This window comes from Magallana gigas, chromosome 2 (assembly GCF_963853765.1).
Source record: "Magallana gigas chromosome 2, xbMagGiga1.1, whole genome shotgun sequence".
NCBI classification, from domain to species: Eukaryota; Metazoa; Mollusca; class Bivalvia; order Ostreida; family Ostreidae; genus Magallana; species Magallana gigas.
In genome coordinates, this window is record NC_088854.1 from 30,732,232 (window position 1) to 30,876,410 (window position 144,179).

The 144,179-nt window shown below is 33.2% G+C and overlaps 7 protein-coding genes and 3 long non-coding RNA genes across 21 annotated transcripts; 7 read left to right on the forward strand and 3 right to left on the reverse strand.

The window, feature by feature from the left end:
- Positions 1–238: 238 nt before the first annotated feature.
- Positions 239–3,736, reverse strand: LOC105348610 (uncharacterized). Of its 2 annotated transcripts, XR_010710992.1 has the most exons (4): positions 3,602–3,736; positions 2,940–3,075; positions 959–1,078; positions 239–454 (listed from the first exon to the last, which is right to left on the reverse strand). It is a non-coding gene; the product is annotated as an uncharacterized lncRNA (long non-coding RNA). The 2 variants fall into 2 exon arrangements; XR_002198298.3 differs by having other exon boundaries at positions 239–1,078.
- Positions 1,000–9,173, forward strand: LOC105348611 (histidine--tRNA ligase). 4 transcript variants are annotated; one of them, XM_011458127.4, is made up of 14 exons: positions 1,000–1,155; positions 4,775–4,864; positions 5,123–5,242; positions 5,702–5,797; positions 5,965–6,090; positions 6,286–6,393; positions 6,619–6,717; positions 7,053–7,146; positions 7,399–7,526; positions 7,621–7,693; positions 7,899–8,083; positions 8,251–8,367; positions 8,466–8,612; positions 8,850–9,173. In XM_011458127.4, the coding sequence occupies exons 1-14, from the start codon at positions 1,054–1,056 to the stop codon at positions 8,910–8,912; spliced, it is 1,548 nt and encodes a 515-aa protein (XP_011456429.2). In that variant the 5' UTR covers positions 1,000–1,053; the 3' UTR covers positions 8,913–9,173. The 4 variants fall into 4 exon arrangements, with proteins under 4 accessions (XP_011456429.2, XP_065932175.1, XP_011456428.1 ...); XM_066076103.1 differs by lacking the exon at positions 1,000–1,155 and adding an exon at positions 2,957–3,091; XM_011458126.4 differs by lacking the exon at positions 1,000–1,155 and adding an exon at positions 3,731–4,056.
- Positions 9,174–9,617: 444 nt separating this feature from the next.
- LOC105348609 (spermatogenesis-associated protein 4) lies at positions 9,618–13,676 on the forward strand. Of its 2 annotated transcripts, none has more exons than XM_011458124.4 (6): positions 9,618–9,775; positions 9,992–10,121; positions 10,246–10,379; positions 11,370–11,532; positions 12,410–12,608; positions 12,903–13,676. In XM_011458124.4, the coding sequence occupies exons 1-6, from the start codon at positions 9,699–9,701 to the stop codon at positions 13,007–13,009; spliced, it is 810 nt and encodes a 269-aa protein (XP_011456426.2). In that variant the 5' UTR covers positions 9,618–9,698; the 3' UTR covers positions 13,010–13,676. The 2 variants fall into 2 exon arrangements, with proteins under 2 accessions (XP_011456426.2, XP_011456427.2); XM_011458125.4 differs by having other exon boundaries at positions 10,246–10,364.
- Positions 13,677–14,123: 447 nt separating this feature from the next.
- Positions 14,124–22,111, forward strand: LOC105348608 (kelch-like protein 8). Of its 3 annotated transcripts, none has more exons than XM_011458122.4 (9): positions 14,124–14,212; positions 15,414–16,607; positions 16,878–17,021; positions 17,507–17,621; positions 17,916–18,084; positions 18,458–18,617; positions 19,017–19,218; positions 19,599–19,699; positions 20,790–22,111. In XM_011458122.4, exons 2-9 carry the CDS (start codon positions 15,608–15,610, stop codon positions 20,810–20,812), a joined length of 1,914 nt encoding a protein of 637 aa, XP_011456424.3. In that variant the 5' UTR covers positions 14,124–14,212; positions 15,414–15,607; the 3' UTR covers positions 20,813–22,111. The 3 variants fall into 3 exon arrangements, with proteins under 3 accessions (XP_011456424.3, XP_011456425.3, XP_034302175.2); XM_034446284.2 differs by lacking the exon at positions 14,124–14,212 and adding an exon at positions 14,274–14,473; XM_011458123.4 differs by lacking the exon at positions 19,599–19,699.
- Positions 22,112–24,594: 2,483 nt separating this feature from the next.
- Positions 24,595–31,637, reverse strand: LOC105346303 (delta-sarcoglycan). Its single transcript, XM_011454822.4, has 8 exons — positions 31,496–31,637; positions 29,929–30,146; positions 29,497–29,598; positions 28,876–28,999; positions 27,916–28,035; positions 27,682–27,754; positions 27,177–27,300; positions 24,595–26,799 (listed from the first exon to the last, which is right to left on the reverse strand). Exons 2-8 carry the CDS (start codon positions 30,127–30,129, stop codon positions 26,638–26,640), a joined length of 906 nt encoding a protein of 301 aa, XP_011453124.3. The 5' UTR covers positions 30,130–30,146; positions 31,496–31,637; the 3' UTR covers positions 24,595–26,637.
- LOC117681491 (tumor suppressor candidate 3) lies at positions 31,580–43,681 on the forward strand. The gene is made up of 12 exons (XM_066076104.1): positions 31,580–31,734; positions 32,387–32,556; positions 32,994–33,111; positions 33,399–33,481; positions 36,299–36,356; positions 36,785–36,925; positions 37,255–37,344; positions 37,707–37,770; positions 41,172–41,246; positions 41,553–41,643; positions 41,775–41,803; positions 43,405–43,681. The coding sequence occupies exons 1-11, from the start codon at positions 31,648–31,650 to the stop codon at positions 41,788–41,790; spliced, it is 993 nt and encodes a 330-aa protein (XP_065932176.1). The 5' UTR covers positions 31,580–31,647; the 3' UTR covers positions 41,791–41,803; positions 43,405–43,681.
- A 1,358-nt stretch (positions 43,682–45,039) lies between these two features.
- LOC105346301 (phosphoribosylformylglycinamidine synthase) lies at positions 45,040–69,424 on the reverse strand. Of its 5 annotated transcripts, none has more exons than XM_011454819.4 (26): positions 69,158–69,424; positions 66,918–66,968; positions 65,289–65,439; positions 64,181–64,316; positions 63,199–63,497; positions 62,698–62,806; positions 60,522–60,662; positions 59,795–59,922; positions 59,241–59,369; positions 58,575–58,835; positions 58,058–58,288; positions 57,554–57,777; positions 57,288–57,419; positions 54,284–54,415; positions 53,861–53,965; positions 53,488–53,613; positions 52,063–52,243; positions 49,609–49,692; positions 48,928–49,083; positions 48,470–48,586; positions 48,154–48,314; positions 47,727–47,931; positions 47,159–47,365; positions 46,599–46,748; positions 45,875–46,039; positions 45,040–45,543 (listed from the first exon to the last, which is right to left on the reverse strand). In XM_011454819.4, exons 2-26 carry the CDS (start codon positions 66,942–66,944, stop codon positions 45,233–45,235), a joined length of 4,068 nt encoding a protein of 1,355 aa, XP_011453121.3. In that variant the 5' UTR covers positions 66,945–66,968; positions 69,158–69,424; the 3' UTR covers positions 45,040–45,232. The 5 variants fall into 5 exon arrangements, with proteins under 5 accessions (XP_011453121.3, XP_065932178.1, XP_011453119.3 ...); XM_066076106.1 differs by having other exon boundaries at positions 45,875–46,036; positions 69,158–69,420; XM_011454817.4 differs by having other exon boundaries at positions 47,715–47,931; positions 69,214–69,419.
- A 5,830-nt stretch (positions 69,425–75,254) lies between these two features.
- LOC105323946 (Krueppel-like factor 5) lies at positions 75,255–78,917 on the forward strand. The gene is made up of 4 exons (XM_011423014.4): positions 75,255–75,502; positions 76,630–77,707; positions 78,152–78,211; positions 78,328–78,917. Exons 1-4 carry the CDS (start codon positions 75,407–75,409, stop codon positions 78,513–78,515), a joined length of 1,422 nt encoding a protein of 473 aa, XP_011421316.1. The 5' UTR covers positions 75,255–75,406; the 3' UTR covers positions 78,516–78,917.
- A 3,443-nt stretch (positions 78,918–82,360) lies between these two features.
- Positions 82,361–89,079, forward strand: LOC136272276 (uncharacterized). Its single transcript, XR_010710233.1, has 3 exons — positions 82,361–82,477; positions 83,880–83,972; positions 88,710–89,079. It is a non-coding gene; the product is annotated as an uncharacterized lncRNA (long non-coding RNA).
- Positions 89,080–127,436: 38,357 nt separating this feature from the next.
- LOC117682225 (uncharacterized) lies at positions 127,437–129,516 on the forward strand. The gene is made up of 2 exons (XR_010710993.1): positions 127,437–127,724; positions 128,560–129,516. It is a non-coding gene; the product is annotated as an uncharacterized lncRNA (long non-coding RNA).
- The last annotated feature ends 14,663 nt before the right edge of the window (positions 129,517–144,179 follow it).

Consider the following 144,179-nt stretch of genomic DNA (forward strand, 5'->3'; position numbering starts at 1 on the left):
AAACATTCAAGATATAGAAAACAAGCATTATTTAAGTTCTGTACAACTTAATAAAATTTATTTAGCTTATGCAAATAATTATATATATGTATATACATGACATGCAAATAATAAATTTTTTCAAAGTATAATCCCAGTTATTTCTTCTTTTGTCCTAATGGCATACAGTGTACCAAACTGCATACTGGTATGGAGGCAGTGTCTTTCATGGAATATTGAATCTTCTTTTTTTTTTAAAAAAATACGTGGTTTAGGTTATTCGGTACAAATAATCACTTTAATGCTTACAGAGAAAAAATAATATTGTGAAATCATTGGATTTCGTGGTGGCTCACTTTTCGTGGAATTCGTGGGTCCCTCTCATCCACGAATTAACATCCTCCACAAATTAATAAGGTAGAGTTTAAAAGTCGTATTTCCTTTTATAAGAATGAGAATACACGAAATTACGTCCCTACAAAACATGTAAAATTTAATCATCTGTAGCTTCAAAAGTTGTGTATCAACCTCATTGGTAATTAAGCTTGATTTCATGGCAAAAATCATTTATAATTAGGTAAACATTAACCACAGGAACTCAGTTGTTGGATAGTGAAGTTTCTAATTATTTGTTCTCAAAGTAAAAAATAATTTAAAAATTGTAATCTTGTGTGTATTTATGTAAATTCACTGAAAACTCCCTTTCAATCATGTTAAAGAATTTTTTTCAATGTACATTAAAAAAATACTTTTTCAATTGATTTTTTAAAACTTAAAGTGTATTCAATGTACATGTACCTTTAAAAAGGTACTTTTTAATGTACATTGAATACACTTTTTTAACATGATTGAAACGGGGTTTTTCTATTGCAATACACAGAAATATACCTAAGATTACCAATTTTAATTTAAAAAAAATGCGTAGGTGACAAATGATTAGGAACTTCACTATCAACAACCGAGCCCCGGTTGACATTACCAACATTGCAGTTCCCTTTTCGGAAAAATATGGCATTCAGTTTCCGTTTAATTTTTACTTCCTGACTTCCGGAACACATTGCATCACCGATCATCATGGAAGAAAATGATGTAAACCGGTCTGCAATTCAAGAACAAATTAAGCTACAAGGAGAAGTTGTTCGAAAACTGAAAGCAGATAAAGCCGAAAAAGATAAGGTGAGTTTTAGTTTGTCCGTATATTAAGTGGATTGGCCATCTAACAAACCATCTCGAGTGAAACATGTTTTCAGTTAGAATTTCTTCTGCTCAAAATTGTTTAGAATCCCTTTACTTAAGCCTCAAGTGAAACGCGTCAATATGGTGAATTTTATGAAGAAAAATGAAAGACTCTTTGATTTGTTGTATAATCTAATTCTATGATTTCTTGTGGATGCTTGGTTTGTTGTTAAAGGAGTTCATGTTTAATGCACCATCACTATATACTACAGTACTTGTGGTACCATATATTAATTTGTGAGAAATGCAAAACAGTACATAATGAAAAGATTTGAAATTTTTAAAAAGATAAGGAAGGGAATGTGGGAATACTTAGGTATACTGCAGAATAAACTAATTAATGTAAAATAGTGTACATAATTCACTAAGCTATATGTAAAACAGATTATTGATTTGAATAGTTATTATAAATCAATACATCAAGATTTGATATTTCATTTGTAAAAATCTGTGATAATTATTTATGAATGTATGTTAACTGATGAATTGCCATCCAATGTATTGCTGAGTTTTGACCTGTTACTTATATACCCCTATTGAAAACCCAAGACATCTTTACCATGCATGAGTCAAAGAACAAACCATTAAAGATCAGATTTACAGTGATGAAAATTAAATCTAATTTATAATGGTACTTGAAGTAATCGGTACACTAAGCAAGTCTGCATCATTAAGGATTCTACAAAATGTATTGTATCAACTAAGGAAATGTTTAAGTACCATGCTTGAAGTGCTTCTCAACTGACTTTGTTAATAACTTCTGTAGAAAGAATACCTACATGTACGTTGTTTTAAAATGCCGGGCTGCTTTGAGCGAATTATTTTTGTTCTAGTGCTGATGGTTGTGGTACATTGCACATGCCTTAAAAAAATGTTTACCATCAAACCAAATTAAAAATGTCCTTTGTTAATTTTCTGTAATATTAACAACCAAATTAAAACTTAACATGAATCCACTAAAATATTGTAGAACCACATGGCATATGCACAAAGTGTTGTCTGCATCATAAATTGGTGGCATTTTTACAGTTAATTTTAAAGAATTGGTTGCCTAAATTAAGTCACCCTTCAAATTAAATATGTGTGCCCCCTTTTGAAAAAAAAAAAAAACCTTTTGTTTTGCACTGGTCAATCTGTATAAGTTGGTGGACAGACATCAGACTAGGGACACAGGCAACCCCTAGGAAGTAGATTTTTGGTTTTTATTTTGAGGTTCCCAAGTCAAAGGTTTAGGGGTAAACTACTCTGGACTCGGTGTTGAGCAATGATATCCGTCTTGAAGTATTGGTACAAAATAAAGGACAGACATTAAACTGTTTGCTTGTCTGCTTATTACCTTAAAAATTGTAAAAAAAAAAGTAGACCCATTTCAACATGGCCTTGTGGGAACCATAAAAGCTTGCCATTTGTTCTGAAAGATTTCCTGTTCTACAAAAAATATTTTATATACATACTTGTATTTAAAATGTTAGATCTTTTGACGTAGAAACATTGAGTGAATGAGATTAAGCGTTACTTACTCAGGACATAAAATACTTTTTAAAAAATCTTCTTTTAATGATCCCAATACCTAGGCCATAATTATTCACATTTTTACATTTCTGATGCAGCCTTAAAATGGAAGGGGTAGAGTTTATTAGGGGGTTGGAGATCTTTTAGGGGGAGGGGTATTCTGCAGTATACCTTAGGACCCACCTGATCTCTGGTGTGTCTTGTTTACTCACCAGATTTGCTGACCTGGATTTTTATCTCCTTTCCATATTTCTGTCCTCCTGTTGTTCCTGCCACCATGCTTCTGCCACTTTGTAAATTTCATCACCAATATTTGGTTCGCCATCTTCGTTGTCTGGCTGTCCGCTTCTATTCAAATGACCAGGTAAGGTGTATGCCATTCATAGCTTTTTCGAAGTACTTTTACTAAGAATTTTTAAAATTTTTGTTGGGTTGTGGAAATCAGTATTGAGAGAATAAAAAAAATTGTTAGATGTTTGCCAGTTTCAAGGTTTTTTTTTAACATTTAATAGCTAAAGCAGACTTCAATTTGTTTAAATTATCATTTTATACTCTCAATTGCAACATACAATCACAATGGTACATGTATTTTACGAATAGAGTTACATATAAATACTTTGTCCATGTTGTCATATATTCTTAATTTCTTTTGACTTTGATTTTATCACAAGCTAAGGAATGCATGTGAGCATGCTTATTAGAAGTTTGTGGGAGCACATGGCAAATCACATTGCACAGTACATAATTACTATATTGAGCCATTTTTCACTGTATGGGCATAGAAGGTGGATTTGATAGGTCCCTTTTAGGCCTTGAGTACCATTATATTAAAAATTAAAAAAAAAAGCAATGAGGTTTAAAAAACTTCACTTACTTTTTCATTGTGGAACAGGGCTGTGTCATGGATGTATTGTGTATGGGAAGACTTAAGTCCATGAATGGTACCTAGTCCTTATCTAACCTTATCTGAAGTACTGGGCCTCAATATCCACAAATGGCATTTTCTCACAACTCCTTAAATGTGGAAAAATAATGCTAATTACCTATGTTTTGTGGATTTAAATATGAGTACGGTTGTAAAAAACTGATATTCTAGATAGGCAGAAATATACTTTTGAATATCGGAACACTGTGTAGGTCTTTTCCAAAAGTGTATGGACATAACCTATGGGGATACTAAGATTGTAAGACTGAGCAGAGTTTTGTATGAACATCAGCATGGATTCTATAAGTGTTGAGAAAGAGGCGATAGAAAAAATGAAAGGGTGCGGGGATTTGCACAAAACAATTAAACTTGTGCCATCAGATGCTGAAGAAAGGAAAAGACAGGTACATGTACTGTGATTGCAAGTTTACTAAAGATATCCAAAATTGTCGAAAGATATTTTAATTCCCAGATTAGACATAAATGTCGTACAGAAAAAAACCCCTTAAATTTCCAGATGTTAAAACCTGTTTAACCACATGTTTCTATTGTGCTTGTGAAGCATTTATGATATTTTCTATGTTGATTTAATTTTTTTGAGAATAATGAAAAAAAATCATTTTATCAATATAAAATGAGAAAAATATTTTGAACATGGATACCAGTATATGTAAATCTGTGCCTGCTGACTTTGATTTATAAATGTGTTGCATCATACACAGCAAATAAAATGGAAACTCAATCAGCACTAGGTTAACCTCAGACCTCTAGACATGATGCAATGTCATGAAAGTTTTATCAATACACTTCATTAATGTACTACACAAGTGCATACATGTACGTTCAAGCCAATGTTGTGTACTGTAGTCGGCTACAATTGAGAGTACCTGGTAAATGAAAATGGCCTTGTCAGTCTTACAGGAAATTACAAGAACACCGCCATTGATCTGTTTTGGCCAAGTATGAAAAATTCTGTTTGTACTTGTGTGATTAAGTATGTGGAACTGTTAGAACAAAGTTGTGAAGGCTATAGACATCCAGAATGTCTTGATGCATGTTGGTGGGCACAAAAGCCAGGTTAAAGAATGCTTCATGTCTTGTAATTTGTTTTATTTATTATAGATCAGTGAAGAAGTAGCTAAGCTGCTGGAGCTAAAGGCCAAACTAGGAGATGATTCTCAGAAGACCAAATTTGTCCTCAAATGTCCCAAAGTAAGAAAGAAATTGCTATGACTTTTATCTAATTTTTTTCTTCATTTTATATACTAAGGAAGTGTAAACTGAATACCACTGTTTGAACATGTTAAATAAAGGAATAAAGTATAAACATAAAACCTAAGATAAAGTGGAGATATGATAATTTTGATATGTTAGTAATATTCTACAATTATTGTCAAGTGTTCTTCACTAACGATAATAAAAATTATTATTATTGTTAGCATAATGCAATAAAGCTATAATTTGTTTCAGGGGACGAGAGATTATAACCCACAACAAATGGCTATCAGGGAGGGGGTGTTCAACACAATCATCAAGTGCTTCAAACGTCACGGAGCAGAAACCATTGACACTCCCGTCTTTGAGCTCAAGGTATTCATTGATGTGTACCCATGTTAGACTGCACTATGTGTACATTATGTAATATGTACTACATACAGGTATATAAAAAATTGTACAACACACCAAGGTTTACTTCCAATTCCAGTTTTCAAGTAAAGAACATAGTGTGAAATGCATGTACATGAACTTATTAATTTATTTATCATGTTCCCATGCAGTTACAATGTTTAGACTTGACGATTGTTTGTTTATGAATGAAAAACGATGATTATAAAGTTGTTGCATAATATTTTTAAGATAGTTTGTGATGAACCTAGCTTCATTCTTTTGTATGAGAGTACCTTGTCTCCATATGAAAACCAGAAAGATAAACATCTTTTAAAAATAATGAGAACTAAATGAATTCCCTTCATACATGTTCAGCTTTATCGTCTTATACATCCATTCAAAATATGTACATGTACTTTAAAATGAACTGTATGCTTTTAGGAAACCTTGACAGGGAAATATGGAGAAGATTCCAAGTTAATCTATGACTTAAAGGATCAAGGGGGAGAACTCTTATCACTGCGATATGACTTAACCGTATCCTTATGAAGTAATTCAAGTTGAAATAGGCAACATTTAATAATAATATGACTTTTTGGTATAACAAGTAAAAATTGCATTCGGTAATGTTATTCGGTAAATTTGTTTGGAATTTGCCTAATCGACAAGTGGATATTTAAGTTAAAGTTTCTTAATGCTATTAGGTTCCTTTTGCGAGATATCTTGCAATGAATAAGATTCAAAATGTCAAACGTTATCACATTGCCAAAGTGTACAGGAGAGATAACCCAGCCATGACCAGAGGAAGATTCAGGGAATTTTATCAGTGTGTAAGTCAAAGATTGTGAATGTAATAAAAGTAATACATGTACTGAGATTGGTTTTTAATGCAACACTAAAATTCAAGTTTCTATGATGTTTGATATATGCATAAATGATAGTACCTGGTAATTTGTTAGAGATACCCAATCTGACATCAAAGAATGCTTGCCTGTACATTGTGTATTGATATTGTATTTGGGCAGGATTTTGACATTGCGGGTCAATACGATGCTATGATTCCTGATGCAGAGTGTGTTAAACTTGTGTCAGAAATCTTAAACCAGTTGGACCTTGGGGAATACATTATAAAGGTAGGTTAAACTTTGACAAAATTCATTTTGTAGTTATGAAAAAAATCACCATTTGTAGTTTTGCAGTCCTGCTTTAATAGATTGACCCAAAACTTAAATTATAAGTGATTTGAAAATCAATGTTCAAGGCAGCTAGAATTCAATAACACAAAGTGCTGAATAGAATGTAATTACCCTAGATGAAAATAATATAACGTATTTGTAACTGCTTGTGTTGTTCTATAGATAAACCACAGGAAGGTCCTGGACGGGATGTTTGCGGCCTGCGGAGTCCCGGACGACAAGTTTAGGGGAGCCTGTTCAGCTGTGGACAAGCTAGATAAGGTAATCAATAGAAGCAGGTGCTCTGTAAATAAAGTATTGATATATGTGATAAAGGAGAGCTATTATGAAATATGTTCATTGAATCATTGACCATTAAACCAGGTAAACAAAAAAATAGAATAAGATATTTTCATTTGATAATCATTTTAGAATTTGTTAAATAATATGTACAGGTCATCAGGGCCTTTTTATCAATTCTAACTTGAAATATGAATAAAATACTGTACACATTTAAGTTAAATAAAAATCAATTATAAGTAATAATCTTGCCTAAATACATGTACCCAGTATACTAGTGCTGTGTCACAAACTTTTAAAGACTCATTTTCTTTCAGACATTTTGGGATGATGTCAGAGCAGAAATGATTCAGGAAAAGGGAATTGACCCAATAGCTGTAGATAAGATAGGAAAATATGTAGAATTGAAAGGTATGACTAATGTATTATTTTTATTTAAATGCAATATAGAAATTTTTCTAAAGTAAAAAAAATGTCCTAACCCTCTTAAATGATCAGAAAAAGTTTTAATGGTATAAGGGATTCCTATGCTAGTCAAAATAAATTTTTAGCTTGAACATACAGTGAAATTGATAGTTAGATTATAAGTAATATCCAAAAGTGAAACTAAGAAATTATTTTATATCATCAATGATCTAATATGTGTCCACTTGCTGACTTTAGGTAGGACTGAGCTGATTGACAAACTTTTAGAAGATGAAGCCATGAAAGCTCAGAAATCTGCCGTGGAGGGATTAGAGGATTTACGAGTCCTGTTTAAATATCTTGAATTGTATGGAATAACAGACAAGGTACATGCATGCATTTAGTAAAGATAGTTTTTTAGTTAAAAAAGGAGCCAGTGATTTTACTCTTCCATTTGATTGATTTGATAATCTTCTGCAGGTTGTTTTTGACTTGAGTCTTGCCAGAGGACTTGACTACTATACAGGTGTCATATATGAAGCTATTTTGCAAGGTGGGCAATTAAAATAGTCACAAACTATTCATAACTGTAAATCAGTACTCATTCGAACATGTTATTATTATTTTTGATCAATGCTTATAAAAATTCAGACTGCTATGTGTATTATTATGCACAAAGATGTATGGTTCTGATTTTATTTTGTGTACATGTACTTTGTAATTTATGCATGATGCCTTTTATTCTCCCAACTTTTCAGGTTTTGCCCACAATCCCAAGGCTGGTGCTGATGGGGATGAGAGCGTGAGTGTTGGCAGTGTGGCAGGTGGTGGGCGATACGATGGGCTCGTGGGCATGTTCGATTCTAAAGGAAAGAAAGTGCCATGTGTAGGCGTGAGCATCGGAGTGGAAAGGGTCTTTGCCATCATGGAATCTCGAGCCCTGGTAGGCATTTTACTTCAATACGTGTATCAGCCATAATGAAAATATTTTCCTGTAATTTATTGTGTCTCAGTCAAACTGTGGATGATCTTATAAGAAGTACTATTGATTAGCACATATGTTTATTCAGTTATAAATTCACTTGAATGAGTTGATCATTTAATTTACAGGCTTCAAACACGAAGACAAGGACAACAGAAACTGAAGTTTATGTTGTCTCTGCCCAGAAAAATCTGGTGGAGGAGAGGATGAAGATTTGTAAAGAATTATGGGATGCAGACATAAAGGTTAACAGGGGTTAAATCTAATTTTAGTGTTCAAAAATATCAGTTGCTCTAAAATGTGAGAGCAAGAAGAGGATTTATTTAACTTTTGTTATTTACAGACTGAACAGTCCTACAAGAGGAATCCAAAGGCTTTGGATCAGTTCCAGTATTGTGAGACCAACTCCATTCCCATTGCAATCATCATTGGGGGATCTGAAATCGAGATGGGAGTTGTCACACTAAGGATAGTAGGATCCCGAGAGGAGGTGTGTGATATTTTAAATACCTTGTACATGTAGAGTTGTTTTATATAGCTGTATTGATGCTTAGAATCTTTCATATAAACTCTTAAGTGTCTCATTTATATAATGCATTTATGCATTTTAAAATTTTGAGTCCATTTTTGCCTAAATCTGTAGAAACCCATATTGAATCCTTGCAGCTTGTGTCTGTGCTTCTCAGCTGTAATAGCTGTTAAAAAATATTTGTTTTTTCTTTTACAGAGAACAGTTCAAAGGGAAAAGATGGTGGAAGAAATTAAATCTGTTTTGGCAAATTTGAATTGACCATAGATTTGCAATGATAGACAACATGAATATTTATTTCTGAGTACAATGTACTGCTTTATTTGTCCTATTTGTCTCTTTGATGTAAAGAAACAAAACATTGTGATTCATCAGACATTTGATTTAAATCCACTTTATTCAGTGGTGACAGATTTTCATAGACCCTATCAAGTGTGGATATTTCAGGTCTTTTAAATGTATAATTTCTTTTTTCATCTTGAAATTGAAACTTGCTGCTAAATAAAAGAAATGAAGACTTCAGTGAAATATTTTTTGTTTACTCTCTCTCTCTCTCTCTCTCTCTCTCTCTCTCTCTCAATTGATTTTTATAATATAATTTTTTTGTTGACAAACAGTCAAACATTAAATTGTTAGAAAAAAATCTTTTAAAAGTTTTAAAGTTACATATTTTTAGAAAAATGAATGTTCAGTTTATAAACGTATTTGATATCCTAAAGTTAGTTATTTTAGGTTTTTAAAAAAAATAGTGAACTGTAAAAATAACAATCATTGCGAAACTACAATTAATTTTAACTCCACTGTAAATGTATTTGATCAATGCAACGAAACTTGTTGTAGAATAAAAGTTATAAAAGTTTAATGAAAGTTATTCCCCTTGAAAGACTCTTACCGATATTCCGGAAATTCAACCATGAACGGTTCGGATTTTTAAAATATTGGTAACTGGGTTGTAGAGGCGCATGGAAATTTCGATGATCTACGCGTAGACACAAGCGCTTTGTATGGACTTTATTGTTGCTCATAACAACGAACAAAGCTGAAAAGATGTCTGGCTTACCACGAGAGGTTTTAAAGTGGATACAAAGTTTAGATTTGACTTGGCAGATAAAACAAGCAAAATGGTAAATCAAATTATCATAATCGTCAGATTGTTACTTGTAAAAGTTATTTAAATCCTGAAGTTTTACTCTTCACACTTCATTTTTATCTGCATACATGTACGTAACAGATATTTGTTGTGTTTATAGGCGCTTTATGTTATCGTTAATTATACTCCTTAAATTAATCCTTTTAAGAACATGTCATGTCTGATAACATTATCTGAACTTTGATTTCAGGGATTTAACAAATGGATACCTGATAGCTGAAATATTTTCGTGGTACTTCCCACAAGACATTCAGATGCATTCTTATAATAATGGCACATCATTAGACTCTAAACTAAAGAACTGGAGCCTATTGAAATTGGTAATAAACTGATGAATAATGTTCACATATGAAATATTTAATTAACATTTGCATGGTCATTGATCGAGGTTGGTGCCTAAAATTAAATTTAAAGTTAATTAATGAATTTACTTTTATTGTACAGTTTATAAAACGTCACAAATTGGAGATTCCAGAAGAACTGATAGAGGGGACCATTCACTGTAAGGAGGGGGCAGCTCCTGCCCTGTGTGAGAGGATCTATGAATTATTGACCAACAGAAAGTGGGTATCTGCCAGGTGTGTGTGTGTCAGCTGCACTGTTGCTATCTGCATGTTCAGAGAATGCATGGTCAATTTTTTTTAAAAATGTTTCTCGAACATTCTTGAAATCTTTTGGTTGAACATTTATCAATATGAAAACTTAATTACTATGATTTATCATTTAAAAAAAAAAAATATAGGACTTGTAGCAGGATAGAATTGTATTTTTCAATTTTCATAATGATATCACATGACCATGCAACTTCTTGACACTGTTTATGGTGAAGGTAAACTCCAACAGTAACACATTTTTTCAACATTTACAACTAAAAAAATGTTTACATCTTTCTTTCTAACTTTATAAATCTGGTTCGATTCTATATGTCAGTAATCTACATTTTCTCCTTATGAATGTAGTGTTTGCGCCTTTTAATCTGAGAATTTTGTGATGGATGATTGCATCAAGTAATATGTTTAAATGCAGCAAAATTCACCTCAAAATAATCAAGGAGGCACAAATTTGGCAAAAATTCTACAACTGCATGTAGTATGATGTATCTTGATCACATCTCATGGCCTTTTAATATTAAGTTCTTTATTGACAAAAATTTTAATTAACCACATTGTCAATTGAATTGTACTAATGGGTGCACTTGTTTATGTTCAGTGTTCTTGGAGTGTATGGCTAGTGTATAATAATCTTTCAATCATAATTAATAAAGTTTGTAAAGTATTTACTTTGTACTAAGCTACATGTATATTATATAAGAACAAGTTTTAAACTGTATATGCTAATGGCAAAAGCATTTTACAGCCATTTGCATTGTCAAAAAATTTATAATTTTCCTATTATATAAATGATTCTTTGAGTCATTCTCTTCTTTTTGTATGAAAAAAATAAAAACTTATTCAGAAGTTTGATATACAATTCAAGGAGAGTCCAGTATTGGAAATTAATCTGATATATGCTTTAATTTATGAAGTCATTATTGCTGATCATAGTAAGTACATTCTTTTTTAAATCAGGGTGAAGAAACAACCCTCGGAATTCGAGGCGGATTTCACAGACAGTGCTTACCAGTTGCAGCTTCCAATGCATGCCAGATCTACCGCCTCAAAAGCTGTCAAAAACAACCTCCGTATTACTGAATCCATGGCTGACCCCAACCTCATACTCAATGCTCAAAAGGTATTACCTAGATTTTAATACAATTCATAAGCATGCAATATTAATTTAGTGACGAACTAAAGTAAATGTTGTGATTCTTTGGAAAAAGACTTTTTACTATAAAGATCACTAATCTCTAATTCTGTATGAAGGATTTTAAACTGTCCACTGCCTAGAACTCATTTTCAAAGTAACCAAAATGTATAACCATTTTCAGATAAATTATAGTTACATAAGGGATCAGGTATGATGATGACGGACATCTTCATGTTTTTATTTATTATTGACAGATGCATGTGTATATACACATTTACATTACTTAATTTGATTAAAACTTTTAAATCATTGCTTTATATACAAGTTGAGAAAAAGAACAATTAAAAGCTATTTATCATCTTAATAGGAGATACACTATATGATTTGAAAACTTTTGAGTACAGAAAATGGATTTTTTAGGAATAAGAAAAGTATTTTTAAAAAATTCTTGGTCTTTTAGAATTGTGCATGGTATCTGAAGGTTTATCCAATAATGTTTTTGTAGTTGTTGAGTTTGTTCAATGAATTTGAGTTTTTCCAAGTCATTATTTCTGACTTTCTTATTTTTTCTTCATTTTTTTATGTACATTTATTGTTCATTCATGATTTAATATCAGTTATGTTTTTGATCAGAATAAAAAATTCTTGCCCTTGTTAAATAACTATATATGAAATGGTTATTATGGTAATATATCTTTTAATCTCTATGAAGGAAGTGGAATATCTTTATCCTTGACTTTAATAATCATAAATTTTTTTTATGTTACGGGAATTATAATTGATAAAAGATTTAAATCACCAGTTTTAAATGTATTCTTCTTAGGCATTTAGATTATAACAATGTTCTCCTTATTCTTTTAAGGCTCAGAAAATCATAAATGACCACATCCAACACAGAAATCTGGAGAGATTTGAGAACCCAGAAAGGTTTGACGTCAAGCCCACCCTGGGGGAGAAGTGCCTTAGGAGACCCCCTCCCCAGCCCTCCCAGCCAACCTTTGATGCGGAGAGCACTCAACACACGTTCACAGTGGATCCTAGTCAGAAACCAGGCGGAGAAGGTAAAATTAATAGCAATTAATTTATACATGCAACATAATTTATTATTTTTAGATTTTAAAGTTTATTTTTTTATTATTCTGCATCTGATATCAATTGAATGATATCGGATAGTGTAATCTGTGCGTATATACATGCATGTGGATAATTGAAATTTATTACGGTTAAAATTTAATCTTCATTAATTGTGACAGTCATTGTTTTTAAGAATCATTTTTTATGTATACTCAGTAAAACATTTCATTGAATATATACATGAACTGTTAATTAAATTTTTTTTAATCTTACATTTTCAGACAATCCTTTACCAATGTCAAGAGAACCAAGTGTGCAATTCAAGGAGATTGAAGTAAAACAATTAGACAAATCTGCTCTATACAATATGCCCATCCAAGGATATTGATTCAGAAACAAAGTGTTTACATGTATTCATCTAAAACTGTTGTATATATTTAAATAACTTAAACTGTAAATAGAAATGGCTATATGTGATGTTGGTTGCCTGTCTGTAGAATTGCATGTTTTTGCTTGTGAGTAAAAATTGTCATCTTTATAATACAGCAAGCAAACTTTTAAAAACTATCTTTCTGAAAAATTTGAAGAGCTGTTGATATTTGTTCATGTATATATTGCAACATATTTGTTTACTGTTAGATCATGCATTTATATGAGTTTTGGGGTATATTTTACTTCCTTTCCAAAATTTGTACATATAATTCTGATGTGATTTTTGATAGAAAAAAAACTATTGAAGTTTATTATTTGGTTAGAGGAGGATAAATATGAATTAACCTCTTATGACTGACACAGAAAGATGCTAGTTTTCTTTTTTCTGTTTCTTGGGGATTTACCCTTTTATTTTCTGAAGTCTTGTTTATCATATGATAAATATCTGACTAAACCAACTTGGATTGTAAATCATTTGGTTTGATTTGATAGGCTCAATTAATTTATTTGTTGATTAATTGTGTGTATATGTTTGCACACATGTATTAATGTGCAAAATGTATTACATGTATTCCTTTTTACCTCATCATATTCTGTGAATAAAATCATACTTAATAATATTACAACTGTTCTTTTTTGGTTTGTTTTTCCATAGAGAATTATATTATGACACAACTCTTAGAGACATTATATAACGAAATAATTATTTTATTAAGTGTAACTAATGACAGTATATATCATAGTAAACTTCTATAATTTGTTTAGTAAGCTAAATAAACCAAATGCAAAAAAATCAATCATTGTTTAAGTTAGATTAGTATATAATTTGCAAATACCGTTAATAGACATAAAAATTTAATTGAAAAATGTTCTTATAAAAAAAAATACACCCCAAAAAATATGAAACGAAACATTCTAAACAAAACATAAACATAATTAAATCAGCAATATTGATATTTTTATTGAACGTTACATGTAAATTAATTAATTTTTCATTTGACAACTTGAAATTGTCTTTTTTTTGCCATTTGTAATATTTACACCTCTCTGGATCCGCACCAGTTTTATCTGCGCATGCGTAATTAGTGTGAAGGAAGAATCAACAGCTACTGAGTTAGTCTGTACTGTTTATTGACAGTACTTGTTCGCCCTTTTAAAGGTAAACCAATACATATCATGCTTGCTCGTCAATAGTTTGTTTTGCGCAAGTAGAACTTACATGTGTACGTTAAAGCAATGCTACTGCCATTTCGAATTTTCTCGAAATCACAACATCAGCCTGATGACCACCTCACGATAATAACGTTTATTTTTAATTTGACATGTGCTGTTTAAACAGTTTTGATTTTGTGGATAAGTGAATGCACATTTTTTAAAGTTGTCGGAGTGCTGAATGGGAATGGACGTGTAAGAAAATCAGGTACCGGTATTTATAATAATGGTAGACACTATAGGCCTACCTGATGGTTTTCATCGTTCATAAAATGAATAAGAAAAAACATGTTTTGTGAACATGAATGTAAGCTGGTCATAAGTAAATTATTCTTTTCACTGATGGTATAATTTGCCACCAGACATCGGTGGCATTTTGTAAGCACCCCTTTTCTGAGTCTTTAGTCTAGGTACTCTACCAACTGAACTATATTTAAACCGGTCTGATTGTCACATTTTATTTTGGGGAGAAATGAGTATTGGAAAAATTAACACTTAATACTGGAAAAAGAATGACCCTTTTTGAATTTGGAATTGGGCTCTTGAACGGCCCAATTAAATTATTGGCAATTGAGAGCCCTGATGAAGCTCTTTCATTAGCTGTTATCCAGGCCATTGAGCAAAAAATATTGGACAAGATCACATTCAATATTGGTTTTTCTTTTACCTAAAATGCTTTCATCCTTGTTACCACTACCAGGTTGTCTCATTTGACATGTTTGAAAAAATTGTAAATTGTATTAAACATTGACCATATGAACATTAAAAGTCTTGTATTAGAGCACTAATCGGTATGTATATAGAACTATTAAATTTTTAATGATCTAACAGCTCCGTATTGCCATAAATTGTAAAATTTCCAGAATATTTCTTATAGGCTAGTTTTTTTTAATGATCAACGATATAATTTTAAGATTAGACACCAAGCTGCAAAGCTGCCTGGTCAACCAATTTTAAAGGCTTTAATGGAAATAAAATGGCTTGTATTGCACGGTTTATGTTTGCTTTAAGAATTTCACCCTTTCTTACTTAAATTACAAATTCTGTTTTAATGTTACAACATTTCTGAAGATTTTAGCATGAACAGTTTATTTTCATGAAATTAATGATATTGATATGAAATTTTTATTTTCACACTTTAATTACAGGAGACAGTGTTAAATGAAGATTGACCCATGATTGATTGGGGTAGTGCAACAATGATTCACTCAAACATGTCAAACTAGGTGCAAGTGCATGAGCAACTGGGCTATGAAGTGCAATCTTTGCCTAGTTAGACGCACATTTTCATCATCTGGATCACACTCACTGACCTTCAATCATAGGTACAAGGTTATTGGAGATGGCCCAGGGACCACCTCTCCCTCACAGGTCAGATAGTTTACCGGATTATCAGCTTACACCACCGATTCCCCCGAAACCTCAATTTGCCTCCGAGCCCCAGAGTGACAAAAAGTCTGGAATTCTGAAGAAGATGGCGACTATGGATCAACTTAACATGGAGATTTCTGTGAATCAGGAAATCGAGTCCAAAAACCACTATAGGAATTGTTTCAAGACATTTCATGACTATTACTTGAAAGGACAGCTATGTGACATAGATATTAAGGTGGGAGAAAAGACTTTCTCATGTCATCGAGTTATTCTCTCCTCGGTCAGTAATTATTTTCGCACCATGTTCATGTCAGAGATGACGGAGAGCAGACAAAGGGAGGTCACTATTCATGACATAGACGAGAGCGCCATGGAAAAATTAGTGCAATATGCTTACACAGCTAAAGTCCAGCTCACCACTGAAAATGTGCAGCCCATTCTATATGCAGCTTCCATTCTTCAGATTGAAATGGTTGCTAAAGCATGCTGTGAATTCATGAAGAAGCACCTGCATCCAACCAACTGCATCGGTGTTCACAATTTCGCACATCAACATAATCGGATAGAGTTAATCAAAATGGCCGACGATTATATCCTTGAGAATTTCTTGGAAGTGGTGGATACAGAAGAGTTCAAAACCTTGCCCATTGACCTCTTGGAGAAGTTGGTTTCCTCCCCTGATCTGAATGTAGAGAATGAGAATCAGATTTACGAGGGTGTTATGAAATGGGTAAAGATGGACACGGAAAATCGCAAATGTCATCTAGGGAAACTGATGTCAAAAATCAAGCTGCCATTGCTGAGCCCTGCTTACTTGTTGCAGACAGTGGCTACAGAGGAATTGATTCGTAAGGACTTGGAATGTAGAGACTATGTGGATGAAGCAAAGGCCTATCAGATGTCCTTAGCTAGCCTGGTGTCCAATGTTAGAATATCTGAAAACACAAGGCCTAGGAAGAGCTATGCAGGTTAGATTAATGATTTTACTTGTTTAATGGGGGGGGGGGGGCAGAACTTTTGAAAAATTTGATATTAATACCATTATACTTGTTTTCACTATTTTAATTGAATATAAGTTTAGTAAGACTGCAAACCTGACTTTATATGCATGGTATTGAGATAAAAGATTTAAGATGAACAGATACCTGATACATATAATACTGTTAAATCAAAAGGCTTTGAAAAATTGTTTGATGTGCGTCATGGTTTTGAGATTAAAGATTATTTATATTTTTCAGGTGTCCTGTTCTGTGTTGGGGGTAGGGGAGCTTCTGGCGACCCTTTCAAAAGTATTGAGGTCTATGACCCTCGCAGAAATCGCTGGTTCCAGGTCAGTGAAATGAACACCAGGCGGCGCCATGTTGGAGTTTGCTGTTCTGGAGGTCAGTGTTTGGAGGACAGTAATTTTTAAAAGCTAGAAATGTTTGAATGATTGGGATTATTTTTTTTTCATAAAGCAAATTTTTTCATTACTGTAATCAGATGAGCTTTGTTCAGCAAGTTCATGGAAAAATCTCAAAACAAGGAAGTGCTAATTTAATTGTTGCAACTTTGTATTTTGTGATTTATTAGTTTCCTTTTTGTGATAAAATCTCTTTGTGTACTCAGCATATAATTTCGATTCATTTAGCAATGATAGAATGCAATTTTCGAATGTATATGATTATTTTTTATTTCCTTGTTTGTAAACATATAAATGATAAATTATTAGAATACTTAATAGATTAGTCACAGTACTAAAGTCCTTTGAACATATAAAATTGTCTGTAACATTTTGAAATATTAACACCTTGATTTTAAGTTCTTGATTAAATGAGAGACGCTTATAAGTGAAATTGTTAAAATATTGTTCTTTGAATAACAATAGGTTTGTTGTATGCTATTGGGGGACATGATGGCACAAAACACCTGAAAAGTGGTGAAGTTTTTGATCCAGCATTGAACACTTGGAAATCCTCAGTCAAACCCATGTCCACACCCAGGTATGTTTGAGAAAAAAAAAAATAAGCACTGAAACTGAAGTAACACCCTCAACCCCCCCCCCCCCCTAAAATTCAACAAAGTAACTTTATTGAAACTTTCATCAAGAATTATATGCTGGTATGCATATAATACATGTACTGTTATTGTTTGTTTCAATTTCACCTGTCATCTTGCTGGGAAAGAGTCATGGTTAAATTTGTCTACCATAAAATCTTCATGCCACTAGCTGTAGTCAAGATGGTTTTTGTACAGCAAGGTTGATAAATATTCAACATATATACAATGTATTGTAGGAGAGGAATTGCTCTGGCCTGTCTAGGAGCAGCGATTTATGCTGTAGGCGGACTAGATGACTCCACATGTTACAGCCTGGTGGAGAGATATGACCCCTCTGTAGACCAATGGACAATGGTGGCCAACATGAACATCCCCCGGGGAGGTGTAGGAGTCACAGCACTGAAAGTAGGCCACATTTTTGTTTTTTGCTATGAGACAATGTGTATACATTAGAGGGTTGTGTATTTATCTTCATTTTCATTGAGACAGAATTTTTATAACTTGTTATACAGGTTTTTCCACTCTGATTTTAACATGTGAAAATTGAGCTGAAAGTATTTTTAAAAGATATCTCATTAATATTTAAATAATATTGTTTAATACCATATATTTATGCAATGCAACTTCAAATATATATGCTTTACATCATGAGATGTTATGTACCTGTAATCCTTGCATACTGCATGGTACCATGAAAGTTTGTAATTCTTAATGCATTATTGTTTTGTTTTATGCACCTTGATACTAAACATTTCCAATGTATATTACTCTATATCAGGACAACATTTATGCTGTTGGTGGAAATGATGGAATCTCGTCCTTGGATAAATGTGAAAAGTATGATCCACTCCTGAATAAGTGGACCTTCATAGCTCCCATGAACCGCCACAGAGCGGGGGCTGGGGTGGCAGAATTAGACGGCTACCTTTATGTTGTTGGTAAGGAATTCAGAGAAAAGAAGGTACATGTATATGTTAAGACCAGAAAAAATAGCCCTACAGAATAATGCACAGGCAGGCACCAGGGTTCTTTTTATTTTGTATTGCAAGATTTTATAGAAGGAATAACTCATTTGATTTCTTTTAGCTTATTTAATTATTGCCCTTTTTGAATTACTATAAAATAAATTGATGTGGCAGCAATTGATCCCATGCATCAATGAAAATCATATTAATGTGTAAAGGGTTTAGAAAATAACAATATTATATATTTTTATTACATGTAGTACATTGTACAATCTTGGCATAGAATCATGAAGTTTTATGGGAATAGATAAAATCTGTAGTTATCAGTTGTCACAGATTGTCATGAACTTTAATTATTGAATTTTGTATTAGGAGGGTTTGATGACAGTTCTCCTCTGGACTCCTGTGAGAGATACGACCCCCACACCAATACCTGGACCTTTGTTACTGGGATGTCTTGTTGTAGGGGAGGGGTCGGTGTTGCCTCCCTGGGGGGTCAGATGTATGCTGTGGGGGGTCATGATGGCTCCAATTACCTGAGCTCTGTTGAATCCTATGATCCCATTGAGGATAAGTAAGTTGTTTTATGTTTTTGATCAGAGTAACGTACATAGTTGTATGTACATGCACATGTACATGCAAAATCTGGACCTAAAGCAGTTTTTTAAAATGTAATTTGACAACTAACTTTACAATTTTTTTGACTTCATTTGCTATTTTTTACAGTATTAAATGCAAAACTTCTCATTCCTCACAAATACTTATATGTACCATAGTATAATTGCACTAAATGATAATTTTTGCTACCTGGTATTGCAACTGAATAAAAAAAAAAGGTGTGGGTGGCTTTTAAAAAATTGCTTTTTTGGCTATTAGAATGCTTCACCGTAAACTCTTGTATACTTTCCCTTTTATTTAACCATAAACAACATCTGTGATATCTTTGCTTACAAGGTGGACATTTGTCAGTAGTATAGGGAATTGCAGAGCTGGGGCGGGGATATCCTATGCCTCTTATACATCCACCATGCTCATCTCCTGTGGCATTTGTGCAGGTATTCTCACCTGCATGTCAATAGCACTTAAACACAGATTTTGTATTCAGTAACACATGTACAATTTAATTGCTCATAGAAATATAGTCCACGATTTTGTCATATATGCATGTATTGGTTTACATTAATCTTGTTACTAATATTGGAGAAGGCAATATAATGTACCGGTACTAGCTAGTACCTGTTTGTATTCTTTGATATGTAGTTACTATTAATATTTGTTGTCAGTGGTGTCAGAAGGAGGGGGAGGGGGAGGGGGCTCATAAAATGTATTTATATAATTATACAGATTTAGTTAAACTAACTATATATTTTATCCTCTTTTAGCTTGCTGGAGTTGTACAGTTGTTTATTAATTTTAACAATTTTTTTTATTGTACACTGTACTAATTGATATTTGATGTGAATGGGATGGGGACACAAGTTTGCAACTTAATTCTCCTTCATCATTATTATTTGTTAATTGTAAACCTGTATGTAACCTCTTTTGTATGTGTTTCATTATATTTGCACAACTTGTTGTCTTTAAGTTTAGTGTGATATGCTGTGCTATAATCAGACATACATGTACTAATGTGCAAGGGCCATCCAGACCATTTTACTGAACTACATGTATATTCATATGGTCAATGAGATACATATATACCAATACTTTAATGGGAATTCAGAGGAAATATATATGATTTAAAAGAGCCATACAGAATCTTTGATACATGTTTATGAATTTTTTTGTCAGTTAGTAAAATAAAAAGAATTCCTTGATAATTTGTATCATCATTGTTACACATTAGTGTCTGTTATCTTAAAATACAAGTACAACCTTCTATGTTGAGTTAGAAATGTACAGTTGTAAGATCCCTTAAATGAGAAACAATAGAATGATATGATTAAAGGGCCAATAATAAGTGCATTCTGATTTTCAAAAAAAAATTGTCAACATGGAAGGTGCAAAATTTTAAATAAAGAGTGAGATTCTTTTTTGGCAGCAAACATTTTTTTTTTTTTGATTTTGATTAAGTTTGCCTGAATTGCCACGATAAAGATTTACATTCCTTTATTTGTAACTTTACATTTATTTATCTAATTACAGATGGGAGAATGCCAACGATATAAGTCAGTGTAGAGCAGGGGCTGGACTAGCCTTCTGTTTTTGTCCATCAGCCAAACTCCAGCCGACCCAACAAAGTGCAGCCTGCCAGTTACAGTGTTACTGACAGAATACACAGCAACAAGCCAGCAACACAAAACTGTGGTAATCACAATAACAGTCAGAACTACATGTGTATATATACATGTACATATACACTGCAAGCACCAACTGGTCATTACACTCTGCAACAAATTACAGCAACCCCTATATTACTGACATTTGATGGCAAACTGATTACAGCAACCATGAATCCAATGGATTCACAGCAACAATCTACAGCAACCAAAAACTTTTGACAGTTACTGTCAATACTACCAGGTACATGGAATGGCAGCAACCATCAACAACACTGACATTCCAATACTAATGGCCGACAAAACCATAGCAACTATAGCCTTGTTGGGGTTATTTTTCTTAAAAAATAAAAACTAGAGAAGGGCTAGTAAAAACTACTGCAGCAAAGTGCTTATGAGATGAACTGTCACAATTAGAATACAGTGCCAGCATAAAGATAATAATTTCATGTCTAATTTAATTTCCTAGGTCAAATGAAAAAAATTACATACTAGGTTTATTTCATCACAATCACAAATATCCCAGGCCATTGCAGTGAGTTCCATTTGCAAACCTCTTGCCATTGTATGTCACTGTGATTTAATTATACATGTAATGCAATACATAATGTCAAAAGAATATTACAGCGGTTTTAATTTACAATAAAAGTTCTCTTGAAAAAAAAATAACCAGTGAATAGTATATTATCAATACATGTATTTTTTCAGTTTAGTGTTACACCTTTCCCTAGAACTCAGAAAAATTTCTCTCTTTCATTATTAGTCTGTGAGGAGAACACATTTTAAGTCTGCCCCCTTGTCTCATACCATGTGTACCAGGTACTCTTAATTTTTTCATTATATAAATAAGTCCCAGTACATTTACTTTCATTGAATTGATGTTGCATGCATGAACACAATAATTCATACCTGTCAGGAATTCATGATTTTGAGTGAATGATGAGTACATTGAATGTTGCTGTTACGCAGTTAATACTCAGTAGTACTGCGTGTGCATGTGTGCTCAATTTTCAGAATGATGTATTTTTTGGTGGTGCCTGCATGGTTTAAAAAAATAAATAGAATGACATACATGTACTGAATGATGAATTTATGAATGGAAATAAATGGTTAAAGTGAACCCCTTTATGAGAATTTGATTTTATACTATTCCAAACTAAGTAGTACATGTATACTGGGGTATGTAAATTTTTTTTTTGGCGTTATATTTCTGCCTTTTGTTCTATTTAAATCTTAGCCATTTTTAGAGCTGTTTGTAGATATTAAGATGATTTATTTTGTTTCTTCTTCATTTATTTCCCTTTCCTTAGCTAGTATATGTAGTATAATTTATGGGTTTTTTGGTGTTATTGTGTTTGTTTCAAATTAATACAACTTTTACACAAGTAAGTGCAATATATGTTTTGATTTTTTTTACTAGGTAGACGTTGAGCTCTTAGGCAATATATTATTGCCACATATATGTATATTTTGGCATGTTCAGTATACACCTGGATTATTTTCTCCTTTTGGAAAGAGCTATATATAAAATGTTGTTGACTTTAAGACATATCTACTTATATTAAATGTAATAAGGAAGAAAGCTTTATGTGGTACATGCACATAAATTTCAATTTATAATGTGGTGCTTGTTCAAAAATGAAGTATGTATGTGTGTTGTTATTTTATTTTTTACAAACACTTGTATTGCTCAAATGTAAAATTTCTGGACTGTTTAGGCAAGTTATATGCTGCATAATGCAAGCTGAACAGTTTTATTTCAATCTACAGACAAAAATCTAATTTCATTTAATTTTCAAAATCTTGAATTATAATATTAAAAAGGAGAGTTGAATGATATGTTTTTAAAAAATGTCTGGAAGTTAGGCATCAAGTTCATTCCAGTGTCTAGGTGTGTAGTATGTAGTTGTACAATTACAACTGCAAATGAAGGTTTTCTTTCATGTGCTAAAAGTAGCAGGGTCTCTCTGGCTGTATGGATTTTACAATTTAAAAATTCATTGTGCTCGGTGCAAGTTTCTGTGTTCTTTATTTACAAAACCACATTTTATACAAAAGAACTTTCATTTGACGTATGAAAGACAGCATGTCGTACATAGTACAGTTATGTATATAAATTTGAGTGCTAATTTTTTAGAAACACCTTTATGATTCCATATACCTGGGGTATTTTTTTTTTTTTGGGGGGGGGGGGGGGGGAGGAGATGTTCTTGAATGAGATGTACATTACAGTTTCAAATCCATATTATTATGTACTAATCTATTTTGAAAGAAAAGTACTTGTACATCAGCCATATATTTTTTTTTTGATCAGTAATAAATCCTGTCTTTACAATGGATTAGTTCTGAAACAGTCCATATTCAACTTTTTGTTTGTTTTTTCTTATAAATTTTATACATGTATGTTGTTATTTTGATGTCAAAACTCAATAAATGAAGAAAAGAAAAAGAATTTTTCTTGCATTGTTAATATGCAATGTGCATGTAAATGTATATCTGGAAAAGACTACCCTGTCTATGATCCATTAGTAATGATAAAACAATTGCTACAGAATTGATCCATCTACTTAGTAGATTGTTAAGTCTATGATGTTGAACTTCTATAACTTTAATCAATTATTCAGATTGTTCTGCACAGATAACATATTGATTTGATTAAGAATTTACATGCATCAAAACAATTATGGCAGTACTGGAAACGGAAATTGTTGCCCTAGTTTAAGTTCACCCCATTTATTATTTTAATTGTGTAATAGTGTGTATTAGGTATATAATAGACTCAGTACTGCCACACTCCTACTAGCTAGTGGTAATAACACATCATCACAAAATGGCTGACCTCAGATCGAAGTGACATTTTGTTTTATCAAAAGGATTTTATCGAAGGCAAAATGTTATTTAATCCATAGGCAAGTGGATAAAGTATTTGGCTTGTGACCCGTATATCCCAAGTTTGAATTCTGCTTAATAGGCTTTTGTTGCTTACTGAATTTAATATTTTAGACATTCATTTTTAATCCCTAAACTGCAAATTTTTTGCTTTTTTGACATGTACAGTTTTATTTATCATTATATCTTTCATATATAATCAAATTGTTAACTGTCAATTAGAGTGACTTTTACCAAGTGTGTTATTCCACCTTAAGCTCAGTCGGTAGAGCGTTGGTTTTTAAACTGATTGGTCCTAGGTTTGAGCCTGGTGTGGCTCATTCCTCCTCTTCTATTACAATTGTCAATGTGTAAAAATTTTTACAACCAGTATAAGGTGAACATAACACAGGCGAAAATAACCTTGAACATACTGTAGTGACAACAGTTATGAATTTCTTCACATTTCTCTTTGTACAGTGAACATTACCGTAAGGTAATATGCAAGTTTTAGTACAATGTACATGTACTAGTACTTTTTAAAAGGTATGGGTTTCTGTAGTGCATTTTAGTATCCACTTTTGGCATTATTTGGATCGTAAAAATTTATTGCAATCCTCCCCACTAAAAGAATAATGAAATATTGCACAAGTCAGTTATCGGTGCAAATCGCAGTACATAATGTAGTACAAACTACGTTTTTGCACCTTATTTGTTCTTAACATATTGGCTAAATATTACCAATACACTACGATAATGTCCATTCTGGGCTTACATACATGTATTGGATAGGAAAAATAAAAGATCTAACATTTAAAATATTTAATTCTGTTCATCTACAAATATAAATATACTAATATACATAAATCTACATCTATAAGAATAATTTTCAATATGTTAATCTACAAAAATAGACAAAAAAATTCTTGATTATTCATGCATTACTACAGTGTACAAGGTTCATCTTTTTTACCTTGTTTTATGTAAATTTCGTGTATAATTTCAAAAAAAGATATACATGTATTTGAATGTATTTGCATAAAGTAAAGAGCTTAAATTGATTTCATCTCAAATTTCAATTTAAAAAAAACTTACATGTGTATCAATTGTTACAGTAAAACTTATTAGAAATAACTTGAATAGAGTGAAGTGTATTTTAGAGTACATGTACTATGCAACATTCTAATATATTCTGTTAAAATTTTTAAGTTTCATAACCAACTCTTGATATAACACGTCATTTACAGATATTGTGTTGATTCAGAATAAGAGTTAACAATAACAGCAATATTTACATATTTTATAACAATTTTTTCCAGTACAATTAATTAAATTTGCCAAACATTTTTATAAATTAATCATAAATATACATAAGAAATAACGAATGAAGCATAGCTAGTTATTTAGGAATGCATCTTCAGAATTTTGTTATAACCTAGTTTTACAGTAATTTCTTATCAGCGTTTTTTCCTTTTGTGACATTTTCTCAACAGCTGTTAATTGTGCAAAATATTCATGTAATTACATGTACATTTATCATGTAAACATGAAATAAAAAATTCCACAAATAGCACCATTGTGAATGAGGTAGGGGAATTAATTAAATAGCCACTAAAATTAGCATTAATTAACATGCATGCACATTTGTAAATATAAGTTAGTAGTTTTGCTGTTACCTTTATATTAGTTTTACAATGTGACATGTTAATCACAGTTAGCACTATCTAATAACAATCTTCAATACATGTTATCATATCACACAGATAATAAGGCACAAATTATAAGCATAGTATTATGGTATTCATTTTAAATAAAAATGCATTTGAAATACAAAACAAATTATTTATCACCAAGAAATGCACATACAGTGTATAACATATTCCCTATTTTGTTATAGATATATTCAATGCAAAATAAAATATGGCAGTAAAACTGGCGACCTCTCACATTTCATAGTGGCAATCCTGCATATGAAGTTTGGTAACGTTGAAGTATTTATTTACCTTTCAGACAATACGGCAGCTATATATCTATGGAAAAATTAATAACTGAAAAATAATCTACCCTCTCCCCTCAAGGTGGCACAATTATACAAGAACATGAAGCAATATTTTGGCACATTTATCAAAACAATTACACCTAAATCACTTGACTACAATTTCTATTACTTTATGTACATGTAATACACAACTACATGTAGAATTGTATTTTAATGTTATGTTGAATATATCCAAAATATCTGTTTAGCTGCTATCAGATTAAATGGAACCCACTGTATTTTATAATATGTATATACATGTATAGATCTACATGTAATTTTGAATTCTTGAATTAAGTTACTTGTGATTAAATATCTACATTTTGTACTTGCATAAATGATAAAATTCAACATTACCTGAAAAATTATACAGTACTTCACAGCAATCAAACCAAAATTGCATTTCTGATATATGTACATGTATACAATATCTGTTGTAAATTCGTATACATAAAGTTTATGGCACCTACAAAATATTTACAAAATATGTAAAGAAAAAAAACCCCAAAAACAATTGTGACATATATTGCATTAATCATAATAAAATAAATATCAAGTAAATACAAAAATAAATTACATTCGTCATGTTCAAAAATTTTACAGATTACTGGTAGCACCTGCATGATTGTATACTATAGAAAATATCAAATACATGTATATTTATGGTTTTGTTGGCCACCATGCAGGCAAAGTGAATAAGCTGAGCAGCAGCCTTGTAACAAAATATATCTTACGATTGTCATGTTTAATATATGAGCAATATAAATACTGTCCATAATGATGTCCTCTCTGGACACCCATGGAGGATCTAGGAGCAGATCTCCCTGGTCCCCTGGCACTCCTTGTCGGCGTCCGCTATGAACAGCAGTCCTGTACTACACATACAGAGCTGGTACCCCGGCCGTGACTGCTTACCGCTCACTGTACTGACCTTCAAGTTCTTAAAATACAGCTTGGAGGAGTCCAAAATCTGAACAAGAAAACAGAATCTTAAAGCCCCATATTCCAATTCTCTGTTCATGTTCGGTAGTGTTCATAAATTGCTGGGAGATCAATAACAAGAATTTGGCACTTATAATGTTTGAACATATATGCAAAGCGCACATGCACAAGACAATGATTATTTAGACATACAGCAAAGGCTGAGATCTGTAAACAGATACGGTTTCCAAATATAGAGTTACATGTACTGGTAAATGAACTTTCTATCTCTATATTTTCAGATTTATGGTCAGTTTGGCAGCTTATGGTAGAACAAATTTATCCCTACCTCTTCCTCTTTACACAAGTTACTCTATTAGGGGGAAACCATAACTATAGTGAACTAAGATGTTTTTAGGTACTTACTATGCTGTCTTTTGACCTCATCTGTATTTCTTTTAAGGTGCTGATCGTCATATCAGCTGCTGGTGCATAAATGCGGATCTCCTTTTCAGCATGCATGTGAATGGATGTAGTAGGTGCCTCAATCCTGAAATTGATTAAATAACGATACAATAAGAAACCAATTGCAAACATTCATGTAGATGTTTTCTTTTTTAACCTCGAAGAAGTTCAAGGATAAGTCTTTGCCAAGAAGTAAAGTTTTCTCCATCTTGTAGTTAATATAATGGCCTCTGTATTTCTTGTCCGGGGACTCGGGAAAATTTTCCAGGATAAAGGGGTTTAATTACCGGTACATAAACAGTGGTTGGAACTTCCAATTACCTTCAAGATATCCATAATATTGGAGATTATGATGTTGTGGTAAAGAGACTCCTCTGTATGATCATATACATGTACCATACAAGACAAATTTACATGGTTATTAATAAAGATTTAATTTTTCGTATTGGTGCAAAGAAAAAATTACTTGAGTGGCTTTGCTCTTGGTCCTCGGATATTTGGAGTTTCCACTGAACCATTGAACGTCACTGTACTGGAACCTAGAACATTGGAATTTTCCAATAAAAAATCTGCATGTCTTTACTCATACTTGTACTGACACATTTTTTTTATAATAAACATTTCGGCTTAGCATTTTAAATTTCCAAGCCAACCTATATTCAACCAAAGAATGTTTTCTGTGAACAACTACACTGCCTACCTGTGTAGTATACCTCATCCATCTCCATGGCAACACCCCTGTCCCAGACCTTAAACCTTGTTTGACCTTTGAGGTCAATGACTTCAAACTCATTGCACTGAGCTACAAGTCTATTGTTTCCTAAACAAATGAAAGATAAATAATCTAGGAATCATAAAAAATTACTGGAATTTTCATGTAGGGTTTCATATTATGACTAGTAACCGGTATAATACTCTCAATTTCAAAGTACAGCAAAGAACACTTAGAGCCATTTTAACAAGAGCTTGGACTTTCTGTGGGATGTTACTATCTAGTTTGCTCATCAAAACAAGCTGTCAGATATTGAACTCCTTTCTCGTAATTCACTAAGAGAAGCTCATTAATATTCATAGACTGTCAAAATCAGAAAGTTGTTTGCCAAGATCTACACTGTTGCGTGAAATTGACGCTGTTTCAACGAAATGTACATCGCTTGATGAAGCGAGACAGTCCAATGTACATGTATTTGTGTCTATTGACCAATGGCTGGACAGTTAACCATGAGTAGACCCAACCTCCATATATATAATTGGAGTTTGTCACGTACTGCCCAAAGTCCAAGCTCTTGTTAAAACGGTGCTATTATTTATTTTTTAATTTATCTGTGGTGATGATTCAGTGAATGGTGAGTGCATCAGACTAATCATCTTTTAAAATGAAAATGAGATTGGTGAAAAAAATTACAAATACTTCATACTGTGGAATCATTAGAATTCGTGAGGGCTCAATTTTCGTGGCATTTGCGGGTAGCCCTCCCCCACAACTAACACCCTCAACGAAAGCAAATTTAGAAAGTGTTATCTTTGTTACTGAAACTGAAAACCGACGCACCAAGGAAGTTACATCCCCATGAATAAGCAAAAAACCCACAATCCATGAAAATTTAAATGATTCCACAGTATTTCATGTATACACATCAAAACACATAGACATACAGACCTATGTGCAATGTGCTTGAGATGTTTTTATTCTCATCTCTGTGCAATGTGCTTGAGATGTTTTTATTCTCATCTCTTGCTCTCAACAGAATGTCTCTACTAGAGTCTATGTGTAAAGGCTTGCCCTGCAATGGAAATGAATCTTTAAGCTATCTCTGCATTATGCATCTTGATCTACATGAATATTTCCATGCCTTTTTTTTTTTAACCTTTATTAAAAATTTCCTAAAATCATTTACATTTTTTAAATATTATAGAAATATTGAATTCTAGCATGCATTCGACTTCAAATTTTTTTTTAGAAATGACCAAAAAAAAAAAGTTCAATTTTGGGGATAAAATCCTCTAATATTTCATCTCCATTCATAAAAACAAAAGTCCTTTCTTTATTTGAACTCGGGACCTTAATTCGGTTAGTAGACCTAAGCTATATCCATTGTACTACAGGGATAGACACCCAAATTTGATATCAGTTTCACAATATGTGTTCAAATTACCATGTTGTGAGTGACGACCTGTCATCAAAAGTAAAAGTCACGAAGTCCTATAGAGGACCCTTAATTCCATCTGTGAATATTAAGACTGTACAGTTGATATATATATATATATCTTTTACATGTACCTGTACTGACTGTATTCTGTTGGTGTATAAGCTGTCCAGAAATTCAGCTTCACCCTCCAGTCTTATTCCATTCTCTGTGATTCGAAGTTTCCCCATGCCATGCTTTAATGAATCAAATATAAGCATGATGAAATGTAATTTTACATACTTAGGATAAAGTTCTAATCAGTTCAAGTTCAATCTTATAACTCTAAACTGTTAATTAGACAATTAATATACAGTCATATAACAGTAACTAAATAAACTGCATGGCCACTAAATCATATTAAATGGTATCAAATCCCTTTTTTTTAAATTATAATAAAAAATATAGCTTAAATTATAGCTTAACTGATATCAAAAGTTAATTTACACATAGTTTCAATTCTGTGAATATTACCAATTTGGTAATCAATTATCATTGGCATGTAGAGAATTAATTTATTTATTTACCACAGAAAAATTCAAAACTCGTAGGATCCAAACAATGAGAGCCAGGTTTAAAATAGTCAACACCATGAGAAACAGAATAAATGCATAGAGACATCGCTTCCTCCAGCCATAGATCCCCACAGGCTGCTGTCGATGTACAAATTCTTCCTCCTCCTCTGCATTACCGGCAGTGTGTCCATTGTTTGGAATGGCACGGAGCATGCTTGGATTAATTTTATCTGCATGAAGAAAAGCTCTAATATTTAAAATTCAATTTTCATGTCATACAGATCACATGCATGTACCGGTACATGCAATTATAGAAGTTGTTGATTGACACTGTATGCATGTATATGTTCTCTTTAACTTATGGTATTCTAAATACCGGTAATTACCAGTAGATTTTTTGCTTTGCTGAATTATGGTTAAGCTTGATAATTTGATTTATCATTATTTAAGGAATGAATTCAATATTTATTTGTTTCATACGATATAAAATGGTTTGGGGCAGTTTACGCTTTATAAACTGCGAAGCGGTTTATAAAAAAGCGTAAACTGTTTCAAACCATTTTATATTGTATAAAACTAATAAATATTGAATTCATTCCTTATAATTTAATTTTTTTACTCTTCATTGTAGATAAAAACGGTCATTTGACCTTTAAAAAGACGTAAAATTGTACAAAATTCAAACCTAACATCAGGCGTATTGATATGTTTTTGATGTTAGACTTACTATGACGTAGGCAACATTCTTTATACGAAATAAAATAATTTTTAAGCCAATCAGAAAGCATGTTACAACCAGAATTAAATTATAACGCTTTGAGTTATGATGTACGTAGGTCCAAATTAAATATCTGTGACATTTTGATCACTGGCGTCTGATTGCTGCGGCGGCAGAACACCTGGGTCCAGGATCATAAAATTTTTTAGACTAAGTCATCATTTCAGTTATTCATTATAATTATACTCTTCATTATATATGGACACTCAAATGCATAAATTTCAACAAAACATATAAGAAAACAAGTATTAAACTGCTTCATGATTCTAGGACCAGACCAGAGATTCAGGGGGTCTGGGTTTGAATCCTGTTATTACTTCTTCCATACCATTTAATAACATAACATTAATTAAAACTTTACTGTAATGACTAATAACAAGAACCAAAGCATAAGATTTTAATTGTACATTAAGATTTCCGTTCCACACTTTATCAACATGATCATGCCGACAATTTCTTGCTGATTTATTGTCCTGAGGAATATCCCAAAATAAGTTTTAAAAAAAAGTTTTACATGAGAAAAAGAAATAACTTTTCTCTCTTACTCAACTGCTTTCCTGCTAGGATCAATTTTCTTTTACACTAATATTCACCAGGCAGTCAATGCTTCATATTAGCCTACATGTTTGATAATGCATTTTCCCACTTACCAAACTTTTGCACATGCAACAGGTTTAGGAAACTCTGATTTGATTATATCAGTGTTCGGGCCACAGAAGCCTCAGTTGCAGATGCGTTCGACATATCAGGGTAAATTTTATGCAAAACTGTTTTAACAAAGATGAAAACTTTTACAATTACCTTGTAATGTTGCTCTCTACCTCTTGAAAACAAAGCACCCCCATCCGATTCCAAAGATGCTGAGTGAAGTGTCAAATGTTCTCATTGGATAAAAGCGTTAGAAGCATTAACCAATAAAATTGCGTCTTTAATCCACGTACCTGCAGACGAAAATGGCGACTGTCAACGCATTCTTCCTCGTTTCTGCAATATTGTTGATATTTACTGGATTCATAGATGCAGCGGTAAAGAAAAAAGAGGTGAAGAAAAACGTGAAATTTGTTCTGTAGATCTGATTTTGCATATAGCAGTAACTTCACCTATGAATCATGAATTAAGCCGGCATCCTGTTTTTTTCTTGGTTCGAATTTGTTCAGACCCCAATCATTTCTATCTGTAATATTTATGTTCGAGTCAATGCCCTAGTGCTCATTTTAATACAGTTGAAGCATTAGGTATTTTCCAATCCGTCTTTCACTATTTTAAAAGTATTGGTAGTCCATCAAGCGCGCTTGATTTAGCTTAACTGGGTGTACACTGATGTATACATTTTGTTTTGTAAGCAAATGCACTTAAAAGGTGTAATGTAGATAAGTTTAAAAAATAATAGATCTTACGAACAAAGGTGCAGCGATGTTCAGTGACAATCCTATATTGTTTGAAAATTTTCCCAATATAAATGCATTAATAAAAACATTTCAACTGAACCGGGCTCTCATAAAAATGACAATCCAAGACGTTTTCCCATTATAAATGCAATAAAATAAACACATTTTAATATTGTTAAAAAGACATTTCTTAGTCTGATTAAAATGGTCTAAAATTTAAGAAGAAGCACATATTTTATCTATAGGAGATATTAATGTCCGCAATACAGTTATAATTGAATTTCTACCAATTTGCTACATGTAGGACAGTCTTGGAGACAAAGTCAGTCAAATGACAGAATGGAACAACAAAAAAGCTGTGATCAGAATGAATGGTGATAAATTCCGACAATATGTGAAAACAACACCAAAGAATTATTCTGTTATTGTCATGTTAACTGCTCTCCAAGCCCAGAGACAATGCTCAGTTTGCAAGTAAGTATCCATAGTATATGATGTCACAAGAGTGCTTAATTAATTGGAGGGGACTGTCAACCATCTATTTTAACATTAAAAGTATGATAATATAGACAACCAAGCCAATACAATTGATGCAGTAATATTTATCAGCTCAAATAATTTATGATCAATAATTTATTATTAATGTTATTGATTTCTGATGTCAGGTGTATTATGCATGATAAGGTTGAAAATCTTGATAGATTTTTTGTTCATAAATAACTTAAGAGAGATTGTTTGTGCAACAATATAATGTTGTTTGGGACTCTTTATAATATTGAAATATAGATTATGAATAAGAAAATAAAACAATGCAAATTATGCTTATCTATTGATATACAATTTTGGATCCAGGATATTTAATCATGACTGTCTCAATTCCATTGCTGTATACATTGGGGTTTTTTTAATAGACAAGCAAATGATGAGTACACAATCTTGGCAAACTCTTGGAGATACTATCAACAGTATTCAAACAAACTCTTTTTCGCCATGGTGGACTATGATGAAGGATCTGACGTATTCTCTTCGGTATAAATTTAATGAAGATTTCAAAGCTTTATATGCAATTCATCTAACTTGATTTGAACTACAATTTTGTAATTATTAGCTTGTTTTAAAGACGACTGACATATTCTTTTTTAACAGTTTAGTTATTACATGTATGTATGTTCTTCTGTTAAACTGCAAGTGAATTAGATAAAACATTCTAGCTGCTAATAAAAATCTTGAAATCAGTAACAAATTATATTGTAGTTTTGTTAATATAAGGTTGTTGACATGACATTTGTATGTACAAGTTTATGTACCCTTTTCAGATGAAAATCAACACTGCCCCCGTTTTTATGCATTTCCCAGCCAAAGGAAAACCAAAGAAGGGAGATACTTTAGATATTCACAGGTGAAAGTGCTTATAAATCTGTATTGATTACCTTATGATTCATAAATGATTTTCTCATACAAGTTTAAGCGCTTGGGATATTTTATGATACAAAGAACTTTATTTTTAGCTCACCGAGACGAAGTCAAGGAGAGCTTATGCTATACCCTCGGCGTCGGCGGTGGCGTCGGCGTCGGCGTCGGCGTCCGGACCTGGTTAAAGTTTTTGTTGCAGGTCCTGTATCTAAGCTATTACTTGTCCTATCTTCACCAAACTTGCATGGGTGATGCATCTGGACCTACTTATGGACTTGAAAGACTTGGATGCTGAATCTGGGTCCTAAATTTCAGATGCTGGAGGAGGTTAAGGTTGTTGGACCAGGTTAAAGTTTTTGTTGCAGGTGCCCTTTGATAGCAATATCTTAGTTACTGCTGGTCCGTACATCACCAAACTTGCATGGATGGTGTGCCTTATGATACTGATGCACCAGACAGGCTTGAGTGCTGAATCTGAGCTATAGGTTTCGGATGCTGGAGGAGGTTAAGGTTTTTGGAGCAGGTTAAAGTTTTTGTTGTGGGTGCCCATTGATAGCAATATCTAAGTTACTACTGGTCCTAACTTCACCAAACTTGTATGGATGATGCGTCTTATGATACTGATGCACCTGACAAGCTTGAATGCTGAATCTGAGCAATAGGTTTCGGATGCTGGAAGAGGTTAAGGTTTTTAGAGCTGGTTAAAGTTTTTGTTGCAGGTGCCCTCTGATGATTATATCTTAGTTACTACTGGTCCTTACTTCACCAAACTTGTATGGATGGTGCGTCTTATGATACTGATGCACCTGACAAGCTTGAATGCTGAATCTGAGCAATAGGTTTCGGATGCTGGAGGAGGTTAAGGTTTTAAGAGCTGGTTAAATAAAGTTTTTGAAACAGGTGCCCTCTAATGATGATATCTTAGTTATTACTTGTCCTTACTTCACCAGACTTCCATGGATGGTGTGTCTTATGATACTGATGCACATGACAGGCTTGAATGCTGAGTCTGGTTTCGGATGCTGGATAAAGTTAAGTTTTTAGGAACAGGTCACATGTTTAATAGATGATAGTACTATATCAAACTTGCATAGTTGATTTAACTGTAATATGAATGAATCGCAGAGGTAGCTTCAGATGCAGAGCTTGATCTCCATTATCAAGGATGCTAAATAATAAATCTTAGTTATTACAGGTCCTAACTTCACCAAACTTGAATGGATGGTGTGTCTTATGATACAGATGCACCTGACAGGCATGGATGCTGAATCTGAGCCATAGGTTGCGGATGCTGGAGGAAGTTAAGGTTTTAATTGCTAGTGCCCTCTGATGATGATATCTTAGTTATTACTGGTCCAAACTTCACCAAACTTACATGGATGATGCGTGTTATGATACCAATGCACCTGATGGGCTTGAATGCTGAATCTGAGCCATAGGTTTCGGATGCTGGATGAGGTTTAGTTTTTTGGAACAGGTCACATGTTTTATAGATGATAGCTTGCATAGTTGATTTAACTTTATTATAAATTAAATGCAGAGGTTGCTTTATATGCAGAGCCTGATCTCCATTATCAAGGATGCTAAAGAAATCTCCTACCTCACTCAAACCAGCTCGATAGATAGATGTGTTTGTTGATAAATGATATAACATGATTCCTATGATATAGTATTGTATGATATGAAACAATATTGTTTGATATGATACAATATGATATCATATGTTATATTATAAAAAGTTATACAATACGATATGATATTGTATCAATATTTTGGATATTTTATGATATGATATTGTATCATGATACTGTTATGTATAGTATTGTATATTATGATACAATATTGTATAATATTATATTGTATTTTTAATTTATTATTTTATCACATGATACAATTACATAAGATATTGCAAAATATTATATTGTATCCTATGATACAATATTGTATATTCTATAATATTGTATCATACAATATTGTATAATATGGTATTGGTTTCAGTAATATAGAATAATATCACATGAAATTGTATTATATGATATTGTAATATTATATAATATTGTATCATACGATATTGTATGATATGATATTGGTTTATATGATATATTATCTTATCACATGAAATTGTATTATATTATATTGTAATATATATTATTGTGTCATATGATACAATATGTATAATATAATAATGTATTTTATAATATTTTGCTTTATCACATAATATTGTATCATTTGATAAGATAGAATGTTGGAATCAAATTATATTGTATTATATGATATAATATCATATAATGTATCAAATATGTTTCAGTGTCATTCAATACAATATCATACTATATTATACAATATATTATGTTTCAATGTTATGATGTATTATGTAATATGATATTGTAATATAATACTATATTGTATTATATTTTATGATATTGTATTATGTGATCAAATACAATAAGGTATAACACAATACAATGTCATATCATACATTACAATATCATATCTCATTGTTGTTTATTACGGTATTTTATTGTTTTATATGATATATATTATAAATATGACATGATACAATATTTAATTTTATATCATTGTATTGATTAACATATGAACATATGATTATCATAAAAAAAATTTATCAGATGATATACGATATTTTGTCAAAACAGAATCCATGAATATCCAAGATCATAAAGTATGATTTTCATATAAAATGATAAAGGTGGTCTTATGAAGGTGATGTCTCATAATGGTGATGCTCCGTCTCGGTGAGCTTAGTAATCTATGATTACCTATGTTTTGTCATTTCAAACAGAGTTGGTTTTTCTGCTGAACAGATTGCCAAATGGGTTGCTGAGAGAACTGACATAAATGTAAGAAATTAAAATAAATACATGTATTTATAACTCAAAAAGAACTTTTAATGAGATGTCTAAATATTGTACATGTATGTATACAGGGTTACATGTATTTTGTCCCATGTATTTTTCGCCCTTCTACACTTGTAGACGGTTTTGCCCTGTTTTGCATTTGCCCAGACATAGTTGTGTAATGAATGCTTTTGCTTGTTAATACAGTAATTCAAAAATTGTTTAGAAATTGCCCAGTCCTAAATTCACCTGCTGACAAGGGGCAAAGAAGGCAAAATAAAACAGGGGTGAATATTTTTATGTACCGGCCGTTATACAGCAAATATGATTTGCACTGATGAGTATAGTGCATAATAAATACAAATTTTAAATGCAGTGAGGATTTGCATGAAAAAAAAATAACATTTCCACACCTTAATTGATTTCGGCAGATCCGAGTATTTAGACCCACTAACTATTCTGGCACCCTGGCTCTAGCTTTGCTGTTTGCACTGATTGGAGGACTCCTTTACCTTAAGAGAAACAACCTGGAATTCTTGTACAACAAAACTGTATGGGGAGGCCTAGCTCTGGTAAGTACAGGAAAGAAATGGACAAACATTCAATATGTGGAGGAAAATTAATAATATTCAGTCTTTCTTCTTCTGATCACTCATGATGTCATACTGTCATTGAAATAAGTTTGTCTAACATTTTCAAATGACATTCTTTATAACAATGATGTTACATAGGAGCTTTTGCTTGATAGATTTAATTAATATCATTTAAACTTCAAGTAAAATGGATTTGTCTAAAGTATTGAACTATTAGTGAAATGATGATTAAATCATATCGGTATGCATGAATGTTCAATCCAAAAAATTGAGTAACATATAGTATTCCTGCTTTGTATGCATTTCAGTTTGTGATATTTGCCATGACATCTGGACAGATGTGGAACCATATTAGGGGACCCCCAGTGATGCACAAGAACCCCTCAACTGGACAAATTGTATGTAAAAACAAAATGATATGGAGTCGAGAATTTTTTCTGCTATTTACAAGATTTATGAATGACAAAATTTTGAGGTTTCTTTTTTTTTCGACATTCATTCTTCACTAACATGTACTAATCAGAGTAAATATTTCTTTTTATTTGAACAAAGGACTAAACATTTATTTTTTTTTTAGTAATATTTATAAGGTTTTGATGATATTTAACTACAAGTACCATAATACCTTTTTCTACAGTATGAAAAATTGTTACATATTAACAGAAAGAAATTTTGAAGGTGGTGTCTATTTAATTATTTTTTTGATTTTGTATTTGAAGATGTGTATTGGATGCATGATGATAATTTTCTTTCTTGACAGAATTACATTCACGGTAGCAGTCAGGGACAGTTTATAGCAGAAACTTACATTGTTTTTTTCTTGAGTATCCTTACTAACATCAAAGGAATACATGTATTGGGGTACTGGAACACAACTTTTTGATTACCTTTTTTGATATTTTTTAAAATCTGCATGTTTTTATACAAATGGTGTCATTTCTTGTGATTTTTGGTTGTGAGGTCTTGGTCATATAATTCCTGCACAATTCATTTTATATCGGAGTGTATCATTCATTTGTGTTTTAGAGCTTGTTTGAAAATGCAATGGACAGTCAAACCTTTGGTGAAACCTTCATAGTAATCATATACTGTATCTTTGTACATTGTTCTATCTCTGGCACACCTATTATTTTCACTTTCTCAGATCAAGAGAGGTGATAGTTAGTCAGCTCTCTTTTTCTGGATTCGGTTGCAGGAGTATTAGTTAAATTACCTGGAATTTAGGGCAGTAACTAGCCGTTAAAAAATATATATGATTTCTGGCTTTTCTTTATACTCTCACATTTACAAGCATCTCAGAAGATGTGCCTGGTTTAAATTTAGCTTTGCATTTATTGTACTGCTATACAGGAGGTAAGTTATAAGCTCTGTGCCCCAATGACAAAGTCCTATGGAAGCAAATTCAACCTTTACATTTACTATATACTGGTGTATATCAATGACCTTGAACCTTTGACCTTTGGTTGTCATTAATAACCATTACATAAACATACAATCAAGTTAAAATTATGCACTGATAGATGAGACACACATACACAATGGATATAATGATAGGTACCTACATGTCAATTTATACTTTCATACATGTACCAAATTCAAGATTTTCAAATCTGGCCTTCTTGTACAAAAACGTGTATAGCTTTCACAGGTGATCTTTTTAGGAAGTTAAAAGAATAATTCAAAGATATTAGTTACCAGATATGTCAACTGGAGAGTATACCTTGCTTTTGTACTTACTGGTATACTGTGGAATCATTAGAATTTGTGGTGTCTCAATTTTAGTGGTATTCATGGGTAGCCCTTCCCCATGAAGAGTACCGGTATTCTTTTTTATTAAAAGTGAAAACTGAAACCCACAAATAAGCAAAAAACCAACAATCCATGAAAATTGCCGTCCACAAATTTAAATGATTCCACAGTATACAGCTTTTGTAGTTTCACATACAGATTTGTAGTCTGACTTGAAACTAATTGACAATGTCCATGAGAAAACAATTTTGAGTACTTCTTGAAAGTTGAAGAAACATTACATTTTCAATATGAATACTGGTAATTTTAAAAACAACTCAACTTTCCCTTTATCTGAGTGCACTAGTTTTTAGCTCACCTGAGCTGAAAGCTCAATTGAGCTATTCTGATCACATTTTGTCTGTCGTCCGTCTGTCCGTCCGTCCGTCCGTCCGTCTGTCCGTAAACTTCTCACATTTTCAACATCTTCTCAAGAACTACTGGGCCAATTTCAACCAAACTTGGCACAAATCATCCTTAGGCAAAGGGGATTCAAAGTTGTGAAAATTAAGGGCCACACCCGTTTTCAAGGGGAGATAATTAGAAATTAAAGAAAAATTTCGAGAAATTTTCAAAAATCTTCTTCTCAAGAACCAGAAAGCCAGGAAAGCTGAAACTTGTGTGGAAGCATCCTCAGGTAGTGTAGATTCAAAGTTGTGAAAATCATGACCCCTGGGGGTAGGGTGGGGCCACAATGGGGGCTCGAAATTTTACATAGGAATATATAGAGTAAATCTTTAAAAAATAATTCTTCTCAGAAACTAATCAGCCAGTAAAGCTGAAACTTGTGTGGAAGCATCCTCAAGAAGTGTAGATTTAAAGTTGTGAAAATCATGACCCCTGGGGGTAGGGTGGGGCAACATTAGGGGGTCTAAGTGTTACATAGGAATATATAGAGTAAATCTTTAAAAATCTTCTTCTTAGAAACTAATCAGCCAGGAAAGCTGAAACTTGTGTGGAAGCATCCTCAGGTAGTGTAGAATCAAAGTTGTGAAAATCATGATCCCTGGGGGTAGGGTGGGGCCACAATGGGGTGGTCGAAGTTTTACATAGGAATATATAGAGTAAATCTTTAAAATTCTTCTTCTCAGAAACTAATCAGCCAGGAAAGCTGAAACTTATGTGGAAGCATCCTCAGGTAGTGCAGATTCAAAGTTGTGAAAATCATGATCCCTGGGGGTAGGGTGGGGCCACAATGGGGGGTCGAAGTTTTACATAGGAATATATAGAGTAAATCTTTAAAATTCTTCTTCTCAGAAACTAATCAGCCAGGAAAGCTGAAACTCGTGTGGAAGTATCCTCAGGCAGTGTAGATTCAAAGTTGTGAAAATCATGACCCCTGGGGGTAGGGTAAAACAACATTGGGGGGTGTTAAAGTCTCACTTTGGAATGTATAGTTAATCTTTTAAAATCTTCTTCTCAGAAACTAATCAGCCAGGAAAGCTGAAACTTGTGTGGAAGCATCCTCAGGTAGTGTAGATTCAAAGTTGTGAAAATCATGACCCCCAGGGGTAGGGTGGGGCCACAATGGGGGGTCAAAGTTTTACATAGGAATATACAGAGTAAATCTTTGAAAATCTTCTTCTCAGAAACTAATCAGCCAGGAAAGCTGAAACTCGTGTGGAAGCATCCTCAGGCAGTGTAGATTCAAAGTTGTGAAAATCATGATCCCTGGGGAAAGGTTGGGGCACAATCGGGGGTCGAAGTTTTACATAGGAATATTTTGAGTAAATATTTAAAAATCTTCTTCACAGAAACTAATCAGCCAGGAAAGCTGAAACTTGTGTGGAAGTATCCTCAGGTAGTGTAGATTCAAAGTTGTGAAAACATGATCCCTGGGGGTAGGGTGAGCCCACATTGGGGGGGGGGGGGGTGTTAAAGTTTTACATAGGAATATTTAGAGAAAATCTTTTAAAATCTTCTTCTCAGAAACTAATCAGCCAGATGATTCTTTATAATTGTAAAGACTTTGGCTCCAGGACAATTCTTTGGCCTCACAAGAAGGTTCAGACTTTGATGTAGCTTAATATACCATATATAAACAATTGTAAGGGATCTTTTTGAGAACTCCAATACTCAACATGTGATGTGACTATAAAATCATCCTGTTAGAAAAGGGACTAATGATTATAAACATAAGAATATCCAGGGGGAAAAGTGGATTTTATTTATACAGGATCTACATGTATTATTGTACATTGTCCAGATTGTTTGTATTATGACTCCATTAAGCTGATTTTATCATACCTATTGTTCCTCAGGTGAGCGATGTGGCCCATGGGCCTCTTGTTACATTCCTGTTATCAAAGATTGACATTATTATTTCAAATATTATTTCAAATACATGTACTGCTTTAGTTCAATTTTCACTTCTTTCTTTATTATTTCTTCTACCGAGAAAAAAAATCTGCCATAAAATCCTTAACAAGATTTTTAGATGCAGCAGTAGTTGGAGGATTTGTTCTGTTAAATGAAGCAAACTCTGTCAAAGGAGACCCAGGAAAGAAAAGAAGTAAGCTACATTAGTTACATGTATTAAAACAAGTTAATCAAAATTGTAAAATGATTGAAACTTTGATATCTCGAATGCTGATATCCCAAATACATTGGATATATCAAAGCGATTTGGAAGTCCCAACCACTTATTTTTTAACTATTTCACCCTTGATATCTCAAATACTCGAAGTTTGACTCTATATGTATGCAACAGATAAATTGCCATTAGCTAGGTTAACTGTGTTCTTTGATACCAAAATTGACTGTGTTACAATTCAAGTCTACATTCAATAAAAGTCTGTACTTTCCGTTTTTTTCTTAGTATTATCCATGGTAGGACTAGGATTTGTGGCCATCTTCTTTAGCCTGCTCCTCTCTGTGTTCAGGTCCAAGTACCAAGGATATCCATACAGGTAGCATGTCCGTCGATGTTTTTAAGTTGCCATGTTTATCATCATGATGGCAACAATGTCGCCAATGTGCAAGTTTTACCAAAGAATTTTTATATACAGGAATTTTAAACATTTTATCTTTTGTTTTTCAGCTTCTTGTTCAAGTAAAGAAGAGGATCCATAAGGCCAAAAAAAATTAATGATTTGTTTCTCAGGCACCGCCGCATCAGTAAAATCATCGCCGCATCAAACTTTTTTATCGTTATTTTTCCGGATTTTTTATATCTTATCATTATCGGTTTTCTCTATTATGGAATCTATGTAAACAAACGCTCAGAACAAATGCTTGTCTCTGTCAGTGAAAAACGTTATTTTGTCTGAAACATCTACCCAGTGACCAATCTAGGGGGTTACCTGGGCTAAATACAACTTTATGTAAATATAATTACTCGCTTTGTGGTCGGTAACTTCGCCAGAATTTCCTCAGAAAGAGAGGTTGAAGTTGCCCTGTATTCTGAGTTCACGATCGTGAAAGTTAACTCTAAATGCAATAAAATGATAATCATCTAATTCAAAAGACATTTTCATAGCCTAAGTTAACCCCTGTTGTGATTAATAACTAGCGACTGTCTTATCTTCAGAGGTTATAAATAGGGTTGATGCAACCACATACTGTGCACTGAAAATTACAACCGATGTTTATAACTTTAGGTGCTGATATTACAATTAGTTGGTAACTTGTAATTAATTAATAACTCTGCCACGTTAGTGTTAAAATAATCATGAAATCGTTTGTCTACAGTTATCTTTAACTAAAAAATTCTGTATAACCAACTATATGACGGTTGTAATTGGGTCAAAGGGTTGGACTAATACCTCCAACATACACTTAAACACATAGACTGATTTTATTTGTCATTTAGCCAACACAATTACGAAACATTTCAGCTAGAAAATGTATGAAAACACATAATAAATTAAATTTAAAAAATTGGATAAGATTTTAAATTTTTAGGAGTTGTTTTATTTTTAATTGACTTGCTTCTAAGGTTGAACCTGTGTATAAATATATTATCATTAGCATTATGCCATTGTCAAAGAATGGAAGTCTACCTCATTTGTCAAATTTCTCCCTATTTTTCTGTGAGGGAGAACTTCAGAAGTGAAGTCTCCCTAAGCAAAGTTTGCTCTGGGTTGGTCCCTGTTAACACAACCACTGAAATTTTTTTGTTATCTTCAGAAATTGAAGCCTCTGTGATATTGCATAGAAACAGAAATAAAGGACACTTGTATTGTTTGAGAATTTTATGATGACTTATTTACTTTTCCTTGAATTCGTCCTCAAGGCACTGAAGATTGATAAGAAAACATCCCCAAATGAATGCTTTATTTGATAAATTTTTATATGGCAAATTAAACTAGTAAAATGCCATAAGAAGTCCCCAATTTCAGTTTAGACTTCTGTTATTACTGTGGAGGGGAAAGATAGGCCGCAAAATGAAGCAGGGGCATAAACCATTTGTCTTGTTTGTTCATATGCAAAAACTCAAACTTATAAAAGGAAACAGAACAGTGTAAACTAAAAAGAACAAATTACATATGTTTAAACTTTGCCAATGTATGAGCTTGATGAATATCTGCTGATAAGTACACAAATAAATCATATAATATGGGTTACCGTCATTTTAAATTTTGCCTTAAAAAAAAAAAAAAAAAAACCTGCCTGCTCATCAAAATTTCAAAATTTTGGCCCGAGAAACTAATGATTAATTTTTTTTGGCCTAAAGTGTCTCATGTTTATTTTTTACCCATTTAAAACATTCTACTGTGAGGGAACATGCCTGTTGTTCACGTTGTGTGTTGTTTTACCAAAAAAATTGCGGAATGCAAGTGTGTGAATGAGAAGCTGAAAATTTTATTAAATGTGTAGTGTTATGTGTGCGAGTAGCTTAATGGAAGTTTACGCAATAGAAGATTATCAAATGAGTACCTGTTTGTGGATGTCATTAATGTCTGACAATGAGGCCAATTTATTTTATTAAATTCTTTAAAACCTGTAGTTGTTTTTCAATGTTTTTCAATTCATTTTTTAAACTCAAAAGTCAGCCAACCTTACATGGAAAACTTAATTCTTTTATGGTTATTGAATATGATTCCATTGTGCAGTGCACATTTCTCAACACCCTGTGAATTTGACTTTTTACGTGTCACAATATAACGTTATCAACCCATTGTAAAACTTATCACCAAAATTGAAAGGCATTGATGTTCATCTGAGAACCGAAGCCCCTTAGATGGATCTGTTAGGGAGTACATGTATCATGTTTGCAATTTAAGCTTCATATTTGAGTCTTAACACAAATTTGAGACCTCTCTGACTGTTACATCCACTTCTATTATTCTATATCCTACATTTTGAAGATCCAAGGGCAAAGTATTATAAACTTTTAGTAAAATGTCCTTTAATTGTCAATCTTTTTATGATATTCAGAATTTCATTTAAAATGCTTAGTTTACTGTGACAAGCATACCGCACACAGAATATTAAAGAATTAGATTTCCTAAAACTAAAAAGAGAACAATGACCTTATACGGTAGTTTTTATGATGAAATTAAAAATGTAAAATTGTTACAGACAAATGACAAACTGCAAAAGTTTACCTCATTGACTCAAGTGACCTAAAAATATTAAATCATTTGGCCATATTTGCTTCGCCCTAAGGTATGAACCCCAGGGGTCATGAATTTCACAATTTAGGTAGGAGGCCTTGTGGACATCATAATCATGCATTAAATTTATCTCCCCCTGCTGTAGATGTAGAGAAGAAGATTTTGTAAGATTTAATACATTTTCACAACATGTATGAAGTCATTTTGGCCCGGCCCTGAGGCTTGAACCTTTGACCAAAAAGCCATGGATTTCACGATTTTGGTTGTCAATGAGTGCTTCATAAAAATCATTATCATAATCAAGTATTAAATTTATCTCCTACTACTGTGGAAGTACATATGAGTAGAAAAAAAGATTTTTGAAGATTAAATGCATTTTCACAATATGGCCATATTTGCCCCGCTCCAAGGCCTTAACCCCTGACCCGGAAGCCATGAATTTCCCAATTTTGGTATGGGGGTTTATGGACATTATAACCATGCATATAGTTTTTCTCAAATATATATGGGAGCAGTGGAGATTTTCTTAGATTCAATACTTTTTTACTATATGGTCATATTGGCCTGAACCCCAGATCCAGGGGCCATTAATTTTACAACTTGGTAGAGGCATTTCTGCTTATCATAACCACGAGCTAAGGTCCTAAACTTTTCCTTTTATGTGTGGAGGACTCTTAACATACATGTATAGGCTTTAAACACCACCTTACAACTGGTGCCTTTAAAAATCAAATAACAAACAAAAAGATGTTCAATTTTTATTTCTCATGGTTACTGTAACAGTAAATTATACATACCCACACATTATGCCATATTCATTGAACTTTGTTCAGTAATATCATTTAAATTCCATGCAATTCAATTACATGTCCATGCAAATACATTAATAATTTTGACCCGTTTTTTTTTAAACACTGCACTCTAGTACTTAGTGTTCATTCTAAGACTGTCCTAAGCACCAGTCAAATGCATTTTGGAACATTTTATACCAAGGCGATACATCATAGTTCTTCCTCATTTCCTGTGGCATCCATGCGCATTGCCAGGGCAGGAAACATCGCTCGGGGTGAGGCATAATAGCGAGATGTCTACCATCGTCCGAACACAAGGCAGCTATCCCATCCCGAGAACCATTAGGATTGAAGGGATAAATCTCTGTAGGTTTGCCTTGATCGTCAACATACTTCACAGCTACTAGTTTGTCTCTACACACATCCTGATATATCTCCTCAGAACGGAACACCATTCGTCCTATGAAAAGGACAATTTTCATCAAAAAAACTTAGATTTTAGAATAAACATTTTTCAATATGCTTAATATAGGTAAACATTCCTATCATATAGACATTTACATACATGTCATTGTAAATGTATACTTGATAAAAATTAAAAGTAAATTTGCTATATATGAATATGATTGTACAGAATAAAAAATGCATAAATCAAGCATTGCAAAAAAAAAATAATAATAATCAACGACAATTGTTCTTGTTGAATAAATGTAGAAATTGTTCATGAATTTGCACAATTTTAATAAATTTGTATGAAGTTACTATAAAAAATACAGACACAAGTGCCATACCTTCTCCGTGTGCACTCCACATGCCAAACACTGTGTCCTCCATTCCTTTGAACATGATGGCTGGACTGTCCAAGATTTTGACTGTAGTGAAGCGACACTCGAAACGCTCAGATAGATTGTGATCCAGGAAGAGTCCTTGTCCAACTCCACTGTTGCTGTTTTCTACTTAGAAAAGAATGTGAAATGTACCCAGTGAGTAATTCCAATCACAAGGAATTATAACTATCCTTTAAAATATTTACATTTTGTACATATTGAACAAGATTTACAGTACTTGCAGCATTTCATCCTTCGAAACTACAGTGCACATACTTATGCATACCAATGTAGGTGCAAAAACGTTAATAACTACATGTACATGGAAACACTGTACATAAAAATAAAATAACTATAGCAATGAGCTTTATTTTACTTTTGTCATATACCAATGTATTGCTATAAACAATTTATTTTTGGCAAGTACATATTTGGTGGAAAATGATTTTTAAGCAAGTGTAGTTTTGATTTAACAAATCTGAAAGCACATGTATATATGTTCACAAGTGTTTAAAGATGCTCAAAGAACAATGAATTTACATGGCAAGTAAAAACACAGCCAATTTTTATACATTTACAATATTCCATTAAAAGTTCAAGCACATTTTTCACACTCTTATAATCTACAATCAACATTTTTTATCTCCAAACATTAATCACATTCCTTGAGATGTGTTTTCTGGCCTACCTTTTAGATCCTCATCAGGAGCCACCCAGCCTAGAAGAGCCATCAGTTGGCAGCCGTTACACACCCCCAGACTGAACGTGTCGTCTCGCTCCTTAAACTTCAGCAGCTGTTCCTGGACTTTATGGTTAAATAACGCAGTGGCTGCCCACCCTGAAAAAAGAAAAATTACATGTACCAGTAAAGAAAACTAAAATCCTCATTAAATGTTTCTTTAAAACTCATCTTTCAATAAAGTATCATGTTTGAAATTCAATGATTTACAGTAGAGAGAGAAAAATTTGCCCCATTTTCTTTAGTGCTCCTTTGGCAAATTCAAGCATCGAAGTTATCTCTCTTATAACACAATTTTGTCTTGGAAATTCAACACCAGGGGAAATTGTATGCCAGTGTAAAAAAGTTGAAAAAAAAACCTGGTTCAAAAATAACTCTGTATACAGTATTCACCTGAAACAGCAATTGATTAAATACCGGTAGTCCTCTATTTTCTAATTTGTTCGCTATTTCTAATTTGGAGGCAGTCTCATTATGCAAACAGCTTATCAATTCCAAAGAATCCAAACCTTTAGCAGATCCACAGACATCAGCATAGCTGAATCCTCCCACAAAAACTAGTCCCCTGAACTGGTCTAGATTAATGCGCTCCGTACACAGGTCTTCCATATTAATGTCCCACACCTCAAAGCCAGCCATGTGTAACACCGCTGCCATCTCCCGGTCCGAGTTACTGCCCTCTTCCCTGAGGACTGCTACTTTTGGACGTGGTCGCCCTTTAGAAATTAAGGATTATAGTTTACATTAAGCTTGATTGATATACATTCAAATTAATGAAAGTAAAAGAACACCAATTTATCTATTTATTTTTTTTACGGGAAAAAAGTGGTGAGAAACAGTGAAGTTATGATTAAAGATGGAACTACATGCTTTGTTAGGATAAAAAAAACTTCCCAAGGTCATGATCTACATGTACTATAGTAACAAAGAAAAGATTTGACAGATGATAGAACCAGTACATATGACAGTTCTATTGTAGACCCTTTTCAAAAAAGTTACACTAAATCATGACCTTAAAATACCTTCAAAGTTGTAAGTTGTGATGGTGAAAAAATCAACACATACTCGTATTTCTACCTTTCGGTGTGAAAGATATTATCTCAGATTCAAATGGCACATGATATTGAGGCTCTAGCCTCTCTTTGAGACCCGCTTGCTCATGAGTGACACACTTGGGATTTGTTTGATAGCGCTCTAACTGAAAGCTTGTCTCTTCCCAAACATCTCTCAAAACAGTCATCTTTTCTTTTAACACCTCATTCCCTTTTATAGAGACATTTACCTGAAAAATGAAGTTAAATCTAAGAAATAATCCACTACACTAGATTAGTTTAATTAGTAAGTTTAGTTAATAGTAAGTTAACTTATTAAGTACAATATAGAGGTGGCAGAGGATCAGATGTTAAGTAGGTAACTCTTTTCATTATTATTTTAGAATTGTTAAGTAAAGTACATTACCAGTGTCTTATCGAAATTAAACACCATAAATGCATCATTATCTTACCAAGGAGTCTGAGGGGGTACTGCTTTTGACTGAGTGACCAATCAAATAGCAGGGAACATCCTGTGCTGAGTATTCTCCAAGTACATTTGTACTCTCACTATATGGCACCTCCAAAATTAAACCAAGCTCTTCTGAGAACAAAACTTCAATGGCTTTGTGATCTGAAAATAAAGCTCAGCAATCAGCAGCTTTTGATTTACTTTTTTTAAAAGTGACTGCAAGCTGGATTATATTGGTACAAGTACAAGTAGTTTATAAATTTGTAGTTTCAATATTTCTAAAACCACATACACATGTAATTTTAAAATGTTTTTACTTTCTTGGTCAAATTCCAAATTTATGTCGACTCCACAATTTCCAGCAAAAGCCATTTCTAATACAGCTGTGATGAGGCCTCCATCACTGATATCATGTCCCGCTGACACCCTCCGTTCTGTGCAATGTAAATGTGCTTGTTATTTATGTAGAGTACACCTAACATATCATGGTTATCCATTATTTAAACATCTAAAAATTAGTTGCAAGGTTAAAAATAAAAAAATTGCTAAAGCATATCTGTACTTCTCTCTTCACAGAAATAAGTAAACTAATAAATGTGCAATATTCACATTTATGGGCATATAAACACACCAGGTACGTGTAACAAACAAAAATGTTGAAAAACGCAACTGACAAGATTCTTACTGAAAGTAGTATTGTAGGGTTCTTTTAAAGTCATTTTGAAATTGATTAAAATGTAATAAAGTTATAAATATTTTTTTTAGAGTTATATACCTCCAATTAGTTTCTGTGTAACATTGAAGGCTTTCCTGAAAACATCTGGCTGATCCAGATCAGGACTCTGGTCCCCTAACTGTTTGTAACATTGAGCGAGGGCGGAGCCTCCCAGTCTACGACACCCACCTCCCAGGTCCACCATCAGCAAACAACCTACATATGAGACATAATACTGTAAATAACTACAGTAACTACATGTAAATGTGAGGAATCAATATTTCATCCCTTTTTTAAAAACCTAGCTTTTATTTTTCTGAGAGTGATAACTATATTTTCTCGATATGGTACCTAACTGAAGAATCAAAAATTTAGGTACTCACGTAAAAAAGGTATCTACAATACACATGTATCTATACATGCACACAACACAACAAACAGAAGAACTAACTTATGTACTAAGAGAAAGTCCATGAAATTTATTCAGTATCTGGCTCATCATCAAGCAATGCTAGTTTCCACACCAGAATTGGGACGTAAAGATATGCTGTACATCATTTTAATCAAATAAATTCAAGCAAAAGATCTTTTAAATTATTATTACCACAAGTTTTATATGTTGGTAAGGTAATGACTTTGCAAGGAATTCATGAGACACTTACATGTTTAATTATGGGAGATGACTTTTATATGGACAGACTCTTTCGCAACTAAAATGATACTCTTGTAATAGTTTCTAACCTTTGTTATCAGGGCATTTGAGGTCAGGGGTCACAGTCATTGTAATATCTGGACAGGCAGCATAGACTGATATCACCAGAGTACCTGCAAGACATAAATCATAAAAATCAAATTATGAAATTACATAACAGTAAATACTTTACAAGGACTGTAAAATTGAGTCATGCTTGTTGAGTCACAGGTGTGGATAGTGTCGCAGGTGTGGATAGTGTCGCTGGTGTGGATGGCAACAGAACACATCATTACATTTACATCCTCACGTGTTTGATGAGAAAACATGATTCATATAATTGTTGACAGAGTCTGATTTTCATTTTACTGCATTCTTAAAATATAAATGTCATTCCCCCTGTTTATTTGCATGTCCATATTCAGTAATTCTATTATTATTCAGTGGGCAGCATTCTGTCATGGATTTTGTTGTAGTGCAGACAAACACCAGTAGGATATACCACACTTTTTGATGTAAACACAATACTAGCACTTTTGATGATTTTTTTTTTTTTTTGGAAAATTTTATTAACGAAGACAGTAGAGAAGGATACAAAGGATACAAAGTACACACATCTCAAAATGTAACAGACTGTCTCTTAAATTATAAGAATATAACGTAGGCCTAGGTCGCATATACTGTATATTACACATATAACTCATTTACAAATGTACCTGTACACTACTTGAAAAAGGAAGTTAAAGTCAGCGAAAATGAGATAAAAGAGAGAAACTCTTGAGAGAAAAGTGTTTGTGTGTGTGTGTGTGGGGGTTAGTTATTTATAAATTTACCTATTAAATCTGATATATATACTGTAGAAACACATATTTTCGTTGGGTCAAAATTTCGTGTTTTTTAACCAAATAAAATTCCGTTGGCTTTTAATTTCGTTATATCTTTATCTCTTTGTATTCATTAATACTTTGGTTAAAAATTTGTCATTGATTTAATTTCGTTGATTATACTGCCAACGAAAATAACGAAATAAAATCCTCAACGAATATTTCTGCTTCTACAGTATATAACACTAGTATGTCATAATTATAAGTCACATATTCTTTGCCAGTGCCTTTCAAACTCTGGGAATCTACAATTTTTAAGCAAAATGTATTTCTCTACAGATATACTGCTTTTCATTATCTTTTCAAGTGCACTGAAATTCAGTTTTGGAACTTCTTTATATCTACTTACAAATATGTATTGTTTTATTATTAGAATTAAATGATTATGTACTTTATACAAATTTCTCTCTTTATATTTTCCAGATAAAATTGAGTTTTTGTCAAATGTTACTTGCATTTCAAATTTCCTTAGCAACCACTTCTCACATAGTTCCCAAAGTTCTTTTACACAATAACAATCTACAAATAAGTGCTCAATAGTCTCATTAACTCTTTTACAAAAGGAGCAGACTGGGGATTCTTTAACCTTAATCTTGTGAAAATCATTTGTAGGAATTATTCTATGTAAAATATGAAATTGTAGCCATTGGACTTTGACTCTTTAGTAGTTTTAAATGGAAGTTCAAATATTTCGTTCCAGTCTTTGTTGTTAAAAGTAAAGCCCTTTCTAGCCATTTTATATATAGATGTAATTACCGTAACTATCTTTTCTCCTTAATAAGTTTATCATACATGTCTTTGCAACCTTTTTTATTAGTGAAGAAGATATTTATGTGGCTGGGTATACTGGCGCCAGATGTATTTGATTTCATTAATATTGTCTTTATTTAATCTTTCAAATATTGCTCTCTGTAGGTCTGCATATTCAATAAGATTTGTTTTTATATTTTGATTTTTAATTGTGTCTAGACTAAGAAAAACACCTTCATTATCACAAAGATCTTGTATATGTATAAAACCAGCATTAAAATACTGTTTTAGAAAAAGAGAATGGTTATTAACTTTTATTTTTGGGTTGAGCCAAATGTTATCAAATGGAACATTAATAATTTCTTGTCTAGTTGCATTTACAATTAAAATCCAGCTGTTGAAAACTTCTTTCCCAAAAATATTTTTTGTATATTCACGTACGGTTTAACCCATAGGTTTTTAATTTTTGTTTGTAATTCTGCCTCTAAAAGATTTATCCATTTTGTGTCTGAGAAAATCATTCTGCTAGTCCAACTAGATTTTAGAGCTGAGCTAAATTCTGTAGAATCAATCACTTGTGATAAGTTTAAGGCCTAAAAAAAAAAGATGTGGGTTTAGGGTAACCCGACCTAACCTACAAAAATGCCCCGATCCTACCATTTTTAGATGTCTGTTTTTATCCGATTGTGAAATTTATATTATTTCTATTAAAAAATCTGTTTTTAAATATCGCACAAACAAACATTCTTAGGATTCATGCAGAAAAAAATATGATAAAATAAAAAAAAATCCCTACCTACCTAACCTAATTTTTTCATCAGTGTTACCCTAAACACACAAATTTTTTTTATAGGCCTAACCAATACATACCTGGGGATTTGACCGTCTTCTCTCCTACCCTTGCCGCCATGCTCAACGAATCCTTCCCACCATCCACGGCAATCCCAAGGCTTTTCATGACGTCACACATGGCTGAGCACGCCTCCAGCAGAGTGGCGCCCTCTCCTGGCAGTTTAGCCGGCCACATCCAGTTACCACTGCACTTTATATCCTGCAACAGTTGTCCATGATAGTCAAATTTAAGTGTACCAATAAGTAACAAGTAATTCTTTCTGGTCAGTTTGCTCTTCGTGCTTAAGAGGAGTCTTCAACATCCCTGTTTCATTTAACCAACATGCACATGTACACTATGCAATTAAGCCCTGAATCCTTAGCACATGAAAATTTGATTGCACATACGACTACAGTTATGAGACTTTATCTTTCACTGCTTATATTTACATTTTTTTTAACTTCCTGCATTGTCTACAAATACAAAATTATATAATTATGACTCAAAATCTCTGTTTTATCATATAGGTAAGTTCAAACTAATGGAGGAGCCACTGTAACAGCCACAACCTTGAATTTAGATTTTTTGCTTGTAGGGTTGTACTTCAACAGCATTAAACATTTGACATCAAAATAAAACTCATGATTTAACCTTTGAGCATCCTGTCTGTATTATGATGCTATAAATATTGTACCTTTTATGGATATTGTACATATCGTCATTATCAAGTCATACAAATGATGGATGTATTTTAAACAGTGTCCATAAAAAGCAATAACGTTTAACTGCATTACTGGACACAAAGTAAACAAGTTAGGTTAAATCAAATCATAATAATTGCACTTGAAAACCCCTTGTGAAGTCCAACACGAGACAGGTGCATGCTTCTGCTAATGGAAATTCTTTAAAAAGTCAACGAGTTCAACTAGTCAACAGGTCGTTAGTTATTTAATGGCAACTGCACTGGTGATAACTTGTTTGATGCAAGAAATAGTGATCAGTGTGAATAAATATTTTAATACATGGAAATTAAATTAAGAATAACGTATTTCTGACAAATTGAGTTTAGTTTACACTCATACAATTTGCATAACATACAAAATTGGCAGTCATTTTCTCGCAATGTCCAAAATCACGGCCTGAAAAAATGGGGTAAAATTTTGTTCCTATGTACAACATGCACCCCCAACTTTTGATTAAATTTTGGCTGAAAAAATGTGTGTGTTACACATGAGACTTTACGGTATGTATATTTGGCATATCAAAAAGCATATCCAGTTTATGTAACAGTTCTATTTCTCTTAAATCAGAAATACCGGTACAAATTTGACTGTCAGTAAAAACAATTCATTATAAAGTTACATCATAAACAACAATATATTGTATATTGTCGTAATAAACAATAAATTATTGTATATTATCCCTATAAACAAAGATGTATTGTATAATTAACAAACTGTTACCTTGATGTCTGTCACTTTGGCGAATACAAGGTTGGTGAGGGCCTCCCCAACCGACATTCGAGCTCCACAAGCCGGGCTTATCAGGCCTTTAATTGGCTGCTCTCCTATTGCAGTGCACGAACCGACCTAATGATCACATCATTGCGGTCTTCAGATAACATTTTTATCGCATTAAAAAAATATATTCTTTAGAATTCAGCTTGTTTGTTTTATTTCCAAAAAAATATATAACACCATGCATATATTTGGAAAAATTATATATCACCATGCATATATTTGAAAGATCTTATAGTTTATCAACTAAATCTACTCAGTCTGATTTTTCTATGTCCATTTACATTTAATTGTAATTTCAACTATTCATGTAGACTACCTTATCCAAGTAACTCAGTGCAGTTACTGCCACATCTGCTAAAGGTGTATGAAGAGGACCCACGCACTGCTGCTGGGCAACTAAGCCTGTCACACTCCTGTCCACCTGAAAATACAGGAGAGATCTTTATCATTTACAGAGGTTTGTGAATGCTAAGAGATTGCTGTGATTTTGTTAGTTTGTGAGTTTGTTAATTTATTTTTCATAATTTTCATAATAATAAACTTGAATAAAAGAAAAAGAAAAGTGCATTAGCCTAAACCCTCCAAAAACGCCTCGGTATCCCCTTTTTTCTTTACATTTTCAAGCTTTAAGTTTAACATTTTGAATTTATCTTGCATACATTTATATTGTTCAGAGTAACGCTAATAAATAAAACATCTCTGAAATCAGTGACAAGAAAAAGGCATAAAGTTTCCTAACCTTGTTAGTGAGGTACCTCTTGCTGGCCACAGAGGGTAATCTGAGGACCCTCTCTAGGGCCCCCCTGACCTCCAGATCCTCAGGTAAGGACAGGCCATGTAGACTCGGTGCAATCTTCTGAAGCTTGAACACCTGAGAGACGAAAAAAATCATAAATGACTCAACAAGGCATTCTTTAAACAAAGTCATGATACATAATTTTACATATAGAAAATATGCAAGTGTGTTGATATCTAAAAAGAATGAAAAGCAAGTGAATCAATGATCAAAGGTCATTAAGATGAGCTCATGTTTGATCTCAATCTCACTTGAAATACAAATGAAATATATAATGAGATCAAACAAAAGTTTTATGGATTAAAAATACAGTAAAGTCTTGTGTATAACACATTTTTTCAGCAAAAATTTGATCAAAAGTTGGGGTGCTTGTTATTAAAAAATTTATCCACACTAACAACTATTCCTTGCATCAATCAAGTTATCGCCAGTAAATTCGCCATTACGTTACTTTAATCACCTGTTGACTCCCTGCGTGGTAAATGTTTAATAATTTCCAGTTTCAGAAGCATGCACCTGTCTGAATGTCTCGTGTCGGACTTCACAGGGGTTTTCAAGTGCAGAAAGATTGGCAATTATCATGATTTGATTTAACTTGTTTACTTTGTGTCCAGTTATGTAATTAAACGTTATTGCTTTTAATTACATGTACATAGACGGTGTAAAAAAGGCTGATTCTCCGAACGCCTACCGCCCAATTATCATTATTCAATTATACTGAGCAATTATGGGGCCTTCTAAAGGGACACAGGTAGACTTTACCTGTGTTTCCTTGAATGAAAAATAATAAAACAGTTTGTAATTTTTTGTTTAATTTTGAATGTCTTTATAATTAAAATTGTTGCATAAATAAAAAGAAAACATTAAATCAATTTTAAAATATTTATTTAATTTATTAGCACTACATATAATTTAAAACAATAAAATAATGTTTTAAAATTGCATAACATTTTATATACAGTTTTCTTTTTATTTTGACACATAGCACTGTTTTATAACAAACTCATAAATACATGGTTGTCTAAAACATAAATAACAATTCAAAATGACATTAAGTTTTAAAAAGTATAATTCATACCAGTATATATACAATATTTACACATATACTAGTATGGGCACGGAGTCTGTCATAATGTCCTTTCTCTTTCACTGTCACTATGTCAATGTCCTAAATAAAGAAGTTCCGAAGCTGAATCTGCGTAGGTCATAAGGTCGATGATCCCATATTGGTATCGCTCCTTCAGGGTCTGCAGTCTCCTCTTGATGTTCGCGTACTTCTTTGTTTCTGGATCTGTAGAATTTCTTTGCCGTTCTGGATGTCCTTGAAGATCTTGATGACAGTGTAGATGTTTGGGTGCGCGTGTAGGGCCATCCTCTTCAGCTTCCCGTGCCATGCTTTTAAGTTGTTATTGGTCCGTGGTCCATTGGTTCCGAAGTGATTCCAAATAAGTCTGTCACCATTCACCCACTGTTCTGTCACATAGTCTGTAAAGGTCTCTCTCACTTCCGTCAGGTCGGCTTCATCGCGGTCTTCCAGGACCACACGTCTTCGATGCTGTCTAGAGGAACTAGGGGTAGGACGGCTGCTCTTCTTATCAGTTTCTTCACGTTCATATATCTATTCACAGCTTGGACAAACTTGTTGAAGAAAGTGATTTTTTATCATAATTCGATCTCAGTCATAATTTAGATAATCATCATCTAAAATCTCTGATTTTAATTTATACCTTAAGAAATAGTGTTTTATTCTTATTTTGTTAAGATGTAAATTTAAAAATGAAGAAAGATATATAATTTTTAATTTTTTTATTTTATGATTATTTTATTTCAGTGAAACATTTAGGTTATTAAAAAAAATATGGTATTTTTAATATAATGTCAGGTACATGCAGCCATTAGCACTATTTATTGCATCTTTTTTAAAATTAAAAATAAGACAATGTCGTCTACCTGTGTCCCAAAGTATATACAAGTAAAGTCTACCTGTGTCCCCTTAGAGGGCCCCATAATTGCCTTGACCAATTATTATTTTTAATTGAGGAGTAGGCGTTCCGAGAACACACCGTAAAAAATACGTCGATCATTTGTACTACTTGATGAGGATATATGACATACATATGTTTCTTCACTATATTTAACAACAATCAAAGAATTTGACTATAATTAATCAATTAAATCATTAAATATGATGTTGTTTTGAATTTGATTTGATTTAACTTGTTTACTTTGTGTCAAGTTATGCAGTTGAACTTTATTGCTTTATGTAGAAACTGTTAAAAATACATTGATCATTTTTACGACTTGATAATGACGATATATATGTCATACATACATTTCTTTACAATGTTATTTTAATAACAATCAAAGTATTGGACTATTATTAATCAATTAAATAATTTATCATGATGTTGTTTTAGTTTAGATCTGCAAACATTATTGCTTTCAAGCACTTTGGTTATACATGTATTATTAACACATGCATGTTAATGACTTTCCTAAAATCTTGATTAAAAATTTCTTCATTTCTTTGGTGCATGTATAAATATACATAAGAACAGCGTTTTGTTTTTTTTTCGCATTTTACATCCAACTTTGGGGGTACATATCATAAACGGGTGTGTGTTATACATGAGACTTTTTGGTAAGCTGGTTTAAAGGTCACAGGCTCAGAATAACATTGCAAACCAAATAAATAAGGTATAATGGCGAGTTTTTTATGCTGAGCTTAACCCTCACCTTTCTTGGAATGGATCCAAGTATTAAGAGGAGTTCTTATTTTATTTCAATCTCACTGTTACATATGAAATATATAGGTAAAAAAAAATTATTATCAAAAGTTTTATGGCTCAAAAGAAAGCTGGTTTTATGGCTACAGGCTCGGATTGATCTTCCAAACTGAATGAAATGTGGTAAAATGTCGAGTTTTTATGCTGGGTGTAGCCCTCACCTTTCTCGGCATGGATCCCAGCACATGTTCCAGCTCAAGGTCCACAGGGAAATCCAATGATCTCGTCTTCCTTTTCTTTGCGGGCGAAGAGACAAACTCTGATCCTTCTTTTTTAAAAGCCTCTAACTTAATCTGAACAAAAATGAAACAAAATAAAACCTGAACAATTATTTTTCATTATACAGGTACTCAAGCTTATGGTTTTCCACCATTCTCTATACCCCTGACCTATCCCAACCCCTAGCCCCTCCAAAAACTTTTCTTACCCTCCCATCCCCAGTGATGGTCCCTACAAAGTTAACCGGACATCTCTCTCTGTCCGCAATCTTCTGGACAACGCCCTGATCGTGAGCACTGATAAGAATAGCATTGCTCTCCTGGTACTCTGCTCCCCACAGCTCCAGGACACTGAGGGTGGGGTCCCCTAGCTGGAACTTGGAAGCCTGGATCAGGGCACCTGCTGGTTCTGCTATCTCTTTCAGCACATTACCTATCAGGTAGGAACACAAGAAACTCTGAATTAGTTCAAGGTCTACTTTTAAATTGTTATCAAGAGACAACAAGATTTCAAACATTTATTTCTGAAATGAATAAAAATTAACTTTCCCCCCTTTTTCACTGATCATCAATAAAAATTAATAATTCACTGTTTTGAAATTTTTAATGCAACAAATATTTTTATAGTTATTAAATCATGATCTCCCACTCCCTTTACACTTAAAATTGCCTCCCCCTTTAAAGACAACTATTTCCCAAAATCCAGTACTTACCATTACCACCAGCACCCTGATCATGTATGCTGGCAATGGGATTCTTCTCCCTTCTCTCAATACAAGCCCTGATGACACGATTCAGTTTCTGCTCCATCTCTGGATCACCTCTCTGGACAGCTCCAAAGTCCAGCTCTTCTTTGTTGTCCCCCTGGACCTGCACAGAGGAGGCAGCCCCTCCCCCTACCCCAATCCTGTAAACTGGTCCTCCTACTTTTGTCACCAACATTCCTGGAATATTTCATGTTGAGCTGCATCAATCATGCTTGTTTTTAACAACAGGGGATTCTAAATAAACTTAAAAATTAAACTTTGCTAAATTGCTTTTTGCAATCATTTTATCATTTTTATACATGCATTGTATTTTCTTGATGCTGTTAGATACCGGTAATGCTTAGTGCAAAAATCCAACTAGCATGAAATATATGCCTCACTTACATGTAGAAATGTAAAAGTCGGAACTAACAAATAAAGAGGGTCTGTACTTGGGTAAAGAAGTATATAGAAATCTTGATACCTGGCACAGGTGTTTCCTTCTTCACATGGGTGTCCTCCAGCTGACCAATTCCACCACTGAACATAATGGGCTTGATGTATTCTCTTCTCTCTCCAGTACAATCTGTCAGGCCATATGATCGAGAAAACCCTGCCAAAACTGGTTCTCCAAACTTGTTCCCGTAATCTGAAGCCCCATTACTGGCTTCTATTGCTATATTTAGGGGTGATGCAAAGTTTCCAGGGTAAACATAGGATTGGTCCTCCCATGGCTGAACATAACCTACAAAATTCAGACATATTTTCAAATATTCCCCAATTTTGTTTACAGTAGTGTAAATTTGTTTTAATCCTAACTTAATGCAAAGCAAAATACATTTACTGTCTTTTAGGGTAGCATAAAACGTACTGTTGTAACTCAAAGTGGTACAGTTGTAGCAAGAAGTACATCAAAGTACTTTAAAGAACATTATATTTACGGTGCTTGATGTTTAGCTAAAAAATGATTTTTTACAGGTCAACCTGGATGTTTAGCAAATTTATTAGTGTACCTATTCATCTGCATATACATATGTTTGACATTTAGCAATGCTTTTAGCAGAATACACACTCTTAAAAAAACCCGCTAAAAAGGAATACACAGCTAAATGTTATACGTTTACAGTTATTTAGATCATTTGTACACTACCTGGTATATTGAGATTGCCGAAGCTGTATCCAGCCGTCCCGGCCACCACATGGGCTCCTTTTCCCGCACTCTGTACGTCCCGGATTCTGCCCCCTGTACCTGTGGTAGCTCCGGGAAATGGGGCCACACCTTTAAGTATATTTTTGGGTTTTTTAAATGATGATTACATAATACAGAGAAGCCACACAAATACCGTTACATTGTACTGATCATGTAAACTTCATTACCGGTAGAATTTTAATAGTTCAGTACTGGTAAATATTTACTGCATACATGTATTTAAATGCAGATACATGTATTCCTATGTGGGAATTATTTCATACTTAATTTGAAGGAATACATTTTTGACTTTTGTACAATGTATGCATCTATTTACTGGCTATATATTGCCATGTACTGACTTACCTTGTGCCCTTTCCAAGAGAAAAATACACACACAAAAATTGTGGAATATTACAATTATTAGATTTGCATTATTAACAACATTGACAATCACATACAATTAGAAAGATGCATTGGTCTTCTTTCTAATTTTTTTAATAGCTTGTTTATACCAGTTGGGAAGTTGTGTGTCTCAGCTGTGAAGATAATATGGCGTTTCACTCCATCTATCTCCGTTATGGCACTAGGGGAAGTAGGATCTTGAGGAACCAGTACTGCTGTCTCATATCCTTCTATGGCACTACAATCAATTAAATCGAGTACTGTTTCAACGAAAACAACAAGAGATGTCTGGGAAACACTTAATGCCTCCTTTCCTTGGAAAAATTGGCCAAGAAAATGAATGGAAACTGCAAATAATTGAAATTTTTCTAAGTCCAAAGGGCATAACTTTGTCGAAAATTGCTTGATTATAGGCATGATTCAATTTGACCTAGATATTATTATGATAAGTCTGTCAACCTAATTTCATTACAGTGAGCAGCCTCTGTGAAGAAAACGAACGGAAACTGCAAGTAATTGGAATCAAACTTGACCTAGATATTATGATAAATCAGTATGCCAAATTTAATTTCAATATGTGCGACCTCTGCGAAGAAAATGAACGGAAACTGTTGGTTGGACCAATCAACTGACCGACAGACAGATGGAAAGCAGCAAAGCAATATGCCCTCCTTTCTTTGAAGGGGGCAATAACAAAAATAGGTCACTGCATGTAATCGTGATTTTTTAAAATTAGTTCTGTAATTGTCATCATAGTTGCAAAAAAGATGTCTTTATGATAGCAAATCATTTCCTACATATAATGCTTATCGTTGTTACATATCTACAATGGAGCACCTGCTGTTATCCGAGAATTTGATGACATTGTTTGGATTGGAGTGTTCTTGGGTCTCCATTATCATTTTGAACAGAGACACCGGATGTTCCTTCCCATCAACCTCTAGTCGGCCTCGGAAAAACCAATGGCGGCTGTGTTCACTGTAACAAATGAAAATATTAACTATCAGTATCCAAACTTTTTAATCTTTGTAAGAAACAAAACTCTTTCTTTTTTCATAATGAACATGCATTTTTCCCATGATCATGAAAAAAAATTTCAGAGATTGTTTAGTCATCATTAGTTAATGATGTAGGAGAATGTGCGCTAATTTGGCTTTGTTAAAGTTTGGTTTTTTTACAATCAAATGATTATTATCAACATTTATAATTTTTTATATCTTATCATTATCGGTTTTCTCTATTATGGAATCTATGTAAACAAACGCTTAGAATAAATGCTTGTCTCTGTCAGTGAAAAACGTTATTTTATCTGAAACATCTACCCAGTGACCAACCTAGGGGGCTACCTGGGCTAAATACAACTTTATGTAAATATAATTACTCGCTTTGTGGTCGGTAACTTCGCCAGAATTTCCTCAGAAAGAGAGGTTGAAGTTGCCCTGTATTCTGAGTTCACGATCGTGAAAGTTAACTCCAAATGCAATAAAATGATAATCATCTAATTCAAAAGACATTTTCATAGCCTAAGTTAACCCCTGTTGCGATTAATAACTACCGACTGCCTTATCTTCAGAGGTTATAAAAATACGGTTGATGCAACCACATACTGTGCACTGAAAATTACAACCGATGTTTATAACTTTAGGTGCTGATATTACAATTAGTTGGTAATTAATTAAAATAATTTAATTAATAACTCTGCCAAGTTAGTGCTAAAATAATCATGAAACCGTTTGTCTACAATTATCTTTAACTAAAAAATTCTGTGCAACATGCAAATATATGACGGTTGTAATTGGGTCAAAGGGTTGGACTAATACCTCCAAAATACACTTAAACACATAGATTGATTTTATTTGTCATTTACCCAACACAATAAAATTATTACGAAACATTTCAGCTACAAAATGTATGAATACACATATAGTAAATTAAATTTAAAAAATTGGATAAGATTTAAAAAATTTTAGAAGTTGTTTTATTTTTAATTGACTTGCTTCTAATCAAATTCAAATTAAGGTTGAATTTGTGTATAAATGTATTATCATTAGCATTATGCCATTGTTAAAGAATGGAAGTCTACCTGATTTCTCCCTATTTTTTTGTGAGGGAGAATTTCAGAAGTGAAGTCTCCCTAAACTAAGTTTGCTCTGGGATGGTCCCTGTTAACACAACCACTGAAATTTCTTTGTTATCTTCAGAAATTGAAGCCTCTGTGATATTGCATAGAAGCAGGAATAAAGGTCACTCATATTGTTTGAGAATTTTATGTGACTTATTTACTTTTCCTTGATTTCTGTCCTCAAGGCACTGAAGATTGATAAGAAAACACCCCCAAATGAATGCTTTATTTGATAAATTTTTATATGGCAAATTTAACTAGTAAAATGCCATAAGAAGTCCCCTATTTCAGTTTAGACTCCTGTTATTACTGTGGAGGGGAAAGATGGGCCGCAAAATGGAGCAGGGGCATAAACCATTTGTCTTTTTTGTTCATATGCAAAAACTCAACCTTATAAAAGGAAACATAACAGTTTAAACTAAAAAGAACAAATTAAAACAAATGTTTAAACTTTGCCAATGTATGAGCTTGATGAATATCTGCTGATGAGTACACAAATAAATCATATAATATGGGTTACCATCATTGTAAATTTTGTCAAAAAAAAAAAAAAAAAAAAAAAAAAAAAAAAAAAAAACCTGCCTGCCTCATCAAAATTTCAAAATTTTGGCCCGAGAAACTAATGATTAATTTTTTTTGGCCTCAGTGATATTTTTTTTCTTTTTCTATTATTTAATCATAAAATCAGTCTTTTGAAAGATTGGGAGTTCTATGAATGGAACTATTTTCTGTTTTTTCAGACATAAGCAAAATTTCAGAGTACTATGAAAAATAATGATAAAATTTTTTTTCGTGGAATGCTCTGAATAAAGAAGCTGCAAACCCAATTAAGCCTAAGCTAAAGCAATGGAGCCTCCCTCGCACACCTAGTTTAACCTATAAATAAGTTACCTGTTGGACTGGGCCAAATCAAAGCACTCTACATTTGTGGGATTCCTCTTTATCTTGTCCTTGAACAGCTGTGTGTAGTAGTCCAAATCCCAGTCATCAAAGGCCAGACCTTATAAAGACACAGAGTCCATCAAAGGCTACTAATGTGTCAAATTTGCTATTATAATACATACGTGTACTATAACAATTGTTCATATATGAACGAAATAATACAATCAAACTTCGATAAATCGAACTAGATGGGGCTGTTGAAAAACTTCGATATATCCGAATATTCCAGATATTGAGGGTAAAATACTTTAAAAATAGGTGATTGGGACTTAAAAATTACTTCGACATATCCATTGTTTTCGAGATATCGGTGTTCGAGATATCGAAGTTTACCTTTACATGTATTTTATATATATATACAAGTTTATAATCATAAATATTTCAGTAGCAATTATTTTAAAACATTTTTCTCAAAAACTAAATAAAAGAAGCCCAAAATTGTTTTAAAACCTTGTTTTTCATTTGCTTTCTCCAATGCTAGTCTCCCTTCTCCCATAACATCAATTTCATACACTTCCTCTGATTTGACCTCAAGGTCAAAGGTTTCCACAGGGGTCAAATAACGACACTGTGTCATCCTGTCGTGAATGCTGTAAACAACCTTCTGTTCTTCATCCCCATCCAAGTTGAACACGTCAGAAAATGTCAGAAGATATCGGGTGGAGAACTCTATTCTCTTGATGTCCTTGATTCCTGCTGATTGACAGATTGATACAGCATTTGTGGAGAAAGGTGTAGAAAAGTTCAACCTGAAATAAGCAATTTTTTTCATAAACTGTAAACACATTAAATCTTGTCTGCATCAGGGATGTGAATGGCAGAAGAAAACGAAGGAAATCATTATAAATTGGGTAGTACTATTATAATCTCTAAAGCGATCATTCTGATTTCCAAATCCTCTGAAATCAGCGGATCCTCCCTGATGCATGATATATGGCAAAAATTGATTTTTCAGCAGTTTAGCATGGATTTGAACAAGCTTATCTTTTAAGTACTTATTCTTAAGTGTAAAGTAAACGCAAGGCATTTAGCAATGATCTGAATAGCGGAGGCAGCTTTCCGCCAAAAATGCTTAATAGAACATACATGTACACCCAAATGTACATGTACATTGATACATTTAAAAGTGTTTGATTTACCCAGTTTAGGATTTTGATGACAAACAGATTCTCCTAAAAACAAAAGCTTTAAATAAAATTACTTTTTATGTTTTCATTCATTGGTTCAAACAATAGAATTTTGTCTTTTTACAATAAATGAATATGCATGTAGAACTGATTTTTAGAAGCTGGGACAAAATGAGATATGAGATTCTCAATTGAGGTATGTTCAGCAGAGCGAGAGCTCGCCAAAATTTGTATTGCAGCTATAGGGAAATTCTGGTGAGCGCTCCAGGGCACCCACATTGTTTTACAAACCCCTGGTTTCTTACCTTGGACCAATTTCTATCAGTTTTGTATTTCCATTAGCTTGTTCAAAAGCACTTGTTTTGGTGACATCATTCCTCTGGAAAGGTGTACTCAGTATCCACACTAAGCGGGAGTAAGTCTCTATGTCGATGGCCGACTCTTGTAAAGGAGATATGGAAAGAATTATACACAGGTTTAAGGCAGCTTGAAAACATGCATGGCAACAAGCTTTATACGTTTATTGATGTTTAAGATGTTTTTTGATGTTTATTCTAGCAGTGATGTACTGATTTCTCATTAGAATTGATTATCTACTCAAAAAGAAGTCCATCATTGCAGATTTCAAAGATTGGAAGTTGACCCAGTAAATAATTCCACCTTATTTCCTTTCACCAGGGGTATTTTAAATATTCAATCTTATTGTTTAAAAAAGTGTCATGTGTTCAATTATTTCTAATAAATGCATGAAAAGACCAAAAATAATCTGTTTCCCATTACTACAGCTAAATCTTGTTAATGATTTTCATCATTCATTAATATACCTGATCAATACCTTAAACTATAAAGTTAAAAGACAAGGTATGAGACATATTCTCATAGAAGAATTATTAATTAATAGGGAGAAAAAAACTTGCAACAAAAGAACAAACAAACAGACCAAAACAAAACACTCGTTAATATCACTAATCTCATGGTCAACATTAGAATGATGGATAAAAAAAATCAGACAATGCACACAATAATGTTCTAAATCTTGTTTAGACTCAAGAATACATTTTGCACTGCTGTGTAGATCGGCATTGCGATTTGTCTTTTGTTACACCTCAGGTACTTATGATGCATGTGATCATACACCGATACATGTAGTTAATCATGGAAATTATACACCTATATTTGTACCTATACTTATCTTAATAAACAATATATACACCTCATTATCTCAGATTCCTTTGAATCAAGAAAAAATGTCTGGATATTCAATGACTGCATGAAGATATCAAGGTAAAATTACTTCAGGAATCATTGGTTAGAACTTCAATATTGCCCTAAAATATACTGGCCCATGGTATTTCATATATATATCAGAGTTTGAGATACATGTAATAAAATCAACTGTATGCGATATGATACCCTCTGTTGTGAACTGGACATAGTAACATGTCTCGATCTGAACTCTCTGTAGGTCGTCCCCAATGAGTGATTTGATTTTCTGGTACGCTTGGTCCTCTGCTCTCACAGAACTGGAAGTTTTCTTGTACAGTCTCATCAACAAAGGCTTAACCTGTCAAAAGATTATATCTTTATATTTTACAACCCAAACATCATTTTAGTAACTTATCATTTTTATATTCAAATTCATTTTTTAAAAAAAAAGGTAGAATAAATTCAAGTTGTTTAGTAAGGAAGGGCTAACTTACGGATGTATGAATCTATAAACAGTTTAACATTAGAGAATTATTTTTTAAAAAGCCATAGGAATGTACAATGTTTCACCATGATATCAGGTATGTTAATACCATGGTCTCGGTTACTCAATGGTCAGAGTACTTGCACAGTACACCAGAGACCCTTGGTTCGAGTCCCACTTGAGATTTGACTTCTCACCACCTTCTACATTTGGCATCAAACATATGTCACATCTTCTAAACTCACAGAGTTTGGGGACAAATATTCATAAAGAGGGGGAATATGGCACCGGGCCAACGGGCATGTGACTATCAATTCAATAATACTTCATGTATGATTAGAACACTAGCTGGCATGATACGCCAGAAGTTCTGGGTTTGAGTCCCATTTGAGACCAGACTTTCTACAGTGATTTTTCTACACCCAATTTGGGTCTGAATATCGGCCCTTTCCCTTAGCAAAAATTTCAGATTTTTCCCAATTTGATCTGGGGTTTTTTCCCAATAAAAAATGAGTAAAATATTTACGTTGTTCTTATTTACTTGAATTTTTCTCGTACGACTTATCTACAATTGAACGCAATGAATCTCCATCACTCAGACTCTTCCGCCAATACTGAAAATACAGGTACTATATGATGCTTATAAAAGACAAAGACAACACACATGAAGACGGAGTTGTTCATTTAATCTGTCTGAAATCATGTCGCATAATGCAAAATGTTATATTAAACGACTTCGCAAGAAGGATACAACTGGTCTGACGAAAATATCAAAATTTTTTGTAAGTCCAAATACATGCAAGCTCAGGTATAACTATTCAAAGCGTATACAAGGAGTTCTGTCAGGATATCGTATTGAGAGACTGTTTTCTTCTGATACATCATCTTTACCTGTGCTTGTATTTGGACTTACAAAAAATTTCATACATTTGTAATAAAGGGATTTTCGCTTTTGTCAAATATTATTACCAAAAAAAAAAAGAAATAGGCTCATGAACATAACACAGATGCCTTAATGAGGATCTGTCACTGGAACAAAGAGTTATGCAGTGAAAATTTAGAGAAACTTGTTGACAACTTCAAAGGATTAAGAAAAAGAAAATTACAAATGAAGAATTGTGTGTGATGAAAATTTGTTATTTTTATAGCAAATTTATTAAAAGTTTATAAATTTCTTGTATATATTGTATTTTACACCCAATAAGGCTTAAAAACAATATTATTAATTTTTCCCAAAATGATGAAAATGTCGATAATTTTTCCCAAATGTAAAGGTCCAAGCCCCATTTGAAAAATGTAGAAAAATCACTGTTCTAACAATTTGTCACATTTATGCCATAGTTTATGGTTACCTCTTGTTTACTGACTGCTTCCTCCATTTTTCTTTACTGTGAGGTCTTTCTCTAGAGGAAATCAAAAAAGAAAAGTTTATAAATGATTTTGACCATTAGCATGCTCTAATTATTATCATAATGAGATGCTGATCTTGTTAATAAAATCAATCCTTTCCGTAACAATCAATAAAACAATGTCATTTTTTAAATTATATACTGTCATAATCCTGGTATATAACTGTATTTATTTTAATTTGTAATCTAATCAATGTTAAATCTAACAATTCTTATACGGTAAAATTTAAGCATTGAATCATTATTTTTTGAAAGATGTGGTCTCATTTTTTTTTAAAAAGCTTGGATTTATTCAACGAGTAATGCGAAATTAATGGAAAAGCTATTGGAACAGCCGAATTATGCTGACAAAAATAGTGCACAGCGTTTTAAATTTTATTTTTCTCTCTGTGATTTAATGAATTTACTTGAGGTACACTAAGAAATTATTCAGTTGAATTCATTTAACCGTCAAAATATATTTACATCAATGAAATATTAATCAGCGTAAGTATAATATCAGGTCGTGTTCCGGTTTGAAGTCATGAGAAGAGTCAGTTTATGTTCTTCGAGAAATACTGAAGATTACTGAATGTATTCCTACACACCAGATTTGGTGATTGGGTCTTCTGTGTTATGCGTAAATATCACTCAAATCAACCAATGCAATTTAATAGAGGGAAAGAAAGTAAATGTAAATATAAAATAATACGTGTACCAATTCATTTATTACAGACTTACCACAGGGTTACAAATAAAACCTGTATAATATCAGGTGGTCACCATATAATTAAAAGGCAGTCATATTATACCAGTTCTTTGTGAACATTTAATAGTTTTTTTCATACAATGTATATTTTTTTTTTAAAAATTTAAATTTAGATTGGCTTTTGCAAGCATTATATCAACTCAAAAAGTAGCAAAATTAACAACTTCTGTTTTCAATTTTGTAATAAATTATGAATGATGCTTTCTTTTTTGTTAAATTGGTGCTATTTTGATTAAAAATATACATCCATAATGCTAAAGGTCCAACAAGTGTCAGTGTATTCAAGGTATCATACATCATACACTGAACACAAAAACATATTATACCAGGTAATTATATTCATAGTACTATCTATTACATATGTACATAATGATCGACAAATGATGATGACAAATTAATGTATCGACAGGGCCTATACATGTACCGTATTTAGTTGAAGGTGACACAAACTATTGGATGTCATAGCTTTACCCTAAAACATCAAAGAACATACAAATAAATCAATTATATGACAAATAGATATGCCATAGATTGTAATTTAACATTATTATAGCTATTGAATCTGAAATCTGTATTTCCAAACACAACATCTGGACATTAATAAGATGTCCATGATCAAGCATGACGATAAATGGCTTGGGCTTTTTTTAACTATGAGTGCAAATTTTCAAGTTAACATACTGATTTCCTCTAGTTACTATTTCCAAAACTTTTTGATGATTTTTTCAACGAAAATTCACATATTTGTCAAAGAGGTACAATTAATGTACCATTGAACTTGATGAAAGGGGAAAAAAACAAAAGAGAAATCTTGGGGTTTTTTTTCATATCTTTGAATGAGCATTGTGACATTTGAATGATGAGGTTTTCATAAGTATTGAGTAATTAACCAAAAACGACACGTTAGAATATCTTCGGACAGACTAAAGACTTGATCACGTTCTAATTAGTGTTTATGCATGAATCAACAGTACAGTACGTGAACCTTGCTCTTAATTCTATCACTGGTGCATTAACACTTAGCTGTTCTGTCACCCAGGACGATTTGCCTGTAGCAGCGACAACCACAAGCCAATCTGCTTGCAGACAAAGTGACACTGGATGGTAATCCAATCAACAAGCATACACTCTTATGGTAACTCACTAATTTATTATTCCACCTAGAGCGATACAGAAAAGAAACGGATTGAATAGATCTGTATGTCTATTAACTTGTTTTTATTCTAGATTCTTCATAATGTTGCTTTATGTGTGGGTGATGTGAATAGCATTAAAAGTTGCAAGACGGGGTGCATAATATAACATTAACACTGATTAACACCTGATCAGCACACACGTCAAGCGATTAAAATGAAATTACGCACATGCGTCATAGATTTCAAAGAATGAAAAATTATTCTTTAAAAAATATCTTATCTTTTGTAGCTATATTTACCTATACTTGCCCACTAAACCCACTCTGCTAAAATTAATAGCACAATATTTCCTCACGTGTTAGCTTGGTTGAATGCATTCGATTTGCCGCTTGACCACTTCTTTCCCTTCTTTGACTGAAGAGTGCGTATTTTTCGTTGGGTGTTTCCTCCCTTGGGCCATTTCGATGAGAAAATGCAATTGACATTGTGTGCGTTTACACTAAATAGTTTTCTTCACATCATACTGTTAAAAATTTAGAAATCATAATGTGTAACATCATATAATATAACTTTTAATATCATTTTTACTCACTACTGCTGTGGTATCAAAGTTTCCAGATAGATGTATACTGATATTACACTATCATAATAAACTTAAAAGGCATAGGCGTCGGAACCGGGGGGGGGGGAGGCTAGGGGGGCAGGCTAGGGGGGGGCTTAGCCCCCCCCCCCCCCCCCCACACACACACACACACTTTTTTTTGCAAAGTCCTTACCATTAGGCACATAGTATCATAGAGAGTTCAGCCCCTCCCCACTTTTTCTCGCAGGAAAGATAATTGTTCCTAAATTTACCTTCAAAAGATGGAAATATTGAGATGTTGGAGTCATAATAGGTATAGAAATCATAGGTATACAAGCCCCCCCCCCCCCCACTTTTTTTGCAAAGTTAGACCTATCCATTAGGCACATATCATCATAGAGGGTTCAGCCCCTCCCCACTTTTTTCTCGCGGGAAAGATAATTGTTCCTAAATTTACCTTCAAAAGATGGAAATATTGAGATGTTGGAGTCATAATAGGTATAGAAGTCATAGGTATACAACCCCCCCCCCCCAATTTTCGGTAGGTTAGAAATTTGTTTTGGAACTATTGGTATAAACCCCCCCCCCCCCCCCCTCCCCCGTGGGGATTAGGATTTTCATGAATATGGGAATTAGGTTTTCTTTTTGTTTGTTTGTTGTTGTTTTTTTTTGCTTGTCAAGATCTGAGGATTAGTCTAGCCCCCCCCCCCCCCACTTTCAATTTGCTTCCGACGCCACTGAAAGGCAATTTTTTCATAATTTCGTAAATACACGTGCATGTAAAAAAAACTAGTGAACATTAATTTCAAAATTTTTGAAGTGAAAAAATTAAATGAAATTGTAAAAATTACGTATCTTCATAGAACGAGGAAAGTACTCTACTTTGAATGATGAAGAGATACAACGATTAAAGTTATCTGATTAAAAATTAATTATTATATATATATATTTACATTTACTTTGAAAACTGTTCCGTTTATGTATTTACATGTATTAAATATCTACTAAAACCGTGTAATTGACTACCGATCAGTACAATCTATGGTGATATAGATGTATACTATAAAATCTCAGATAACTAATATTCTTTAACAGCAGTAAAGTTAATAAAAATACAATGCTAATATGAATACTAGTATATTGATATCATTCTTATGAAAATACATGTACATTCATGTGTGGAATCAGTAAATATTTCCCCCCGGGGGGGGGGGGGGTCCGAAGGATAATTTTCTTGTCCGGGGTTGGGGGGGGGGGGTCTGAGGTCTATTTTCGGGAATTTTTCTGTGGAATTGGAAAGGAAAAAAATGAATTTTCCAGGGGACCCCCTCCCCTGATCTCCCTCCTAGATCCGCGCGCATGGCATTCGACAAAATTAAAATATATATATAGTAGTCATAATACATTATGATTCAGATACATACATGTATATAATGAATTCGGAGACATAATCGAACTCATTATTCCATTAATGAAGATACAAAAATTAATGATAATCAATTTTCATGGAATTATCATTAAAACGCTTGGATAGCGTTCAACTTCCTCTTATATTTTTTCCCCGATTCTCACCCTAACACTGAAATACCGACCAAGTGTAAAACCACATTGTAAACACTCATTAAGATCACAGCAATCGCTATCGTGCACTTTTAGCAGCTATATTCTTATTTTAATCATTTTATCTTTTTATTTTTGTAAATTGGGTATACTACTATAGTGCGAAAAGTACATTATGTTATTGTTGAATCGATAGCGTAAAATGGCGCGCACTTTTTATCCCAAGCCGGCCAGGAAGTGGCGTTCATTGCTTTTGGATGACAAACATAAGGCAATTAAAACAGAGTAAAAGTCAATGTGTTATGTTGACAGAGGCATTTAGAATTTTAAAACGAGTGGGATTTTATTGTTCACACCGGGTACTTTTTTTTTCATTTTTTTTAAAATAGTTTTGTTTTTTAAATTCTATTAAAAACCGGCGGTTGAAACTTGATACGATATCAGCAATTATTAGACAATGCAAAATGCCGATCCAAAGACCAAATATTTTTACATTTGTTCAACCGAATATTAGCCTTTTTTTACCAGCGGGTACAAGTGTCCTTTGGTTGTTGACAAGATTTATCTTACTCTCCGAGGAAAACGTAAATATATATAGAAATTACTCGGTACATTAATCTTATAGGTAAAATGTCATACGCACAGAAACCTGAGGTTATATTCTTTTCTTGTATTGAAAAAATATACCCCATCCCCCACCTAATCTCGAAATGTACATATACCGGCAAAAAGTAAAAATGTTTAACGACACCCCCTCCCTTCCTCCCTCCCTGAATGAGTTTTTATGAAATTACAAAATGCTTTATGTCCTCTTTCATAGGCATAAGATACTCACTTATAAATATTAATTACTATAATCAACTTAAGCTCCCCCCCCCCTTCCGAATTGCAGACGACTATATATACAGTGTCTGGAAACTATAAATAAATGTGTCAACGCCAGAATTGCGTGTCTTTACATATGTTTAACATGTGTTTTCACAAATTGATTATAGAAATAATCTAGCTACCGTGATTTTACATATCTATAATTTGTTGCTACTACCAACCCTCAAGGCACTCTGCAAGCATGGGTTGCATAAATTCACCGTAAGTATAGGGAACAAAAAATTCATGCGGAATATTATATAAGGTTCAATCTTTTCTGGATCTAACCGTCTAACGAGTCCCACTTTGTCATGTTACAAGGAACATTCACGGAAACTGTCGAAACCTGGAGATAAAAGTTGAGCAGACGACAGCGGGGATGACGGATTCGCGGGTTAATGTGTCCCTGGTGTCCAATGTTGTAAATGTTTAACAAATGGTCATAAATCAGAATCTTTTGAGCTGAAACACCTCTCTCTCTCTCTCTCTCTCTCTCTCTCTCTCTCTCTCTCTCTCTCTGCAAATAGGCTCACAAAAATTGGTCGATATTTTTTTGTTTAACTTCGACCGCGGTCTAAATTGGGTCAACTGTAGAGAGTATGTAGGTGTAGTTTTGTGTACTTTGAAGGTCAGCAACGGATTAAATTTGTTTTTCCCTGGCTACTCAACTTCATTCACAAGAAAACTCACAACGGGATTTCACAAAGAGGGGATTACAAGCAGGGATAAATCCAAAAGATCCTTTCTTCAATACACACAAGAATTTTGGTCTTGGGGTTGAATCTGAAAAACAGATTAAAAATGTTATGCAGGGTAAAAATACCTGTAAAATAATCTTTGAACAATGTAACTGCATTAAAGACTCAACAAAATATTGAAACACGTATACCCCAAAAAACGCTTAGCGGAATAGTTAGCATGTTGACTCAGAAGATATAGACTTATTTAAAAAGTAAATATTCTGGCCCCCGTTCGATTCGATCTGAATATGGGCAACATCTGTGTTGAATGGTTAGATTCCACAAAAGAAAATAATAAAGCAAATAAATAAACGAAGTAAGCAGATGGGGTTTTTTTTGCGTAGATTTTACAGAAAAGACCAAAAATAAAATCGGGTGAAAAACAAACAGGAAATGAAGCAGTTGTCATTGGTATTGATTTTTTTAACGTCTCCATTTGTCACTTTATACAAAGGAAAGGAGAGCGGAAGTCGGGATAAGCACACATCCAGTTTCATTACGCAATCGCGATGGTACTAATCTAAATCGACCGTGTATAAAGCGTAATTTCTCCATATATATAACTTAATACTCAAATCGATCCCGTTGATGAACTTCAACTCATTTTAATCACTATTTTGACTCCTGGACTAAACAAAGTTTTTAATGTGTTGTGCATTATTTTTTTTATAATGAACATTGGTCCCTAAAAAGTCGTTCAAAACCATTTTTTTTTATCATTTATCATTTATCATTTTATCATTAAAAGCAATGAGAAAGGGGGGAAGGGTGAGATTAGCCTTGGAGTCTTGTTTTATTTAAATCTTGTTTATTCAATTGTGTTTAGTAAAATAGAAGTCTCAGAGAGAGAGAGAGAGAGAGAGAGAGAGAGAGAGAGAGAGAGAGAGAGAGAGAGAGAGAGAGAGAGAGAGTACATGGTGAAATTGAATAAATTATTTTTAGATGAACTAGTACATATATTGACTTGTTTTTGTATAGAAAGCTTTATTTAAAATTACGACATGAGCTTTTCACACCTCCATCTGACTCTGTGAACAATTTCGATCTCCTTGTTTTGACAAGTCTGTCTTAATATACTCAGCATCAACAGTAAAAGTCGACATTGACGTCAAACGTTCCGGGGGCCATTGTAATAAGAGTGAGAGTAAACATCTGAAATTTCATCCAGAAAAATTAATAAAAATCAGAAATTTAATCATTGGTTACAACTGTTCGCTGCAGTCGCTCTTCGACCCCATATCAGTTCTTGGGGTGGTTGTTTTTAGATATTATTGTATTTACCTGATAAAATTACATTCGGTGATATAATTCTTCGTTTGAAGATGTTGTTTTAAAGATTTCGTAGTTTGGACTCTTATTAATACCAGTGTAACCATACTATAAGCTTAGAAATGAAACCATTAATTGCTTCACTCCAAAATCATTGTTTTGAAAATAAAAAAAATAAATAAACAATTAATGTCAAAAACATATTGGTCGGTCATCGAGGCCAAATCATTTTCCATAAATTTCAGGGTGACAGGAAGACTTAATAAAGTCGCATGTTTTTCAAAATTTTCGGATATGTGAACTGCGTCATTACTTAAATACACGAGGAAGTTTTTCTCTAGAAAAATCGAGCGCGCAATATATGTAAACAATTAAAAAATATTTTGCTATGAAACCAATAGGTATATAAGTATAAAATTTAGTAATGAATATATAAGGTTCTTCATTTCAAATTTCGGTGGTTTTTCGGGACAAATCAATTTTTATATGTCTTTACTTCTAGATAAAAGCATCGAAATTAGGAAAGATCAATATTCTGAACAAAAGTACGCCTTTTAAAATTAAAATTCAAAAATTAAAATTCGTGGAACGTCATTCAAACTTTTGAAACGTTGACGTCTTTGTAATAAAGCGCTATTGAGCGAAAAATAAAAGTATAGTAATTTCGCCACCCGTATAGTTGAAACTCACTTCACAGTGGTGAAATATGAACCGGAAAAAATCAAATTGAAATATATCTAACAGCTCATATTATTTTTTTTTTTTTTAAAACCTGAATTTTCAGTTTATTTCGTTAAAAGAGAACATTTTGACTCTGAAAAAAGGGTACATCATCAAGCAAAAATAAAATCTCTTTAATCTGAACACAAGAACAAAGGAATAATGTGAACAAAAATATTAAAATCGATTAACAATGATTGATTATTTCGATATAAAAACACATCTTAAAGAAACAAGTTTTGCGTAATAGTCGAAATTCTTAACAAATAGAGTACGCATCGTTCTCTAACGTGACCCCCCCCCCCCCCCCCCCAGAAAATAAAACTGACTATAACAGATTCATCTCGAACTACTTTTGACCTACTCGTTTAGATTCGTGACGTCATTGTGTGTTTAGACTTCCTAACCCTCACTATCAAAATCATAAATCTGTTATTTCCCTATCTCGAGTTCTCTGTAATGCACACTGCACGCAAATCTTTTTCAACATTTCGTAAAAATTTAGTTGTAATATTGTTTTTTACAACTCTTTGGATTTGAGCCAATTTTTAAATAGAAGTAAACAAGAACAAGGTCGACTCCGCCCATGCCTATTACGATTGGTTGATGATACTTCTACAAATATAGCGCATGTGTGTGTAGGTTTCATTCATAAAATTTGACGCGCTGCAGAGAACAAGTTATATTACGTTTGGCTGAAGGATATCGAACAGTCTACACAAACACCTGCCAAGTGACTACACGGTTTTTCATACGTGAAGGAAGTTAAATCATTTTCTATTGTTTTTAAAAGTGGACATTTATAATCCATGGCACTAATGGAGGAAGACATTGAGTTTTTAGAAGATCAAATCGTCCCCGATCAAGATGATCTTTTTCTGCCTCCAGCAGAAGTCACATGGAATGTAAGTTATATAATTTTTTTTATGAAATATCTTTCACATTTTTCATCAGAATATTTGTATAACTATTTGATTTGAATATATGTTAGATCTTGATGAACCAGCTGTTATATTATTGTGTGAGTGTCTAGATCTTTAATGTATGCAAGCTCAAAGTGTGTACTCAAGATTATCTGTGAATGGCGGAGTGATACATTCCCGAAAGCCCCGAATCTAAAGAGAGAGGCGTGATTCGGTTACAATCTGGTAGAAAATTGTGTGGATTAGTCCGGAAAACTATCGATTTTTTGTCTCTGTTTTGTGCCAAACCGAAGAGGAAATTGAAAATCGTTACCCTGTACGTGAATGCAAATTGAAATGATCATAATACGATAATCACGCGATATTGTGAAAGAACACGGTCGCTCGATACGGGTCATGAAGCACAATGATAACTATCTTTTTGCCTTATAGTCGCAACGACTGTGTATTGCGAAAGCAGCCCTCGGGTGCATTACTCAGCCTCGATAACGAGCATCGCGATACACGGCTTTGTACGTGATATCAGAAATGACCTATAGGGGTCGTCTGCCAAAATTCCAATCATACCTGAAGCTATCAAGTGCAGTTTACAAAGTATATCTTATAGAATTATAATAACTAATGAATAAAAGAGCGGGGTTTAAAAATATCGATGTTCTAAGACTATTATAAATACTGTTCCAAACCAGTGATTTCGGTTTTCAAAAGAAAACTTTAACCTCGACATGTAAATGCGCTCAGCGATCTCATTGGCTACCGATAAGATCTTTTCCATTCATTCAACATTTCTACGTTGCCAAGAATTCATTCATAAATCGCCAAATGCGTAGGTGTCTCGTAAAGCTCTGCCGGGCTTTATTGATCTACGTTAACAAACATGTTTTCGAGCGAACGCTAAATCGCGGTTAGTCATCCGTTACTGGATAAAAATCGATTACTGGAAGCTGTTTGGTTAGCGTCTGAATGAAAGGAATAATTAACACAAATAATTAATACTTAATAAGATAACACGATGTGATATATCACAATTCGCCTTAGACCCAGTATATATTCATGTATATATATGATATACATATTATATTAAAATCATGATTTTTCTTGTCACACAGGTCAAATCCGTGGATTTTGAGAAGTACCTGCATCTAAATGATCAGGGACCAGCGGCCAAGAAGCTGCGCCGCGAGAGCTCATCACTCGTGGACGAGTTCTTCAAGGATGAAAACAAAGACAATCCAGAGCTCCAAAGCGCCAAGCATATGGTCAACCAAGGCTTTTTGGGAAGGAAGCGCTTCATGGACCTGAATAACTTAAGAACCGGACTGTACAACCCTCCAAAGTCCGACGGATTCCGGCGCGAGATCTCACCTCTGGTGGAAGAATGCCGAGAGGACGGTCTGCAGAGATTGGGCCTAATCACCTCCCCTGCTAAGACCACAAAAATTGACTTGAGTGAAACCATGATGGATCCAGCTTCCATGATGACTGGGGGTTTCGTTGACCTTCGGGAGCAGAGTAAACACGTGGAGGATTCGATCTGGGAGGACGTGAAGGACAGTATTGATATGGTGAATTCTAAAGACAATTCGAACTCTCCCAACGATCCCATAGTGATTAAACAAGAAGACTCGGAACTATCATATAAACCAGCTTGCCAGTTTCAAAATTCTAGAATCCCCTCTTTTGAGAACATTTCAGTGAAAATCGAGCCGTCAACTTCTAGTTGTCTTTTGGCGGGCTCCAATTCTGCCGAGAGTTTGACATCAAGACCCAAATCTCTCTCCGTCTCCCAGCAACAACTGATGTTTTCTCAGTCCCCATCTCCTGTTGCCCACTACATGGCGCAATTGAATAGCATAGCTATGAACAAATCCGGCATGACATCACCGACGTTTTCGACGGCAACGCCTCCTCATATGGTTCCAGTATTCCTTCCCCCGACTCCACCCAGTTCAGAACCCAACAGTCCTAGTCAAGATGTCCCAATGAGGCGCACTCCCCCTCCCCCCTACCCAGGGGTTCACCAGGGTTACAACACACTTAGCATCCAGCCCATTCCATTCACCCCTTCACCCCCGAGGGCATCGAACAAAGTCCAGAGGACTCACCCAGGGTGCTCAACAATCAAATACAACAGAAAAAACAACCCGGACCTAGAGAAAAGACGAATCCACTTTTGCGATTTCCCAGGTAAATATTTCCCGCTGACTTTTATTAAAAGAAACCTGTTAAATGACAGTCTTCAGAAATATGTAATAATGATACCACATATAATTATATTAAGTTATGGAGGAAGAGATGCCAATATTTCACGAGAGCTCGCGATATCAGTAACAAGCTATTAATGAGTTTTAACAGAGCGGAAATGACTTTTTAGGGCTGTCTTTGATTCACTTGCTGAACAATAAAACGGTTTAAATCAATCAAACTGGAGATGCATTTCCGTTGAACCATCTTTGGGGACTACAGAGCGAAAGCTCGAGCCCAGAAATCGATATTTTTCTATCACAAAACTGTATCTCCAAAAGTACAAAGCGTCTTGATCTAGAGGCATCGATTATTTTTTTTTTTAGTCTACAAGAGATGTTTTATAGGTATATCAAACTAATGTGCATTTTTTCTTGTGTTTTATAGGTTGTAGAAAAGCATACACGAAAAGCTCGCATCTGAAAGCTCACCAGAGAATTCATACAGGTAATTAGAAATTTCAACGTTATTCGAGTCAAAGTATTAACTTGAATTCGTTTATTTTTTGTAACTTGAGAAATGTATGACCCTGAATGACAACTTAGATTATTTTTCTTTTTCAGGTGAAAAACCATACAAATGTCATTTCCAGAGCTGTCAATGGCGCTTTGCGAGATCTGATGAGCTCACGCGCCACATACGAAAACACACGGGAGCCAAGCCTTTCAAGTGCAAGGTTTGCGACCGCTGTTTCGCCCGCTCTGACCACCTTGCTCTTCACATGAAACGTCACGAGCCCAAATCCAAGTGAACACTCTTCTCTCTCCATCCACCCGGAGAACGATTTTGGTGATGACCCATCTTTGCTTTTTTGGAGCCACTTTGGGTGCGCATTTTGATCGACACTGCCTTTGAGTTTACTTCTGGACTTTGCCATTTAACTTTTTTTTCTATGGCAGCCAGAGAGTTGTTGGAATGAGACTGGTCCTTTTTAGACACGCCAGATGTCTAGAGTTGTGTTGTCAGGACATTGTTCTGAGCGACAGAAGGCTAATTGTAGATGGCATATAGACTTGTAAAGAGGCAGCTACTCGATTATTAGGGGCGAACTGGTGCAGACGGAGACACATTTGCCGTGGAAAGACTTTAAACATAAAAGTTGTTGTTATCAATGTTATTTTTGTTAACATAATGAAGTTATAATTCTGTTATAGTCATTTGTTATTGTTTCTACAAAATATCAATCCAATTACGCACTACATTCTACCGTATGTTTTTGCTGGCGTTGACGTATTTGGGCCGTAGCCAATCAGTGCAACGAAGCATGAATAACATTCTACGAAAGAAGCATAAACAGCTTTAAGTGAAATGAGAAATATGTTTTGCTTTCAGACACAAATACACAAATGACTAGTTGAGAATCCCCCCTTTTCTGCTTGTACCAGCCATGTTTCCATATTTTTGTTGAATCTGTAGAAATTCCATTTCCAAGCATACGGGTCCCAGACCAGTCTATATATATATATATGTATAATCGCTTTGTGCAGACGCCTGCAAGTTGTTTTTTCTTGTGAAATAGCCGTTATTTCTTGGTTGTTGTGATATTTCTCTTTCGCCATTTTGTGTTATACATATAAAATGTGTATGTCATGTTTCTGCGCTCAAAAACTTGAGAACTAGTTTTTATGAAAATATTTTTTATTTGTATGATTAATGTATTATTTCAAAGTTTTCAATAGTTTATTTCATGAATAAATATTGGAAAAAACGTACTTAAAAATTGGTTTTCTTCTATTTTTTACTCTGTCATTGATAAATTGAACGGAATAATGACCGTCTGATATAGTTCTGCCATGGATCAATACTGGTGCCATGGGGAAAATCCAGACATATCCAGACTTGTCTGCAAATATATTACGAGTATTAATGGCGATTCACTGAGCGTGTCTAAATAGGTTGTTGACACAATTTACTCAAGCAGACGACAGTTGTCAAGACGTCACGTACGACTCTTGATGTATGGGGCCCTAGCAGACCATTTATACAGAAATCTTCTCAATGGTTGCCAGCATTGGGCATTGTTCCTGCGATTAGATTAAGACAATTATGATATTGGATATAGCGGTATAAAGGCCGTGGGCCTAAGGAGATGGCGTGATTTAGCAAAAATTAAAAAGAAAAAACCGTCTATTATTTTTCATTTTTATCGGGCAAATATTTATTGGAAAGCTTTATAGTGCAATAAATCTCTTGATTGAAATAGAACACAAGAAAACGAGAAAATTATGTCTTCAAAAATACCGAATGGACAAGTGAATGATCATGAAATTATCGACCAGGGGTTCTTAACATTGAAATACAGTGTAAGCTCTGGAATATTGTCACAAACCTGTATACTTTTAGGACTATAGATATACGTATATAAATACATGTTTATTTTGAATTTCGATACTCTACATAAACATGGAATGGCGGGCAATTCCTTGACCAAGTTACGAACGAAGTCCCTATCCATGTCAAAATCGTGCGCCGAGATAAAATGTTGGAAGTTCTACACTGGCAAAGATAAGACCAGGGACAATGAATACAACTATACGTCGTTTTCCAGAAAAGACCCATGCCAAACTGATAAAACTGCACAAGTTCACAAAATGGCTACACAACTTGCTTGTGCGAGTTGAATGTTGAAAGAATCAAATTAATTCATCTGATAACTTGCTTCAGTTTTAATTCATTTCTTGCGTTTTCTGGATTTATGGGACTCATTTTTTGGTGCATGATATATGAAGTAATGATAGAACACACACACAAGTTTATGCCAGAAAATTTCCAATTGTCCAACATTTGGGTTCGAACCTAAAACCAAGTCAAAAATGGTTCCTCTTCTTTCAAAAGGATGACATTTATTCATTTTGTATATAGCCTTCCTACCAACTCCCAACATCCTCGCCCCACCATAAACACCGTTACAAGTCTTTTAATAAGCTGATGCAATATCATGTTAATGTTCATAATGAATTTGACGTCACCGGGCGGAATTTTAGCTATCGGTTTGCGCTTCTTATGAATGATAAGGTGTTCTGCATGTACCATTCGTAACCCCTTTCTTAACCATCGGCACACGACTGTGACGTCGAGATGTTTTTGACAACCGAAACATGAAAGCTCTTGTGTTTTGTCACAACCTTATGTCAAAGTTTTGTATTGCCTCAAGCAAGAAACATCAAGTAAACAACTTAGTCTCTTTTTTAAAAATCTCATTAAGGTGTCTTATTTTTTTCAAAGCAGTAGGTAAATATCATCAAGGATCTATGTAAATAAAAAAATATATGCATCTTTAATTCTCAATCTAAGGACCATAAACAATTTTCAAAGCATAAATTTTTGGGAGGTCTTTATCAATTGCCATGTCAAAGGTAAAGTTTGAAAATCTTGACCAGGAATACGAAACTCGCTTGTTCTTAGAAGAAGAAATGTTATAAATCTCGGAAAACCCCGATCGAGGTATTATCTGGTTGTAAAATTAGGGTTAGATTTCAATAATATGAAATGGCTACAACGTGTTTTTCGCCTTGATAAAAGCTGTATCGGGCGATAGGAAAAGATAGAAGAGTGTGCCCTTGAAAATTGACGTCAAGGATTTATTTACTCCAGGGAAAACTCGGTTGAAGTGATAGTGAAGATATATATTTTATTGCTTAGGTTCAGTACTCTTTTGTCAAAATTTTTACATTATTCAAACATCCCGTTTTTTAACAGAACTAAAATAAAATCAACATTGAATATTTTATATGACGGTGTCTTTTAGATATGGACGTTATAAATTTTGCTAGGAAAAGGCTGAGGTATATCAATAAGAAATAAATATAGTTTTTACAACCGTATGTTACTAATACAATACGGTTGTAATAAAACATATGTTTTATTAACTTTAATCATCGACTTTGACTTCGTGCACATGGCTACTCCTTCTCTCGAGCTCTCACTTTATCAAAGCACAGAGAGAGAGAGAGAGAGAGAGAGAGAGAGAGAGAGAGAGAGAGAGAGAGAGAGAGAGAGAGAGAGAGACAGACAGACAGACAGACAGAGACAGAGATATTGTGGCGACGACCAGAGGGGCTGGAGACGACTAACTCTTCTTTAAAATCATGCAAATTTGTTACTTCTTAAAATAGAGTAATATAATTAAAGGAACTGCTTGCAGTTCATTAACACGGAAATCAAACTATAATGGGTGTTGAGAACCCTGCATTTTTTGTACAGGACTTCAATGGAGTGCAGAAAGATCAAACAAGATTAAACCGGAAATAGAACATCGATAGCGATATGAAACCATGTGTACATTGTACAAAGTCCTGTTCAAATGCACTTTTTAGAGACCTTGCTATTATAAGCAACACACATTTGCATTTATAGAATCTGATTTATTGTCAAAAGATCAATTGAGGCCGTTTGGGGCAATGATGTTCTTAAAAGTAATAATAATTCTCCAGTATACTCAATGCCATCGTTTTCTTATTTAATCAGTTATATTAATGAACCGTACCGGAAATTAGTCACACATAGTTTTTTTTAGGCAATGTCGTTATGCCCTATTTACCAACTATTTAATGGGAATATTTAACATGATAACTTCCATCCGGAGGAACTGAAATGAAAAAAAAATCTAAAACATGACTTATTATAATGTAACCTTCCGGGATGCGAACCTTATTTCATACATAGAACGAACGACAGAAACCAATTCTTTTATCCTGCGAAAAAGAATAATTGGTAAATGTTTATCATTTTTTATACACTTTGTTGTTCTGTTTTGCGCATATTATTGGCATGTTGGCATTCATTTGTAAAATGTCCGCATAAACAATTACAATGATGTATACGTAAAACCGCTCTTTCTATTAATGTTATCTACATGTACATGTGCCTGTTTTGATTGTTTTGAATCGTGATTTATTTTAGGACTATATAGTATCCAATGTGTATATACAATTGTTCATTTGGACACTGTATTCAATGCCAAAAATAAGATTGGTATCTATCTAATATGTTATTACACAATATCTATTTATCATTTCTTCATCTAATGTTATATGGAATCTCGTTTCCATGTGTCCTTTCTAGTCATATTGCAGATATTATTTGAAAAATAATAGATGTCAGAAAAGACACATTGCGTATAGAGCAGTTTCGAACCAGTCAGCCTTTTCCACTATGTACAAAAGCAAGTGCATGTATACAGAATGAAATTAAAGTGAAACCTCTTTTTATTACGCGAGTAAACATTATAAGTAGCAAGTATTTAGTTGTACAGGAATTTGCATTTTGTTTGTACAGTAAACAAGAGTTCGTAAAATTATACCTGATACGGGCAGGTGAAACGCTGTGACGCAGCAACACAGAAAAGATGCAAAGTTAACAAATTGACCTGTTAGAAATGTTAGTACAGACTTTACTACCTAATGTGGGAGACAGGCAGGTGTAAGCGCGGATCGGGGGGGGGGGTGTTAGGGGGGTACAACAAACCCCCCTGCAATATTCAAATTTCTAAAAACCTACCTGTCACTACCTGTCAACCCACGAACCCAAAAACCTTACTATCTATATAGTAGTACTAGTACAGAGTTTACAGTCCAGTTACAAACATTTACAAATGAGTAAACCTTGACAGTCTTCATCCTACACTAACATACAGACTACCGCTTTCGATACTACGTAGTACGGCCATAACGACATATTGAGAATTCATGAAACCACTTGTAGTGTTTTTGTCATGTACAAATTTTGATCTTAAAGAATCTCAATTTCTTGTAAAGGACAGGTTGCCGTGTCAAATAGTTTACCAATATTTATTTAGATTCAGATAGAGAAGGCGGGGTGGGGGTGGGGGGGGGGGGATGAGGGTATTATATAAAAACGAGAGAGAATTTGAATTTATACATGTATCATAACGCTAATGAAAGGACAATTTTGAATTGCCAATATTGTCAATGTAAAAATAGTGATTTGAAAAGATACAGAGAAATCGGGGAATTTTTTGTGTATCTATATATTTATAAAGTGACTTCAAACCAAAGTTAGTTTTTCTAGACACATATATTACCCAAGAAGGAGTTTGAACCTTGTGTTTCATGCAGATAATAATTAATTACTAATGCATTATATATATTTGCAGACACTGTGAGAAGACCCGGATGATAACGTTGAAAAATTGCACAAGATATTCCGAATGAAGAAAAGTTGTAAAAATTCCCCATCAGAAATCACCGTAAGAAATCTGTTTTGGTTCCTACGAATATTTCCAAGTGAAAAATGATAATAAGTCAATGAAGATATCTTGGAAATTTTTCCCATTCATCGATTTCAATTGCACTTCTTTCACATATATGTGTATTTTAATTAAAAATTGGCCAAATGTGCTGCATAAATATCTTGGTCAGACTATTTTTATAATCGTTTTCAGGAAAAACTCAACCCCACGGTTTTATATTTCAAAATCGTGCATTCAAATAGTTAAAAAAACCCAATATATGCCATCAATAGATGCATCCATGTATAGCTGTTTCGCGGTTTTTTTTTTTACATTAAATTTTAAATTGAACTTCAAATGGGTTTGGTTAGTTTGATGAAATATACCGATACTTTCTATTTTGAGATTTTAATGGAGGATGTATTTATTCATTGTATATTCATTAGAATTTTACGATCCGTTTTGTTTGAAATTTTAAGAAGAAAAAGAATTTTACACTAGCTGCAGGTTATTTCATTTATATAATATTATTCGACGAGTTCGTTGATCCTTCGTTTCTGTGCATTAGACATGACACATTGTGTTAAGATACCCGCAAAGCCTTTGAGGACTCTCACCTTTCGGCGAACACCTGCGTATATTGAAACAATAAAAAATAAGAATTTGTTAATATGCAATGACGTAAACATACGGTTTAACCTGTCTTACCCAAACACAGTAGATACAATACCAAATCGAATTCTTACCATCTGTTGTAAATCAAGATGTCGCTTTTTTTCTAACATATACACCGGTATTGTCTTTGTACCATTTCTGGCATCATCCTGTTTCCTATTCGCAGTTAGGCGTTCAAGAAAATATATTGATAATATTTAATTTCATTCTCTGAGAGAGAGAGAGAGAGAGAGAGAGAGAGAGAGAGAGAGAGAGAGAGAGAGAGAGAGAGAACGAACGGAGGGAGGGGGATGTGTTTTGTTTTGTATTTTTTTAAATAAACTTTATTTGATATTGCCAAAAGTTACATTTAATTTTGACATATTAAACAATTAGTGTTTCTAAAATTTGTTTTATGGACAATTTTAAATGTTTATCGACATGCAAGTCATTCCCCACTCACAAACGAAGTTAACTGAATATTATTGCCATTTGAGCACAAATAGTTCCGTCGTGGTTGACTTCCGGTAACTGCATGCTTATTCAGATGTCACAATAAAAAAATATACACGTACATTAAAAAAAAAAAGGAACGCTTAATTCTGTTATCAATTGTATGACTTTATTCTATTTTCCTAAAACGAAAGACAATTTAAATTAAGATTGAGATGTCGAATTTATGATATTAATCTTTTGATATCACTTTTATTAATTAACAATAACTTTTTGTCTGTCTTGGTTACTTGAGATGTTAAAATTGTGCGTTGTTTCCCATCATTTTTACTATACTAAATCCATAAAAAAACCGAGGACTTGCATGAAAAAAAAATATCAGCAGAAAATGTCTTTGAAAAAATCAATAACGTGATTACAAAATTGGAGAATCTCGCCGCAGTAGGAGACAATTTCAATGATCTCATATGTGTGGAATACGTGAGCAAATGCAACACTCACTTTAATTGTTTACAACTTCAAATTGATCAAAACAATTAGCTGCGGCTAAAAACGAATCAAAAGCCGATCAACAAAAGGGATTATGTGGAGGTCCTTTGTATAAAAGATACTAAAGTGGTCAATATCAAATACGATAAATATATAGTAAAACAAGGGGCTACTTTTTCATATTTCCAAATATAGTAATCGTGTTCAGCAAAATAAAGTATTTAACCTTGATGAAACAACGAGGCATTTTGTTTTTTCATCTGTACAGCAATAATAACCGATTGTTGTATCTGAGTAAATATACGTCTGAATGTCTACAATATTTTGCGTTGCGAACTTGAGACCAGTTTTTATGTGATATTTGCGCATGAACAAAAACTTTCTTCTCTAAATTTTTCTTCGTTATACTTTAAAAAAAAAATGTTTTTCATTTAACATTAAGAAAACAAAACAAATTATATGGTGGCTACGTAACACGTGCACAACACACATTGACGGTTTTTAAAAATTATTTTAAGTAATCACGTGTCAAAATTGTCATGTAAATTAAAAGCATGATACACTTTCCAACCTCATGATTTATAAGCTGAGATTTTGTAACAAACGCTATGATTGTACTCTGTTTTGACATGTTGGACATCTATTATTTATGTCTTTAGAAGAATAAAAAAGTAAATACAACACAGCGCTTTACTGAAGTCATGACCAAACAAATTAACGTCGAAAAAAGGGAAGTTTTTCGGAAAATTGAAGTCATTTAACAATGTTTTTCATGATTTTTTGTTTAGTTTCACTCAATTGAGAATTGACGTAAATGGGTATAGATTTGTTGCCATTTGTTGCCTGTACTACGTGAACCCTCATGATGACATGACAATACAAATATATGAACAGATTGTTATTTATTTGTTGGAGGTAAAAATTGATATTTGGCTGACCACGATCGACATTCAGCTCTCCGAAAATGGCGTGAAATTAGTAATGTGTTAACACGTCATCAAGAATTCAATATGTTTTAATGTTCAAACCACGAAAGTTGTTTCTGTTTGAATAGTCATTTTCGTGTACTTTTTTCTACCCACAAAACCCCACTAACAAATTATTTATCACACTCCAGTCTTGGCTGTGACGTCACGATGTCAGAGAAAAAGGTAATGTTTACTTCCGGCGAAATGCTAACGTCAATATTTGATGTCGTCCAAGGATCGGATTTAACACACAAAAAAAAAACCAAAAAAAAAAACAACAACATTGACACTGCTTAACAGAAATAAAAATAAAATTTCATTTACATAAATTAGCAAAATAATGCACGGAACTTAACTTATAAATATAATTATGTAATTATAACGAGCGCCCGAGAAAAAAATATGACATGGGTTTAAATTAAAGTGTACAATTTTGAACATTATAGATGTGAAAAATTTGACATTGATGAAATTTACACCATCTACATCAATTACAAACAAAATTCATAGAATACACCAGGAATTATATAAAATTTATATATTCTATGAAAAGTGAAAGAGATAAATTTAGGAAAGCTTAAGGATGGTGGATATAAAATATTCTTACTACAAATGAATTATCAAAGACATTTATGTTAAACTTATGTCTTAGTTCACATAGAAGTGGATAAAACCTCAATCTAGAATTATCGATAATAGATAGAACCATTTTAACAAGACCTTTGACTTTCGGTAGGACGTAATTATCTATTTCTTGCGTCAAAAGAAGTGAAAAATGACACTGGTTTTAGGCGAAATATACACCGAATGTGTAGTCTTAGCCCAAAAGCCAAACCGATCGTGTTGATTTCAAAGAGCCATATCTGAGCGACCAGCAATGAAATAAACAGGCCTACGTCACATTGCTGTTTGATGCAACTACCCAAAGTCCAAGCTCTTGCTAAAATGGTTCAAGAGAGAGAGAGAGAGAGAGAGAGAGAGAGAGAGAGAGAGAGAGAGAGAGAGAGAGAGAGAGAGAGAGAGAGAGAGAGAGTACATGGTGAAATTGCATTAATTATTTTTAGATGAACTAGAACATATATTTTCATATTTTAATAAAAGGCATTAGGTGTTAATTCGTGTCGAAAATCAGCTGTTCATTAATCGTGACAGACTGATTATTTGACAATTCTCACCTCCTGGTAATCTTTACAAAATCCAGCATGACGCATGCATGATATCATTTTAATCATTTTATTTATCAATAAATTTACGCCTAATATAGATACAATACTTAAATTGAAAACAGTGCGGAGAATAATGATTATGCATTGCAATAATTACTCTGTATTGCTATATGATTAATCTATTTCTATGTTTACAATATTTTATCATTATTTTATTTTTCTCTTATAAATAAACTTTTTTTTTAATTTGCTGTTTAGATTTATTTGCCGATATCGATATTTTTTTTTACTAAAATAAAAAGGAGACAGCTATTGAAGTATATATTTTAAGCGTGCATGAAGCCCCAGGTGAGTAATGAAACAAAGTCATGAAGTAATTTTGAAAATTTAATGTTAAAAGCATTCTAAAAGAAAGAACATCAAAATTTGAATGCAGATCGATTATACGGAAAATTATTATTGACAAAAATTAACTGGCAGATACGTCATGTACATGTATATATTCTCTTTAAATAAACCAGTTACATGTATTATGTCAAAAAACATTTTTTATGAATTTATGAAGCCTTAATATTTGATTGTGATATTGATCTATTGCAAATAAAGCACTAAATACCAGGTCTTATGGGTGATATAATGGAAAATATGTTTACAATGTTTTTCATGCATGCTTACACACAAACAAGTGGTCTCTTGAAATTCGACTGTTTGACGTCAAGTGCGAAGTCGATATGACGAGAGAGAGAGAGAGAGAGAGAGAGAGAGAGAGAGAGAGAGAGAGAGAGAGAGAGAGAGAGAGAATGTGTTATGGAAATGTAGCATCAACTTGGCAAATCATTCTTTGCTTTCTTTTTCTTCTCAAATAATTGGGGGGGGGGGGGGATATTAGAAAATTTATGCAAACACATGGAAATTAATCATGTTCATACATTTCTTTTAAAGCATGCAGAGAATAATGTAATTCTAAACTACTCATCTATATAAGATTATTGTAATCTCAAACGAGAGTTGTACTTTTGTTTCAGCACGCACTTCTCACTATTGTGTGGAAATATGAGATCCTGTAAACGGACAGACGCTATATATCCCGGTCATTGGAATCAAGAACTCCTGGTTAACCATATTGAAGGATGCTGTATTTAAACAACTTGCTAACTCCAAGCAACAGGTTTTGTCGTTTATGGATTAATTTTCATCAAAATAGGTGACAATGTTATAAAACACCGTGCTACAGAAGAATCGCTGTTCCCTGTATGGTTGGAGTATATTCGTCTTGACACCAATGACGAAATGCCAGAAGCGAGACATCTTTCAAACAACCGTAAACTGCCTTGAAATTAAAGATATTTTGAACAGCAATGTGTCATATATTTTTTTCTTCTTTCTTTTCTTTTCTTTTTTTTCCTCAGAGAAAATAAGGAAGACAGAATTTGCAAATAAATCTATTTTGTAACGTTATCTAGTCAAAGAAGTAAAATGTTTGGAATATAGTTATATACTCTGTAGTCATCAATTTTAAGATCTTATTCTTTAGTATTAATTCATAAATTTGAATAATAAATAAAATAATTATGCTTTTCTACTGATTTGTTTAAACAATAAAAATGCACTTTTTGATGGTTCATGTGGATATGAAGGAAGTGACCACTGTAGCAAAATACAAAACTGTCACAAAATTGAAATCACGTAGACTTCGAAAAAAAGGGGGGGGGGGGTTTATAAGGATAAGAAAGCAGTAACAGCAAGCTACCCTAAAGACCCTTAGTTTGGTGTCCTGTTGAGATTTGCATGTAGCTTTTTTTGCAAAATGCTTCAATATATATATGCGATCTAGGCATCATAAGAAAGTTGTGTAAGCTTTAGCCATAAGGAGATTATAAATGTAAAAGCTTCTTTATTTTATTTTAGCCTGCATTTTAAATCTAGTTTAAGCTATTTACTATTTGAAATCTCGACCAATAAAGGTGCCCTTTTATTTTCAAATCTAGGTCATAAAATATTATCGTAATATAAAAACATAAGAACCTCTCATTTGAGTTTAAACTATATTCGACGAGTCACCAATTCCACTTAAATACCAATAAATCATGTTTTTCTTTTTCTTCAAAACTTAACCCTTATATTAATCCTTATAACTTAAATATTCCATGTTTAAAAGTAAAAAAAAAAAGAAAGATGTAAAGCTAACCACGTAGATGTGATCTTAAGATAATTATCGAAATTAAAAATTCACTGAAGAATTAAACTAAATTAAACATTCAAAGTGACCATATTGCAAACTACATGTAATATTTTCTTTTTTTAATCTCCAAAGGATTAACATTATTATTCTTATTATCATATTTGCTGCTAATCATTGACAAGACATCGATTTGGTATGCACACTCTCAGTCAATATGGAAACAAATTACGTAAATGTATATATGTCCACTTTCATTTTCGTTTTCACATACCGGAATGACAATTCAAATTTGAAATTCAATGAATTCTCATGCAAAGCTATATGCGTTTGAATTCCATTGATTTTCTTAGATAGCATATATCCTAGCACATCGTTTATTTTAATCCGTTAAGCCTACTGCATCCAATTGCCTTGATCTATAGACAATAAGGCTGCTTTGTGGTTCGTCACTTAGTCAGCAATTTTTAATTCAGTAAAGTCTGTAATCATAACATTCACCTGAAGTGAGTGTTAAAAAAGGAGCCTGTTTGTAACAAGAAACAGTACTGATTGTTTCTGTAATTATGTCTTTCCTTAACCATTACATCCTCCAGCAACTTAATATCGGAAACATATTTAAGTGTGCGGTCGAAATTGTACAAAAATACCTTACAATACCAACAGCAAAACTTCAATAACACCTGTTATCAAACAGAAACTGGTTTGAATAGTACCCATCTTGCCGCACATCCTGTTCAAAACAATTGTCCTTGTAAATCAAGAATTACATAAAAGCAGATCTTTTGCCTCATCCTTAGAAATTTACTATGTGCAATAGGAACAAAGGTGTATTTGAATTAATAAACGCATTTCAAGTATGATTCTTTATTGTATTTTTAAAACAATCTATTTGTTTTCCTTCTTTTGACCGGAAGAACACTTTTGAAAGAACCGGATGCAGGTTATGTCAATCATTGGAAAGGGCGTTACAAAACATACCAATAGGATTTTTTGGCTATATCTATCTATCTATCTATCTATCTATCTATCTATCTATCTATCTATCTATCTATCTATCTATCTATCTATCTATCTATCTATCTATCTGTCCGTCCGTCCGTCCGTATGTCTGTTTTATTGCCTGCCAGTTTTAAAACTAATGTTCTTATTTAATTCAATATACAGGTTGACACACATGCATGCATGCTCTCTCTCTCTCCCCCCCCCCTCTCTCTCTCTCTCTCTCTCATATAAAATTGTTTTTTCTTTATTTCAATAATAAATAAATAAATTTATGAAGCGTTCAAAAAAAAATTCAATTTTCCTTAATTTGCTTTCATTTGTTTAATGTCATTTTGGTCGGATGGGAAGTTACGGCTAGTATTGTTTCAGCCAATACCGTATTAAAGTACAGGAATAGAAATTCAATTTTTTTAAGACAAGTTTTTCTGATCTACTCCACTTGTAATCAAAATTACATTGATATGATATTCGTATTTTACATAAGCATACAGTCATACACTGTACGTAGATGGGTCACAATTTGATGTACTCATACGACTGCAACGTTAACGAATAAGGGAGAATATATTTGAAACCACATTGGCTGTCTGGTACAAAATGATGCACGGCCAAGAACTTGTGGGGTAAGCCATATACGGTAATATATGTTCGATTGGGGGAGGGGTGGGGGGCACCGTAAGGTATTTTGATTGGACCGCATCGAATAATTCTGACTTAATCTGTATAGACTATGAATGAAACCCATGTCAGCTATACACGGGATCTGATTTCAGTCTGTACGCACTTTTCTGTTCGACCGGAATTATTTTAGACACAACGACAACCGCACCTCATTAAACATTTTTTTCTTACACGTTGCGAAGCAAAAAGAAAGCCTATGATAATTCGATTCGACTGATCATTTGTCTTTTTCTCTCATCTCTTATTCTCTCAAGATTATTCACGCCTTAACTTTTGTAACGGCGATGGCAATGATTCGAAAATGTAAGAAAAGAAAGTTTGATGAGACAACAATGTTTTATTCTGACAGTTTGTGGTGAGAATTTCGCCACATATTGAATTTTAAGTTAATTGTGTAATTCTCTATATTCAAATCATGAATATTAATGTTGTGGCTTCATTTATCACAGGGATTAAACGTTCTCACTGTTTCTGTAACGCGACCTTGCATACCAGTATACATACATATTTTACAAATGAATATTGACAGGATGGGGAATTCTCTTTTTGTATCAAATGCTATATCAAGGTCAAATTTGTCTCTCAAGTTGTTCTTTTGCAACACCCGATGTATATATGGGTACGAATATTGATATACGCATAATCACGGCCAGTGCCAATATAAATACGCTTTATACTTACATTCAAACCGCTTTTTTGTAATAAAATGTGCTGAAAGTTTGTCACAAAAACAGAACACCCGTTTAATTTGCAAAGTCATAAGCGGACATCGAAATTCACAATCATCTTGAACTGCATCGGCTGTTCCGCTAATTTAGCAAATCAATTTACGATAAAGAGTTATCATACAGTTCTATAAGATGTATGATATTCAAGATGTTATTTACAAATTACAGTTTAGCTTAACATGCGGCAAATCGAAGGGACGGCATGTGTTAAGTGACTCCAGAGTGGATATACTGAAACGTGACCTTGTTGATAACATTAGCCGTTTGATGGCACGTACAAGGTTAACGATCAGGCTCCACCGTCACCAAAATTTTCAAATCCCTCAACTCATATACTCAAATCCTGTAAAGAAAAGTGCATAAACTTGAGGTCAAACCTCAGATTTGAGGCTGAGTATTGACTTGAGGAAAATTGACGACGATGGAGCCAGATCGCTTGACCATGCTTATTTTTTAAGATCTCGATGGGTATCAATTAAGCAAGATTTTCAAATTTTTATTTTTGCTAACAATTTTGTATTTTACAAACAATCAGGAAGATTACAGGTAATAAAACATTTAATTAGAAGATCAAACAAAAAACGTAGGTATGTGTATCTGAAATTATATAATAGTGGAGAATACACCCAAAGCATACATAGAAACATGCGTGTTGACTTAATTTTAAGTTTGTATACAGATCATTTATAGCCATCTCCCCTCCCTATCGCATTCTTTAGTATATAAAAAAGAGGGGGTGTTGTCCTACCTCTAAACAGTGGCTTTAAAAGTGGAAGATGTTAAACTCGACACTGAAAAACATTTAAAAAATTTTTTTTTTAAGTGTTGGCCATTGATGGAGACCAAATTCATGTACATATGTATGTAAATACATGAGAGACACAAACTAATTGGGTACCCCGTCCAGAAAATATGCTACTAACGTATATGTATGTGTGTATATTATGATTTAAATATCTAATCTCATGACTTAATGATATAACGATTATGATGAACATATGTATAATACTTGTGGTTTTATATAACTGTAATACCCCCCATTTACCCTTGAACCACATACAATTCTTGCAACTTTATAAGTAGGACTCTTAGCGATGTCATATAATTATCATTCAGACCATTAAGAAAACGGAATAACCAGCTCACGATAAGAAGATCTAAACTTTAACCCTTTTCCCGATAGTACTGTAGTCCTTTCCGGTTTCAAAGGTCACTGGACATGATAGCCAACCTGTCATCAAGAACCTTCTCCACCACGTCATTTATTTACTTTGTATAGTCCACTGCCATTTTCGATTGTAAATTGAACAGGAAAAACGAACTCTGGAATTTCTAGTTTGGATTTTTCATTTATTCTTTTAAAAACGATTCATATCATATTTAATATAAAGTGGTCTGTAATTATACAGTTATCATTCGATTGTTACACTTATTATTTTTCAATTTTTATCAGGAAGAATTTGAAACGAAGTATTCATGAAAAAGGAAGTAATGTTCAAATTTCTTGAATAGGTTTTATGACATCTCTGAATGAAAAACTTATAAAATTCCTAAATCTCTTAGAACTTCATACTTTGTCCTAAATATTTAACTCTCTTTGTGCTTTGAGTACACATGAACTCAGCCTAGTCATGATTTAGCTTCAGAGAGTGAAAGTAAAAACTGAAAGCAGATCGAGGTCTATCCCGGGAATGCACTGAATGAATTTTGACCGTTTTTCGCAGACCAAAAAAGAAAATGCTATTGTTTACGGTAATGAACGCCCACAAGTTGCTCAAAATCGGAAAATCGTGGCTGTTCAATCACAGAATCAGAAGGTTAAGACATCACTTCCGCCTGTTCGCTTGAACTAATGCCAGCGCTCTCCAAACAAACCCAGTTGCTGTTAGAGTTACATGTAGCATAGCGTGTATTATTTAATGAAGTTCTCAATTTTGGGATATTTTTCTTAGTGAATTGTGGTGTTGTATTAAGCATTTACTCATCAATGACGTCACTTGTACGTATCATTGAATAACATATGGCGTGGTTGAAATAAGAATCGTCTCGCAATCAAATGACGTTTATTCAATTGTCGCTAGTTTGGTTTTTAATAATATATTTATTTGTTTGCGCTCTAATGAAACTAATCAATTATTTCATCACGTATTTGTTCCGGGATACACGTATAAAACTTTTCGTGAAACAATGGAAAGTTGATTTTTATTTTACTGCTGTCATGCATGTCCTTTTAATAGATTTTCTCTCATGACTCTGACTTTTCTGTATTCACCTTAGCTTCAAATCCTGCACCACGTTATAGAATCAATATTCGCAAATTCGTAGAATCAAATTAAATGCGTCAAAATTCCTTTTAAAAGTATTTATTCAGAAAACATTTTCATAGCACGATATTGGACATTGTACAAACAAGTTCATGTCCTGTCATAGATATTTATGGAAAATTGTCACTATGAAAGTCTTTTTATAAATCTCAACATATGAGTGACTGCATTACTGACTTGAAAAACTAAACTTTAATACATATGTACATGTATGTGACCAAGTATACTTTTGAACATGACAGTTGAAAATATATGCAACTACAGAAGCTGTATATATTATGATATACAACTAGAGATAATTCTTGTGTCAAAGGAACATGACACTATCTTCAGATCATAAAATAATTATGTTTGAAATAAAATTAGAGCATAAAAAGTAAAAACAAACAACTTAAAAGCAAACAAACAAAACACCACATCCCCTTTACGTCACAGATGAAAAAAATTAGAATATACTCGATCGAATAAAAATAAATAAAAACATAAATAACAATTAAAAAAGAAACAAAAAAAAACAAAAATATAGTTTCTTCTATATCTTCTTTAATATTTAAAAAAAAACTCGTTTTGAAACTTTATTCATTTTTTGTTTGTTAAAACAACGTAAATCTCATGGGACTACTACTTCATGAACAGACGTCAAACGTGGGTCCCGAGATGATGAAAAATCTTCCGCAAAACAAATATTTTGACATTTGGCGCTTTTTAATGTCGTTGGGAAGTGAGAGTAGTGGGTATGAGTCAAATACTCTACTGCGCTTCATTGTTCAATCTCGAGGGTCATTCAGTGCGCTCTGACCGAATTTCCTCAGTTAACGTTCAATTGCCATGTACGTGCATTGTGGTCAATTTGGATCACCGGAAAAAAGAGTATTATAACAAAAGAGCCGAATTAGATCGAAATATGGATTGAACTTATGAGGTACATGGGCGAGACGGAAGCTGATGTTACTTCCAGTCTTGGCGACAGTATATGGTCGATTTTGTTGTCAGGATTTATAAATTGCACTAAATTACACATAGAAAAGGAAAAAAAAGATTTTATCAACCTTGGGCAATTTTTACGCTTCTGACCGATTTTTCCTGGCGTGGTTGATTCTAATGGTAATTAGAAACCACACTTGCCCATATGTCAACACTTACACATTCAACCATTTATTAAAATGACTTTCTTCAACCATGTGAAGATTAACCACCTAAAGACACTTACAATTACATTTTTTCGGTAATTAGTTTTTAGAAACTGAATTTTAAAAAACATAATTAAATAAAACGCCATAAAAATTTTCAAGTGTTTTATCATGATGCAAAATTACTTTATATCAAATATATAATTATATTCTTTAAAGAACCTCTCATGCTGACCAAAAAACATTGGCTCTCGAATGTTTCTCTACTTCTTCAAAATAAGTGCATTTACTTATATCAAAAGTGCGTTTAACATCCTGGCCTAGCTAGTTTATGATATTTGGAGTAAACATATCGTGGACTATAATATCCCCCCCATGTCTTACACACTATTACGTAAATCTTCTCAATATATGCCTACTAACTTTATATCACCGCCATAAATTATCGCGTAATAATTTGCGCGTACTTGTGTCTGGGTCACTTTTTAACGACACAGGTTAACAAGACCTACATGCATTTGTTATACCTTTTCGCCTGGGCGATGATTTTCACCTCATTTTCGTGTTTTTGCATCTTTTATCAAAGGAGGAGATTTAGTTCAAACCGATAGTAATGACGTTTGTTACATTTTAACTCCTCTCACCTCGAGATGAAAGCACTTTGGTCGAAAGATAAAACAGACCACAAGATGCGATCATCAATTACTAGTCCTCCGTAATAAAAACTCGATCTTTTCTCGGTAAAAGAAAGAACTGAAATTCATCTTGCCTCTATTCTCATGTATCACGTTTAAAACTCAGTCAAAAAACATTTAATCCATCATAATGTATTTTTGTTATTGACATCTTCAAGGTAAAAATTCCTCTATCGCTACTTTATAGTGTTTAATCTTAATTTAGTAGCCGTGTTATTTCTACAAACACAAATATACGGTTTCTTCATGTGATGGAAAAAGTGTACTTGATTCCCCCCTAAATTGCTCTGTCAATTCAATGGTTTACCCGCTCAAAGTTCGAACAAATAACTGATCGATTTGTGGTTTGGGAGTTGAGATAAATACGCCATTATGAATACCTTCACAACAATATGCTCTGACATGTACCAACTACCAAGGCTATTTTGGCAACGAGTGGTATTTAAAACAATTTGGTCGGAAAAATCGGTCAGCAATTGCTCTAAACAAACTCCTCAACCTTCATCTTGGTTCAACCAGGAAGCCCGAACACGACATTGAATATACTTATTTGAAGAAAAAAATTGGTACAGAACATATACAAAACGTTTTAAGGATGTGAAATTACTCTTAAAAAGATATTCGTATATAACTGCTTCCCTTTTAACAGTCGTTTCTAAGAAATCAAAATACACGTGTCAACTTCAGCGTTTACTGAAAACCGAAAGATAAAAAGAGGAAAATCCAAGTTCTCTCTTCTACATTAATTATGTTTACTCGTGACAAGTAAAAAAAATTATCTCCTCGTTACAATAAAAAAAATATTTACTTTAAAAAAAAGAAGTTTTTTTTTTGTTATGTGACAAATAACAACGATTATGACGCAATGTGCAAGTTGAACAAACATATCGAATTTCTTTTTAAAGTTTAAGGTCGTGTGCAAATAGACGTGCCGTATTTGGAATCACCTTGCGACAATGTGCGTCCGATAATAATAATCTACGTAAATTTCGCAATCAGAGCGAAACAAAAAATGTCAGGTATGCTTTGCGTTCATTCATAAAAATTCCGATGAAAAGATTTGCGGTACGACAATTCAACAATTAGCTGATAATAATGTTAATCGAGAATTTTTAATGAATTAATCTTGGTGGATTAAACTGAATGAATTTTTAGGAACATTTTTCAACGAACGGCGAGAATTAAGAGCGACATGGATGATATCTGGAAAAGAAACATTAAAAATATACAGAATTAGCTTACAAGTATTCTAAGAAGATATGGTTTAGCATAAAGCATGTTTGTTAGATACATATACCCTCTGAATATGGTCAAGTTGTGATGTTACAGTCCTTAGAACTATATATAATTATATACCAGAAATTCATAAATATCTATTACGTGATAAGGGACAAATACTAATCCCAGTTGGGGGATATGTTTTAGCGACCCCGATTTTCATTTTATTATCCTATTAATAAAAGTATAGGATAAAAAGATGAAGACGTACAAGGGGCTAAAACCTGAGAACGTTTGAAGGGCAATGAATAGTCGAATATGCGTGGCGAACTTGAATTTGGTTCAAAAGTTCTAACATTTCAAAATTTGACATACGGGACAAAAACATGATGCCCTAAATCGTCCATCTTCAGATTATTCATGATAACGTAATCATAATTTTGTAAACAGGTAAATTTCGTAATACAGCCGATGTCGTCAGAGTAAACATGTTAGCGAAGAGAGCCGAGTGCAAACGTTGTACCGATGAGTCAACAATTCAGACATGCGCAATACATCTTCCGCCTATAGTCCGTTTCAAATTTTTTTCTACGACTGATAATGCGATAGTGACGGGGAAAACCGGATTTTGTGTACTTCGCATTATCTTTCACCCCAACGCTGAACGAATTTCGCTTCATGGCGGCCATCAATTCCGTATTTTCGAGGCAAAGATACATACTTGACCGAATAATGACGGTGGAAAAAAATTTGATAATTACATGATACAATAACACGTACACACATGTAAAACTAAATTATAAACTTGGTTCTACGTGTAAACATGAAAATGTACCTCGTGGACCCTTGATCTTATGACCAAACGTGAGTCAAATCGCTAATCAATATGTTCACCAAGTACAGGGTACGGAAATAACAGCAAGACATTCGAAAATAACAATTAGGAATGCAGGATCCCGTCATCTATAGACTACTATAACATATCATTATTATTACAGCAGTAACAAATGTATTTGTCATCATTTGCAGTTCCAGTGTACTCGCTGCTACGTTTTTTGTAGCTGGAATTCCCAGCTTACATTTACGAGCAGCTTGATTTAATCATAAGACAATTAATCACCGCTCTACATTACCCTATTCTTCGTCTATAAATCAGACTTGTGTGTGTTCAGAAATAAAGAAGTGACCGTAGGTTGGAGGGGGGTCCTTGGACTTCCTTGAACGAACATGACATGTGGACATATGTGTATTACAAAGTGAAAGATAGTGTGTCGTTTGTTATGGTCATTCATAATGAAGATTCTCTGAGCCACACTTAATCTAGCCACGCGTGTCTTTGTCCGACAGTGCTGGCATATAATATGCTATCAAAAACTGAGATAGAAATACATCACACTATATACAAGCATTATTCTCGCAAATATAAATAGGTTTGCGCCGTGATGACTTATTAAATTGGTCTGGCTATGAACGGTAAATTTCTTCGATGAATATATTGTACCATAGGGATTTTTTAGAGGCTGTTTCAGAATTTGTGAGAGCTTGCTCGTAGATAAACTGCAGACAAAGTGGTGTACTTTTCGCTCTTATCCTCTCAGACAGTGCAAATGCATGTTTTAAGACATCCAAGGAATCCCTTCCATTGATGCCGTGAAATAATATGATAAAAGACGTTTTGGTAACGGTTAATGCCGAAATAATATTATTTTAATCATAGAATTTTTTAATCTTCATTATGATTTTGGATGCATGCATGAATTTAAATGAAAATGAATTAAAGGTACAAAGACTACAGTAGTAGAATTACGATATGAATAAACCTACAACCTCAGAATTTAAATAAATAAATTCAATTGCTTCCCAGCACTTGTGTGTACATGTAACATGTCAAGAGAGGTTTTGTAAGTGATTTAAGTGTTTGGCATGTAAATTAATGCCTCCCATGATCTAATGGACTTTCATAACTAAATTCAAATTCTAGGCAATTTTAAAGTGCATTCACAACATACATACATGTATGATTAATGAAATGTGTACACTGTTTCTAAACACGTTAACGTTGCAATCAAATGTTTTCAAGTTAATTTAAAAAGCGTTCGTATTATATACGATATACATGTACGTTGTACGTAATATCTCTCTGTCTGTACTTTAACATAACACTTTAAGAGTAAGCCTGAAATATCTCAAGTTTTTATCATCACGCAATTCTGCTATTTTACAACATAAATAACGATCTATGTCTGTAATGTGTAAAGATTTTCACACTTCTACCCGTCTCACAGCACGTTTGTTTGATTGGAAATCACGAATTCAAGATATTTTTTATAAGAATTTTTTAACACCCTCCTGAAATCCCGACTTTTGTTACTGATCAAATAACATGTACGACTCGCTATGGCTTTCAAATCTCTCTCTCTCTCTCTCTCTCTCTCTCTCTCTCTCTCTCTCTCTCTCTCAATAGACCCTTATTGTCGAGGACCAAGTTACCCGGATACTCATCATTAAAAATAGGTTCACCCTTAAATATCACATGGATGTGAAGGGTACCTGTTTGTTAAATCGGCGTTTGTGTACTTTCTGAACAAAGAGAAACCACAATTCGGTGAGTTTATCAAACACAAAAGACGACACACTGTTAATGGCTTCCTAAGGCTCCAAATCTTCAGATCTCAAGGTGAACGAGAATTCGGACATTTTCAACAAAGAAAACGACGTACTCTGTAGATCAATAAAAATGCAATTTAAGAAATCTCCGCATGCACAACAAGTTTTACGTCAGGAAAAAAATGTAAACCAATATTGACACTGACAAATCATTTCAAGAAACGCAAAATCAACAGTTTAGAATTCAATATCTAAAAAATAACTAAGATCACAATGGCATTGAACTTAAAAAGTGCAAAAGTTGTTCAACCTCAACAAAATTTCGGTTAACCTGCACTTGATAAAATCAGGTTTGGGGGGAGGGGGTAAACAGAAATTAAAGCGGTCATCAAGTTACAAAGAACGCCATATTTTTAATTCAGAAAAAATACATTTAGTTTTATAATTTACTGAACATCTTTGAAGCAAATTCTAACGAAAATTGAAGAATAAATTGAAGCAGGATATTGAAACACTGTCAGCTTTGATGTTCCTCGAAACGTCTGATGCGCAGATAATTAAAAATACGTAAATCTTTTCGACAATCATGTATTCAATTTTATAATAAAAAAGTTGTTTATTGCAATAAACCCCAATTCAAATTCAAGTGGAAGAATTTGCGTTGTATTCAAAGGACCGCCACATGACTAGTTATTTACATGTAAATTGCACTTCCGCAAATTGTATCATATAACGTTACTTTATGCGCACTTAAATCCTAGCAGAACCTGTAAAACAGAGATTGCATCTTTATTATCAATTGTTGTTTGTTCCTTGTTGTTGTTTGTTGTTTTTTTTACTTAGGTTTGTTTACCCTCAATTACGCCACATATTGTTTTTCGTCAATTCGCCTGTAAGGACCGGAAGGCAATTCAAGCAAGGAACTAGGAAGTCGGATTGCAGAGAGTTGATTCGCTGACAGCAATTCCGACTCCGGAAGATTATCTTAAAATCTTAAGTTTGTATTGTCTATTACATGTTTTCCGTTTTGAGTTGTTTATTAACGCTCATTTTCCACAACAAAATGACCAGTGTTACATTATAACACGCTTTTGCAGAATAAGCATATTTATTTAAGCAACTTGTTTGTGTATACAGTACCGCGTACAAATGAGAATGTTTTATCCATGCATGTTTCATGAGCATTGTCACATACACACGCTGTTGAATACACAGATGCACATATGCACCATTCAAAGCTCTCTCTCTCTCTCTCTCTCTCTCTCTCTCTCTCTCTCTCTCTCTCTCTCTCTCTCTCTCTCTCTCTCTCTCTGGAGACTGCAAAATGTGATCTTAAAAAGTTAAAAAGTACATTTATTTTGCATGCTAGACAATCCAGTTCAAGTCTCGATCAGTAATTAAAGTAAAATGTGAGTGCATTAAAGTAAGTTGCTCAATTCTCATTCATTAAAATATCAGCACATTAGAATACAAAGTAAACTGTAGTAGTTCGTCATTAATCTAGATTCACAAATTATGTGTAACGAAGTTATAGGAAGAATAGTGTGTTTTCAAGTAGCATTGTCGCTCAGAAATGTTACGAATGGCCTGAACTGATGATATAACCCCCCCCCCCCCCAAAAAAAAAGAAACAAAAATGTAGCAAAATTATTGAAGTCAGAAGTGCTTCAATACGACAATTAAGACTCCTTGATGGTTTCGGGAGCTGATTGACAAAAGAAACCACAGGATACATTTATTTATTTGGTCAAAACTTGTAAAAGCCACAATACACCACTACATCAAAGATACTGCCAAAACGAAAATCTTCCCAAGGAAACGGACTTTGTAATCTGACCTTGTATTTATAAAATCAATTACGATGGACTTCGGAGATAGCGGGTTCCCTGATTGGCTAGGGTCAGTGCGTGGGCGAAACGAAGTAGCCAGGTCATCAGTCACCAAAGCTCCCCCCGTTTTCGCAGAGTCAGGAGAAAGGAGTTCCGGTGGCGCATCTAATGAACGCCATTGTCGTTTAAAATTATCAGCGCTGATCAATGACTAAGCTGCCATGTTTCTAATGAAGTCAATATGAAACTTCCGAGTGATGCAGCGATACGAGATCAGCGGGAGAAACAAGAGGGAACTACCAAACACTCGTAAAGTCATTTAAACATCTACTCACAGAAACGGATTCTTACCACATCACACAATGCATTTAGCTTTATGATTTTCTTAATGTATGGTTATCGTGAGGTGAATGTCTTCATGAAATGATATTTTGGGATGTGAGTAATTTAAGTGTGTGAGTGCCTACTGTAACACATATCTAATACGAACGAATTTTGATTGTAGTTCAATTACGTATTCACGTCCTGTTGTAAATTTAGTAAGCGGGATTCCCTTGGGCCATTTATTTCTTCATGGTTAAAAGAAAAATTGCATCAGTTTAATTTTTCCAAATTGATGAACATGATCATTCATATGAACGCGGATGTGTTTTTTTTTCACGTCACTTTCTTCATACATGCGATTTGTCGGTCAAGATTTCTATAGCAATATAAAGAATGCCATGTTTTATATTAACATGAAAATTTTCTATAACAGTCCTTTTTGGTATACACATTAATAACTGTTCCATACACAAAACAGTAGTAACATTCTAGATATTGAAATATCTATGTATATTGGCAATTCTTTCTTCCTTATTTCTTCTCTCTCTTATTTGAAGAGGCTTGAAACCATTTCAATGGATTGTCCAAACCTATACTGATCAATTTTGATCAAGAAGAGTAAAAGATATAGCCTTGCTTGGTGATACTGGAATATCAGCTTCCGATATCTATAATATCTTCGGATAAATAAAGGAAGCAGCTGTTCTGGCTAACAATAGGAAGACCTTGATACAAACTTTTGAAACACGTTGATGAGAACTATCGCTAACATGCATTTAAAAATCCGGTTTTATAAAGCTGCTGCACAAGTTGGATTTGTTGGTCTACCGCATCACAAAATATACCTACTATTTGTACGAACCTGTAAGAGGACTTTTAGATAACGTGTCTAAATTCCATAGTTAAATAAAAACCACAGGTCGACAAAATATGTGACATTGGCAAAAAGCAACTCAACGCTATATGCATAATAATTAGCTGTTTAATGGTAAAACATACCGGTTTAGAGTCTTAAAATGACATAAATTTTTCATTATCTTGTTTAAATGCTTTTATCATGCATTATTCATGACATCAGTGGAGCCAAAAGAAATCGATCACTGTCGTTTTCCGATTCCTAAAAATGGGCGGGAATTTTGAAATACTAAAATTAGAACAGCTGAACCGACTTGTTCCGTTTTAAATTGGTTCTGTTGTTCCAACTCTAAGACCTCGCTAAAGCATACTGAGGGGTACATATACCAATGACATTCGCGAAAATTGAGCCCTCACGAAGAAATTGATGTCAGAGGGCTCACTTTATATTTATGACCTTAGAATGTCAGTTTTCGAATTCTTCAACTATGATTACATACATGTACTGTAGAAGATTATTCAATACACATGTAAATTACTTTTTAAAGAGAGTGCTGAAAAACGCAAGTACTATGCAAACGGTTCAATCCCCTATTTTAGTATGAATGTTATATGTTTGTATTACTTATCTTACATCTATGTATGTCATAACAATAGGGAACATTTCGATACTTTTTTTTAAATTTCATATTCAATTAAATGTATAATGACAAAAATATCAAGGACCGACAAAATATGCAACAATGGAAACAAATTAATGCTACTCCATTGCTACGTGTTCATGCAAAACGAACAATGTTTGATAGTTGAACCGGTTTTCATTCCGTTTTAGCAATGAAGATATTTTGATCGGCGAAAAGTCGGTCTCTTCAAGTTTTTGGGGGTATTGTGGTTTCGAATTCTTAGAAAGATGGGCGTGAATTTCGAAATGCGAATGCATTACGATGCGTCTCTTTCTGTCATTCAAACTTGCACCGAAATACTTGTAGATATTTAATGTCGCCTCTTTCTTATTTTAAAAATAAAAAGCAATAACGTTACATGGACTTTTGGTTTAAACGCACACGCATCATTCAATATTTCTCTCACACTCTGTCTCTCTCAAGCATACAAATTATGTAGTAATAATTTTTTACCGCTGGGTTTCCCGCTTTCCAAAAATAAGGTAGAAATACATCAACATTGTTTGCGAGTCTCGTCAAATATTTGCGGTTTTGGCGTTATAACGTTTGATCAAGAAACTCTTTCGGGGCCCTTGCATAAATACACTTCTAGCAGAACTGAAGGGCTTTCTCCCTCCCTTTCAACTTCCACCCTGGCGGAGAAATAGTCTCATTCAAACAATATGAACGAGTTCCCCGTTTTTGTGTGAAAGCTTTTAACAATTGGATCGACCGATCTATATCAATGAGAATTCCCCGGCCATGAAGTGTTATTGATTTGATCTCTTATGCCTACGCATGGAGCCTCTAGTAACAATACAAATGAATGCGCGAATTCCAGAGCGGAACCTGCTTTTAACCTAATTAAGACTATCGGGATTATCAGTTTTATTTAATACTATAAATGAATTACATAACCCTTCCCTCGGTGTTGAGTAACTTTAAACTAATTTTTAAAAGAATTTGAATAAAGATATATATTCTTCCCAGCCGAGTATAGATAGGCTTATACATTCTAGTACATCTATGTTGTATATTCATTCATAAAAGGCGGCGCTTTTTGTGTGGCGTTCATTCAGAGATTGAGTTGGACAGTGACAATGGATTAGTAGGTGGTCTAATGGTTCTGTGTCAATAAACAAGAATGTTGGAAATGTGTAATAAAAAACGCAAAGAAGAAATACCTGGGTTTGATTTGTGACATCATGAATAGAAAGAAAAGAAAAAACAAGCAAATAAAAGACACTACCACACAGAATATCACTTATAAATTCCCTTTATAGAGTTATTCCTGTTATAGTATTTAGGGATTTCTCTGAACGAAAGTGAGTAGGTACATGTGAACCCAATAGTCATGATCGAATGTGTAACGACAATGCTACACTAAAACCTATTGTCGGGTATCAAATAGTTACATTACAAAGCATTGCAGCGGCCATACAACATCAATCTACAATTACCACATTATAACTACAACATTCAGTCGGGTTGTTTTTTGTTCATACCGACCAATATTTTGCCGTCTGGTTCTTAAAAAAGCACTAACACCTCCCCAGAAATTTTTTTTCTCCCCTCCATATCACTCCTAAAAACTGATATCCATTACAATCACGAATAAAATTCTGCGAATATTTTCTCACATTTTTTTAATATTAATTTCTCCGATTTCATTTAAAATACATTTGTTTCCGGTTGACGCAAAATTTTCTTCTCAGTGCATATGCATGCGTTTTAGTGTTATATTCCATAAAGTGTGCAATTTAACCCTCAAGGGCTATGGTCTATTTTGTAGGCTTAACCCTCCCTTTTTCCCTATTGCAGATATAATGTGTACTTTAAGGGTAAGATGAACTGGATGTTTAAAGTTTAAAGATTAACATGCAGTAGTAATGAATGAAGATGTCTACCGAATCTCTTTCGAACTTGGACTCGAATTTGGTGATAATTGTGGCATGAAATTTCTTTCATTCATGACATTCCTTCATAAAAGATAAGCACACGGATGTAAAGATTGTCCTTTTATCCTGCATATTCGAGACAGTTTACGCAAGACAACTATTTTTTATTTTTTTTCCCCATGTTTGTTTTGGCATTTTTCCAGGTTACCCAGAAATACGATCAACGTGTGCGTGGATTTGAAAAAATAATGAAACAAATAAAGACCAAAGATTTATAGGGAAAAAATATGCACGAATTGTAAAAGTGCACTCAATCACCCTTTGAAAAAAAACATCCTTGAGACGAAGACTGGGAATTCAGTTAATGACTTTTTAGTACTCAGATATGGCGCAGATATCTCGATGAGTGTAGCTTTAGTATGGAGATTGCAAAGGGCTCTGTGATTCACGACACGCTACACCAATTACATGCTTGTTATCACAACAATTTCATGAGAAGTAATAAGATAATCCGGCGGTATCTTCATGGCCAATATTGCGTGTATTGGTTACATAAAATGCTTGGCGTGTTCGGTAAATTATGTGTTCCCACAATGTAATAAGCATGCAGACATGCTTATTGTAAGTTACAATAACTTACTAGCTGTTCCATAATGACCTAATCATGATAAAAAGGGTTGATAAAATGCCCCCAAAAAGAATCAATATTTCAAATTCAGGCTTCACCAAATTAATTTTAGCCCCCCCCCCCCCCACCGCTTTGAAATCATAATAAAGATATCACCGGGCATGATACTTTGAACTGTCAAGAAAAAAATGACCGATTTTTTTTCAAATTTAGGCGTCACTGAATTAAATTTAACTTTGAAAGCAATGCCCAAGTTGTTTGCAAGTGTGAAATGCTCTATTACAGCGCACGATTTCTGCTGCACGTATATTATCGTGCTAACACCGACTCTGGTTTTCGAGACTCTAGTCGGTGATGCACACGATGGCAAATGACTATTCTTAGTCCAATTTGTAAATCAAATTAAACGTGTATATATAATGTGTCTCTGACAGATTGATTGAGTATTTATTGAAATTTATGTCCATTTAGGACATTTTCCTATATCCTGCCTTGCCATTGCATTCACTATTGTCAAAATCTTTTTGACAGGTTTATCAAATTGATAAAATTATCAAAAACTATCTATTTTTTAAAAAAAAAAATCATTGAAAATACATGTTAAAGTACATGAAGCAAAATAAAGAATAAACATTAAAGTTTTACAATCAATTTTAGCATGCAACAATAAAACTCGCGCTAAAGTATTCGTAACCCTATAAGTGAAACAGTTTGAACTGCATATTAATCGTAGTGATAACCGATTAAATGTACATGGCTTCGTATGTATTTCATATATTTTATAAAACTCAATTATCATATACTTAATATTATACATATATTTGCTTAACCTGGTTACAGGGCATTGTCATTGATGTATAGAGTTCATGACTTTTTAAATGCACGTGGACCGGAGTTCACATCAAATACACGTAGTTCATAAACCACATGCATGGCGATAACACGTATTCTCATTAATGCAGGTGAATTTTTAAAATCTACATGTACATAATTTATGACAGTGTCATTTGAATTAGACGGAACAGTAATATTTAAGAGGAATAAATGCAAAGATTTTGAAAACATGCGTGAATTTAAGAATTTTTCCAGGTTTAGGGTCCAAAATATTATAATTCTGTTTGTCATTGGGTTGCAAAGCCTTTTTTTTTGTTATTTGGTACTATGTAAATTTAGTCTTAAATTTCCGGAGGGGGGGGGGGGATCCGAACCTTCATTTGTGCATGGAAAAGTTAGTAAACAAGTTTATCTTCATAGAAATTCTTAGATAAACATGAATGTTTATGACATTCTAAATAGTATTTTAACCAAATTTATATCAGTTCAAATATCAATTAAAGCTAACTGTGGTTATAGGGTTACATCTATCTAATCAATGGACTTATTTAAAGGCTCTGTCTTGGTATTAAGTAGAAAAAAAATGCGTGCGAAAAAAAACCTCGAATTTTGTTTTGCAAAAAACATATGCGCCATTACGTTTATGCAATATGGGGGAAAATCGATTTTTTGTACGAGAAAACAAGGAAGACTTTTATCATGAATGAACGAAGCGAGCTCGTCATTAAATAGGGTTAATAATATGATACGACACTATTGAAGCGTCAGACTAAGCAGACTTTGAAGGCAGCGGACACGGAACTAAAAGAGGATATGTATCATTAATCAAATCAAGGTTTTCGGTCGAAATCATGAGGAGAGGATAATGTTACGGAAACCAGAACCGCTCTCGTCAATTTTTTAAATAGAATTTAATGACGTAGTATACTGTCGTAAACTATTTTTTTTTAACCGTCTGCAAGTTAAAAACAACATCAACAAAACAGCTGCATGTATAAATGTACTTTGGGATATATAAAATTACGAATCAATGTTTGAATTTTAAATGAAAAAAAAACCGTCTATATCCTCCAATAACTGGAGCTGTGTGTGAAAAGGGAAAGAACTGTGATTTACTGCAGTGTTTTGAGCTATCAAAATTTAGGTTAGTTTTCGCTCTTGGTTCCAATTCTGCTTTGTTATCAACATGTGGACAGATTTTAACATATTTGCAAGCCTTAATTGTACGTGTCTAAACACCTCAGGAAACCGGATTGATGTCACCACTGTTGCTTGAGTTTATTCCCTTTCGCCCTACCTCAAACAATTAATCAAAGAAATATTACTGATTTCCATTTCCTTCTTTCTTTGACATTAGTTGATTCAAAATGATAATAAGTATAAATATAAGTCATGTTATTCTGAGAATATAAAATAGTATAATACGATGATAATAAAGTAATCTCAGAAAACGCTTGTACTATCTATTCTCGGCATTTTATGTAATATAGTTTTAAAAAAATCTTCCATGTAGAAATTAAGAGAATTCTACACCTAATAATCGATTTTCTAAATTTTTTTCAAGGCTGAATCTTCGTAAGAAATCATCTTAATTTCTGTTTGTTTGCTGATGGAGACGATGCAGTATATATTATAATGATTCTGATGAAGTAGAATTCTGCGTACTTTTACAAAAAAGAACGTGGACGCATTAATATTTTTACATCTACGATCAAAGAATTGGATTACATGCATGTAATACGTGGCCTTTTATGAACAAGTAAAGAGCTTAAACACATTTCACATTGAATAACAAGGCAAAATTTTAAGAAATGCCTTTAATGCATTACATGGTTTAATTTATATTTTCAAGCAATACGATCTAAATAAGATTTAAAGTGCTAATTCTTGTTATTAAAACAGTTTGACTAGTGGAGATGGCTTTCTCTCTCTCTCTCTCTCATCATCATCATCATCATCATCTAAGGACTTTTAGCTAGTATTTTCTCTGTATTTATTGTTGTACCGCAATTTGGTTTAAGACTGACCGTAATAGGCTGTTGTGTTTTATATGTATATGAAGTCCTCATTGTAATGTTTAATTATAAAAACCTTACTACATCAAGGCTTTAGACACTACGTCACAAGGTGGCAATTTAAATATTTTGTTAAATTGTTTTTAGTTCTATATCTCATAGCTCAATGGCATGGCAGATACTAGTAATGAGTTCGAATCTGCCTTAGACTTTAAATCATATCTATTGAATCAAATTTTTGAAAATCACAATTTTTTAAATTCAAATTTGCATATTTTATAGCCTCTTTGAGTTATATACTTTTTATGCATCATGTTATCCATCATAATCAAGTGATTTTCTGCTGATCTGATAAACTACTATCATTCAAGGTGTAATGAGATACCCTAAGGATTGAATGACCAAAAATGGGATTGAAGAGGACATTGCTTCGATCTTTCATTATAGTCTGTGAGTTAGAAATTTAGTTTCAACCATTGCACATCCATTATCTAACAAACAATCTATGAATGAAGAATAAGCTTAGAAATTTCAGGCCTATGATCCAGACAATTACACAGAGAACTGTTGTAAACGACACGTGACCTGGAAACTATATTCATTGCACATCCCTTAGGTACTGGCAGCCGTTTGGTAAAGTGTTAACTATATTGGACCAAAAAGAGAGAAAATATTAATAGAGATTTTCCTCAGAGGTCTGCTGTAACCTTGACCTGTCTGCTGTAACCTTCACCTATAAATGTGATTCAATGTTTCCGCGCAGCTTACCTATATATAGGGAGTCTTTTGGTATGGCTGCGCAAGATTGTGCCAAAGGGAGGGAAAAAAATCGGTTCAAAATGGATTTTTGAGAGAACGTTTATGTCTTTCTATTCATCGAATAATTTAGTCAAATTCTAGTAAAATGTTCTGATTATTATGCTTAAAATCTTTTTTTATAACTAGAAGATGACTTTGAATTAAAAATATATTAATAAGCAAAGGGAAGATAAGCAAGGTTTATTACATTGAGTAAAACCTTAAATATTCTCGATTTTCATAAAACGTTTTGAAATTACATGTAAAAATACAATAAAGAATGAAACAATAAATTTTAAAACTTCAGGGTTTAATCCATGAAAGCATATAGTCCAATCCACACTTTGCAAAAGTTGTTCCCCTTTGCAGGGTCAACCCAAAGGTCAAAAAGGGAAAAAGCAACTTTCCCCTCCTTTAAGTAACCAAATATATGGGTGTCCTCTGAAGAAATCTCTTGGAATTTGATTTATTCCTCTGATGTGTGGGTTACCCCAACTTGGATCAACTAAAATTCACAGCGGAAACGGATTTTTAATGTCAAATGACGAAGTTGCAACCCTCTAAACTACAAAGGCTACTGTGAAAAATATATGGGTTTTCCCCCCAAAGATGGCGACCAAGGGACTTAACTTTTGTAAAGTGTGGATTGTTCTATTGGATCCATTTTTATATGCGACAACCGATTCCTTGAAACTCGCGCTTAGTAGTCGTAACCGTACAGAAGTGAAAATGTTCAAACTGTCTCGTCTCAACATTGATAAAATATGACGATTTTTTGTGATTTTTTTTATATTTCCAAATTTTAATCAACATACAATCAAAGCACTACCCCTGTTCCATCTTAAGAGCGCTGAAAGGTCGTCGCCATTATTAGGTTATATTATATAAATAGTGCCTGTTTGGGAGGGTAACAGTTGAAATTGACACCCCGAGAAAACCATTGTCAACCGACGCGAAGCGGAGGTTGACAATGGTTTTCGAGGGGTGTCAATTTCAACTGTTATCTTCCCAAACAGGCACTATTTATTTTGTTATACTGAATGTCTTTTTTAAAATTTTTAAGAAAATTTTACTGCTTTTATATAGGAATAGCGTGAATTCTACAGCGAACCGTACGCGCATAATTTTCGCGCATGTAACATTTTTTAATGTTACCCGTTGCCAAGTGCGTTGCTAACGCTGAGGGTAATAGTAAATATTATTAACTGCGTCTTAACCAATCCGATTTCAGTATTTAACATGAAAGTATAACAAACAATATTATCTTCTTCAGAAAAGGAGCTTTATATAAAGAATTAAAGATATAGAAAAACATTAAAAAAAATCAAATTTTCTCTACTAAATAAATTGGTTAAATTGATTATGTCTAAAATTCTACGGTAGATCTGATAAATATTTTGTGGACCATCCAGAAAAAAAGAATAAAAGATATAGAAAAATGTAAAAAAAAAAAAAAAAAAAAAAAAGAGAAAATGTTTTCTTTACTTAGCAACAGTTTATGGCTATTTAATTCATGTTTTAAATTTCAAGATAAATGGTTGACCAACCTCCTTAAATGAAAAAAAAAAATTGAAGATATAAGAAAATGTCTAAGAAATTAATATTTTCTTTACTTAGTTACAGTTTTTGGCTGAACAAATCATGTCCAAAATTTAGTTTTCTTTGATAGATGATTGGTTGACCGTCCATCCTCCTCAAAAGCAAATTATAGAATCACGAGGGTGCGGTACACCTAAGACAAACTATGGGCTCCATATATGGTTTTTGTTTGTAATCAACTTTGAGTATTTTGGATGAACGTAACACTCCTAAGCTCATTTAAGAACGTAAACAAGTTGTTATTGAATTGTTAATTAATGACATCATCAAACGTGTAAATTGCAAATTATATGAATATTTCTGATTGTCGAACACATCAAATACTAGTTATCACTTTTGTAAAAGCTGAAATTCTTGAAAACTTGAAAGCGATGTGTTTGCCTAATGGAGGTTGGCATCTGAAATACATACACGTAAAGCCAATAACCCGAAAAAAGAATTTTCTCACAAAGATTAAGACTAAAAATGTTAATTTACGGTATTCTATTCGTAACCCATGTCAGATGCCTTGTTTTAAAATTTGTGGCTCCAAACAGAAATGATAATTTTCTTGAAAATGTTGCTTAAATTTGACATGGAATTTGATTTTTTGAAGTAATCCTTCAAATATTTTGTTTGAACAATAATGTGATGGTATTTTAATACAGTATGAAGTTGAAAACATATAAATAGTAAAAATAAAATTAAAACTTACACGTCAAAGTTTAAAAAACCTTGCCTTACTTTTGGCTTCACATTATGCCAATAAAAAAAGAGCGCAAGAGCACATGTTACGATCGTTACAAAATGTTGAAGTAATCAAATTGTAAAGCAAATGAAGAATTAATAGTAATGTCATCTTCCCAAACTCCATACAAAAAGACATAAATCTCTTGTTTCATGTAAAACTAAAAAAAAATTGGGATCACATTTCAAATAATAAAGTTATTCCGAATTTCCTCTGATTTCAAATATTTTTTGAGTTTCTAATAACTTTCAATATCTTGATTTAATTGGCTAAATATGCAGATGTATAATAATAAAAATATTGAAAAATTTTTCAAATAAATTTTTCAGTACAACATGAAGATATCACAATGCACAACTAATCTGGAAGTAAGGTCAGCGCTGAAAATTAGGAAGCAAAAGTTACAGTACTCTAAAACTATTGAGTTATAAAAAAAAAATTCATTTTCCTCCAGGAAAACCTTATAACAAAGAAGTTTATTCGGCTTTGTAGAATATAAATATACTACTAAAGTTAATATATTATGCAGAAGGTAAACTAAAAAATGGCTACCTAAAACCGGAGGAGCGAACCTCTTTATGCGACAATTAGTAGCATTCATATGATTTATCAATATACTCGCATGCCGATGTCGCTTTATACAATTATACAAACTGTTACGCAAAATGTTGTTTTGTGATTCTAAAATAGATGTAATTGGTATAAGGGCTATTCTGGTTTTATATTTAGATACAGTAAATATGATCCAGTAAGTATTGATTTGTTCATAAAAAATAATAGTGAAACAGATGGTTTTTTTAAATCGGCATTGTCAAATCACTAATGTTGGCTTAATATTGCAATTATTTTCATCTCTTGCAACAGATATATTCATATTGTCAATGGGGGTTATTTTAGCAAGATAATGTTAAATTCAAACAAATTGTTTCTATTAAAATGAATTGGATTTTTGGCGCTTATATGGTACAGCCATGTAACTTATATATGTAATTTACATACATGTACATAGGGGTAAATATGTACAATCATATGAGTAACTATTTTATATGTCTTTACCTGTTGTTAATCTATATGAACCCCCCCCCCCCCCCCCCAGATGAATTATCTTTTCTTACGAAATAGCGATCCAATTATCTCATTTTTCTACTGAGAAATGTTTGAATTAATTCAGTGAACAATTAATGCAGCATTGAAGTCCAAATTAGAGCCACGATGTTTATCAAACAACAGCTGATTAGTAACTTTCATCCTCCCCCGACACAGATGTGGCTCCTTAATTAAACACAAGAAATAAACACTATAATGTAGGTATAGTATTTGTTAGTCATTTTTCTTAGTTGTTGCATCCTAATAGTTTATTAATGAAAGAATTCACAATGTAATGTAAAAAGCCCTAAAGACAGTTACTAATACATGTATTTGCTTTTTAGATGTTTCCGCAGCAACACATCAGGTTTAACTTATTCATCTTTGAAAAAAAAATCTTAATATAAATTATTCAAAAATCCGTTTGAATATCAACTCTCACTGACATGATGACGGTAAACAACAAAGGTTGCCAAATTACTCTAATTACTTTTGAGAAACGAATTCAAGGATAAGATTATGAATAAAAATATTCAAATCAATGCTTAACGAACAAGCATTCTGAGAGTATTGCATAAGCAATACACGTCCCCTACCGGTTTGTATTATTCTATGAAAGGTTCCAAGCACACAACTATTTCAGAGCTATTGTAAACGAGATGTCATGCTTTAATCAGAGATAAAAGAACAGAGGAAATTAAAACTATATAGTTGATATAGAAATTAAATAGGAAATAGGTAAAATAATACTCTTTATTTCATCTCCTGTAATTTCGCCAAGTCTATTCTGTATTCGCTGGTAAAAATTTGTGAAAACAATGCAGTTATGCACAATATCATTTCTTTCCGTCTTCTGTACCCCGAATCAAACGAAACGAAACAGTTAAACAGCCCAACCCGACAACGAACCCGATTGTAACAAGCATTCTGAGAGTATTGCATAAGCAATACACGTCCCCTACCGGTTTGTATTATTCTATGAAAGCTTCCAAGCACACAACTATTTCAGAGCTATTGTAAACGAGATGTCATGCTTTAATCAGAGATAAAAGAACAGAGGAAATTAAAACTATATAGTTGATATAGAAATTAATTAGGAAATAGGTAAAATAATATTCTTTATTTCATCTCCTGTAATTTCGCCAAGTCTATTCTGTATTCGCTGGTAAAAATTTGTGAAAACAATGCACTGTTATGCACAATATCATTTCTTACCGTCTTCTGTACCCAGAATCAAACCAAACAGTTAAACAGCCCAACCCGACAACGAACCCGATTGTAATAATAATACAAAAAAACCATGCCGATTAAATTTACAACACAATGCTTGACACTATTTTATAGAATTTATTTGTTTGTTAGAAATGATAAAAGGAATGGTACAGGAAAAGGAATGGTTCAAGTAACGCACGATATTATTACTGACTACATACTGACCTCGTTTATTCAGTTACACACCGAACCCGATAACGAACCCGAACATTAAAAAATTGGAATATAAAAAATTAATTTTCTCGAAAATATGTCAATCAGACGCTACAAAAGTGTAAACTTGATCTGTAGTTTAACATTTTGAAGCTGTTCAGCAAGTTTCATATTATTCCTCAAATGCATAAAGAAAAAAAGTGTGGAAAACTGAAGTGGGACAGACAGACGGACTGACGGACGGACAGACAGACGGACGGACGGACGGACGGACAGACGGACTGACGGACGCAGAGGAAAGCTATAGTCCCCTCCGGTGAAACCGGTAGGGGACTAATAATACTACAAAAAAAACCCTGCCGATTAAATTTACAACACAATGCTTGACACTATTTTATAGAATTTGTTTGTTAGAAATGATAAAAGGAATGGTACAGGAAAAGGAATGGTACAAGTAACGCACAATATTATTACTGACTACATACTGACCTCGTTTATTCAGGTACACACCGAACCCGATAACGAACCCGAACATTAAAAAATTGGAATATAAAAAATTAATTTTCTCGAAAATATGTCAATCAGACGCTACAAAAGTGTAAACTTGATCTGTAGTTTGACATTTTGAAGCTGTTCAGCAAGTTTCATATTATTCCTCAAATGCATAAAGAAAAAAAGTGTGGAAAACTGAAGTGGGACAGACAGACGGACTGACGGACGGACAGACAGACGGACTGACGGACTCAGAGGAAAGCTATAGTCCCCTCCGGTGAAACCGGTAGGGGACTAATAAGCACAAGAAGAAAAGACGTACCAAAAATAAATGAAAGCAACTTGAAAAATGACAAGACAACGGGGCCAGACAATATCCTTGCTGAAGCGCAGTGATCCATTCAAATGAACGGGACTTATTTTGTGAATCTAGGAGAAAGTAGAGGGAACCATCAAACTGGAAAGAATGCCACTTCGTAAAACTTTTCAAACATAAAAAAAATAAAAATTCTATTACTTCTGACAACTACTTCGTGAATTGAGGCTGCTATCTGCTTCTAGAGTGCTTAACAGATTTGTATTTCATCGATGACAGCGATAACTAATTATAAGGCTCGTGCCAACCAAGAAGGCATATGATAAAACAGATCATGTACTGGCAAACTACAAAAAAAAATGAAAATAGAAATTTAGCGAAGTTATATACAAGGGTTGTCCCAAAATACCGTAGCCTCAGCTCATAGCACAAATATGATAAAACTGTTTCGGCACTTAGTAGTGCTATTGTTGATTAATATATCAAACATCAGTTTACCATGATTTAAAAAAAAAGTTTTAGTGCCTGAGTGTTGCACATGGCGGCTCAATGTACGACGTAAATATGTCTTTGTTGAATCAGCACGTCACTGAAATACAATTAATTTGAATCAAAGCATTTCACTTAAGTTTCCAGTGTAATATGGAGATATGATTGGATAACAAATCAAATCATTAGAATGCTCAGAAAGCTCTTATTGTTGCCATAAATCAGTAAACAAATGTTGGTACACAAAGAATTGTCCTTTTAGCTGCTTAGACCTTCAATCCGAAAGTTATAAAATTGACATTATTCTTACTATTTTTAAAAACAGTCTCAGTTATGCTCAACGCACTTTTTATGTCGATCAATCAACTTTTGATAAGGATTAGTAATGTCTCCCGTTTCAATTCTTCCAAATCCGAAAATCGTTGACCTCTTGTAGTTCAGCCTTCAGACGAGGAAACAGTCTGGACTATATGGTGGGTGGCTTATTCTGCTGAATCTGCAGTTTGGCTTGGTGCATTATCGGTGATAAATTATATTCTCCTTATTTGCAGCCAATATCAGTCTCCTTTTTTTCATAGTGCATAAATAAGGTCCCGTCACACAACCTTAGAATAATAGGCCGCGTTAATAGATTGTCCAGTGGGTACGGCATGGATGAGAAGTATGCCATGTCTGTCCATAAACATGATAATCACACTCTTACTCGACAGGTTTTGATACTTTTGCCTTTCTTAATGGTGGCGTTCTCGGGGTTTTTTTTTCTGAAAACTTGACTCTCGCTTTCCCTCTGGGTCATAGTAATGAAGCCAAGTTTCTTCTGTCGTTATGATGCGATCCAAGAAATCTCCTCGGCCTGATCCAACATGGCGAAGGAATTCCCGGAAACACAAAGCTATCCTTTGTATTCTTCCTCTTTCAAATTTCGAGGAACCCAGCGTGCGTACCCTTTGCATTTTTAAAATTTCCAGATAGTTTGCGATAAATGAATGTTTTTCCCCAACATTTCTTCCATCTCCCGTACTGACCGAGGTCGGTCATCACCAGTAGTGTCATTTATGATTTTCACTACGTTGTTGTCGATTTTCTTCAGTCGGCCTATCTTTTAATGCTTAGTTTCTTCATATCCAATCATGTATCTCTTATGTCACTTTAATACTAAAACACTTGAAACATTTTTCAGAGCTTCTGTTAATTTTGGCTTCTTGTGGGTGTCCTTTAGTTACGTTCCGGTGCGCCGCCTCTGACGTTGACGCCGACATTTCTCTCTAACCTAATGTATCAAACGGTCGCAAAACGGGTCATACATACAATCTTCAGAAATAACGTCATAATTAAGAAATTTAAGCAAGATTTTAAAATCCTTCTTATATGTTTTTTTTCTTCAAAAGACGTTTAGATATTACTTTTTTAAGCGATCATACTTTCTATACGACGAATTTAATTTTGTCATTATGACGTTGCACCGCCTCTCATGCAATATTTTTACATGAAAATGCAAACTTGAAAGTATTTTAAAGTAAACCGATTATGATATACTATTTTATTTTTGTCCTCTTTAATATATACCATTTCCATTACTCTGTGACTTTAATTTACGTAAAAACCCCGCTTGTCTGCGGTATTTTGGGACAACTCTCGTATTGTTTTTGTTTTTACTCGTGAAGGTGTTTTTGGGTAGATTTCCTCCTTCCTCCCACTTTGAAATCCAGTTGCAAAGCCACGTGCCTGCATTCCTTAAGATCAAGGGAGTGTATTTTTCACAGAATATACATGTATGTTGTTTGTTTTATTTTTCAAATGAATTTAATTAATTCCACGCATCTATTAACACTTAGTTAACAATGTTTAAGTGTTACACGATACCTTCACAAACAAGAGGCTTCGTGCATTCGAACAATAACGAATGTATGTAGTGGGAGGGAGAAAGATCGCTGATTATTCAGGTGTCTATCACCTGTTAGATTTTTAAAGTTTGTTATTGTAGTTTTCCTTTAATTTCTTGAAGTGACACCAAACTGCTTATTGAAAGTATTTTTCTCGACCGACTTATTGAGCGTCTTCGTTTAAATTTTTTTCATCCAATTTGATATGATAACAAACGCATTTAAGAAATATATAGGTTTTTATAGTCTTGAAACAGCATTCTCAAGTGAACATGTAAAGAAAATGCAATCTTAAGTTACACTAAAATAAGTACTAGTATTTAGGTACCTTATGTACGAGTTCAAAGAACCCATATTGCTCAACAGGCACGAACAACTACTAAAGAGAAGCACTCATTGTATTGCATAAGTTATCCTCTACTCCTATTTGCATCCAGATTTACTTCAAGTAAAGTGACTTTAATTGTTATGTATAACCTAACTTTCGGGGATTTTCAAATACGGATACTAGTAAATGCAGCATGCTTATTAGATATCGAAAATTGGCTAAAATAGGAGTTAGAAAGAAGGTCTATATCAGGAGAAAGAATATTATAGAATACTGCACTTGTTAATAATTGTATGGTAACATGCCCTCCAAAATTGGATTTTATGAAGATCTGCTGTGACCTTCATCTTTGATATAGAAACTTGATTCAATGTCACTACACACCATAAACATTCAAGCAATTTTTATAGCAAATATAAGCATAATAAGGCCAAGGGAGATGCATTATCATGGATCGAACAAAGATTATTTTATTAGGTCTTATATGACCTTGACCTATGACAAAGATAATTTGTTCAAATTCACTACACACGCTTAAAAAGCTTTATTCTAAGAAATTATATAGCTTTATAATACAAACCAGACTTGACCACCAAAGAGAGATACTGTAATATGTATATGGTCAGGAAAAAATAGGGCTGTTATGAATCTTTGATCTATGGTATGACCTTTGATTTAGAAACTTTGTTCATGGGACGGATGTACAAACTGACCAATATAGTGCGCCTGCAGAGCGGGGTTCTAATTATTGAAACGTTAAAAAAAAATATTTACCATTACGAAGCTTACAAGCAAATCCATTCATAAACGCGTAAAAAACATACAAAAGTGCTGAAAACCAAGGTACGTCGGATAGACTAACAGAGGGAGGGACAAGACAGAGACAGGGAACCTGTATCTTTTCCGGGTATGAATATGAGATTTTTTTTACACCACATAAATATGTTTACACTACATTTTTACACGATGACAACGTTATTGTAGCTAGATAAAAACATCTCTTGTTTATATATTGTTATTTACTACACACCCTCAAGATTTTTTTCTTTTCCTTCTTTTTTAAACTTTAGACGAAAGTCTGCATATTAGGAGAGATACAGGGATGTTGCTGTTAAAATTTTATTTATACTGGGCATAGAATGTTTTCATTTTGCAATGCAATATATGATGCTCGTTCTGAATCGGAACGAGTTTTTCAATAGAACCGGAGAATGTGTGAAGAAGGCAAAAATTGCCGTCTAAGACCTACAACAGCCACGTGCACAGACGACAAAATTATGTCTAATTTTGCAAAATGCATCCTTTTCAAAGTGCTCAGACATTTAAATACGGAATCCAATGCGAATTATGTTTCGGATTGCGCTAATAAAGTTTTTTTTAAAAATATGTTTCAATTGAATGTCGACGTCGGTTGCGTCGAGGGCTTTAATGGAGAGAAAAATGTTGCGATTGTTGCGTTTTTAAGACCAACATACAAAAGTTTTGTAAGTGTTAACAACGAAATAATTTTACAGTACAGACCAAATGAAGTTATCCAAAATATGATCTTAACCCTGTATTATATACATGTAGCACTGTTATGTGGAGGAGATGGGTTAGTCTCCTTAAAGGGTAATACGTCAGTCATAAAACATGAATTGTAAAAATACTTCCCAGCTTATGAATATCCAAAACGCTCCCCTGAATACGACCCAAAATAGATAATTATGCCTTTTCACAAGGCAATTTTAATTGTCCAGCAACCCCTTTCCATTGACCTTACTTCAGGACTGTATTGGCCAAAACAATGGTTAACGTTTTACCATTGTTTAGATCTTTATTAATCAAGAAGTTAGTGTTTGACTATTGGGTATAAACAATTGGTATATTAATTATTCTTCGTTGTTAAATTTACTTAAACCAACGAAAGAAGTAAGCACACCTATATAACACTGACCTTTATCTTGACAAACAGTACTTGTTCTTTTTTAGACGGTACAAAAATACCAATGTTTCGCAAACATCCTTATTTGTTGTTTGAGTGGGTAATCATGCTTTTAAAATTTACTGTCAACACTGCAATGAGCGCTGCCCAATTCTCCTAAATGTGAAGTGTAATAAATAACTCTAGATAAACAATAAAATCTCAATTAATCATTAACTTTAAGCGGCAGAACCTTGATAAAATGGTCGTAGTTATATACAACGTACAAATTACATTTCATTGACATAATTAAGGTCTTCCGTTTCCAACGGAAGACCTTATTGTTATTGCTTTGTTTCTTTTTCCCTTTTATTATTTTTTTTTCTTACGCTTTTTTGTACAAGCGATTTCTTGAAAACGGCTCGACCGATTTTCGTGAAAATTTCAGATCTTGTAGATATTGATAAAAACCTTATATAGAAATTTTTATTTTAATGACGTCATTTCCGTTCGGGAGATATTGACGTTTTAGTGATTTTTAGAGGGTCATTTTGTCCTGCTATCTCCTCCTAAACGAAAAAAGATATTGAATTTAAATTTTCAGGGATTGTAGACAAAAGATTGTAGATGTGTTTAAAGGCATTTATGGTTGTCTGGCTTCAAAGGCGTCGAAGCTCGCCTGGACCCGAAAATCGAGTTTGAAAAAACGACGTAATTTTTAATGGTTTTCGTTCTTTATCTCCTTTCCTGAAAATATTTTACTTTAACATATAGAGCAAATAAAATTTATATTTACAAGAGCTTTCGTTTGATAACAAGAAAAAGGGGCTGGTCCCTCAATTTAGGGGCCAAAAAGGCTCTAAAGTCTTTCTTTCATAGCCCTTTACTGAGAAATATTTTGTAATATGTTAAAGAAGCAAAAATGTTCATCTTTCACTAATAAAACTATACATTATAAAATTTTTATTCTGCGTTACGTAATTAGGGGTTTTAAGGGGCCAGAAGTCCAAAACTTCGATCGAATATATCTCAAAAAGGACAAATATTTTGAAAAGCAATATAGAATAAAAGATGCTTAGAATGATGTTTTAAACAATATTCAATCATAAAAGTTTCGTTATCTGGCCCCAATAAGGAGATAAGGGGTCGGCCCCTAAAACGTCCTATCCCAGATAGCTCTAAAACGGCAAAGAATTTCTAAACTCTTGTTGAACAAAATATGTTTAATATCAAAAGAACTTTCGTATGATGCCAAGAAAAAGGGGCTGGCACTTCAATTTAGGGGCCAAAAGGGCTCTAAAGTCTTTCTTTCATAGCACTTTACTGAGAAATATTTTGTAATATGTTTAAGAAGCAAAAATGTTCATCTTTCACTAATAAAACTATACATTATAAAATTTGTATTATGCGTTACGTAATTAGGGGTTTCAAGGGGCCAGAAGTCCAAAACTTCGATCGAATATATCTCAAAAAGGACAAATATTTTGAAAAGCAATATAGAATAAAAGATGCTTAGAATGATGTTTTGAACAATATTCAATCATAAAAGTTTCGTTATCTGGCCCCAATAAGGAGATAAGGGGTCGGCCCCTAAAACGTCCTATCCCAGATAGCTCTAAAACGGCAAAGAATTTCTAAACTCTTGTTGAACAAAATATGTTTAATATCAAAAGAACTTTCGTATGATACCATGAAAAAGGGGCTAGCCCTTCAATTTAGGGGCCAAAAGGGATCTAAAGTCTTTCTTCCATAGCACTTTACTGAGAAATGTTTTGTAATATGTTTAAGAAGCAAAAATGTTCATCATTCAGTAATAAAACTATACATTATAAAATTTGTATCATGCGTTACGTAATTAGGGGTTTCAAGGGGCCAGAAGTCCAAAACTTCGATCGAATATATCTCAAAAAGGACAAATATTTTGAAAAGCAATATAGAATAAAAGATGCTTAGAATGATGTTTTTAACAATATTTAATCATAACAGTTTCGTTATCTGGCCCCAATAAGGAGATTAGGGGTCGGCCCCTAAAACGTCCTATCCCAGATAGCTCAAAAACGGCAAAGAATTTCTAAACATTTGTTGAACAAAATATGTTGAATATCAAAAGAATTTTCGTATGATGCCAAGAAAAAGGGGCTGGCCTTTCAATTTAGGGACCAAAAGGGCTCTAAAGTCTTTCTTCCATAGCACTTTACTGAAAAATATTTTGTTATATGGTTAGGAAGCAATATATTCATCTCACATTTATTTAACAATATATTATAATTATTTTATCATGTGCTCCGTATTAAGGGGTTTTTAATGGGTTTTAAGGGGCCAGAAGTACAAAATGTTGATAACATACCTCAAACAGAACAAATAAAAAGCATCATTTTGAAAATCAATATAGAATAAAATGCTGAGAATGATGTTCCTAACAAAATTCAACCATCAATTTTTTTTATTGCTGCCCCGATAAGGAGATAAAGGGTCAAATATCAAAGTCAAGGTCATATAACCTTCAAAAAATCGCACGGAAGACCTCCTTGTTGCTCGCAACGAGATCGTGTCTAGTTGTTTAATATAATTTTTCTTCTTCAAAATGTAATATGAAAGGTCAGTTTAAAATGCACACAGAATTGAGGTTAACGACACCCCTTAAATATCCCCACGCGTTGAAGTAAAATTATTTCCAGAAAATGTATTATACCATCCATCCCTCTTTATTTCATGCATTTTAGCAACTTACATTTAACATATAACATCGAAATTAAAGAAAACTAGCATTCTGAGAGTTAAGCATAAGCCATATATGTCTCCTACCTACTAGTATTATTCCATGAGAGCTTCGAAGCATACAACTATTTCAGACCTATTATAAACGATATGTTGTGCTTTAATGAGATATATAACAGGAAATTCAAACTATATAGTTGACATTGAAATTAAATACAAAGTGGGTAAAATAATACTCCCTATTTTATCTCCTGTAATTTCGCCAACTCCATCAGGTATTCGCTGGTAAGATTTTGTGAAAACAATGCACTGTTATGCACACTATTATATTTTACCGTCTTCTGCTCCCCATATCAAAGCCAAACAGTTAAATAGCGCAATCCGATAATGAACCCGATTGTAATAATACCAAAAAAAAAACCCCTGCCAATTGAAAGTTACAAGACAATGCTTGACATTATTTTACAAAACTTATTTGTTGTAGAAATGATAAAAGGAATTGTACAAGTAACGCACGGTATTAATTACTGACTACATACTGGCTTCGTTTATTCAATACACACCGAACCCGATAACGAACCCGAACATTAAAAAATTTCCCCGAAAATATGTAAACCAGACGCTACAAAAGTGTAAACTTGAGCTGTAGTTTGACATTTCAAAGTTGTTCAGCAAGTTTCATGATAATTATTCCTCAAACGCATAAAAAAAATGTGAAAAAATTGAAGTGGGACAGACAGACGGACGGACTGACGGACGCCGGTGAAACCGGTAGGGGACAAATAAACAAGATATCTTTCCATGAAAACGAGTGTAAATGAAGTAATATATATGATATTATGATAGTAATATCTCAGTAAAATTTGTTTATTTCAAAAAAACAGTAAGTCACAACATGGAGGTGTTGCATACATCCTTAATTAAAGAAAATATCTTTATTGTTTTCGCCAACAAGCGCTTATATGTATTTATAGTCAAATCCAATTTATTAGAGAAGGAGTGGGGATCATGTCGTATATTACTGAAATAGACAAATATTGGTATATGTGTCAATGTGTTTCACAACTTTTGAGATCATAAGACTGATAAACAACTTCTTTGATTAAAAGAAAAACATCACACGAAACAGTGACTTTACGTAATGCATCTACAAATATGCACATTTGTAGGATATCAAAATAGATAGTAAAATACTGTTTGCATCATATTTATTTTATCTGACTTTCATTTAACATTTCGATTACCTTATGATGATCTGTAGGAGGCTTTGACATATAAGTCACTAAAATTTAGTGAAGTAAAAATCAAAATATTTTGCCAAAGTGATATTTAAGGGGGAAATGATGAACATGTACAACGTTTTTCCCCCCAAAAATAAGATTTTGTAAGGTTATTGCATTATTTTGCACCCCTCTCCTCCCCCCCCCCCCCCGGGTCGAGGCGGGTATGATTGCATTACGAATTTTGCATTCACAAAAAACCCAATCAATCGGGAACGCAACTAGATGGATGTTACTGTACAAAAGTTATTTTTATTAAAATTGGATATTGCTATTTTCGAAAATGTTCATTTATTTACATTGGTGTTATTACATTAATCTAGGTGAAAGTCGAAGACCCTAAATATATATATATATATATATATATATATATATATATATATATATATATATATATATATATATATATATATATATATATATTTATATATGATATGTATTATATATAAGATACAAAAACCACCGGTAGTCTTGAGCAAAAAAACATGTCAATTGCAAATGCAATATATTTTAATGAAATAAGTATTCAAAAAACCCACTTACAAATGTACGGGCCAAGGTCAAGTTAAAATCATGATTTGAAAATTTGCTGTAGATACTGATATGCGTAATTCTGTGTAATCATAACTCTTTCGAGACAATAAGCACATTAAATAAATTATTCCAAATTATCAAATCACATCTTAGCTTCAATATTTTAATATTTGCAATAATTGTTTTGCAATATTTGTTTTTGATTTATAGAATACTTTGTAATTTTACAAAATCTAAAACATTTTCTTTTCATTTATAACCATGTAAAATATTTCCTCATTGGCCATCACAATGCTTTAATAATGTAAAAAAAATCCAGAATATTTACTCTTAAAAATCCACAATTAACTCATTTTAATGCACTGAAAAAAACCCCCATATGACTGCACTATATGCAACATGTTACCTTGATTTTAACGGGAAAATACACAAACAGTAAACCACGGTTATAGCGAACACGCTTATAATGAATTGACGCTTACAGAGAATTTATTTTCATTCCCCACAACCTAATAACATGTTGTAAACTTGACGGATATAAAAAATATTCGCTTATAACGAAGCGAAATTGCCCTTCCCTGGCGCTTCGTTATGAGCGTGTTTTACTGAATATATAATTCTATTTCTGCAATGGTAAGGGAAACCCCTGAAGTATTTAAAATAGAAACCATTCTTTGAAAAGTTAAAGGCATAAGTAATACCAAAAAATATCATTTACTATTCCAGGTGTAAGACTAGTCTATGTTGAACAAATATTGTTATTTGTCCCACCTACAAACGCTTATTTTCAAGGTGAAATACTGCTTCTTAGAAGAAAAGGAGTGGGGTTCGTGTTGCAAAACATGTATGGTGTAGAGATTTACTATTGTAATATATTACAATGTAGAGATTTACTATTGTAATATATTAGTAATTTACATATTAATTTGATGTGTTTCACAGAATAATTAAGAACAATGAATAACTGCCTTTACTTAATAGGTAAACACCTGACGTAACATGACCCAGAATGTGGGTATTTGTTGCATTTGGTCATTAAGAAGTTGTGAGAAAACATTCAGCGTATTTAGTAGTACTTTCATTCATGGTTTTGATAAATAATTGATGACATAAATTAATTGTTAATACTTTTAGTCTATTATCGATAATTAATGGAAAACAGAAAAAGTGAGGGATGAAAACAAAGGACGACAATTGCTAACCATTTACGTATGTTTTACAAGTAATAGAGCCGTTATTCAGAAAATAAAATAAAAAGATATGGGGTGTAAATATAAGCAACTTTTAACCCTAATAATGCTTGAATGCCTTGATCAAGAATAAATTCTAGTCGTCAACCTTTATCTTCTTTTAATCCACAATTTACTCATTTTAATTCATTGAAAAAGAAACCTATAACTACAGTGCAGTCACTGTATGTAAAGTTTAATTTTTACGCTAATCGATATAATACAAACAAACGATTTGAAAAAAGAAATAAAACACTTAACGTATTTAAAAAGGAAATCATCTATTGTAAATGTTAAGGCAAAAATAGTATAAAGAAAATAAATAAAAATCGTTTACTCTTCAAGTTGTAACACGAGTCTATACTGAACAGACATTGTTAATTTTTTCGCCCAGAAGCACTTATTTTCAAAGTGAAATATTACTTCTAAGAATGGGGAGTGGGGTTCGTGCTGCAAAAACATGCATGACGTAGAGATTTACTATAGTAAAATAGTAGTGGTTTATATATTGATGTGTTTCACAGCCATAAAATTAAAAACAATGACTAACTGCCCTCACTCGATAGGTAAACACCCGTTGATACAATGAACATGACCCAGATGCAGGTAGTTATTGTATTAGGACAATAACATATGTGGTGAGATAAATATCAAATTATTTAGATCAACTTTCATTCATGGTTTTGATTAATAATTGCTGACCTGAATTGTTATAGCCTTTCGTCAATCATCGATAGTTAATGGAAAATAGGAAAAAAAGAGATGTGTAGACAAAAAAGAACAATTGTTACATGTACTATATATTACAAGTATTAGAGCTTTAATTCGGATATTGATTTAAAATTTAGGGGGTTAAAAGTCATGAAATTTAAATAATAGAAACTCAAAACCCTAATAATGAATCATGGCCCTGGAAATTAATAAATTCTGATTGTCAACCCGACCTTATTGGCTAAGAGATACGTGTTTTCTTTTGTTTACGTCTCTGTTGTTTTACATCTCTTGTTGTTTGTCACGACCAATGTGTTCCTCGGAAACCAATGTCCACGCAAGTTTACTTACTTTAGAACAACTCATTGGATTCTCTCTTTAGCTTCCGTAAGTGACATGTAGGAGGCATGCCATTTATTTTTTTTTACGTTTTTAACTTCGTTAATATCCGATAGTTTCCGTAATAATTGGCATACTTTAAGGATGTATTCTTGTCATCAATTTTTACCCCAAGTGGGTCTCCATACATGAACATGTCGTAAAATTCAACTTGTTACAAATTTCAACAAAACTTCTACAATAAATTAAATGAATCATCTTTAACACAACAAACCCGTATTAAATGCATAAGTGACAAAGGAATATGTAAAATTATGTCATTTACGACATACCATAGTCGGCGCGAACAACAATGGAGAGGGAAATCCGAAAGGAGAAAGGGTCGCTTCGTTTCAAAGCGATGTGAACAGCAGTACGAGTCCTCCGAAAATGACAACTGAGAGAGGAGGAAAGATGGGGAAAAATTCAAACAAATAATCGCCAAAAAAATTATTTTAGAACTGCAACTAACGAGCGAAATGAGTCAGAGGAAATTCCAGTAGAGGAAATCGAGATAGTTTACAGCAAAAATGTAAGTCGTCAGTGCTTTTAGACTTAGTATAGTTAAAATGGCAACGTTTATGCTACACTATGCCCATCATATAAATTTTCTTCAAACTCAAGTATCGCATATATATATATATATGATAATCTTATAGATCAAATCATCACCATTCAGTCCATTGCAACAAGCAGGCGATACATGTGTATATGGCGGCCCATGCGGTTACCGAAATGGCTATTTTATGAGAAACACAAAATTTGAATGTTTATATAGTAACTATTTTCATTTTATTTTTATTTCGGCAAGTCTACAATAGAAATAAACCTTGCTAATAAACAGGAGATCATAGCTAGAAAGTTATTCTTCAGTTTTATCATTTTTATTAGTGTCAAGTCAAATGCAGTCAAAGAAATATGAAAGAATTAAGACAGCTTATCTACAAATCAGTATTGATTTATTGAGGTTTTTTTAAAAAGATGATCCTCTAAATATATTCTAGCCAGTCAATAGTTTAAAATAAATCACTGGTCAATATTTTTTCTGAGAATCTTACATTTAAATTATAATTAAATGTCTATTTTCATGTAGAGCTACATTTGTATATTATATATATTTATAGTAAAGCGATACAACAGAGTCTAAGAAATTAAAGCATTGTGTGTATGCACTATACTTTTTGCAGCACTTATACAATATAAGTCACAATAAATATTAAATGTGGCGAATTAATGATTAACTTGGTACACAATAGCATGGACATTTAACCATTAAAATGTCATTTTTTCTGCCTATCTATTCTAAAGCGGAAAACTAGCAAGTTAACCATAATTTTCCTTATTATGTATTAATTTTTGTTTAACAGGTGGTAATTGCAAGTTCTCCAGATAGCTGCAACATGATGAGAAGATCACTGGCACTGTTTTGTCCAAACAAAATTTCCAATTTCTTCCTCTGCATCTGAAGAGACAGTCCTAACTGTGAAAGGTGGTCAATGTTCCACAGAGGCAAACCTGTTCAATCCAGCAAATTTCCTCTGCTTTAGAGTACTTCGTTGACTTCATTGACAAGGACATTGAGCCATCCTTACTGGGCATAGCATCACGTCTTACTGGGCATAGCATCAAGTCTTCCTGGGCATAGCATCAAGTCTTACTGGGCATAACATCAAGTCTTAAGACGGCCATGCTTTAGTCAACACCATGTTAGCAGTTGGAAAGATGGATGCTTTTAAGAAACATGTTGCAGGATTTGTTGATACAAAGCTTCTGTTGAGGTCACAATTCCCAAGGTTGCCATCTTATACCCGACATACTTTAGTTTTAGCTTCTTACATTGTAACTATGCTGCTCATGATGCTTTCCTGTCATATCCCTTCAAAGACTTGTATGATCAGTCAATTTTGTTTCACAGAACAGCATCATTCTCTCTGCTAAGTGCAACTTTTTCACATGAACATTTGTCAATGAAGAGAATCACTTAGTGTATGGATAGAAAAATAGCTATCAGTGACTTGAACTATGCAGTTCTAAAGCTAGCATTTAGTAGAGGAAGAGGGCACACAGCAAGTATTGTCAAAAGAGTGTGGAAGTGGACCAAGAGTAACAAAGTCATCAAAGATCAGTACATTCGCTTGCTGAACATTTTGGATATACTTTTATAAGTGATAGTTAAAGCCCATTATATCAGAAGTGATAGTTAAAGTTCATTATATCAGAAGTGTATATACTGCCTTTGATTTTCATTATACCTGAACTAGTTACTAGTTCCAGTACATGTATGTACTGTTTGATGTAACACAACACAACACACCCCCCCCCCCCCCCCCCCCTCCAAACAAAAATAATCCTGATAAAGATAAATTGATAAATTCTACTGATAGTATATTTTGAATCACTCATCGCTATAAAGTGTTTAATTTATGTCTATATTCTAGCTACCTGAATGGAATGGTTTTGTCATGAAGGGAATTTTCATTAAACAAATGTTTTTCAACTGATCAGATGAAGTAACGTGCAACTTCTTATATCAATAGACAAGACAGTATTGTAATGCAACCATATATTGATGTGTGTTCATTTACAATATAATCTAACAGTTTATTAGAATATATCATACATGTAATTGTATGTATATGAACTATCAATATATGCTCTGACCTAGAATGCATATATACTGGTTAAAACTTATTGATCAGACATCAATCCATTTTGAAGTTGCAGGTTTTTCATTCCATGTCATTGCTTGAATTCATTGAGAAAACACTGTCATTCAAAATCTATGCATCTAGCTGCTTTTTTTTCAAAAAAAAATACCAATGAATTTTTAATTTCATAATTATTGCATTATTTTAAAAACTTTGATGAATTAGAACATATAATTAGCCAGAAATACCTTATCTCATTCCATGTTATTCACACCAAGGTCAAGGTCACACCCAGAAGATGGTTTATATGCACTATTTTAATGGTTATTTTAAAGTTTATTTTGTTGTATGTCTACTATATATTCTTGAAATACTTAACTTTACATAATTACATTTGTTATTGAAGATAAATTCACCAGTTTTAAAATTTTGGCGAATAAAAGTCTATGTTTTGCTGCAAATATGGCTTATTTTGTTACCATAAAATGCTTCAATGGAAATAGGGGGTGGGGATGTAACCAACAATATTTTTTTCTTATATGCACACTAGCCCCCACTTTTTATGCCTTCAGTTGGAACCATAATATGTAAAGAAAGTATACAAATACTTTCATAAAAAGTTAAATTCTAGAAACCTGTCTAACTTAGGTTTATTTACCATATTTGCAATGAAAAACATGCTCCAATTTTACTTGGGGAACACACATTTTTGGGCATAACTTATCAAAAAAAGTTATTTCATAGTTTTAGATTTGTCCAAAAATAAACTCCGAGATGTTTTTAAGTAAGCAGAACTGAAAATGTCTGAAATCTGCTTTTATTTTCTAAATTAGAGGGAATTTCTGGTCAAATTGCTATTTATATGAGAATTTCAATACACCATTTTTGGCCCATGTTCTGGGGGTCGGATCTCTCTTAAATGAAAACGAACATACACTTTTCTTGTTTTCAATTTATTCCTTAGGAATAGTACTTTTAAAAAATCATAAGCATCTAAAAAGTTTGATGTAGGTTTTTTTTCGTGAATGAGCAGAATACACCCTTAAGACTGGTTATTTCATGCAAGAGCGCTTCCGCTTCCAGTATAAATAGATTTACCGGGGAGTATTCGATTAATGCGACGTTCGTTAAACAAGTAGACACGATGGAGGACGTTTATTTCATTTGAATACATTGTCCAGCTTCCCCTTTCTAGCGTTTTGTTACCGATATGAAAATTGATGAAACAGCATTTAACTGTTAGTACCATATTCAGAAGACCCCGTCAAGAAGGTCAGAGTAAAATGGTGTAGGAATACTACTGTAAATCACTTATTTCTAGGCATATGTATTTAATACATTTAACAAACAATAAGCTTTGGACTGTCCACGTGTTAAAATTCACTACCCAAAAAATCATGTAATGTCATTGGTTAGTGCGTTTCTGGGTTCTGTGCTTGATATGCAAATTAGTATTAACTTCAATGAAATTGAACAACCAATCGATGAGTAATATGATAATCAGCGTACAAAGTTTTAGCACGACCCGACAAGCAAACTGGCCGGCTGTTAGTAAAACGATAATAAGTCTGACAGTAAAAGGGACATACACAGGAAACCTGTATCTTTTCCGGGTATGAATATGAGATTTTTTACACCACATAAATATGTTTATACGATGAAAACGTTATTGTAGCTAGATAAACACTTTCTCTTGTTTATAAAATTTTATTTACTATACATCCCCAAGATTTTTTTTTTCTTTTCCTTATTTGTTTTTCTTTCTTACTTTTGGCTAAAGTCTGCATAGTAGGAGAAATACACGGATGTTGCTGTTAAAATTTCCATTAGAATTTGTTTTCATTTTGCAATGCTATATATGATGCTCGTTCTGAATCGGAAAATGTTTTTCAATAGAACCGGAGAATGTCTGAAGAAGGCAAAAATTTGCCGTCTTAGACCTACAACAGCCACAGACGACAAAATTATGTCTAATTTTGCAAAATGCATCCTTTTCAAAGTGCTCAGACATTTAAATACGGAATCCAATGCGAATAATGTTTCGGATTGCGCTAATAAAGTTTTTTTTAGAAATATGTTTCAATTGTATGTCGACGTCGGTTGCGTCAAGGACTTTGATGGAGAGAAAAAATGTTGCGATAGTTGCGTTTCTAAGGAAGACCAACATACAAAAATTGGTAAGTGTTTACCACGAAATATTTTTGCAGTACAGACTAAATGAAGATCTTCACCATATATAGCACTGTTATGTGGAGGAGATGGGTTAGTCTCCATAAAGGATAATACGCCAGTCATAAAAACATGAACTGTAAAAATACTTCCAGGCTTATGAATATCCAAAACGTTTCCCCTGAACACGACCCAAAATAGATAATCATGCCTTTTCACAAGGCAATTTTAATTGTCCAGCAACCCCTTTCCATTGACCTTACTTCAGGACTGTATTGGCCAAAACAATGGTTAACGTTTTACCATTGTTTAGATTTTCATTAATCAAGAAGTCAGTGTTTGACTATTGGGTATTTCTGTTGCACAAATGTAAACAATTGGTATATTAATTATTCTTCCTTGTTAAATTAACTTAAACAAACGATGGAAGTAAGCACACCTATATAACACTTACCTTTATCTTGACAAATAGGACTTGTTCTTGTTTATGTACAAAAATACCAAACTGCAAAAATTCTTTTAAATGTTTCGCAAACATCCTTATTTGTTGTTTGAATGGGTAATCATGTTTTTAAAATTTACAGTCAACACTGCAATGAGCGCTGCCTAATTCTCCTAAATGTGAAGTGTAATAAATAACTCTAGTTAAAACAATAAAATCTCAATTAATCATTAACTTTAAGCGGCAGAACCTCGATACAATGGTCGTAGTTATACAACGTACAAATTACATTTCATTGACAAAAATGTTTAATATAATTTTTCTTCTTCAAAATGCAAGATGAAAGGTCAGTTTAAAATGCACATAGAATTGAGGTTAACGACACCCCTTTAATATCCCCATGCGTTGAAGTAAAATTATTTCCAGAAAATGTATTATACCATTCATCCCTCTTTATTTCATGCATTTTAGCAACTTACATTTAACATATAACATCGAAATTAAAGAAAACTAGCATTCTGAGAGAGTTATGCATTAACCATATATGTCCCTTACCTACTAGTATTATTCCATGAAAGCTTCGAAGCATACAACTATTTCAGACCTTTTATAAACGATATGTTGTGCTTTAATCAGATATATAACAGAAAATTCAAACTATATACTAGTAGTTGACATTGAAATTAAATACAAAGTGGGTAAAATAATACTCCTTATTTTATCTCCTGTAATTTCGCCAACTCCATCAGGTATTCGCTGGAAAGATTTTGTGAAAACAATGCACTGTTATGCACACTATTATATCTTACTGTCTTCTGCTCCCCAAATTAAACCAAACAGTTAAACATCGTAATTCGATAATGAACCCGATTGTAATAATACCAAAAAAAAAAAAACCTGCCAATTGAAAGTTACAAGACAATGCTTGACATTATTTTACAAAACTTATTTGTTGTAGAAATGATAAAAGGAATTGTACAAGTAACGCACGGTATTAATTACTGACTACATACTGGCTTCGTTTATTCAATACACACCGAACCCGATAGCGAACCCGAACATTAAAAAATTCCCGCGAAAATATGTAAACCAGACGCTACAAAAGTGTAAACTTGGGCTGTAGTTTGACATTTCAAAGTTGTTCAGCAAGTTTCATGATTATTATTCCTCAAATGCATCAAAAAAATGTGAAAAATTGAAGTAGGACAGACAGACAGACGGGCTGACGGACGCCGGTGAAACCGGTAGGGGACTTAAAAACAAGATATCTTTCCATGAAAACGAGTGTAAATGAAGTAATATCTATGATATTATGATAGTAATATCTCGGTAAAATTTGTTTATTTCAAAAAACAGTAAGTCACAACATGGAGGTGTTGCATACATCTTTAATTAAAAAAATATCTTTATTGTTTTCGCCAACAAACACTTATATGTATTTATAGTCAAATCCAATTTATTAGAGAAGGAGTGGGGGTCATGTCGTATATTACTGAAATAGACAAATATTGGTATATATGTCAATGTGTTTCACAACTTTTGAGATCATAAGACTAATAAACAACTTCTTCGATTAAAAGAAAAACATCACACGAAGCAGTGACTTTACGTAATGCATCTACAAATATGTACATTTGTAGGATATCAAAATAGATAGTAAAATACTGTTTGCATCATATTTATTTTATCTGACTTTCATTTAACATTTCGATTACCTTATGATGATCTTAAGGAGGCTTTGACATATGATAAGTTTGGCCTTAAACTAAAATTTAGTGAAGTAAAAATCAAAATATTTTGCTTAAGTGATATTAAAGGGGGAAATGATGAACATATACAACGTTTTCCCCCCCAAAAATAAGATTTTGTAAGGTTATTGCATTATTTTGCACCCCTCTCCTCCTTCTCCTCCTCCCCCCCCCCCCCGGTCGAGGCGGGTATGATTGCATTACGAATTTTGCATTCACAAAAAACCCAATCAATCGGGAACGCAACTAGATGGATTCCTTTTCGTATCATCGTATCACATCAGCTTTATTTTTGTGTTACTGTACAAAAGTTCATTTATTTACAATGGTGTTATCCCATTATTCTAGGTGAAAGTCGAAGACCCTATATATATATATATATATATATATATATATATATATATATATATATATATATATATATATATATATATATATATATATATATATAATATGTATTATATATTAGATACAAAAACCACCGGTAGTCTTGAGGAAAAAAACATGTCAATTGCAAATGCAATATATTTTAATGAAATAAGTATTCAAAAAACCCACTTACAAATGTGCGGGCCAAGGCCAAGTTAAAATCATGATTTGAAAATTTGCTGTAGATACCGATATGCGTAATTCTGTGTAATCATAACTCTTTCGAGACAATAAACACATTAAATAAATTATTCCAAATTATCAAATCACATCTCAGCTACAAGATTTTAATATCTGCAATAATTGTTTTGCAATAATTGTTTTTGATTTACAGAATTCTTTGTAATTTTACAAAATCTAGAACATTTTCTTTTCATTTATAACCATGTAAAATATTTTCTCATTGGCCATCACAATGCTTTAATAATGTAAAAAAAACCCAGAATATTTACTCTTAAAAATCCACTATTAACTCATTTAAATGCACTGAAAAAAACCCATTTGACTGCACTATATGCAACATGTTACCTTGATTTTAACGGGAAAATACACAAACAGTAAAACACGGTTATAGCGAACACGCTTATAATGAATTGACGCTTACAGAGAAGTTATTTTCATTCCCCACAACCTAATAACATTTTGTAAACTTGACGGATATAAAAAGTTACGCTTATAACGTAGCAAAATTGCCATTCCCTGGCGCTTCGTTTATAAGCGTGTTTTACTGAATATATATAGGTAAGGTAAACCCCTGAAGTATTTAGAATAGAAACCATTCTCTGAAAAGTTAAAGGCATAAATAATACGAAAGAAATACCATTTACTATTCCAGGTGTAAGAATAGTCTACGTTGAACAAATATTGTTATTTTTCCCGCCTACAAACGCTTATTTTCAAGGTAAAATACTGCTTCTCAGGAAAAAGGAGTGGGGTTAGTGTTGCAAAACATGTATGATGTAGAGATTTACTATTGTAATAGTTATTTATATATTAATTTGATGTGTTTCACAGAAAAATTAAGAACGATGAATAACTGCCTTCACTTAATAGGTAAACACCTGACGTTACATGACCCAGATTGTGGGTATTTGTTGCATTCGGGCAATAACAAGTAGTGAGAAATCTATCAGGGTATTTAGTAGTACTTTCATTCATGGTTTTGATGAATAATTGCTGACATAAATTAAATGTTAATACATTTCGTCTATTATCGATAATTAATGGAAAACAGAAAAAGTGAGGGATGAAAACAAAGGACGACAATTGATAACCATTTACGTATGTTTTACAAGTCCTAGAACCGTTATTCAGAAAATAAATTAAAAAGATATGGGATGTAAATATAAGCAACTTTTGAACCCTTATAATGTTTGAATGACTCGATAAAGAATAAATTCTGGTCGTCAACCTATCAACTAATTAAGGAAATATAACAAGAGGGTGACAATGGCATTTCTCTTCTCACCAGAGATCAATTGGGACGTCGGGACGTTGACTTTCGGCTAACTCGTTAGAGGTTTGTGAACATTTAATATGAACAACTTTTGAATGATTAAAACAACTCTTTAGCTTTTGGGAATATGAAAACGAAGACATAGTTTGAAATATTTCCGTTGCTAATGGATGTATTCATAAACATCACTGCATTTCGTGATGTTTCCTTTACAAATGGGCGACGGACCATACGAGATTGAAGCGTGAAATATTCATAAAAACGAGAAAACTCAGTTTGTTGTTTAACAGTCAGTGAAGCGTGTAGGAAATAAGCCATTGGTTCCTATAATGGATTTGAATCCTTATTCTTTAAAATAAGGATTATACACTGATAGAAGTAGTTTTTCCGCATGAATGAATTGACTGACTAAAGCAATGTTTTTTATTTATTTGAGTCTCTATCATTAGAGTTTTAAATAATGTTAAAATGCAAGGCTAATTTACTTCTTTTAATCCACAATTTACTCATTTTAATTCATTGAAAATAAAACCTATAATAACAGTGCAGTTGCTGTATGTAATAATTAATCTTGACTCTAATTGAAATAATACAAAAACACAAATTGAAAAAATAAAACACTTAAAGTATTCAAAAAAAGAAATCATCTATTGCAAATATTAAGGCAAAAATAGTATTAAGACAATAAATAAAATTGTTTACTCTTCCAGTTGTAACACGAGTCTATACTGAATAGACATTGTTATTTTTCTCGCCTACAAGTCCTTATTTTCAAGGTGAAATATTTCTTCGAAGAATGGGGAGTGGGGTTCGTGCTGCAAAAACATGCATGATGTAGAGATTTACTATAGTAAAGTAGTAGTGGTCTGTATGTTAATTGATGTGTTTCACAGCCATAAAATTAAAAACATTGAATAAATGCCTTCAATCGATAGGTAAACACCTGATGATACAATGAACATGACCCAGAATGTGGGTAGTTATTGTATTAGGACAATAACATGTGGTGAGAAAAATATCATATTTCCTAGGTCAACTTTCATTCATGATTTTCATTAATAATTGCTGACCTGAATTGTTATAGCCTTTCGTCAATTATCGATAGTAAATGAAAAATAGGAAAAGATGAGGGGGAGTGTAGACAGAAGAGAACAATTGTTACATGTACTATATATTACAAGTACATGTATTAGAGCTGTAATTCGGATAATGATTTAAAAATTAGGGGTTAAAGTCATGAAATTTAAATAATAGAAACTCTAAACCATAATAATGTTTCAAGGCCCTGGAAATTAATAAATTTTGATAGTCAACTTGCTTATACAGGGGAAAAAAAGAAAGGACGACGATGGGTTTTTTTCACGGAAGACCAGACAGATTCGTGTTTTCTTTTTTTTTACGTCTCTGTTGTTTTACATCTCTTGTTGTTTGTCACAACCAACGTGTTCCTCGGAAACCAATGTCCACGCATGTTTACTAACTTTAATTTTAGAACAACTCATGAGATTTTCTCTTTAGCTTCCGTAAGTGACATGTACGAGGCATGCCCTGAGTTCCAACAATGGATTTGAATCCAGGGTTGTATTTTACAAAAGAACTTACGACAAAGTCGTAAATATTTACAGTCGTAGAATGATCATAAATGAACAAAAATTTTATTAAACCATTTGTTTACAACTATTTTATTTCCCATAATTATATTTTACAGCTATACGAATAAAACATAGATTAGTTTGTGATTAATTAGCATTCATTAATTTGGTCGTAAGTTCTTCTGTAAAACGCACCCCTGAGATTCTTTAAATCAGAATGAGAACACACGGCCACTGCAATAGGCTATCAACTAGACAACATTGAGATGGTGACCATCTCAAAGGGCCCCGCTTAAATAATGGACAATAGGATGAAAAGCATTTCAGAGAAGGTTTCTTTGACCAATCACTATTTTCCAACCTGAACAAGATTCAGCAAATTGGAAATAATTTAATTTTGGTTGTAACCCGGCATTTGATTGGATAGAAAAATTTAGTTTAATTTGTATAAACTGTTTGCACGTCACAATGCACCAACGTCAAGAACACTATTCCGCTTGACGTTACGTTTCAATTTTGAACAGATTATTATCAATTTTTAAAGTAAAACGCACTCAATTTGTAAAGTAAATTACAGAAAAATTATAAGGAAGCAATTAACGCTTTGTTATAATTTCGCTTTGCGGATTATAAAGCGCAAACTGCCCCAATCCAGGTTATACTCGTATAACTTGGGTAAATGTTGGGTTCATTTTTCAAATAATATACGGTCTTAAACTGATCTGCTATGACCTTCACATTGAATTGGTCAAAATTATAGAGTAACTGCACACCATTAATCCACAAGCTCTGTTGCTGTGAAGAAGGGGCTAATTAGAGATTATATATATATATATATATATATATATATATATATATATATATATATATATATATATATATATATACTCTGGAAAAAAGAATTTTGCGTGATCCAATACGCTTTGACACTTGACCTACAAACATCATTTAAGGTCAATGCACACCCTTTGATCGTAGGCAATCTGTGAGTAAAGTATGAGCTAGATTGGACCAGAGGAAGAAGATATATACTCCAGACAATGATTATTCATGTTATTCTGCTATGACCTTATATTGTTGAAACCTGGTTCAAGGTCACTGCACAACCTTTACTCAAAAGCTGTTTATGTAAAGCATGAGCCAAATAGGGTTAAGTGGAGAGTATATATGCTCTGAATAAAAGAATTTTTGCATGATCAAATATGACCTTGACCCTTAACCTACAAACTTTCTTCAAGGTCACTGAACACCCTTTGACCATAGGCACTCTGAGTGTGAGTGAAGTTTGAGCCAGATCGGACCAATGGGGAAGAAGGTATGCTCCGGACAAGTATTTTTCAAATAATTCTGCTATGACCTTTTGCTTCGACCTAGAAACATGGTTTAATGTCACTGCACATCTTTTACTAAAAGGCACTCTGTGGGTGAAGTATGAGCCGGATTGGGCCAAGGGGAGGGAAGAAATTTTCCGGATAAGACATCTCGGACGGACTGATGGAGGACGGACGGATGGAAGGACAGACTGATCACTACTGTAGATTCCTTATTTTACGCGAGTACTTAATTCCGCGATTCAACGATTTACCATCAAATCGCGAGTACATAAAATCGCGATTGCCGAAATTTTATCAAAGTTTCATGTAGTTTACATGTGTCCCAAAATTAACAGCGAGATTTTAGAATTCGCGAGACGGGCTTCTCGCGATTTTACGCGGATATTAATTCCTCGCGTTTAATTAGGAATTTACAGTATAAGGCGCCCCAGCGAGGCCCTAATTAACAATCACTTAATCATTGGTGAGTTAATTCATTCAAACCATAATTAAAGTATATTAAAACTAAATGTCTTGGTAAATAAGGCTATTTGCAATTGGTTAATTTCTTATTTCATTTCGACAGGCAATAGCAAAAGCTATGGGTTATCAGAAAACATAACAGGGGAAATTGTTTTTCTAAGGAATCTCAAAGGTTCTCAACAGCACAGGAAAATTTGTGTATACAAATTTTAAACTTTTATACTCCATAAAGACATGAAATTTCAAACGAATTTGACTTTAGAATGGCAAAAAGGTTCATTTTAGGGGTTAATCAGCCTTTAAAATGTTTTTGTTATTCTTTAAAAAAAATCACTGCTATTTTTAAACTTGGGACCTGCGGATCAAAAGGCAACTACATGTATACCGATTGCTGCACAGAGATGTATAGTCGGGATTGGCGATTTTAACGGTTTGACAATGGTTTGATATCGTCATCTTGTAAAGATTTGTCACAAAGGGTAAAAGTCACGGGGTATCGAGGACCCTTAAACATAGGTCATTTACGATATTTACACTATCAGTGAGGTGACAACATATAAAAACATTTTGTTGCAAATGTATGTTTTTAAAAAAATACATTATAAAAAGGCTAGAAAGTAATTAAGCATCAATATATCGTGTTCTGATGTGTAAAGTTCATAATCTTCTTTAAAAAATCTGTTTCAATACAAAAGCACTTCAACATTTTTCTAACCTCATAAGCAAGATATACTATTGTATAAGGTTGTGATTCTTTTTAAATACCTAGACTAGTACTTGCTAATAAATTTCTGAACAAAAATACCAAACTGCAAAACTCCTTTAGATGTTTCGCAAACATCCTCATTTGTTATTAAAATGGGAAAACATGTTTTTCAAATTAACTATAAAAACTCAGATCTGCTCTACCCTACCCAATTCTCCAAATGTGTGATAAATAACTTTGGCTGGGAAAAACACATCATAGTTAATCATAAACTCACATTGGGGTACAGTGTAACCTAATTGAATATTTAAACATACAAATTTCATATCAATACATGCTGAACATACAAAGGTATAGTACTGAATAAATTTTCATCTATATGCCGATTTTATTTTCGTTATTTTTGTAATGAGAAGATAAATCATCTTTAAGAGAATTTTAATGTTACTGGCATAAAAATATGAAAGAAATCTTATATTTTTCCAGGTATAGCAAACATAGAGGACAAGAGTTTAGTTGAACAAAAAACCTTAACTCTCTCTCTCTAACTCTCTCTCTCTCTTTCCCCTCCCCCAAACAAAAAGCACATAGTACTATTTCTAAATAAAAGGAGTGGGTTTGTACTTCAAAACATGCATGATGTAGAAATTAACCATTGTAAACTATTAGTGATTTATATATTGATGTATTTCACAACTGCCTTCACTCAATACGTAAACACCTAATATTACATGTACATGACCTAGGATATAGGTTTTCGTTGCATGAAGACAATAACATGTGGTGAGAAAACTATCAGGTTGTTTGGTTCTACTTTCACTCATGATTTTGAATATTGAGGACAGATGCGACGTTCCTCAGTTTAATTTAATTTTCCTTGATAGATTATTTCTTATTTATTTGCATTAAAACCTGTTAATGGCCAAAAACTCAGGGTGCATTACCAAGCTAATTTCGGAGATAGGATATTTTGAGATTAGGAGATTTTTCATTTAATTGCATACAAAATACATTTAAATGCTTTTTTAAAAGTCAAAACATATATTTTCGATTGAAACCATATATCAAAATAGAAAAAAAATCATGTAACAAGAAAATATAAATTTCGCATAACGGAGTGAAAATCTTTACATTGCTGAGATAAAAAAAGAGAAAATAATGGAAGATAGGTCGCGTCTAACCTTAAATGATGAAATTATTTCATTGTTGTGTTTTATTTGTTATCGATAGTTTAAAATTAAGAAAAAAAATGAGGGGGTGAAGACAAGAGAGAACACTTGTAAAACCATACACATATATAGCTGCAGGTCTTTAGCTCCTGGTCTGAAAAAAAAATCGGATGGACGACCTGGAGATACGGTGCCACCTACTGAAAAAAATGTGTATTTATTGCGCTAGTGTTTGACTGATTAACCTATATTAATCTATATGCAAAGTCTGTGAAAAGATTAGTATCATTAAATACTTCATGCAATTTACTACTGATATCGTCCCTTTACTTCTACCTGGTAGTCTTTTACACACCATAACCAGCCCCGTATTAAAAGTGAAGTGGTGCAGTTTTGTTAACATGTAAAAATGGCGACTCTCGATTTCGATGTGAATTTAACATTATTCTTTCGTCTTCTGGAGAAAGTCTGACGATTTTTGGGAGTTGATTTTAATTAACACTCCTATATAGTTACTCGAGCAAACCGGGGGTGAAACAGTGTTTGGACTTAAGCACAAATTATAACCGTTGACAAGACTTAATACTGGAAAATAATCAACAAATGCGATGTAATGTATTCAGAAGCATTGTTTTTCCAGAATATTTATTTGTATATACTTTGAAAATGGTCGGATTTTATATGGTACGAACAATTCAGATAATTTTGTAGTCGTATGAATTCGGAATAGGAGACTACATTGAACTCTGACGTCGGAGTAGTGCCTACGCCATAGTTCATAATCGTCTCGTTCAACTAGACAATCGGCTGTCTCCGTAAGTCTGGTTGAACGAAACAAGAGTTTAATATTGCTCGATTCTAGAAATATTTCGATTACTGATACATAGCTTGTTAAGAATTATCCCATCAAACTACGTATTAGTAATCGAAATAGTTATGAGAAATTGTATGGATCCAAGCAAAATTGAACTCTACTCTCGTTCAACTAGACTCTCAGCTGTATCCGTTAATCTCCGACAAGCAAGGAGACTCTATGCTTCTCGGAGATTTACGGAGACAGCCGAGCGTCTGGTTGAACGAGACTATATTGAACTCTGGCGTAGGAATACATAAAATGTACGACTTCAAAAAATATCCAAATTGTTCGTACCATTTAAAATCTGACTATTTACAAGGTATCTATAAATGAGTTTCCTTGAAGAACAATGCTTAACAACTCATTACATCGATTTTATTGATTAGAACAAAATGTTGTCAGAGGTGTTGATTTGTGCTTAGGTCCAAACACTGTTTCACTTTCAGTTTGCCTGAGTAACTGCATAGGAGAGTTGATTAAAATCAACTCCCAAAAATGTGCATCATTCTACAGCAAAGAAACTACAAAATTACATATGGTTGATTTTAAACCAAATAATAATTTATAAAATCAGCTCTCATTAGTACCTCCGTACTTTGATTCTTAATAGAAATCATCCAGAACGTCCGATTGAAAGTCCTACTGTAAAGACCCGTCCCTACTGACGAAGGAAGTCAACACGAGTTTTCTATTTCACATTCCTGCTTAAGGGGAAAAAAATTGCATATTCAAAGCATAATCTACTCGATGGTGCTGGTACAAGTAATAATTTGAAAAATTGAAAAAAAATCCAACAATTTGAAACTGGACAAAATATTGTGCCATATGGATACAGTCGGCAACAAGCGGAGAGGAATAGGATGGACCATCACATCTATGTTAGAAGACCTTGAGTTTGCTGACGATATCGCCTTAATTTCATCTAACTCTGGATACATATAGAGAAAAACTGTAGATCCTTCCAAATATGCAAAACAAGTTGAATTAAACATCTATAAAAAGAATACCAAAACTTTATCACCTGTTGTAAAAACTGTAGAACATTAACCATTAGAAGTAGTTATATAGATAAAGTAAAATTGTTTTTTGTTTTGTGGTTTTTTTTTATTTCTGTGAACCTTCATATCATTTCAATTGTCATCAACTGAGTAAAGTATGGTTTAAACATACATAAATGGTATACAATACCTGCATATCTCTCTCTCTCTCTCCAGGTTTTTAAATCTACAAAATAAGTCTGTAGCTGCACAGTTCGACAACTGTTTTGAGTGATTAATAAGGCATTGTACTGTTAATTTCTTGTATGCATAACGTGCATACAATATAACACGTAGAATGTCATAATTATTGCTTTTATTTCTTTTGGCAACATTTTTGGTTAGTTTTGGGCAGACACAAGCCAATTCAAGAAATGTTCACAAGATGGCTGTTCATTCCCCTTAAGGTAACCCTTGCAGCTACGGTAAAGATGTTCTTCAGCTGAACTTTGGAGACACTTATTTGTGGATTGATTGTATTTCAAAAAAACAGTTTCCTTCAAACTTAATATATCCAAATTCGACAATTTCATACGTAAAACAAAAAGAGTGGGGATTAATTTCAAAATTCATGACACAATATTATGAATGCCGTATTATACCATCCATGATATAAAGGTCTTTGCGTTCGTTTGTCTATCATAACATTAATTCTTACTTGCAACTTTGATGTCATAATAATGAATAACTCTAATAATTATTAATAAAATGCTAGTATGACGAAAGTAAACTAAGTACATAAAAGGCATTTAAACAAAACAGATATGTGCTAAAAAATGCTAATAAAACTGTTTTGTTCAACTGGTGCATAAATTGATGACATACATGTAAGTACTGAAAAAACGTGTACATTGTACGTGACATGTTTTCATAACGTGTATACAATTTGTTTCGTTTCCTATTTTTGATACTACTCTTAGTTGAAAAGATCAGAAGTTT

What these genes read in the sequence shown, in the direction of transcription:
- LOC105348611 (XM_011458126.4), top strand. Translation starts at nt 3,934, where the DNA reads ATGAACATCAGCATGGATTCTATAAGTGTTGAGAAAGAGGCGATAGAA. An exon ending in AAAATATGTAGAATTGAAAG is followed by an intron (nt 7,147 to 7,398) that starts GTATGACTAATG and finishes TGCTGACTTTAG; the next exon opens with GTAGGACTGAGCTGATTGAC. An exon ending in TCATGGAATCTCGAGCCCTG is followed by an intron (nt 8,084 to 8,250) that starts GTAGGCATTTTA and finishes TTTAATTTACAG; the next exon opens with GCTTCAAACACGAAGACAAG.
- LOC105348609 (XM_011458124.4), top strand. Translation starts at nt 9,699, where the DNA reads ATGTCTGGCTTACCACGAGAGGTTTTAAAGTGGATACAAAGTTTAGAT. An exon ending in ACTGGAGCCTATTGAAATTG is followed by an intron (nt 10,122 to 10,245) that starts GTAATAAACTGA and finishes TTTATTGTACAG; the next exon opens with TTTATAAAACGTCACAAATT. An exon ending in TCATACTCAATGCTCAAAAG is followed by an intron (nt 11,533 to 12,409) that starts GTATTACCTAGA and finishes TATTCTTTTAAG; the next exon opens with GCTCAGAAAATCATAAATGA.
- LOC105348608 (XM_011458122.4), top strand. Translation starts at nt 15,608, where the DNA reads ATGGCCCAGGGACCACCTCTCCCTCACAGGTCAGATAGTTTACCGGAT. An exon ending in CGGCTACCTTTATGTTGTTG is followed by an intron (nt 18,618 to 19,016) that starts GTAAGGAATTCA and finishes ATTTTGTATTAG; the next exon opens with GAGGGTTTGATGACAGTTCT. An exon ending in CTCCTGTGGCATTTGTGCAG is followed by an intron (nt 19,700 to 20,789) that starts GTATTCTCACCT and finishes ATCTAATTACAG; the next exon opens with ATGGGAGAATGCCAACGATA.
- LOC105346303 (XM_011454822.4), bottom strand. Translation starts at nt 30,129, where the DNA reads ATGCTCCGTGCCATTCCAAACAATGGACACACTGCCGGTAATGCAGAG. An exon ending in GGATGAGGTATACTACACAG is followed by an intron (nt 27,755 to 27,915) that starts GTAGGCAGTGTA and finishes CCAATGTTCTAG; the next exon opens with GTTCCAGTACAGTGACGTTC. An exon ending in TGAGGTCAAAAGACAGCATA is followed by an intron (nt 26,800 to 27,176) that starts GTAAGTACCTAA and finishes TTTCTTGTTCAG; the next exon opens with ATTTTGGACTCCTCCAAGCT.
- LOC117681491 (XM_066076104.1), top strand. Translation starts at nt 31,648, where the DNA reads ATGGCGACTGTCAACGCATTCTTCCTCGTTTCTGCAATATTGTTGATA. An exon ending in AGACAATGCTCAGTTTGCAA is followed by an intron (nt 32,557 to 32,993) that starts GTAAGTATCCAT and finishes TTTTTTTAATAG; the next exon opens with ACAAGCAAATGATGAGTACA. An exon ending in TATGGGGAGGCCTAGCTCTG is followed by an intron (nt 36,926 to 37,254) that starts GTAAGTACAGGA and finishes TATGCATTTCAG; the next exon opens with TTTGTGATATTTGCCATGAC.
- LOC105346301 (XM_011454817.4), bottom strand. Translation starts at nt 66,944, where the DNA reads ATGGAGGAAGCAGTCAGTAAACAAGAG. An exon ending in TCAGGGTGCTGGTGGTAATG is followed by an intron (nt 57,778 to 58,057) that starts GTAAGTACTGGA and finishes CCTACCTGATAG; the next exon opens with GTAATGTGCTGAAAGAGATA. An exon ending in ACCGAAAGGTAGAAATACGA is followed by an intron (nt 47,366 to 47,714) that starts GTATGTGTTGAT and finishes TAATTTCTAAAG; the next exon opens with GGCGACCACGTCCAAAAGTA.
- LOC105323946 (XM_011423014.4), top strand. Translation starts at nt 75,407, where the DNA reads ATGGCACTAATGGAGGAAGACATTGAGTTTTTAGAAGATCAAATCGTC. An exon ending in CAGCAGAAGTCACATGGAAT is followed by an intron (nt 75,503 to 76,629) that starts GTAAGTTATATA and finishes CTTGTCACACAG; the next exon opens with GTCAAATCCGTGGATTTTGA. An exon ending in CCACTTTTGCGATTTCCCAG is followed by an intron (nt 77,708 to 78,151) that starts GTAAATATTTCC and finishes TGTGTTTTATAG; the next exon opens with GTTGTAGAAAAGCATACACG.